Source organism: Scyliorhinus canicula, chromosome 18, assembly GCF_902713615.1.
Source record: "Scyliorhinus canicula chromosome 18, sScyCan1.1, whole genome shotgun sequence".
Taxonomy (NCBI): domain Eukaryota; kingdom Metazoa; phylum Chordata; class Chondrichthyes; order Carcharhiniformes; family Scyliorhinidae; genus Scyliorhinus; species Scyliorhinus canicula.
The window spans coordinates 131,222,720-131,346,260 of NC_052163.1; the positions used below are offsets into that span (position 1 = coordinate 131,222,720).

At 50.6% G+C, this 123,541-nt stretch overlaps 1 protein-coding gene across 2 annotated transcripts; it reads left to right on the forward strand.

The window, feature by feature from the left end:
* The first annotated feature begins 25,888 nt into the window (after nt 1-25,888).
* Nucleotides 25,889-92,035, forward strand: LOC119953219 (nuclear receptor ROR-beta-like). Of its 2 annotated transcripts, none has more exons than XM_038777245.1 (10): nt 25,889-26,235; nt 39,960-40,045; nt 63,594-63,735; nt 66,746-67,159; nt 70,518-70,639; nt 71,825-71,957; nt 76,701-76,808; nt 77,167-77,277; nt 80,538-80,650; nt 89,991-92,035. In XM_038777245.1, the coding sequence occupies exons 1-10, from the start codon at nt 26,217-26,219 to the stop codon at nt 90,150-90,152; spliced, it is 1,410 nt and encodes a 469-aa protein (XP_038633173.1). In that variant the 5' UTR covers nt 25,889-26,216; the 3' UTR covers nt 90,153-92,035. The 2 variants fall into 2 exon arrangements, with proteins under 2 accessions (XP_038633173.1, XP_038633172.1); XM_038777244.1 differs by lacking the exon at nt 25,889-26,235 and adding an exon at nt 39,613-39,658.
* The last annotated feature ends 31,506 nt before the right edge of the window (nt 92,036-123,541 follow it).

Sequence of the window (123,541 nt, forward strand, 5' to 3'; positions counted from 1 at the left end):
GTTTGAAGCTGAGCGTTCTTGCTGCTTGAGCTTGACCCCTTGAGGACAATGTCGTGTTCAGCAGTTTACCACCAGTCATGCTGCAGCCGCTCTCTATCACACTGCGTAGGAACATGGCGATAGGTAAAGGCGGTTAGCAAGAGAATGCACCATCATGTTTGTTGTCTTGTTTATGCAATATTGCAGAATTTCAATTATAAATTTGGTTTCGAATATTTTATTTGTCCTTTCCTTTTGTATTGTGGCCAAGCAGACGCTTGGTGGGGAATCTCGGTGAGGAATCTCAGTGGGAATCTCAGTGGGAATCTCGGTGGGGAATCTCGGTGGGAATCTCAGTGGGAATCTCGGTGGGGAATCTCGGTGGGATTCTCGTGGGATTCTCGGTGGGAATCTCGGGGAATCTCATGGGAATCTCGGTGGGAATCTCGATGGGAATCTCGGTGGGAATCTCGTGGAATCTCGGTGGATTCTCGGTGGGAATCTCAGCGGGAATCTCAGGGGAATCTCGGTGGGGAATCTCGGTGGGAATCTCGGTGGGGAATCTCGGTGGGATTCTCGGTGGGAATCTCAGTGGGAATCTCAGTGGGAATCTCGGTGGGGAATCTCGGTTGGATTCTCGGTGGGAATCTCAGTGGGAATCTCAGTGGGAATCTCGGTGTGAATCTCGGTGGGGAATCTCGGTGGGAATCTCGGTGGGAATCTCGGTGGGGAATCTCGGTGGGAATCTCGGTGGGAATCTCGGTGAGGAATCTCAGTGGGAATCTCGTGTGAATCTCGGTGGGGAATCTCGGTGAGGAATCTCGGTGGGAACTCGGTGGGGAATCTCGGTGGGATTCTCGGTGGAACCTCGGTGGGAATCTCAGTGAGGAATCTCAGTGGGATCGTCGGTGGAATCTCAGTGGGGAATCTCGGTGTGAATCTCGGTGGGAATCTCGGTGGGAACTTGGGGGAATCTCGTGGGAATCTCGGTGGGAATCTCGGTGGGAATCTCATGGGAATCTCGGTTTGAATCTCGGTGGGGAATCTCGGTGAGGAATCTCGGTGGGAATCTCGGTGGGGAATCTCGGTGGGATTCTCGGTGGGAACCTCGGTGGGAATCTCGGTGGGAATCTCAGTGGGAATCTCGGTGGGAATCTCAGTGGGAATCTCGGTGTGAATCTCGGTGGGAATCTCGGTGGGAATCTTGGTGGGAATCTCGGTGGGAATCTCGGTGGGAATCTCGGTGGGAACCTCGGTGGGAATCTCAGTGGGAATCTCGGTGTGAATCTCGTGGGAATCTCGTGGGTGAGGAATATGATGGGAATCTCGGTGAGGAAGTGTTGTTTTAGAAGGATGAGGTAGTACAGGTGCCCAGCATTCATACAATGTTTATACAGCCAATAGCATGCTGCATTGTAGGAAATGTGATAAGCATGAAGCCCACAAAGGGGTGGCTGGTGCATAACTGGTATTGTCACTGGACTAGTAATCCAGAGACCCAGAGTAAAAGTTTCTGGGTCCTGGGTTCGAATCCCGTCTCTGCAGGTGGTGAATTTGAATTCAGTAAAAAGAAAATCAGGAATTAAAAGTGTAATTATGACATGAAACCATTGCCAATTGTCACAAAAACATCTGGTTTATTAATGCCCTTTAGGGAAAGAAATCTGCCATCCTTACCTGGTCTGACCTACATGTATTCCAGGACCAATTAATGTGGTTGACTCAACTGCCCCTCAAGGGCAATGAGGGATGGGCAATGAATGCAGGCACGGCCTGCGACGCCCATGATAAAAAAAACATGCTCGTCTCCCTGATTCTCTTCAGCAAGGGAGCTGTCTTTGAATAGAGAGCCTCATTTTCCCCTCCCTTAAGGATCAGCAAGTGGCAAAGAAACGTAATGGTGTGCTCGAGTCCCAGCTCTAGGACCTGGAGGGGTCTCGACAAATAAAACACCGTGTTAACTACTGGATTATGCCGTATTTGCAATAGTATAGAAGTCTTAACAACACAGGTTTAAAGTCCCACAGGTTTGTTTCAAACACTAGCTTTCGCAGTCCGCTGCTCCATCCTCGCGCTGAATGGAGAGGTATGTTCGCAGAAACATATTAAATAGACAAAGTCAGAGATGCCAGACAATGCTTGGAATGCAAGCATGTTTTTTTTGCTAGACTCTGTGATTGAAGCAGGTGGCAGATTTCGGTGGGGATTTCATTCAGTGAATTGCAGACATTGTGCGCGGTTTTTCAATCGCTGTAAGTTCAAGGGAGGAGAATTGCTCCCGGAATATCTGAAGCAGCTGGATCGTTACAGCTGAAAGCCTTCCCTTCCTTCCTTCTCTTCCTCCTCTTCATTTTTCCAGCATCTTGCCGTGCTTTGTGCAGACCTCTGTTATTTCTCATTAATATTCCAAAGGAAATGGCTGGAAGCAACTGGTTTTGCAGAAGCCTTAAAGTCAGCAACAAGTTCTATAGTACGTGTTACACCAGACACTTTACATTGTAGCCACAACCAGAAGCAAATCGATTAGCCAGTAAACTTGAGGGAGTAATTAATCTATTTAAAACATTACTGATGGCAGGAGGGGTGTTCCTTCCCCATGTGTTTGGCTGTGTAAGTTAAGAGAAGGTGTTGACTGGAACATTGGGCTCTGAAAAAACAATAGCACTGACATCGAACCGATGATGCAAACTGATTACAGAGCAAGCCGATCATAAACGCCATACTTCAGCAGAACTGGGGCTTTGGCGTCGGCTAAAATACACCAGTGTGGGATCCCACACAACTCACCCACAAGTCTAAGTCTACAAACAGTGCCATGTACCAACATGGAACTCTTCAAGGAACCTACGTGCCCAAAAATCACTGTTAGAGCCCCAACATGTTGAGTCACAAGTTTCCAGAGAGATTTCGAGTGGTTTCTATTTGGTATTATTTGTTATTGTTCTGAGAGGAGGGAAAATGACAAAAAGGAGAAAAACTTCAGGAGGCCTTTTAACAAAGTGGGGCACATCAGGACCATATTTTCTCAAGCAAAACCTAGTTTATTTTCCTCTGTTAGTAGCAGGACAGACGTGATCAATTTTATTTATGATGTCCATATTTTTCTTAACTGTTGTCCATGCACATTCTGAGCTATTGTGTGTGAGTGAGTTCCATCTTTCCCATTCTCCCCACAGTAGCCATAATGTTTGTACGTAGAGATTTCTTAAGCTGAACTTCGAACCTTCTATCAATTGCAAATATACAAAGCTTCCCTCTGTGTGAAGGGGAATAATGAGCACAGATTGTCTGCATTGCCGTAACCTTCTTTATTGCAATTTTCCCACATGACTAGATTGCTATTTAACCACCACCTAGTGTACAATATTTAAATTGCACTCCAATGTTATTAATGCAAAACATTTGTCTTTTACTAAACTCTTTAAAGATTCAGGAAAATACAGGTAGTATGCATTGAGAAGGTTTTCTTTGACAATGTAGAAATCTTTTGGGCACAATTAATGAGTGAAAAGTTTTCCAATTAATTCAATGTCAGGGTTAAGTTCAGTAAATATCCTCTACCTGAAACTGAAACTCCATTCCGGCCCAGTGATCTTCTCTGATTGTTGACAGACAGGACTCCTCCAGAAGACCATAGAACTAGGAACAGGAGGAGACCATTTAACACTTTGTGCCTATTCCACCATTTGAATAGATCTTGGCTGATCAAAACATTAAATCCACTTTCCTGCATCAAAACTCGGTCTTAAACTTCAGGACTCAGCTTCTTGGGATGAAAGATTCCAAAGATTGGCCAGTCTTTGAGAGAAAAAATTCTTCCTCAAATCTGTCCTTAAAAATGTCCACCCACTTAGTCTGAGACTCTGCTCTCTGGTCCTACGCTCTCCATAACTGGAACATCCTCCCAACATTGATCCTGTCTAAACCCCCGAACTGTCATTCAATCATATCACCTCTCATCTTCTGAACTACGAGGTGTACAGACCCAACCTGTTTAATCTTCTGTCATATAGCAGCTTCTCCATACCCGCGATCATCCCAATAAACCTCCTCTACGTTGCCTCCAATGATGATATATCTTCCCTTAAATAAGTACACAACTGTACACAGACTCGTCAATTCTTGTTCTCTGAAACAGGCTGTTATTACTACAGGCAATTTGACTGTGATTTTGCTTAGTACAGTTGTACATTCAGCCCTGGATCGGCTACAGTACAAATGTCAGTTTGATTCATATCCATTAGGAAAACACCAATCTGTAGCTTTCTGGATGGGGTTAGGGAGTAGCTCCAGGGTTTTATTGGTGTGATGCTGCAAGGCAGAGTTGGTTAGCTGCACAATATTCATTTTCCAGACAGGATTGACAAGAAGTCATTGACTACCTTTTTTCTAATGCTGTAATCCTGCTGCGGGTGAATGCTGGCAATTCCGTACAAGCAATTCCGTTCTCTTTGCCCTTCTTTCTAATTCACTGGTTTGTTTGAATTCTGTGGCCCTGGAGGTTTGGAAAAGGACATTTTTAGCACCGAGAATAAATGCTTGGGCACTCCTCCCCTATCTGACTAAAGGTGACCTAGTTGAAGATTTTCTGCTAGAGCACTTTTGAGTTGTTTATGCAGATGTTGATGCAACCGAATAATTTTGTTATCCCACTGCTCCTCTCCCCCCCCCCCCCCCCCCCCCCCCCGCTGCATGCTGCTGTATGGCCTCTCCCCCCCCCCCCCCCCTGCTGCATGCTGTGTATGGCCCCCCCCCCCCCGCTGCATGCTGGTGTATGGCCTCCCCCCCCCCCCCCCCGCTGCAGCTGGTGTATGGCCTCCCCCCTCCCCCCCCCCCCCCCCTGCATGCTGGTGTATGCCCCCCCCCCCCCCCCACTGCATGCTGGTGTATGGCCTCCCCCCCCCCCCCCCCCTGCATGCTGTGTATGCCCCCCCCCCCCCGCATGCTGGTGTATGGCCTCCCACCGCCCCCCCCCCCCCCCCGCTGCATGCTGGTGTATGGCCTCCCCCCCCCCCCCCCGCTGCATGCTGGTGTATGGCCTCCCCCCCCCCCCCCCCCCCCCGCTGCATGCTGGTGTAAGGCCTCCACCCCCCCCCCCCCCGCTGCATGCTGGTGTATGGCCTCTCCCCCCCCCCCCCCCCCGCTGCATGCTGGTGTATGGCCTCTCTTCCCCCCCCCCCCGCTGCATGCTGGTGTATGGCCTCCCCCCCCCCCCCCCCCCCCCCCTGCTGCTGGGTATGGCCCCCCCCCCCCGCTGCATGCTGGTGTATGGCCTCCCCCCCCCCCCCCCCCCCCCTGCATGCTGGTGTAAGGCCCCCCCCCCCCCCCCCCCGCTGCATGCTGTGTATGGCCTCCTCCCCCCCCCCCCCCCCCCCCCCCTGCATGCTGGTGTATGGCCCCCCCCCACCCCCCCCCCCCCACCCCCCCCCCCCCCCCCCCCCCCCCGCTGCATGCTGGTGTAAGGCCTTCAAACTACTCACCCCAGAATGAGAATTAACCAATTAGGAGACTGAAAGGAGGGGGAACCCTCCTACCCAAAGCTTTGCAAACCAGGACAAAATCAGCATTTCAGCTTTTTAAATGTCGAGCCAGAGAATAGTGAAAGTAAATCGGTTTTAGTGAACTTCTCTTGTTAGACAGCCGCATTCATGAACCAAATGGGTTGTCAATGAATAACGTGTACAGTTTGTAAAAGCTGTAGTGTCACTTCACCGTTTTAAAAATTAGATGAAAATAAGTTGTCAAGTAAATTTACTGCTTTTGTCACTTTTCTCTGACTATCTCTTACTTTTGGATTTTATTCCATACCATTTTAAAACAATTTTTAATGTTTTGACTCTGCTCGGACATTATTGAGCTGGACCATCGAGCTGGTATCTAATGTACCAATAGTTTCCCTCAAACAGTACCCAGTTTTTGAGAAAAAGAACAGTACAAAGGATCAGATGTAATTATCTTTGAAGCAATTATCTATCTTATTGAACTAGAAATGCTGGCTGCAAGAACTCTTTCTTCTTGTGGCCATACTCTAAGAAGCAAAACAGCCGAGTTGACATTTTAAAAAGCTATTTACTTCCTTTGGCACTCAGTTTTGAAAAGACTGTCTGTGGTTTCTGTGCACGCCAGTAATTCACATCTCTCTCTCTCTGCCAACCGGCCACTTATCTCTTTGGTTTGTGGCTGCCGGGTATGACAGTTTCAAGTTGCCGTTCTCAGCATTGACATGGAAAATAGTTGAAGTCAAAAGTTTATAACTAAATTAGAATTCACAATAACTGATTCACCCCCAGAAAACATTGAGACAGAGAAGAAATACCTGAACACCAATCTCCAGCCAAGCCTGAGGTGCAGTTTCAAAGCTGACTACTGTCTTTGTTTAGATGGATAGCTCTCCTCCAAACTGGTTACATGATCCAGTGCTAAGATGGTGATATGATATTGACTTGTTTGTTGTCATTGCTTCAGAGGCTTTGTGGCCTGTTGTCAGAAAGCTTGGTTTAAACAGAGCAGGAGTAGAGTTTGTTTCTTCACCAAGAAAATCTTTTGTAACCTAGGTTAAAGCGAAAGTAATTCACCAATGAGAGATCTAGCCCCTGGTGCTAACTCGCTTTGCTGCAATAGGCCTGTGTGCCTGACCCTTCTCAAACCGGATAGCCAGTCAACATCCTGAAAATTTACACCTTTCTCATGTTTAAAGTGTTTGTACAATTTCAAACCCAACAGAATTAGAAAAGTGCTCATCTGTTTAATTCTTCTGAAATTATACACTTTTTAAAAATTGAGGGTGTGCTACAAACTTCATTTTACAATTAAAAACCACTTCCATAGATGAAGATAGATCTGAAGTATTACAGTAATGGCTCCCGCCACGGTTTCTCGCATCCACTCCATTCGGAATATCAAGGACCTAATGAAGCAAACCAAATGTTTGATGAGAGAACCTGAATATTAAAATGATGACTTTCCTACAGAAACATGAGTATAAATGAAACATTGAAAAACATCTTATTACGGTTGCTGAATTTTTTTGGTAATTTTGATCCTGATGAATGATTTTGAATAGTACCAGCCTACGGGCAAATGTTGGCAATAAAGAAGTCTGTCAGTTCACACATTCATCTACTTGACCTATCAAAACATGTGGCAAAGTGGCTGCAGGGTGTGTGCGGTGTAGCTCAAACCCTGATCATAATATGATGGTGTTTCAGTTTCCACCATCAAGGAGATGGAGTCCAATAGGCTGTAGATTTGGGAGATAGGCCGTCAGACGAAAGACTATAATACAATGCAAGTTCTTGAGGAAATGCAACTAACTGTCATGTTTCACAATCCACCTTCACTCTCCACACATTCCCCATGCCCAAACATGCCAGCTCATGTCCCTGTGTCAAGCTATGGCACTTCCATGCTCATTGACCCACTATACACTGTAAAAGAACCCTATCGTGACTGTATAGGTTGTGTAAAGAAAAGTCATTTGCAACAATAATATCAATTATCCAGACCCTTTAAAGTTTCAGTAGCTGAAACGGTTAGCACTTGAAACCTCTTTAACTGACAGCATAGATGGAGTGCCAAAGACATTAATCAGGTAATCTTTTCTCTGGGGCTCAGTTGTTTCAGGAGCTAATGGATTTCTGCATGTCCAGCCAAGGTTCATTATGTATTCTTGGCTGAGAGCCCGGAAGTAAAACACTCAAAGAAAACACTGACAATTTTATTAGGCTGTAGTAAACAGGGATTTTTTTAAGAAAGTGGGAAGTTATCAATGAATTATTTTTAAAGCTTTTCTTTCACAAGCTTCTGTAACTATATGGTCCATTGGTTCTAGACAATATGTAATGGGTGAATAGGCATGGAGATGCTATGACTTGGCCGTGGACTTGAGAGGCATAAGGAGTGGGAGGTAGGGTATACTTGGCATGGGACATGAGGAGGACATCTCTGAGGTGCCGTGAACCACAACTCTTTGAAAATCTGGCCTTGCTCCATGAAAATTGTGAAGGACTAAAACGTGCTTATCTCCACAATGGAGCCAGCATTCCTGAAAATCAGAAACCTTGGGAATGGGATCAGAAATCGGGTCCCGGATGCCAGTTTTATAGGATTCTCAAATCAACCAGACCCGGTAAAAATCGAAGCCCAAGATGTTTGTGTGTAACTTGCGAAAAGAATTCGATTGAGATGCAAACCTAAAAATAGTTTGAACCTCCTGAGTGTGGTCCTGGGTGGGCATTGCGGACGTGACCAGGATGATCTGATTGAGTAGCGGAGCAGGCTCGAAGGGCTGAATTGGCGACTTCTGCTCCTAATTCCCACGTCCTATAGGACTGATCTTGAGCCTGTTTTGATCGGACACAAATTGCCCTCCCCCCACTCCACCCAACACTATGTAGACTGCCAAAGCTATTCAGATTCTGTTTGCTGGAGCATGCACACAACATTCTAAACTCTTCCCTGCATTTCAGAATTTAAATGAGAATAGAACAGCTACAATCGACTGGAGCTAGATCGGGTTAATGCTACTGTTGTTTCTGTAGGTGCTTTAGCTCACATGTATGTAAGTGCTGTAACATGGTCACGTGTATGTAGGTGCTGTAACATGGTCATATGTATGTAATTGCTGTAACATGGTCACGTGTATGTAGGTGCTGTAACACACTTACGTGTAAGCAGTGTCACATGTATGTAGCTTTTTTAACTTAATTAAATTGTATTTATAATTTGCTTCAGGGTGCAAAATGTTAGCAGTGGGCGACGATTCCGAATCCTTGCCACCTTTGAATGAGAAGTCCCCTCTCTCGCCACCCCCACCCCACCTTTCCTTTTTGCTTCATTAATAATGAAGAAACAGATTTCACAGCACAACACAAATTGCAAACTTTGCAGTTTTTGCTCACCAAGCACATCAGTGTTTGAAGGATATATTTGCATATTGAGTACTACTATTGTGGTCTATTTGAAGTGTTTTCACATTTGAACTTAGATCAGGTACTAAATGTACTATTTATCTTGCCTACTTTCCATGTGATTTATTGAAAAGTAAATGAGAAGCTTGACCACGGAGAGAAGTATCACATTCCATAGGTATACATTCACCTGAGGAAGGAGCAGTGCTCCGAAAGCTAGTGTTTGAAACAAACATGTTGGACTTTAACCTAGAACATAGAACAGTACAGCACAGAACAGGCCCTTCGGCCCTCGATGTTGTGCCGAGCAATGATCACCCTACTCAAACCCACGTATCCACCCTATACCCGTAACCCAACAACACCCCCCCTTAACCTTACTTTTTAGGACACTACGGGCAATTTAGCATGGCCAATCCACCTAACCCGCACATCTTTGGACTGTGGGAGGAAACCGGAGCACCCGGAGGAAACCCACGCATACACGGGGAGGACGTGCAGACTCCACACAGACAGTGACCCAGCCGGGAACTGAACCTGGGACCCTGGAGCTGTGAAGCATTTATGCTAACCACCATGCTACCGTGCTGCCCCTGGTGTTGAAAGACTTCTTACTATACGTTTGGGATTGTCAGCAAAATTTAAGCTCAATGTAATTCCGTGCAATATAGTGGACTGTTGAACTGCAGTGTGTTGAAGCGGTTTGTCGGGCTCAAGGTTTTCTTTCCCTCTTCTGCACGGCTGAAGATAAGAACATAAGATATACGAGCCGGTGTTAACCATTGGGCTCCTTCAGCCTTCTCTGCTGTTTAATATGATCATAACTGATCTTCTGTCTGAGCATCATTTCCAAAATAAGGGGAAGTAGATTTAGGACTGAGTTTAGGAGGAACTTCTTCACCCAAAGGGTTGTGAATCTATGGAATTCCTTGCCCAGTGAAGCAGTTGAGGCTCCTTCATTAAGTGTTTTTAAGGTAAAGGTAGATAGTTTTTTGAAGAATAAAGGGATTAAGGGTTATGGTGTTTGGGCCGGAAAGTGGAGCTGAGTCCACAAAAGATCAGCCATGATCTCATTGAATGGCGGAGCAGGCTCGAGGGGCCAGATGGCCGTCTCCTGCTCCTAGTTCTTATGTTCTTATGTTCTTATGTCTCTGTAATGGTGGTTTTATAGCAAATCATTTACCTCTATTTGTGTAGCTAGGTCATCTATCTTGTTGCAATTGTTTTGTGCATTCAGATTCTTTCCAAAAATCAGGTCCGACCCACAGAGCCAAGATCTCCGCCACGGGTAGAACAAAGAGGAAGACATAGACATAGAACAGTACAGCACAGAACAGGCCCTTCGGCCCTCAATGTTGTGCCGAGCAATGATCACCCTACTCAAACCCACGTATCCACCCTATACCAGTAACCCCCCCCCCATTAACTTTATTTTTTAGGACACTAAGGGCAATTTAGCATGGCCAATCCACCTAACCTGCACATCTTTGGACCGTGGGAGGAAACCGGAGCACCCGGAGGAAACCCACGCACACATGGGGAGGACGTGCAGACTCCGCACAGACAGTGACCCAGCGGGGAATCGAACCTGGGACCCTGGAGCTGTGAAGAGTGGGGATTCCACCCCATACTGTTGGCACCAATCTGATCCGCACTGGCTGCCAATCCCACCCCCTCCCCTCACTTCCCAAAGAATGTGGGTGTTACATTTTTACATGTTATAGGGTGGAGCTATGGATAGTGATGGTCAAGGCTCCAACTTTTTCACATCACATGGCTGACTCGGAATCTCTCCGCTTTTGGTGCCTGCTATTGGTAGGATTTACACGTTGATGATCAACTATTTGGCTACATTATGAACCTTCCTTGGCTATCAAGTTCTGGAGTGAGGAGATAAACCCAGAGCTCTGGCTCGGGAATAAGGGTGCTCCTCACTCTGCCACAAGACATCCTCACTTTTAATTTAATTTTTTCCCTTAGCTTTAAATGGGCCTTATTCACTGATGCATTCTTATTGTTAACCCCCCCCCCCCCCCCACCACCCCCCCCCCCCCCCCCACCCCCCACCCCCACACATCCCCTCAGCCATTCTGCTTGCTATTCTGTAAGTTGCTGCTCTGACCTATTGCCTTCACTTTTCTCTTTAGATGTCTAAAGTCTAAACCACCCTTGGGCAATACTCCAATGATTTTTGTTTTAAGGGACACCAAAATCAATTTTGTTCCCACCACTGCCTGGACTGAGGTTTGTCTGCTCATCATCATAGAGTCATACAGCATGGAGACAGGCCCTTCAGCCCAGCTTGTCCATGCCACCCAGTTTCTATCACTAAGCTAGTCCCACTTGCCCGCATTTGGCCCATATCCCTCTCTGCCCACCCTGCCCATGTAACTGTCTAACTTTTTTAAAGGAATAAATTGCACCCACCTCTACCACTGCCTCTGGCAGCCCGTTCCACACACTCACCACCCTCGGTGTGAAGAAATTTCCCCCCTCGTCTCTTTTGTATCTCTCTCTCCTCTCTACCTTTGACTTCTCTACCTGTCGACTATCTACCTTATCTATGCCCCTCATTATTTTATAGACCTCTATAAGATCACCCCTAAGCCTCCTGCCCTCCAGGGAAAAAAGTCCAAGCCTATCCAGCCTCTCCTTATAACTCAGACCATCAAGTCCCGGTAGCAACCTCGTAAATCTCTTCTGCACTCTTTCTAATTTAACAATATCCTTCCATAATAGGGCGACCAGAACTGAACACAGTATTCCATGTGTGGTCTTACCAAAGTATTGTACAACTTCAGCAAGACGTCCAGGGCGGAATTCTCCGCTCCCCACGTGGCGTGGGAGAACCGTGGGAGGGCCTCCCGACATTTTTCACGCCCCCCCTGGCGCCCCCAGCAATTCTCCCCCCCCCCCCCCCCCCCCCCCCCGCCGGGGCTCGGAAAAATCGGCGCTCGCCGTTTTTCACGGCGAACGGCGATTCTCCGAGCCCGATGGGCCGAGCGGCCGGCCCTTCACTCCCGTTTCACCACGGCAGCAACCACACCTGGTCACTACATTCGTGAAATGGGCGCCAGATGCCCATTTGGGGCATCTAGGGGCCCGATTGGCACGGGAGCACCACGACTGTGCTCGGGAGGGGACAGCGTCCAAAATGGACACACTCTTTCCCCTCCGCCGCCCGGCAAGATCAAGCTGCCACGTCTTGCCGGGCGGCTGAGGAGAAAGTCGGCCACCGCGCATGCGCAGTTCGCGCCGTCTGCTCGATGAAATCATGGGTTGGAACCGGCAACCCGCGCATGTGCGGATGGCCTCACAAATGCGCCATTTTGCACGTCATTTCCAGCGCAACGAGGTTGTGGCCGGGAACGACGGGGGCCCGCTCCTAGCCCCCCGGGTGGGGGTGAATTAGGTGCGGGGAGCGGGCTCCTAGACCCCCGGGTGGGGGTGAATTAGGTGCGGGGAGCGGGCTCCTAGCCCCCCGGGTGGGGGTGAATTAGGTGCGGGGAGCGGGCTCCTAGCCCCCCGGGTGGGGGTGAATTAGGTGCGGGGAGCGGGCCCCGAGGCTGTCGTGAACCTCGACCGATTTCACGATGGCCATCCCGATTTTTATCGGGAGCGGAGAATACCGCCCCCCAACTCCTGTATTCAATATTCTGACCAATAAAACCTAGCATGTTGAATGCCTTCTGTCATGGGCCAAGGTTTAGAGAACCCCAAAGTGTATCATGGAATTCACCTGACCCACAACGTTTACTAGATTGTGGTACAGGGAGCACACGGCCCACTCTACAGGTGTGGCACCGCAGAAATGGAAAAATTATTTTTCAAGCAAAACAATGGGCGCGATTCTCCCAAACAGGGAGAAATCGTAAGGCTGGCGTCAAATCCGGGCGGGTTTGACGCCAGCCTCCCCCCTCCCCGACCGGGAACCGATTCTGGTCCCCGGTCGGGGCTAGCATGCCGACGCCGTAAACTCCGGCATCTCGGGCTTAATGAATTTCGTTAAGCCCGCTTGCCAGAGTTTGCGACGGCTGACGCGTCACATGACGTCAGCCGCGCATGCGCGGATTGGAAGATTCCAACCCGCGCATGCGCGGATGATGTCATCGCGCATTTGCGCGAAACCCGCGCATGCGTGGGCCGGGGTGCCCCTCAGCCGCCCCGCGAATTGATACAGCGGGGCGGCGGAAGGACAAAGAGTGCGCGGGAATCGGACCCGCTGCCCGCGATCGGTGCCCACCGATCGCGGGCCCATGGCACCCTTGGCACGGCCGTGGTACTGCCGTGCCAATCGGTGCCATGGTTGCCAAGATCCAAACTTTACGGCCGTTTTTACGAACGGCCAGACCAGGTATGTTTGCCATTCGTAAAAACGGCCGTAAAGGGCTTGGATTTCGGCCCATCGGCCAGCTGATATTCGCTGCACGCCGTAAAAAAAACGGCGGCAGCGATTAGTGTCGGGAGTCGGGCGTGGGGGGGGGGGAATAGTGGGAGGGCGTCAGACTAGCGTGGCCGTAAAAATTTACGACCCCCGCTATTCTCCGCACCGTCGTGAGTGCGGAGAATTGCGCCCAATGTTTATTCTATGACCTTGAGCTAACCTTTCTAAAACATACAGTGAACATCTTAGCAACCATCAATTCAAATACAACCCCCAAAGAATACAACACTAAGTAATCCTTAATAACTTCCCAACAACATCCAGAAGACAAAAGAAACACCTTTTAACAGAAGCACATCAGGTTTACATTCACTACTGAGAACATTTATAATTCTGAATTCACCAAATGATCAAGAGATAGTCTTTTCATGGCAGAGAGAACAACAGTACACCTGCTTTGTCTGGCTTCAGCTCCAACACTGAAACCGAAACCAAGAAAACACAGACACACCCAATCTTTTCTCAAAGTGAAACTAAAAAGCAGAGTCAGAGCTCAGCTCCACCCACACTCTGACATCACTGCAGTAACATGAGCATTCAAACATTTCTTAAAAGTGACATTCTCATGACACTTCTTCACCACCCTATCCACCTGCGACTCCACCTTCAAGGAGCTATGAACCCGTATTCCTAGATCTCTTTGTTCTGTAACTCTCCCCAACTCCCTCCCATTAGCCGAGTAGGTCCTGCCCTGATTTGATCTACCAAAATGCATCACCTCACATTTATCCAAATTAAACTCCATCTGCCATTCATCAGCCCACTGGCCCAATTGGTCAAGATCCTGTTGCAATCTTATGTAACATTTTTCACTATCCACTATGCCACCAATCTTAGTGTCATCTTCAAACTTACTAACCATGCCTCCTACATTCTCATCCAAATCATTAATATATGTCACAAATAACAGTGACCCAGCACCGATCCCTGAGGCACACCGCTGGTCACAGGCCTCCAGTTTGAGAAACAACCCTCTACAACCACCCTTTGGCTTCAGTCGCCGAGCCAATTTTGTATCCAGTTGGCTACCTCGCCCTGGATACCGTGAGATTTAAACTTTTGCAACAACCTACCGTGCGGTACTTTGTCAAAGGCCTTGCTAAAGTCCATGTAGACAACATCTACCGCACTGCCCTCATTTACCATCTTGGTTACCCCTTCAAAAAGCTCAATCAAATTGGTGAGACATGACCCTTACAAAGCCATGCTGACTTTCCCTAATTAGCCCTTGCCTGTCTAAATGCCTGTAGATCCTGTCCCTCAGAATACCTTCTGACAACTTACCCACAACAGAAGTCAGGCTAACCGGTCTGTAGTTCCCAGGCTTATCCCTACAGCCCTTTTTAAACACGGGCAAAACATTTGCTACCCTCCAATCTTCAGGCCCCTCTCCTGTGGCTGTCGGTGATTCAAATATCTCAGCTGGGGGGCCGGCAATTTCCTCCCTCGCCTCCCACAACATCCTGGGATACATTTCATCAGGTCCCGGGGATTTGTCTATCTTGATGCCCTTTAATATCTCCAGCACCTCCTTCTCTGTAATATGTACCCTCCTCAGGACATCACTTTTTATTTCCCCAATTTCCCAACATTCGTGCCTTTCCCAACAGTAAATACTGACGAGAAATATTCATTTAGGATCTCACCCATCCCTTGTGGATCCGCACATAGATGACCCTGTTTATTCTTAAGATGCCCTACTCTCTCCTTAGTCACCTTTTTACCCTTTATGTATCTGTAAAAGCTCTTTGGCTTTTCCCTTGCCTTATCTGCCAAGACAATCTCATGTCCCCGTTTTGCCCTCCTGATTTCACTCTTAACTTTACTCAGACAAGCCCTATACTCTTCAAGGGATCCATTTGATCCCAGCTGGCCATGCATGTCATATGCCTCCTTCCTTTTGACCATGGCCTCAATACCCCGAGTCAATAAGTTCTATTTAGATTGTGTCTTTAATGTAATGAATTGCCTGAGTGATTACTCTAAAAGAAACCTCAGCATTGATTAGAGATCAAACCATGATGTCTATTTGCTATATCATCTACATCAAATCATGCTTTATTTCCACCAAATGATTAGAGAGCCTTGATGCTTTTCATCTCGGTTTTTAAAAATCTGTATTTAGTAATAGATTTTTTCCCCCTCCATTCTCCTATATTGGGAGAGAGCTGAGGTTATCTGTTCCTAGCTATCTACTGAAACCCAAGAACCAGTTGTCAGAAAGTGAGCAAGACCTAATCTCTCTGGTTTCCTTTCTAACTCACAATCGACTTGTCTGATCTCTCGGGTAACAAAGCAGCAATTGTTGGACACTCGTTTACGTAGAGAATTACAAAGCCAGACCCTTTACTACCATCCAGCACTCTGCAGAATGATGGAGGATAAATGTTCATCGCAGCACTTGTTGAGTGTTTAATCTCAACACTTCCTGAGCTCCAATTTATGGAGGTATAGCACAATACAGATCCACGTTTCCCCGGAGTTGTAAAAGATATTTATTGACATTTAGAGTCACTGGGTAATTCTTGTACATATCCTCAGGCCACTGTGTCTTTAACATATTGCAGCAGTGATTACACCAAAAAATAATGAATTGGTTGTAAAGCACTTTGTCATGTCCTGAGATTGTGAAAGACGCCACACAGATACAACGCTTCCTTTCTGGCAATTGATTCAATACCCTCGCTGGAACAACCCTCTTATATTACCGTTGGTGGTGATATATCGTTGTTCTTTGCCTTTTGATCCAGAATGATCCGTTGAGTTGATGACAAAGTAACCACCAATCTTTAGATTGAATTAAAACTAATTTATTGGATAATGATTAATTAAATAAAGTTCACACACACTACTGCACTATAACTAATAATAAAGTAAGATTGAATTTGTCTAGCAGTTCAATCCCGGTCCTGGGTCACTGTCCGTGTTGAGTTTGCACATTCTCCCCGTGTCTGCCTGGGTTTCACGTGTCTGATTGGCCACGCTAAATTGCCCCTTAATTGGAAAAAATGAATTGGGCACTCTAAATTGGAAAAAAAAGACAAACAAGTTTCTCCACCTTGGAGTTTTCCTTTAGAAATGTATGGAAATTGAAAATTACAGAGCTGGATTTTTCTTTTCATCCATTCTTCATATTTAATAACTTTCTTTCCTACATTTCATGGTTCAAGTTTGATGCTAAAGGAAGTTTGTTGTAAAATTAGGACAACGATCTAGGACAGGACAAAGATTGTTGGAATAAAATAAACAATTAAAATTCTCTTTTCAATAGCGGAACAGAAAGAAATAATTTCAGAGTCGCTGAAGCCTCTTGAATTATAAGAAAGAAGGAACATGCTTCTGCACAACATCAGGGGTGGCACTGTTGCCTCACAGCTCCAGGGTCCCAGGTTCAATTCCAGCCTCTGGTGATTCAGGTGGAATTTGCACATTCTCCTCATGTTGCATGGGTTTCCTCCGGGTGCTCTGGTTTCCTCCTACAGTCCAAAGATGTGCAGGTTAAGTGGATTGGCCGTGCTAAATTGCCCCTTAGTGTCCAAAGGTTAGGTGGGGTTACTGGGTTACGGGGATAGGGTGAAGGCGTGGGCTTAAGCTTAAGTAGCGTGCTCTTTCCAAGGGCCGGTGCAGAATCGATGGGCCGAATGGCCTCCTTCTACACTGTAACTTCTATGACATCCCAAAGCATTTTACAGCCAATTGATGACTTTTGAAGTACATTTAGGATATGAAATGTATGGCAGCCAATTTAGCATGGAGAAGGTTCTCACTAAGGCCAGATTCATGATGTTGCTTGAGGGATAAAGGTTGGCCAGGATAGCTGGAGGAACTGTCCTATTTTTAATTAAATCGTGACATTGGATCTTTTATAACGCCCCGAGAGGGGGCAGAAAGGGACTTGTTTTAACATCTTGTCTGAAAATGGTGAAGCTGACAGTCCAGCAGTGCCTCAATTGCACTGAGGTTTCGCATGTACATGTGTTTCTGGAGTGAATGACTCAGATACACTAGTGAGCCAAGGATGACATCAAGGGAATTTCCAAATATGTAAATCATAAAAATAATGCCTTTTAAGAAAAGGAAGTAAATATCTTGTCTGGAAATTTATGAAGCATGTTGAAGCAGGAAATAAGTTTGGGAGCCACGTCAACTTAATTCGATGCATTGAGTTTCATCCCTAAAGGACTGAAAACCAATTTGAAAGTTATTAATACATCCAGTGAGTCTCAATGTCCTAAAACATCCCAAGGGTCTTCAAAGGCATATTGGCCCTTAAAGCTTGACACTGGTTAATGCTCTGTGAAGTACTAACCATCACATCATAGGAAATATTGCAGCCATTGAGAGGAGTACAGCCTGAATGATTCACAGATTAGAAATGAAAGCTACACTGGCTGAGAAAGTTACATTCTAACTTTGTTAGAAAATAACAAATTTACCCACTCTAATAAATAACAAATCAGGTTGAGAGACATATTTTGTGAAGAATGAGCAGATTGAAACCAGGCAAACAAGATGGAAAGCCAACAAAATGTAATGGACGTGTTGAGCTAAATAACCTCTTCCTGTTCACAAGCTGCCCCCATTACCTGTCTGCCACTAATTCCATTAGGAATCCATAAGGAAACATCAGCACCAAGAAAAGGGGAGCAGTTTTTATTTTGTCACCAACATGTCACCACAACGTTGCCTTGTTGTTAGCAATAGAATCTGGATCAGTTTTTTTAAGATTTGCTCCAGAAACCTGTGCACATAATTATGGCTGACGCAATCGTGTAGCACTGAGAGAGTGCTATACTGTAGAAGGTTCCACCTTTCAGATATGATGTCAGAGGAACATTGGTTGACATTGGGAATCCCATGGCACAATTTGAAGATGAGCTGGAGAAATCTCCCCGTGTCTTGACCAGTATTTACTCCTCAATCATTATCACTAAAACCAATTATTCAATCATATATCTCGGGTGGGATTTTCTGCACAACACACATGGCAGTGGAGGTGGCCTGCCATTGGCTGTTGGCGGATCGTTTGGTCCCACCATTGTCAACAGGGTTTCCTGTTGAATGTACCCCTCGCTGTCCGCAAACCCGGGACAGAGGTGTGTGTCAGTGGGGGCCAGAGGATTGGGTGGAAAATTCCAATCCTCATTGCCCATTGTTGCTCCTTGCTGTGTCTTCTTTCGCTGTTACAACAGTAACTACACTTCAGAAATATTTAATTGGTTATAAGGCATTTTGAGATGCCCTTTCCTTCCTTTACTTACACATATTCAGAAAGCACCGTGTTAACATGATTTGAACTCTGCCAGTTAGTACAAAGTCATTTGAATTTTCTGCAATAATTGAGCGAATCTCTGAGTTTGCTGGAGTTGGGGGCTATCAATGCTGGTTGATTTAATCATGATCTCTTCACATAGCCAGCTACAAACTCAAACCCCACTTCCTGCATTAGTGACCCTCGGGTCCTGTTGAGTGAGTTGGCAAAACTGTGGTCAATTTAGGGCACTTGTAATGCTGTCCACAGACTCCTTTCTCAAGTGATCCTTGCAACCAACACAGAATGCTGATTGTCATCGCATCACTCAGTTTGGATTCAAACCAAGAGGTGTAAGCCTCTGTTCAAACTGTAAAATAAATTATGGCAAAATAGCTTCAAATAGTTGTGTAAGAAATCTAGCACACCGCATAACTGTGGTTCGTCAACTTAGCCTGTAAATAAATGTGCATAACTGCTGCTTATTGTTAAATTAAAGGAAGTGCTGCTCACCACGGTAGACTTTTTGTAACTATACTGTGGTTGAACACATCAAGAAAGGTGATAAAATTAAATAAATAGGAAACACTCAATATCTTGATATGGCAGCATTTGAGTAATAGAAGATGTCCTTGCGTAAGTCTACTTTTTTGTATTTGTGATTTTTTTTGTGTGTTTATTGCTTAGGTTTTCAATGTGCTGGCAAAGTATAGTGTGAGAGACAGTGTAAAAATTGGGCATGGTTTACTGGATCTATAAATCAAAAAGGGAACCAAAACTGGAAAATTGTACATTTTAATCAGGAAAATGAGTGAACCCTGGTGAAATACAAGTTTACTCTTTAGAAGTGTCATGTCTGACCATGTGGTTAACATAATGACTGAATTTAAAAAGGTACCTTTATGTCTTTGTGTCACTCTGATTTCTTAGTAGATCTTGCCACAGACTATAACATGGACAGAAAATTCACGTAACTGTGTACATAGAACATAGAACATAGAACAGTACAGCACAGAACAGGCCCTTCGGCCCTCAATGTTGTGCCGAGCAATGATCACCCTACTCAAACCCACGTATCCTCCCTATACCCGTAACCCAACAACCCCCCCTTAACCTTACTTTTTAGGACATTACGGGCAATTTAGCATGGCCAATCCACCTAACCTGCACATCTTTGGACTGTGGGAGGAAACCGGAGCACCCGGAAGAAACCCACGCACACACGGGGAGGACGTGCAGACTCCGCACAGACAGTGACCCAGCCGGGAATCGAACCTGGGACCCTGGAGCTGTGAAGCATTTATGCTAACCACCATGCTACCGTGCTGCCCTAAAATGTTAAAAGGGAAAATATTTTTGTAACTTGTTTTGTTTCTAGGTCTGTTTATTTGGCTGCATCTGCTGTTCATGAAGCTGCTAGCGATGTTTGTGGTTTACTGTTTCACCTGTCAGTGAATTATGCTGGTACTCCCCACAGGCAAAGCTTTGCAACAAGTGGTTGTCTTTTGGAGGTGCTTCTTATCAGTTCTGTTACACCTGGGGCTATTTTCTGAAATCACATTAAAGGTTATTTCAAGCTTGAAATAGTTTTGAGGAAGAGGAATGGATAAGATAAATTAGGCAGTTTATTCAGCAATGAAAGTTAGTTTTCTTCCGACACTGTTGTAGATTGTACCAGAATGATAGAAAATTTGTAATAACTAAGTTCATCATAACATTTATCTGTTAAAGGAATTATTTCTCTTCCCCCCACCCCCCCCCCATCTTCATTCTCTCAAGGCTTGTACAAGATTACCATCTTGTTTCTGGGATCTTGCCCGAGTTCCTGTTCTTTATTTGTCGATCTAGACAATTGTTATGAATCAGATTGTTCAACAGTGGGGTCTATCGTAGAGAAACTCAATCCTGACCACGTCTGATACTTTTGCACTTCCAAAAGCGGTCATTGGACAAGCTGGAACAGAGGGGGGGGGGACATTGAAGCCAATTGGAACATCCTCATTGTCTGTTGCCTTAGGACTGGCTAACACGGATTGGGAATTCAACCATTTCAGTCCTGACTGTGTGCCTCAATGACACTTCATGTGGCACATCACCCAATCTGTCATTAGGGAGTTCCAGAGGAATGGTTGTTAGTGTTAACGGTTGCAGTGTTAAACCTGTTTGCTGTCCATTAAGTACTTACCACTGGGATCTGCTAACCAGTCTCCTGAAAATCAGCTACTTATTAAACTGAAACTTCACATTTCCACAGCAGCCATCTTTTTGCACTCGAGACTGCATAATGTGCGGGGTAATGTGCGGGGTAATGTGAGGGGTAATGTGAGGGGTAATGTGAGGGGTAATGTGAGGGGTAATGTGAGGGGTAATGTGAGGGGTAATGTGAGGGGTAATGTGCGGGGTAATGTGAGGGGTAATGTGCGGGGTAATGTGCGGGGTAATGTGAGGGGTAATGTGAGGGGTAATGTGAGGGGTAATGTGAGGGGTAATGTGAGGAGTTTTGTGCAATGGAGTTGCATTTTCCATGGGAACTGATTTGAGTTTGAACCGATTGAATGTAGAACCCATGAAACAGGGGGAGGCCATTCAGCCCTTCTAGCCTGCTCCACCATTCAATATGACCGTGGCTGATCCTTTATCTCAACACCACACTCCCGTGTTCTTCCCATAACCTTTGACACTTTATAGTCTAGAGTCTAGACATCGATCTATTTCTTTCAGAAATATATTCCGTGACTTGGCTTGAAGGTGACAGCCAGAGTATTTGCCTTCCATCAGTTCAGGCTGAATTTAGTCTTGTGTCCCTGAGCTGGAAGGATGGTGTAACATGGCATTAATTGATCTAGCCCCCGTGTTGTGTTGTCCCCGTTCCAGGAAATTATGTGATGTTACCAATTAGAATGGGAAATATGAAGGATATTGATGGTTAATAAAGCTCAATTACCTCCTTTAGGATACTTTGTCGAAACTGAAATGTGTTTGTTATATAACAATGCAGATTAATTCCCTCTTGCTAAAGATTTGATTCAGCATTTTGGAGCACACACCCCAAATTCATGTTTTGCAAAGTAACTACACTGACTGCTGCATGTTTGGAGGAGAATAAAAATCCCAAACAAAATGCAGCCGCCGGCAACAATGTGTTCTTAGCAACTGAGAATTTTGGTTTGGTAACGAATACATTGGTTTAGTTGGGCGGGTACACCAGGGGCGGAATGCCATGGTGGGAGCGGGAACGTTGAGTGTTTCCCGCTGCGGAAGCTGGCAGGAAAACACGGCAACTTTTGCAGCTCCGGCCTCATTAATTATGCATCTGGGAGTTTTGCACCAAACTGTGTGGAGAAGCAGACCTGATGGTGCACAGTCCCTGTCCTATCCAGGCTCCATATTGTAAAGGCGTCCAACATCACTGGCCCACTGTTGAAGAAGGTAGATCTCCAGGAGCTGGGGCTGGGAGATGGTCTTTATTTACACCGATTTGCAGGCTGCAAATGAGATTCATTCTGGCCTCTGCAGGGTTCCAGCAGAAGATGCCCCCGTAAATTCATACCGACGGGAAACAATTTCTGGGCCTCCCATCATATTCTCCCACATGTCTGCCATTGACACTGTGGCGAGACCTTGGGAGAATTCAGCCCACAGAGTCTTGTCTAACTAAAGGTCCTGTTAGTCCTTGTCCGAGTTTCAAAGGGTTGAATCTTTTGCTAATTTGTATATGACAGATGTAACATCAAAGATCATATAATGAATTTTAATACATACAATAAATGACTCATTAATATAGTAACTTCAAAGAACCTCACAAATGCATTCGGTGTAGATACACACATTCATTAACTTGTGGATCCAGACATTGGGAGCAATTTAACCAGGAAAAAATAAATCTATGTCCGGTTTCGGACATATTTAACGGGATGTTTCTCAGGGTTCAGCACTGAGGACGCCCCCCCCCCCCCCCCCCCCCCCCCCCTCCCCGCCTGGTGAGCCCCTCAGGAAAGGCTCCTCGCAGATCGGGCACCATTTTGTCTGGCTGCCCCGATCGGTTTCTCCAGTGCGCCTTCCCTCATCCTCTAACATTCCGGAGGTTCCTGGGAACAGCCCCTCACTGGTAAGTCCGGGCCCAATCCCTGGCAGTGCCTGGGTGCCATGCTGGGGTGCCACCCTACCCTTTTCCTGAACACCCAGGGGTCTCCAAAGGCTTAGGCGACCTTCCCAGATGCCATTACGACTAGTCCACGTTTGTGAAAACCAGTATTAAAGGACACCCTGGCACGAACTGCTAGGTACGTCTGTTAGTCCCTGGTAGCCGGGGGAATCCCGTGAACGCATATTTAAATTAGCTAATGGATCATTTAAATATGTTGATCTGGATGACGCCCAGTGAGGGCAAGATCGAGATCATGACATCTCGTGAGACTCTGCTAAATCTCGCGAGGCGGTTTCAAGCATCTCAAGGGCTAATGGCAAGATTCTTGGTAGTGTAGATGAACAGAGAGATCTCGGCATCCAGGTACATAAATCCCTGAAAGTTGCCACCCAGGTTAATAGGGCTGTTAAGAAGGCATATGGTGTGCTAGCCTTTATCAGCAGGGGGATTGAGTTTCGGAACCACAAGGTCATGCTGCAGCTGTACATAACTCTGGTGCGGCCGCACCTGGAGTACTGCGTGCAGTTCTGGTCACCACATTATAGGAAGGATGTGGAAGCTTTGGAAAGGGTTCAGAGGAGATTTACTAGGATGTTGCCTGGTATGGAGGGAAGGTCTTACGAGGAAAGGCTCAGGGAATTGAGGTTGTTTTCGTTAGAGAGGAGAAGGCTGAGAGGTGACTTAATAGAGACATATAAGATAGTCAGAGGGTTAGATAGGGTGGGCAGTGAGAGTCTTTTTCCTCGGATGGTGATGACCAACATGAGGGGACATAGCTTTAAATTGAGGGGAGATAGATATAGAACAGATGTCAGAGGCAGTTTCTTTACTCAGAGAGTAGTAGGGGTGTGGAACGCCCTGCCTGCAACAGTAGTAGACTCGCCAACTTTAAGGGCATTTAAGTGGTCACTGGATAGACATATAGATGAAAATGGAATAGTGTAGGTCAGATAGGCTTCAGATGGTTTCACAGGTCAGCGCAACATCGAGGGCCGAAGGGCCCGTACTGCGCTGTAGTGTTCTATGTTCTATGTTCTAAGTCTCTACGAGAGGCCTCTGCCAAAATTCAACAGCATTGCCAAGACACCAAGTCGGGCACGATGAGGCCGTTAAATCACTCGCATTATTATTTACACATGGCTGGTTTAGCTCAGTGGGCTAGACAGCTGGTTTGTAATGCAGAACAAAGCGAGCAGCGCGGGTTCAATTCCCGTACCGGCCTCCCCGAACAGGCGCCTGAGTGTGGCGACTAGGGGATTTTCACAGTAACTTCATTGCAGTGTTAATGTAAGTCTACTGTGACAATAAAAAGATTATTATTATATTACATCAGCACTGAACCCTGCGTTACTTCCCTTCCAGAAGACCCTCTGAATTAATTGCCAATCGAGTTTTTAATTGGACAGCAATGGGCCTTCCCCATGATCAAGGGCCTGGGGCGGGAGTGGCATCCTCCTGCCTGATTAAATTCCACGATGAGGAAGGGCTTAAAAAATTCCACCACCCCTCCAGGCCACTTATTTACAAATGATATATGAATGGTAATGGGCAAAAGCTTTATAAGAATTTAGTGAGTGGCTTTATTTGGTTTAATTGCAACTCGAGTAATTTTAGTCCACAAAAATCGGCAGACATTCCTATAGACGAGTGTAACTACCACAGGAGTCTACTAGAACCCGGATATATTTTGTCCTGACCTTGTGTCAGAGTTTCTGGAATGGTCCTTATAGGTCTGAAGCCCCTTATACTGTCAAAGTGGATGGAGTCAGGAAGAGGGACTTCACCATTTCAGCTGCACTCACACAGGGTCAGCATAGGTACGCCTGGAGGTGGGAATTGGGTCATTATTCCAGCACTGGAACCAATCTTCAACATGTTTCAGGGGGGGGGGGGGGGGGGGGGGGGGGGGCTGGGGATGTCAGGATCAGGGAACAACCTGTCACTCTTGAGCCTCACCTTTTGGCCTTTACGGAGTAAGGGTCGAAACACCCAGTGAACACATTGAAATGACAGAACCTCACCCACCTGTAAACATTGACATGGTCACTGGTAAAGATGCAAGTTGAACACACTTACACCCAGTTGTACAGACTATCAGGGCAAAATATTTTTTTAACAACTAGGCATTGCAGTCAGTTATTTCAAGTAATTTGTAGGAATTGGACAATCTTATATTTTCAATACTGCACAAAACAGTGCAACTTCTCCCTCTGTGTACCCGAACAGGCACCTGAGTGTAGCAACTTGGGTCTTTTCACAGTAACTTCATTGAAGTGTTAATATAAGCCTACTTGTGACAATAATAATTATTCACTTCGTTTTTTTGAAATGTTACCTGTTAGAAGCCCCATTTTATTAGCAGACAGCTAACTGGGCTGTTTCCACTGATATAATAAAGACATTTTGAATGTAACCTGTAATGACAATTTTCCACACTGTTTCACATTTTAGATTATTTTCTGTTTCAATTTTCATTTCCTTTAACTAGTCAGTCTAATTTGCTGCCTTTTACCTCCTGCAAGATTTGGTCTTCAGACTAACATGCCTCCCGTGGCTGAAGTGGAATAAGTGCTTTAAAAATTGCATTTCGATAAATGGTGACCAAATCCATGCCCCTTTTAACTGGAGACTTTTACCTCTATTGATCTGTCTGCCAAACTGATAGGAAATGAGTGAAAAGTTATCCACATTAAGTCAGCAGTAAATTAATTGTCATTTCAGATTTTCACACTCTATTTTTGATTCACTATAAAGAGACTGTTATGTGCAGAGTACAATATACTTCAGGATATTTCTGCAAATAAAAGCTGGTGCACACAGATGAGGTTTTGAAAAGCAGCATTCTAAAATTTCCTCAAGTTAATCTTATGGCCAGCTTCCATTATATATGAACTAACAGTGATTCAGCGAACTAGATTAGGCTCAAAGGCAGTAATATTCCCACCATTTGATCACTATTACAGCGTTTTGCTTTTTCATTTGGAGATTTAAAATGTTTCTTCCATATGTCTTAAGAATTGATTTTTTTTTTAATTTAATTTTTACTTGGCAAGTAACCACTTTTCGTGCAGAGTTGTGTTACTGCCAGGCTAAATGATTCAGCTTTTCAGAGCTCTTTCATTGTCGCTCGATTTCAATGACCTCCGAGTAGATGAAAATCACCTCCAGAATCGGGTTGCAGATCCAATGACTAGGACGACTGTCATATAGAAGGAAGCGATTGAAGCTGCATTTTCATAATGTGCCTCCAGGGTCTGATTGGAACAAAACGTTGCTGTTGAGTTTGGTTTAAGGATGGTCATTAGATATGTTGTGGAAGTGAAAGCTGAGTGATGCAGTTTGAAAGGAACTGAATAGACCGTTCCAACGCTAAATCCTGTTAGCATTAGCACTGCTTTGCTCTGTACGGTGGGAAATAGAGGGTGGCACGGACTGCTTTCGAATGGTTGAATAGAAATTCAAGAGGATTATCGAGTACAATTTGAAATGAAGAATTCATCGCATTGTGAGTACCACCAATTTGTTGAAGTTACCAATATAAAACAGGAGGTAAACTTGATATTCTGCTTATCCTGTAGATGTTTTTGCAAAGTATTTAATGTTTATTTCTGCACAAAATGAGCAGGAGATCGGTGCTTCAATGTTGAATATGTTCATCATAGAATTTACAATGCAGAAGGAGGCCATTCAGCCCATCAAGTCTGCACTGGTCCTTAAAAAGAGCATCCCCGTAACCCCACCTAACATTTTGGACACTAAAAGGCAATTTAGCACAGCCAATCCACCCAACCACATCTTTGGACTGTGGGAGGAAACCCACGCAAACACGGGGAGGAAGTGCGAATCAAACCCGGGTCCCTGGAGCTGTGAGGCAGCAGTGCTAACCACGGTGCTAATCCTCAGACGGCATTGCTGCAGATTTAGAGGGAAAGCTAGAAAAGCTTGCTTTATCACGTGTATATGTTTGCAAATCTGACCAAATGTCAGCCACTACATTTGGGTAAAATCCATTTTTATTTTACAATTCTCAATTCTCAACATTAAAATAGTTGTCGGCACTAATCTGAGATGGGATAATGAGAAGTTCAGATAATCAGTATTAAAGGTTTTGTTTAGAAGAGTTGCTGCTTTTCATCAACGGTCATTGTCCGGAAATGTTTACTTTATCTCCGATTTTATGGCCCCTCCCAGTAAACGGCAATTTAAATGTCCCACAGTATCTGCCAGGGGGAGTGGTGGGGTGGTGGGGGGAAAACGCTATGATGGGGGGGGGGGTCACACATGCTATGATGGGGGGGGGTCACACACGCTATGGTGGTGGGTCGCACATGGTATGATGGGGGTCTGACACACACTATGGTAGGGGGAGTGACATATGCTATGGTGGGGGGGCACAGACTGTGGTGGGGGGCACACACTGGTGGAGGGGATACAGGGTTGGGTGAGGGGGATACGGGGTGGGGTTGGTGGGCCACATGCCATGGTGTGGGGGGGCACACACGCTGTGATGGGGGGGAGGGACACACTGGGTGGGGTGGGGTATACAAGCGCCATGGGGGGAACACACGCACGACGTGATGGGGGGAGACGTGCGGTTGGTGGGACACATTCATGGTGGGGGGGGGGGACTGTAAAACCCTGGCCTTTCTTTCTCCACGGGTACGGCCGTTTTCGTTTCTGTTCTAAGTTTCAGTAATCCAGCATCTGCAATATTTTATCTCTTATTAATGTATTGAGATTTAATTGAACATTCTCGTGCAGAATATTCATACCGTCCAAATCTCAAAGAAGGGTCTCTGTGTGAAATAATCCTAGCAAAACTGATGCCATTAAAGCTCATTCGATCCTGCCATACATTTTCCAAACAGCAGAGTGATTCAGTAGCAGACAAAATTCATCGATGCAATCCCAATAAGTCCTGTCGGACTCCTGCACACTCAAGACCCCCATTGTACAGAACTAAATGTAATTCCAATATGGTTAATGTTTCATGCTCAGTAGATTGACTCGATCTTCTGTTTAAATGTTTAAAAATTATAAAAACAAGCCTTGTTGCTGTGTTTTAAATACAGAATACTTTTTAATGGACCTGTCAATGCAAATTCATCAAGGAAATGTTCAAATCTAGTCTTTGTTACATTTCAGTGTCCCGTGATAACAGAGTTCTGAAATTTAGCAAAGCCACTCTAAGTAACTTAAAAAGTTTGAAACCACATCGGGAAAAATTAGAAATTCTGGAAATAATAGGTCTTGTGAATATTCCTCCTGCATTTTCAGCAAAATAAACTGGACTTTTTTTTAGCAAAAACTTAATACTAAACAGGAAATATTTGTGTTTCCTCTGTAGTTTCCTGTTATTTTTATTTACCTTTTCATCTTTGGTGTAATTTTATTTTTCAAAAACAATTTTGTTTTTCTGATCAGTCATTCTTTTCAACTTGTAACATCAGGTCCTGACCAAAATGTTAAGACCAGTGCACAAGATGCTATTTGTGGTTGTGTCAAGACCACAGGACCTTGAGGAGTAAATAGCATGGATTTAGAATAATCCTGTAAGAAGGTAACTACAAAGATTAGGTAAGCACAATCGAGGTGCAGCATGCATTTTGAAAAAAACATTTGATAAAATTTTACATGGGACACTTTTTTTTAAAGAAAGGCTAAGGCTGCTCTTTGTCACCATTAGCAGAACTTCTGACCCCATAGAACATAGAACAGTACAGCACAGAACAGGCCCTTCGGCCCTCGATGTTGTGCCGAGCAATGATCACCCTACTCAAACCCACGTATCCACCCTATACCCGTAACCCAACAACCCCCCCCTTAACCTTACTTTTTAGGACACAGGGCAATTTATCATGGCCAATCCACCTAACCCGCACATCTTTGGACTGTGGGAGGAAACCGGAGCACCCGGAGGAAACCCACACAGACACGGGGAGGACGTGCAGACTCCACACATACAGTGACCCAGCCGGGAATCGAACCTGGGACCCTGGAGCTGTGAAGCATTTATGCTAACCACCATGCTACCGTGCTGCCCCCATTTTTTCTGGAGAAGCAACAATAACTTGCATATCCTGTCCATTAGTAAAATCACATATTTGGATCTCCATAATGTTCAGGCTCCACCATATCCGTGCTTTTCTTACCCTCAAGCTGAACTATTCTAACATGCGCCAAGCTGACCATCCCATTTTCCACACTCTACAAACCCAAGGTCATCCAAAACTCTACTGTTTGTATCCTAATTTCAGGTCAGCTTGATGTCAAACCAGCATTTTATAGAGAATGGCATTAAGGAGCCCTCGCAAAATTGGGGAAAATTGCTTTGCTGGTTGAGATGTGGGGATGTTCGCTGATGATAGCACTCTGTTAGCACCATTCATGACTCCTAAATACTGAAGCAGTTCATGTCCAAATGCAGCAAGACCTGGACAATATCCAGGCTTGGGGCTGACAAGTGGCAAGTTACATTCACTCCACACAAGCCCCAGGCAATGACCATCTCCAACAACTAAACATCACACCATGGCATTACCATCACTGAATCCCCCACTATCACATCACACCATGGCATTACCATCACTGAATCCCCCATCCATCACACCATGGCATTACCATCACTGAATCCCCCATCCATCACACCATGGCATTACCATCACTGAATCCCCCACTATCACACCATGGCATTACCATCACTGAATCCCCCACTATCACATCACACCATGGCATTACCATCACTGAATCCCCCACTATCACATCACACCATGGCATTACCATCACTGAATCCCCCACTATCACATCACACCATGGCATTACCATCACTGAATCCCCCATCCATCACACCATGGCATTACCATCACTGAATCCCCCACTATCACACCATGGCATTACCATCACTGAATCTCCCACTATCACATCACACCATGGCATTACCATCACTGAATCTCCCACTATCACATCACACCATGGCATTACCATCACTGAATCCCCCACTATCACATCACACCATGGCATTACCATCACTGAATCCCCCACTATCACATCACACCATGGCATTACCATCACTGAATCTCCTACTATCACATCACACCATGGCATTACCATCACTGAATCCCCCATCCATCACACCATGGCATTACCATCACTGAATCCCCCATCCATCACACCATGGCATTACCATCACTGAATCCCCCACTATCACATCACACCATGGCATTACCATCACTGAATCCCCCATCCATCACACCATGGCATTACCATCACTGAATCCCCCATCCATCACACCATGGCATTACCATCACTGAATCCCCCACTATCACATCACACCATGGCATTACCATCACTGAATCCCCCATCCATCACACCATGGCATTACCATCACTGAATCCCCCACTATCACATCACACCATGGCATTACCATCACTGAATCTCCCACTATCACATCACACCATGGCATTACCATCACTGAATCCCCCATCCATCACACCATGGCATTACCATCACTGAATCTCCCACTATCAGCAGCCTGGGGTTTCCCACTGACCTGTAACTGAAATGGACCGGCCAAATAAATACTGTGGCTACAAGAGCAGGTCAGACACTAGGAAGCCTGTGGTGAGTAACTCACCTCCTGACTCCCCAAAGCTTGTCTACCAACTACAAGGATTACATCCACTTCCTAGATCAGTGCAACAACACTTCTTGTAACAGCCTTCCCGAACAGGCGCCGGAATGTGGCCACTAGGGGCTTTTCACAGTAACTTCATTTGAAGCCTACTTGTGACAATAACCGATTTTCATTTCATTTCATTTTCATTTCATTTCATTTCAATAAGCTCAACACCATCCAGGGCAAAGCAGCTCGCTTGATTGGCACCTCTTCCACATTCACTCCCTCCACCACCGACAAACAATGGCAGCCGTGTGTACCATTTACAAGATGCATTGCGGGAGTTCACTAAGCTTCCTTAGACAGCACTTTCCAAACCCATGACCACGCTAATCAAGAAGGACAAGAGCAGCAGATACCTGGGAACCCCACCACCTGGAGGTTCCCCTCCAAGTTACTTACCACCCGGACTTGGAAATATATCGGCCGTTCCTTCACTGTCAAAGTCCTGGAACTCCCTCCCTAACAGCACTGTGGGTGTACCTACACCATATGGACCGCAGACATTCAAGAAGGCATTTCCCCACCACCTTCTCAAGGGGCAATTAGGGATGGGCAACAAATGCTGGCCTAGCCGGGGAAGCCCACGTCCCGTAAAAATAAATTTAAAAAACAAAACAAATATGCTGTTGCTCAGAGTAATGTTTTTTCCGTAGCTTGCATCCCAGATACTGGGGTCATTGCAGTTATCAGAAAAGCAAAATCGTTTTGAGTATGTTGTTTTACCACTGGCACTTATTTCTTCCCTCCTAATATGACCTCTAGTAATTATATCCCAATCTTTTAGTACATAGAATATACAGTGCAGAAGGAGGCCATTCAGCCCATCGAGTCTGCACCGACCCACTTAAGCCCTCACTCCCCCCCTATCCCCATGACCCAATAACCCCTCCTAACCTTTTTGGACACTAAGGGCAATTTATCGTGGCCTATCCACCTAACCTGCCCATCTTTGGACTGTGGGAGGAAACCGGAGCACCCGGAGGAAACCCACGCAGACACGGGGAGAACGTGCAGACTCCGCACAGACAGTGACCCAGCGGGAAATCGAACCTGGGATCCTGGCACTGTGAAGCCACAGTGCTAACCATTGTGCTACCGTGCTCCCCCTTTTAAATACTACTTTAAGCAGGAAGTATTTTGTTGAATTTGACGGCAAAAAACTGGGGTTCTGGACAAGCCCCAAGACCTTCACAAATGTTCTTCCCTTAATTGAAACATCACAATCTAGAGATTAGACTAATACAGATATGAACTTTAGGATAGATTTTCATGAAATGTGATGGAAGACATTTACCGTTCATCTCATTTGTCAGGAACTCGGAGGGCTGGGTAGTTTGGGGCCTGCAGCCCGGCTGGGATATCCTGGAAATCTGAAAGAAAGACAATGTGCTGGAAAATCTCAGCAGGTCAGGTTGAGGTCAATATTTGTGGAGGAAGAAACCAAGTTTAACATCTCAATCAGTTCTGTAGAAAGGTTAGAACAAAGAACAAAGAAAATTGCAGCACAGGAACAGGCCCTTCGGCCCTCCAAGCCTGTGCCGACCATGCTGCCCGTCTAAACTAAAATCCCCACCCCTCCCGAGTACTCCGGGCTGTATTCTCCGCAGCCCCGTGCCAAAATCGCGTGTGGAGCGGGGTGGAGAATCCAATGTTACGGGAGAATCGGGCCTGGCACCGTGTCTGGGGAGGGGGGGGGGAGTTGATGCCCCGTGTGGGGGGTGTTGAGGCCCCAGTGTCTGGGGAGGGGGGGGGGGGGGGGGGGGGGGGGTTGAGGCAGGCCCTGGTGCGGGAGGGGGGGGTTGGGGCCCCAGTGTCTGGGGAGGGGGGGGGCGGGCAGAGGGGAGTTGAGGCAGGCCCTGGTGCGGGGGGGGTTGAAGCCCCAGTGTCTGGGGAGGGGGGGAGGGTGAGGCCCCGGTGTCGGGGGAGTGGGGGGGAGGGTGAGGCCCCAGTGTCTGGGGAGGGGGGGGGCGGGGGGGAGTTTGGATTGGATTGGATTGGATTTGTTTATTGTCACGTGTACTGAGGTACAGTGAAAAGTATTTTTCTGCAAGCAGCTCAACAGATCATTCAGTACATGGAAGAAAAGGGAATTAAACAGAATTCAAGAAAATACATGAGAATACATAATTGGGCAACACAATATATACAATGTAACTACATAAGCATTGGCATCGGTTGAAGCATACAGAGTGTAGTGTTAATGAGGTCAGTCAATAAGAGGGTAATTTAGGAGTCTGGTGACAGTGGGGTAGAAGCTGTTTTTGAGTCTGTTCGTGCGTGTTCTCAGACTTCTGAATCTCCTGCCCGATGGAAGAAGTTGGAAAAGTGAGTAAGCCGGGTGGGAGGGATCCTTGATTATGCTGCCTGCTTTCCCCCGGCAGAGGGAGGTGTAGATGGAATCAATGGATGGGAGGCAGGTTCGTGTGATGGACTGGGTGGTATTCCCGACTCTCTGAAGTTCCTTGCGGTCCTGGGCCGAGCAGTTGCCATACCAGGCTGTGATGCAGCCCGATAGGATGCTCTCTATAGTGCATCTGTAAAAGTTGGTAAGGGTTAATGTGGACATGCCGAATTTCCTTAGTTTCCTGAGGAAGTAAAGGCGCTGTTGTGCTTTCTTGGTGATAGCGTCGACATGAGTGGACCAGGATAGATTTTTGGTGATGTGCACCCCTAGGAATTTGAAACTGCTAACCATCTCCACCTCGGCCCCGTTGATGCTGACAGGGGTGTGCACAGTACTTTGCTTCCTGAAGTCGATGACCAGCTCTTTAGTTTTGCTGGCATTGAGGGAGAGATTGTTGTCGTTACACCACTCCACTCGGTTCTCTATCTCCCTCCTGTATTCGGACTCGTCGTTATTCGAGATCCGGCCCACTATGGTCGTATCGTCAGCAAACTTGTAGATGGAATTGGAACCAAGTTTTGCCACGCAGTCGTGTGTGTACAGGGAGTAGAGTAGGGGGCTAAGTACGCAGCCTTGCGGGGCACCGGTATTGAAGACTATTGTGGAGGAGGTGTTGGTGTTCATTCTTACTGACTGTGGTCTGTTGGTCAGAAAGTCAAGGATCCAGTTGCAGAGTGGAGAGCCAAGTCCTAGGTTTTGGAGCTTTGATATGAGCTTGGCTGGGATTATGGTGTTGAAGGCGGAGCTGTAGTCAATAAATAGGAGTCTGATGTAGGAGTCCTTGTTTTCGAGATGCTCTAGGGATGAGTGTAGGGCCAGGGAAATAGCGTCTGATGTGGACCGGTTGCGACGGTATGTGAATTGAAGTGGGTCAAGGCGTTCCGGGAGTATGGAGGTGATGCGCTTCATGATCAGCCTCTCGAAGCACTTCATTACAACTGACGTCAGGGCCACCGGGCGGTAGTCATTGAGGCACGTTGCCTGGTTCTTCTTTGGTACCGGTATGATGGTGGTCTTCTTGAAGCAGGTGGGGATCTCGGAGTGGAGTAGGGATAGGTTAAAGATATCTGTGAATACCTCTGCCAGCTGGTATGCGCAGGCTCTGAGTGCACAACCAGGGATCCCGTCCGGGCCCATCGCCTTCTGTGGGTTCACTTTCAGGAAGGCCGATCTGACTTCGGAAACTGTGATGGTGGGTATGGGTGAATTATGGGCTGCTGGGGCACTCGACAGCGGATTGTTGGTTACCTGCTCAAACCGAGCATAGAATGCATTAAGTTAATCGGGGAGTTGAGGCAGGCCCTGGTGCGGGGGGGGGGGGGGGGGGGGGGGGGGGGGGGTTGAGGCCCCAGTGTCTGGGGAGGGGGGGCGGGGGGGAGTTGAGGCAGGCCCTGGTGCGGGGGGGGGGGGGGGGGGGGGGGGGTTGAGGCCCCAGTGTCTGGGGAGGGGGGGAGTTGAGGCCCCGGTGTTGGGGGAGTGGGGGGGGAGTTGAGGGAGTTTTTGAAATGCAGGCCATTTAATAATCAGAATGTGTGCTGGCCATTCTGTTAAGGACAGAGGCTGGGCTCCTGAGGCTGGAGTCCAGGCTGATGGAGTGAAGTTGGAAACTGCCAGTGTAGGGAGCGAAAGCCAAGACATTTTTAAAACTTTAAAAATGAAAAGACGCCACCGCCATGGTGGACATGCTCGGTGAAGCTCCGCCAATCCCACCCAGCCTGACACTGGGAGGTTACCTTCATCGGCCATGGTTTGCCCTCCACATTGGAAGGTAGGGAGAGCCGAAGCTGACTGGAAGATTCCTTGTGACCTTTTTAGACCCACTAAGGGGCTTAATTTGCTGCTCCCCACTTGCAGCCAATGACCATCACCCTGGCAAAGCGCTATGTTTAAAAAGTGGAAAGAGGCAGGAAAATGGCAGGAAAGTACAAGCCTGATTAATCTGGGCCCAGCTCCACATCAATTTCAACATTGGGGCCAATGTCTTTTGGTTCAACTAGGTTTGGGCGATTAACGTTACCCTGTCAGTATAACTTACAGCCTGCGTAAATTCTATACTGAAGGCAAGAGATTGATACATATTTGTACATTAAAGGAATCGAGGATCATGTGAATAGTGCAGGAAGATGGAGTGAAGATACAAAATCAATGACAACCTTACTGAGTAACACCTGAAACAATCAAATCCGATTCATTGGGTCAGATTCTCTGGCCTACCTGTGGACCTATTAATGGCGGGAGGGAGGCTGCTATTGGCCGATAGCAGCATTTCCTCCTGCTGCTGTCAATGGGGTTTCCCATTGAATCCACGCCAATCACCCGGAGAATCCCGTGACGAGGGTCCATCACCAGCAGGACTGGAACATCCGACCCATTATGTTTCACAAAAACATAAAAAATAGGAGCAAGATGAGGCCATTCGGCCCTTCGAGCCTGTTCCGCCATTCATTATGATCATGGCTGACCACACAACTCAGTAACCTGTTCCCACTTTCCTCCTATATGCTATACTTCCTTTCGCCGAAAAGCAATATCTAACTCCTTCTTTGTCCTTTATTGCAAAGAGATTGGGGCCGGGATTCTCCCCTACCCGGTGGGGCGGGGGGTCCCGGCGTAGCAGAGTGGCACCAACCACTCCGGCGTCGGGCCTCCCAAAAGTTGTGGAATTCTCCGCACCTTTGGGGGCTAGGCCCACGCCGGAGTGGTTGGCGCCACGCTGACTGGCGCCAAAACCGGCGCCAACGGCCTTTGGCGCTACGCTGCCCGGCCCGGGGCTGGCCGAAAGGCCTTCGCCGGTCCGCGCGTGCGCCGGTGCGTCAGCGGCCGCTGACGTCACCACCGGCGCATGCGCAGTAGGGGGCGGGTCTCTTCCGCCTCCGCCATGGTGGAGACCGTGGCGGCGGCAGAATAAAAAGAGTGCCCCCACGGCACTGGCACGCCGGCCGATCGGTGGGCCCCGATCGCGGGCCAGGCCACCGTGGGCCCCCCCCCTGGGGTCCGATCGGCCCGCCCCCCCCAGGACCCCTGGGGCCCTCTCGCGCCGCCAATCCCGCCGGCACAGAGGTGGTTTAAACCACATCAGCGGGATTGGCCTCTCAGCGGCGGGACTTCGGCCCATTGCGGGCTGGAGAATCGCCGCGGGGGCATACCGATCGGCAGGGCCGTGATTCCCGCTCCCGCCGATTCCTGGGTGGCGGAGAATTCCAGCTACGGCTGGGGCTGGATTTACGCCGGCCCCAGGCGATTCCCCGACCCTGCGGGGGGGGTCGGAGAATTCCGCCCTGGATTTGAAAAATTGGGAGGTTTTATTGCAGTTTTTCAGGGTGTTGATGGGGTCTCACCTGGAATAATTTGTACAGATTTGGTCCCCTTACCTAAAAAAGGATCTGGTGACATTGGAGGCAGTCCAAGGAGATTGACCAGACTAATTCCTGCCATGAGAGGGTTGTCCTATCTAGAGAGACTAAATAGTCTGGGTCTGTATTCCTCAGAGTTTAGAAGAGTGAGGGGTGACCTTATTCAAACATATCAGATCTTGAAGGGGCTGACAGGGTCGATGATGATGTGTTTTCACTGGTGAGAGAGTCTCAAACAAGGGGACAGAGCTACAGGATAAAGGGCCGGTCATTTTAAACTGAGGTGCGGAGAAATGTCTTCTCGCAGAAGGTGGGGAATCTCTGGAATTCTCTCTCCCGGAGGGTGGGAATCTCTGGAATTCTCTGTCCTGGAGGATGGGGAATCTCTGGAATTCTCTGTCCGGAGGGGGGGAATCTCTGGAATTCTCTGTCCTGGAGGATGGGGAATCTCTGGAATTCTCTCTCCCGGAGGGAGGGGAATCTCTGGAATTCTCTCTCCCGGTGGGAATCTCTGGAATTCTCTCTCCCGGAGGGTGGGGTATCTCTGGAATTCGATGCTCCGGAGGGTGGGGAATCTCTGGAATTCTCTGTCCCGGAGGTAGGGGAATCTCTGGAATTCTCTGTCCCAGAGGGACGGGGAGGCTGGAATTCCCCCCCCCCCCGGAGGGAGGGGGAGGCTGGAATTCCCCCCCCGGAGGGAGGGGGAGGCTGGATCATTCGAAGTATTTAAAGTGGAGGTGGATAAATATTTGACAGATGGAGGATTTGATAGATGGAGGAATAGAGGCTGTGGGGAAATGGAGAACAGGAGTTGAGGCCGGCATAGATTTGGCAACAGGAATCGCTCTTCCTACCGTTTGTCAAGGGGGTTTCCCAATGAAGCCATCCCCGTGCCGCAGGACAGTGTTCCCAGACTGCTTCACTGTGACGCTGACTGTAAGGACACCGTTCCCAGACTGCTTCACTGTGACGCTGACTGTAAGGACACCGTTCCCAGACTGCTTCACTGTGACGCTGACTGTAAGGACACCGTTCCCAGACTGCTTCACTGTGACGCTGCGAGGTCACTGTTCCCAGACTGCTTCACTGTGACGCTGACTATAAGGACACCGTTCCCAGACTGCTTCACTGTGACACTGACTGTGAGGACACCGTTCCCAGACTGCTTCACTGTGACGCTGACTGTGAGGACACTGTTCCCAGACTGCTTCACTGTGACACTGACTGCAGGGCACTCTTCCCAGACATACTATCCACTTATTTCACTTTGATTGTTAATTAAACAAATTCAAAAAAATATTTTCTTTCAGCATCCGAACAGAGCAATTTCTCAAAGAGTATTTTATGTTTATTATCACAAAATTGGATGATTATTGCAAAATCACACTAACATGATATTAGTCTGAAATCACCTATAGATCGTTACGTCTGGAAGCAAATAGTCATTGTTTCTGTTAGATTTTACCTGCCAGCTGCTGTTAATGTTGCCACCAGATCTGCTAAAAGGGAGGATTGTCCGTTTGCAGATGCAGAGTTGAGTTGGAGGTTATCACAATGATATTGAGTCTTTTCACTTATGACAAATGAGACCTGTCGAGGGCAAGAGGCAAGATATCTGTGCTTATCCCAACAGCGTACTAATAATGTTTCGATTCTGGTGTTATGAAAGATTGAAAAAAATAAATAGGAGTTTGGTAGCAAGGTAAATAAATTGTTTTGCCAAAACACTTGCTTTGCAGTTACGTAACCTTTTAGGATAGCAACTGAAAGAGAAAAAGTGGTTCTTTACCTTCACTGGCTATAACCAAATAGCTCTAAACCCATACCTCCCCTTGTATGAAAGGAAATTGAAGAGAAGTTTGCACCAGATATATCTATCTTGTCCATGATACCCACCTCCAGCTCCCTTGACACCATTCTCACTAAATTGTTGATCACTCAATCCACCTTTTATTGTGCTTCATGACTCGCTGACAATATAAATAGTTCCCTCCCTTCCATTTATTTCAGAATTTCCATCAAACAGGTAAATTGCTGGCTTTGAAAGCAGACCAAGGCAGGCCAGCAGCACGGTTCAATTCCCGTACCAACCTCCCCGAACAGGCGCCGGAATGTGGCAACTAGGGGCTTTTCACAGTAACTTCATTTGAAGCCTACTTGTGACAATAAGGGATCTTCATTTTATTTCATTTCAATTGGGTCACTCATTTAATATCTATTGGTGGATACAGATCAACTTCATTTCGGAATGGAGATATTGAGGAACGTTCACTGCCAATCACCTGTGGTTGCTTCCAGAACGGACCATTTTCAGCTATTTTCCCATTTTTGTTCTTGGATCTTCAGAACTTGGGAATATTTACTTTGTATTGTTCGAATCTGTTGACTGTCATCTTACTGCTGACCCCTACTTTCATCTTGCTCCATTGCCTATGCAAGTCAAATCTCCGCACAATGTTCCATCTGCTCCCCACCACCACCATCTTGGTTTCCCAGGAAATCACAGCATCAGACAGTCTATACTTTTTGTTTACCAGTATAGTTAAAAAATGTATTTCCTATTTTTGATCATGCGGATAATTGTGAAATCACTGACGTATTTTATAACATAAACTGTTAGAAATTCTATGTTAAAAAAACAAAGATCGATGTCAGGAATAAACATAGTAAAGGCATATGACTTGGTATCATGCATTACTTTAATAATGTACAAGGGATATTTGTATTCACAGAACAAAACTGGCTTAGTTGAAAATATATTTACTATGGAAACATTAAACTGTTTCTAACAAAAACGATAGCATTAAATTTGCTCTCAAGTCTGTAACGTCACAGAGCAAACAACTATGTTCGTCATATCTGAAGCGTAGATTTCTCAAATCTAAAGGGTTATAAGCGGGGTGACTTTTTAACATTTGTGTTGAGCTTGTGTTGAGGTTGTAAACTTCCAAAATGTGTTTTCTTTCTACATGCATAACCCAAAGTTTAGCTGCAGAATGTCAATTCCCCCCAAACTAAAGGTGTGTGTGTCAGTGCTGCAGGGTTGCATTCCTACATTGTTGCTCTTGTTGCCAGCAGAGGAGCTTTGTGTTTTAAAGTCTGCAGTGTAACTGTCCTGCCTGTTATTTCCGTTGTTCCCATTTCTTTTATGATATTTTATTATTTTGGTTCATGGACCCATAATTAGAATGCCTTTAAGCAGAGGACTGAAAGTTGAAGCAACCTGCTTGTCAGGACACTGTGTTCCCAGGTTCTGTTTTTGGAAAGGAGAAGTCAGACTCCTTGGCACTGGGTGGAATATGGAAGCCAGGTTCGATCGATTGGTTGGCAGGCAACTTTGTGGTTTGGCCAGGGACAGTGTTGTGCCTGACATCAGTTAGTGATTGGTTCCTGCTTGATGCTTTCTGAAAGAACTGGGCAGAAGTGTTTAGACATTGAAAGTGAAAGGAAACTCTCTCTCGCATGCGTACCAGGCTACAGTCATCCCCAGAGAGTAGGTTGTATATTTGTCCTAACTTATGAAATCTATATTGTATGGAACCTGTGGTTTGAAATTGGCAGCTGAATAATTCACAGTTGTTTTCCAAATATTGAGAAAATGAGGGCATTGCCAGTTGGTGACCCCTTGGATAAAGAACTCTGAGTGATTCAGTGTAATTTCCTGAGGAGCAGTTGGAGATGCAGAAAAATTAATTCCTATTTAGAAAATGCCTACTTGATTTGTCACTTGGTTTAACTCATTCAGAAGCCTTTACTTAATTCATTTCTTACCTTTCGTTGTTCTCTCATTTCAGCCCAAATAGAAGTGATACCGTGCAAAATCTGTGGAGATAAATCTTCAGGAATCCACTATGGAGTCATCACTTGCGAAGGATGTAAAGTAAGTGAAGCTAAAGCTAATTTATCATTTCTGCTTCCCGGCCAGGTACCTCTGTTCAGTTGTTTTAGTCAGGATGCAGACTAGTTGGGACTGGCACAGGGCAGCACGGTGACACAGTGGTTAGCACTGGTGCTTCACAGCGCCAGGGACCCGGGATCGATTCCAGCCATGAGTGACTGTCTGGTGTGGAGTTTGAACTTTCTCCCCGTGTGTGCGTGGGTTTCCTCCGGGTGCTCCGGTTTCTTCCCACAAAGATGTGCAGGTTAGGTGGATTGGCCATGATAAATTGCCCCTTAGTGCCCAATGGTTAGGTAGGGTTACAGGGATAGGGCGAGGGAGTGATCCTAGGTTAGGGTGCTCTTTCGGAGAGTTGGTGCAGTCTCGATGGGTCGAATGGCCTCCTTCTGCACTGCAGTGATTCTGTGTCTAAGAGCTGCAGGAGGTGACAATTGCATCTGTACCTTTTTGTAAAAAGGTATCGAATTCGATCCATTCCACTGCCCTTTCACCATATCCTTTTTACATTTGAAAATAGTTATCCATTTAAATGGTCATTGGATAAACATATGGACGATAAGGGAATAGTGTAGATGGGCTTTAGAGTGGTTTCACAGGTCGGCGCAACATCGAGGGCCGAAGGGCCTGTACTGCGCTGTAATGTTCTATCTTCTATTTACCATTTAAAAGCTGCCATGCTTTCTCATTCCACTGCGATGTCCAAAAGCACCCCCGGACAAAACAATTATCTTAAAATCTCCTTGAATGTTATGTAGCAATCTTCAATTCATGCTCTCTTGCATTGGATCATGAGATATTTACCCGTGTGGTATTTTAAAGGATAGGCTTGCAGACCACGAAGGTGCAAAGAAGTGAGAGCTTTACTGGGAAGGTGTTTGCAGGTTGTTGGGATGGCTTCCTGTTTGCCCACACAAACGGTGGGTGACGTCATCAATACGTGATCGGATTCTTAAAGTGACCAACAAAGATGAATACACAATACCCAGCTTTATCTCAGCAAAGTGTTTCGTAATTTTGAGCATGCGGTGAATCATAATAGCATAATTCATACTGTTATCACACAGTGTACCATGCCTCTGTAAGCCCGGAGCCTGCCTGCCAGTTCATCTGGAGTTCATCTCGTCACAGGCAGGCTCTGTTGTAAGACGATTAAAACCACTGTTCACTTCTAACCACCTGTCGCGTGAATTGATGGTCTCATCAATTTAATCGTCTTAAGAAACAGTAAGGAACGACTATGGAATCAACCCTCAAGCCTGATCGACTGGAACTCGACCCACAGGATGCAGAGGCAAAATAAATCTTTTCACATTGGCTCCGATGTTTTAAGGCCTACCTGGCTGAAGCAAGCACCACAGATACGACGGAGGAGCAGAAACTCAGCCTACTGCACGCGAGGGTGAGCCATTGTATATCTACTCAGTTAAATTGTACCGGCTCATATACAGAGGCCCTGGCCCTACTCGACAGAATGTACGTGAGGCCCGTCAATGAGGTCTATGTGCGCCACGTTTTTCCTACTCGCCGCCAGCGCCCCACAGAATCGCTAGAAGAATTTCTAAGAGACTTAAAAGCCTTATCCCGGGACTGTAATTACCAGGCAGTAAATGCTGCTGAACATAGAGACTTGCTGTCCGCGATGTCTTTGTTGCGCCAGCGACTGTTGGAGAAAGGGGCTCAAAATTTAAAAGATACTGTTGAACTCGCTACAACTATAGAGGTCTCGTTTCGTAGCCTCACCTCGTTTCCTGCGGACTCCGCGACCCCGTCATGGACCCCCGACCAGCGACTGCCCCAGGCCTGCGCTGCACGGCCACCCAGCCACCATGCTGCCCCAGCCTGCCACTTTTGTGGCCAGTCCCAGCACCCGCGGCAGCATTGCCCGGCCCGCAATGCGATCTGCAGCAGCTGCGGGTGAAAAGGTCTCTACGCCAGAGTGTGTCTGGCAAGGAAGGCCCCAGCCCCTAACCCTCCCGCGGCACAAAGCGACCGCTCTCCGCACTCACAGGCCCGCAGGCCCCGGAACGCTGCGGCCTATACCCCGACTCCGCCCCCGCCCGCTACGTGCGATCCACGCGCAGCCGACCACGTGCGACTCATGGGTCCGCCATCTTGGACGCCATCTTCCTCGCCGCCCGCCACGTGTGATCCACGGGGGCGGCCATCTTGGGCTCCATCCTCTCCAAACTCAGAAAATTTGATTGAAGACTGCGACCCCAGCGGGCACTCATCACGGGGCCACCCCAGCGCAGCCGACCGAGCCACCGACTACCCGCAACTCAACGCAGTCACACTGGACCAATCGCGCCCAAAACATCTCCACAACTCTATGACGACGGTCCAAATCAACGGGTGCAGTACACCATGACTTTCCGACTCCGGGAGCACTGAGAGCTTCGTACACCCAGATCTGGTAAGACGTTGTTCGCTCCCCGTTTTCCCTGCACGGCAAACTATCTCCCTCGCTTCGGGCTCCCACTCTGTCCATATCCAAGGGCGCACCGTCACAACTCTAACAATCCAAGGCGCTAGTTACTCTAATTTCCAACTATACGTCCTGCCTGAACTCTGCGCCCCACTTATTGGGACTCGACTTTCAATGCAACCTCAAGAGTCTCACCCTCAGCTTCGGCGGACCCCTACCCCCACTCACTATCTGCAGCCTAGCCACGCTGCGAATCTCCCCCCCCCCTCCTCTCTTTGCCAACCTCACCCCGGACTGTAAACCCATAGCCACTCGCAGCAGGCGGTACAGCCTATAGGACAGGGTGTTCATTCGATCCGAGGTCCGGAAGCTCTTACGTGAGGGGATCATAGAGGCCAGTAACAGTCCCTGGACAGCTCAGGTGGTGGTCGTCAAGACCGGGGAAAAATGCCGCATGGTCGTAGACTATAGTCAGACTATTAATCGGTTCACGCTCCTCGATGCGTACCCCCTCCCCAGGATTGCAGACATGGTGAATCAGATCGCCCAGTATCGGATTTTCTCCACAGTGGACTGAAGTCTGCATCCCACCAGCTCCCAATCCGCCCGGAGGACCGCCACTACACTGCGTTCGAGGCCGATGGCCGCCTCTTCCATTTCCTCCGGGTTCCCTTTGGCATCACAAATGGGGTCTCGGTGTTCCAACCAGCAATGGACCAAATGGTGGACCAGTACGGGCTGCGGGCCACGTTTCCGTACTTGGATAATGTCACCATCTGCGGCTATGACCAGCAGGACCATGATGCCAACCTGAATCGATTTCTCCAGATGGCCCAGAAGCTTAACCTCACATACAACAAGGAGAAATGCGTTTTCCGCACAACCAGACTAGCCATCCTCGGCTATGTCGTGGAGAACGGAGTCCTGGGCCCCGACCCGGACCGTATGCGCCCCCTCTTAGAACTCCCTCTCCCCTCATTGTCCCAGGGCCCTCAAACGGTGCTTGGGATTCTTTTAATTTTATGCCCAGTGGGTCCCTCAATATGCGGACAAAGCCCGCCCACTCTTTAAGGCCACACTATTTCCCCTGTCAGCTGAGGCGCGCCAGGCCTTCAACTGCATCAAGGAGGACATCGCCAAGGCTGCCATGCGGGCGGTGGATGAATCCACTCCATTTCAGGTTGAGAGCGATGCCTCAGAAGTAGCTCTAGCAGCCACACTAAATCAGGCAGGGAGACCAGTCGCATTTTTCTCCCGAACCCTCTCCTCTTCGGAACTTCGACACTCCTCAGTCGAGAAAGAAGCACAAGCCATTGTGGAGGCTGTTCGTCACTGGAGGCACTACCTCGCAGGTAGGAGGTTCACCCTCATCACCGACCGGAGATCGGTTGCCTTCATGTTTGACAACTCGCAAAGGGGCAAAATTTAAAATGATAAAATTCTGAGGTGGAGGATCGAGCTCTCCACCTACAAATACGATATTAAATATCGACCGGGGAAGCTCAACGAGCCTCCAGATGCCCTGTCCCGCGGGACGTGTGCCAGCGCGCAGAGCGACCGCTTAAAAGCCATCCACAGTGACCTCTGCCACCCAGGGGTCACCCGGCTCGCCCACTACATCAGAGCCCGAAACCTGCCTTTCTCCAACGAGGAGGTAAAAGCGGTCACCAGGGACTGCCCGATCTGTGCGGAGTGCAAACCGCACTTTTATAGACCAGACAGGGCCCACCTGGTCAAGGCTTCTAGGCCCTTTGAACGCCTCGCTATCGATTTCAAAGGGCCACTCCCCTCGACTAACCAGAATGTGTATTTCCTAAATGTCATCGACGGGTTCTCCCGATTCCCTTTTGCTATCCCGTGCCCCGACATGACCCCCCACACAGTCATTAGGGCCCTGCATAGTGTCTTCACCCTGTTTGGTTTCCCCAGCTGTGTACACAGTGACCGGGGTTCGTCCTTTATGAGCGACGAGCTGCGTCAGTGCCTGCTCGACAAAGGCATCGCCTCGAGCAGGACTACCAGCTACAACCCCAGGGGGAACGGGCAGGTGGAGAGGGAGAACGCGACGGTCTGGAAGACCGTCCTACTGACCCTCCGGTCCAGGAATCTCCCGACCTCCCATTGGCAAGAAGTCCTCCCCGACGCGCTCCACGCTATTAGGTCCCTCTTACGTACCGCTACCAACCAGATCCCTCACGAGCGGCTCTTTATCTTTCCCAGGGGCACTACCACGGGGGTTTCACTCCCAGCATGGTTGAAGACACCGGGCCCAGTGCTCCTCAGGGAGCACGTCAGGGCGCACAAAACTGACCCGCTTGTGGAAAAAGTGCTCCTACTACACTCGAAACCCCAATACGCCTTCAGAGAATTCCCTGACGGCCGTCAGGACACCGTATCCCTCTGGGACCCAGCGCCTGCAGGATCCAACCCCACCGCCGAGATACCCCTCACACTACATCCCACCCAACTCACCGCGCCCCACGCCCCCGCGCCTACCAGTTCGCTACACATGTTCCGCGCGCCCACACCCGCAAGCTCCCAGCGGCCCCACTCACCAGTCGAACCAGACGGGTACAAAGCTCGGACAGAATCACCCCCGGAGTCCGCCATCGTACCCCAACCCACCGTGATCATCCAGCCACCAGAGGAGACTGCAACCCCGGTGCTCCGCCGATCACAACGGACAACTCGACCACGGGACAGGCTCAATCTGTAAACCATCACCCCCGCCGGACTTGATTTTTTTACAGGGGGTGAATGTGGTGAATCATAATTACATAATTCACACTGTTATCACACATGTTGTACCTTGCCTCTGTAAGCTCGGCACACAAGCTGTTGCGCAGCTCTGCCCCTAGGGGGAGGTGTACTGGGAATGTATGGAAGTTTGTACTGGGATCCACCCTTGGCTCCGCTCATGACTCCTCCCCCCCACTGGTTGTATAAAGCTTGGCAGTCAGAGCCTGCCTGCCAGTTCATCTAGAGTTCATGTCGTCACAGGCAGGCTCTGTTGTAAGACGATTAAAGCCACTGTTCACTTCTAACCACATGTCGCGTGAATTGATGGTCTCATCAGAGCACCTTTCTGTTCTATTGCAAAGATTCTATTCTTTTGTCATTTCTCATTCCTAATGTTATAGTGAATCACCCCTGACCTTGACAAGGGCTTTGCATCCTTTCTAAAGTAAGATGATCAACTAAGTACAATATTAAAACTGTGCCATAACTAATGACTTGTATAGATTTATTATTACTTTGTAAACTGTGCCGCGGTTTGTAAACTGTGCCGCGGTTTCTCAGACCTAGGATTTCAGGTCAGCTGATCAACCTGTCCTCGCATTTATGCTACTCTTACATCATCAAGGCCAGACCTTTTTTAAATTCATTTACGGGATGTGGGCGTCGCTAGCTTAGCCATCATTTATTGCCCATCTCTAATTGCCCTTCAGAAGGTGGTGGTGAGCTGCTTTCTTGAACCGCTAGGTGTATGAACACCCACTGTGCTGTAAGGGAAGGAATTCCAGGATTTTGACCCAAGTCAGGATGGTGAGTGAGTTGGAGAGGAACCTCCAGGTGGTGGGGTTCCCAGGTATCTGCTGCTCCTGTCCTTCTGGATGGTAGTGGCTGTGGATTTAGAAGATGTTGGGCGGGATTCTCCGACCCTCCGGGGGGGAGAATGGATGGGGGGAGGTACTCACCCTGGCTGCCCTGACAAGGTCATTGACCTTCTTGTGGTACTGGATGCCTGTCCTGGCTGTTACGGCCGTGGCCCTGACAGCCTCTGCCACCTCCCTGCCAAGGCACCACCCTGCGGCCGTGTCCGGGGTACAGGGCCTCCCTCCTCTGCTCCACTGCGTCCAGTAGCACCTCGATGCCGCGCTCCTGGAACCTCGGTGCTGCGTGGCAGGCGGCCATTTTGCCAGGTCTCCATCAGTGCCGTCAATGACGGCACGCGCGTCTGTGACGGGTGACGCCGTCGCGAATGGCGTCACGCCATTGTTAGCTCCTTCTGGGTCGGCAGTTACTGGAACTTCCGGTTGGCCCAACGCCGGAGCGGTTTGCACCGTTCTTGGCGCCAGCATCAGGCCATCCCGCCGATTGTGGGAGAATCCTGCCCATTGTTTATGGAACCTTGGTCTGTTGCTGCAGTGCATCCTGTAGATGGGACACACGGCTGACACTGTGCGTCGGTGGTGGAGGGTTTGAATATTTGTGGAAGGGGGAGTAATCAAGCGGGGCTGCTTTGTCCTGGATGGTGTTGAGCTTCTTGAGTGTTGTTGGAGCCGCGCTCATCCAGGCAAGTGGAGAGTATTTCAGTCACAGTCCTGACTTGTCCTTTGTAGATGGTGGACAGGCTTTGGGGGGTCAGGAGGTCAGTTATTTGCCACGGGTTTCTAAGCCTTTGACCTGTCCTGGTAGTTGCAGTATGAATGCGGCTGGGTCCAGTTCAGTTTCTGGTCAATGGTAATCCCCAGGATGTTGTCGTGCTTGGGGTGCTATTAATTCCCCAAGAGGCCATATATGTGACAAATATTTGGCAATGGGGGTGCTGGCACTGTACCTGGGGGTGGGAGAGAGGGAAAATTGGCCAGCAGTTGTCAGCACAGTGGTTAGCACTGCTGCCTCACAGCACCAGAATCCTGGGTTCAATTCTGGCATCAGGTCACTATCTGTGCGGAATCTGTACGTTCTCCCCGTGTGTGCGTGGGTTTCCTCCGGGTGCTCCGGTTTCCTCCCACAGACCAAAGATGTGCAGGTAATAGAAATAATCTTTATTGTCACAAGTAGGCTTACATTAACACTGCAATGAAGTTACTGTGAAAAGCCCCTAGTTGCCACGTTTTCGGGTACACAGAGGGAGAATTCAGAATGTCCAATTCACCTAACAAGCACGGCTTTTGGGACTCCTGGGAAGAAACCGGAGCAGCAGAGGTTAGGTAGATTGGCCGTGTTAAATTGCCCTTCGTGTCCAAAATGGTGAGCTAGAGTAGAGGCGTGGGCTTAAGCACGGTGCTCTTTCCAAGGGCTGGTGTAGACTCGTTGGGCCGAATGGCCTCCTTCTGCACTGCCAATTCTACAATTCTGCAATAGTTTCTCTTTTCAATATGGAAGCAGGAGGCACATTTGGAGGGTGATGGACCAACAGATATCGTGCAAGAGAAGGTCATTCAGCCTATCGAGCCTGCTCAGTCAATTAATAACATCATGGCTGATTTGATAATATCCTCTGATCTGCATCCCGCCCTAACCCCTGATTATAAAAAAGAGAACTTGAACTTAGCAATACTGTATATCCGTGGTGTACAATAGGGACAATAGAGTATATCCGTGGTGTATAATAGTGACACTAGTGTATATCCGTGGTGTACAATAGTGACAATAGTGTATATCCGTGGTGTACAATAGTGACAATAGTGTATATCCGTGGTGTATAATAGTGACAATAGTGTATATCCGTGGTGTATAATAGTGACACTAGTGTATATCCGTGGTGTACAATAGTGACAATAGTGTATATCCGTGGTGTACAATAGTGACAATAGTGTATATTCGTGGTGTATAATAGTGACAATAGTGTATATCCGTGGTGTATAATAGGGACAATAGTGTATATCCATGGTGTATAATAGTGACAATAGTGTATATCAGTGGTGTATAATAGTGACAATAGTATATATCAGCAATCTTGTGACCACTTTATAAACTTTCTGATTCTTGCTCCTTTTATGATTTAATGAGTGATGTGAATTTTGCCTCATGTGAAAGGCGAGGCTCTATTTGGTGCTGTGAAACAGACGATTGTTCTCTCTTCCATTCTTGAATTTCTCCTTGGACCAAAACTAATGGAGGTTTGATGCAATGTATCGCCCAAGTTCTAGACTGAAGATAAAAATCTGCAGTGACTTTTAGCTTGGGGAAGCACACTGTGCAGTCAGATCTATCCTTTTTCTTTGAAGACCTGTTGTGCTTGTGACTATATTAGGGTGGAATGGCTCAGTTAATGCCATGTTACAGGTAGTGTGTGATGTGGAGATACTTCTGCTGGGAAATAGTGACTATTGTAACCAACACCTTTTATCTTTTTTTCTCAATGCAGTACAAAATATAAAAGTTGATTCTGCAGCCTAACCACAAACCAAGATCGGTACAGTTTACCCACCTGTAGCTCGGAAACATGGAATTTGCCAAAAAACCTCTGGGGCGGAATTCTCCGACCCCCTGCAGGGTCGGGGAATTGCCCGCCGCCTTCGTAAATCCCACCCCCACTGTGGCCTGAATTCTCTGCCACCCGGGAATCGGCGGGGACGGGAATTGCGCCCCACCGGTCGGCGGGCCCCCCCGCGGTGATTCTCCGGCCCGCAATGGGCAAAGTCCCGCCGCTGTCAGGTCTCTGTGCCGGCGGGAGCAGGCGGCACTAACGGGCCCTGGGGTCCTGGGGGGGGGGGGGGGGGCGAGGGGCGATCAGACCCCGGGGGGTGACCCCACGGCGGCCTGGCCCGCGATCGGGGCCCACTGATCGGCGGGCGTGCCAGTGCCGTGGGGGCACTCTTTTTCTTCTGCCGCCGCCACGGCCTCCACCATGGCGGAGGCGGAAGAGACCCCCCCTACCGCGCATGCGCCGGTGGTGACGTCAGCGGCCACTGACACTCCGGCGCATGCACGGACTCACGCCGACCGGCAAAGGCCTTTCGGCCAGCCCCGACGCCGATCGGCATGGTGCCACTCCAGTGCGACCCTAGCCCCTAAAGGTGCGGAGAATTCCCCACCTTTTGGGGAGGCCTGACGCCGGAGTGGTTGGCGCCACTCCGCTACGCCGGGACCCCCCGCCCCGCCGGGTAGGGGAGAATACCGCCCCTGATCCGCTTTATGCTCTCGACCCTGATAACTGATTTAAGTTGCTGAACCTCAGCTGAACCTTAACCGATGGAGGGTAACTTTGTACCATCCATATGGATTGTGTGAAGACCCAAGTCCCAAATGAAAGGGTTGCTGACCCATTGCAACATGAAGCACTTGTCCAATTTCTAACAGGAAAACTGTGGGGTCACAGGGGCTCAGATTCTGTGCATTTCTATCCAGTGGTTAAGACTGACCTCAGTGAGTTGTCAGTTATCATTCAATCTTAATTGATACTACTGTTTATTATGGATCATGTTGGATAATTGATCAATACACAAACGTTAACATGTCTGGTCTCATTTACAAGGTTTCAGACAGAATGAGAGAGTCTGTCAAGAAATGATGGTAATGAGCAATTAATAAGACAGGGACCTGCATTCACGTAGCACCGCCTTCCATGACCATCGGCTCTCGTAATGAAGTGTTTACAGCCAATGAAGTGCTTTTGAAACATGACCACTGTTGTAATGTAGGAAACGTGGCAGCCAATCTGCACACAGAAAGATCCCACACAAAGCAAAGTGGTAATAATCAGATAACCTGTTTTTGCGAGTTGTTTGAAAGATAAATACAAGCTAAGAGACCTATTTTCAAATTAATGCTGTGATAGTCACCACTGTTTGTATATAGTACGTATATGAGAAGTAATACGGTAAGGCTCCTGTAAGGCTGCAGGAGGCAACACATCTCTGCTTAATAAAGCCTCGATTACTCTCTACTCTCGTCTCGTTGTAATTGATAGAGCATCAATTTATTAAGCAGAGATTTTACAGCGATGGCCCTCCGCATCAAGCCAGATCGCCTGCAGCTGCACCCTCAAGCAGACAACGCCAAGTCGGCCTTCGCCCACTGGCTAGCCTGCTTTGAAGCCTACATCAAATATGTGACGGAACAACCCTCAGAAGCACAGAAACTCCAGATCCTGAACACACGGCTGAGCTCCGATATCTTTCCCCATATCCGAGACGCACCCAACTACGCTGAGGCCAGGCGCTTCTGAAAGAGAACTACACCCGGCCGACCAACAAACCCTACGCCAGGCACCTCCTGTCCACACAGCAACAACTCTCTGGTGAGTTATTGGAAGATTTCTGGCGTGCCCTGCACGCCCTGGCGAGGGACTGCGATTGCCAGGCAGTTCGACCGTTGAACTTTCCGAATTCCTAATCAGGGAGGCTTTCGTTACAGGCATAGAGTCAGCGTACATCCACCAGCGCCTGTTAGAAGGAGCTACCCTCAACCTCGCAGCGACCAAGAAATTCGCGACCTCACTAACGGTAGCCTCCCGTAATGTACAAGTGTACGCCCCCGACCGCAGGCGCCCCCCTCCTGGACATCGTGGACCCCACCAGTGACCGCCCCCCCAGCCAACCCCAAGCCTGCGCCGCGTGGCAGCCAGCCAACCCCAGGGGCCCCAAGTGCTAATTCTGCGGGCAGACAAAGCACCCCCGGCAGCACTGCCCAGCGCGGAGTGCAATCAGCAAGGCCTGCGGGAAGAAAGGACATTTAGATGTGGTGTGCCAGCGGTCGATCGCCGCTGTAACCAGGCCCATTGTTCCTGCACTCCCCACGTGTGACCCGCGGGCGCCGCCATCTTCGGCGCCTCAGGACCCTTGCTCGTCGGGGACCTCATCGCCCGTAACTGCCGCTGACCAGCCCGGGGTCTAGCAACAGCAGCCGCAGCTCGCCTCCATCACGTTCGACGAGTCCCGGCCGCACAACCTCGCAACCGCGTCGACGACAGTAAAGGTCGATGGGGCACAGGACATCATGCCTTCTTGACTCTGGGAACACGGAGAGCTTCATCCACCCCGATACAGTAAGGAGCTGCTCCCTCGCGGTACACCCCATTACCCAACGAATCTCCCTGGCCTCCGGATCCCACTCCGTGGCGATCCGGGGGTACTGCATCGCCACCCTCACCATCCGGGGGTAGAGTTCAGCGACTTCCAGCTCTACGTCCTCCCCAACCTTGGCCGAGTAGCTTCCTTGCTACTCAGCCTGGACTTCCAGTGCAACCTCCAGAGCCTAACACTGAAATTCGGCGGGCCCCTACCACCCCTTACCGTCTGCGGCCTCACGACCCTTAAGATCGACCCACCTTCCCTGTTTGCGAACCTCACCCCAGATTGCAAACCCGTCGCCACCAGGAGCAGACGGTACAGGGCCCAGGACAGGACCTTCATCAGGCCTGAGGTCCAGTTGCTGCTTCGGGAAGGCATCATCGAAGCCAGCAACAGCCCCTGGAGAGCCCAAGTGGTAGTTGTAAAGACTGGGGAGAAACACAGGATGGTCGTTGACTACAGTCAGACCATCAATTGGTACACGCAGCTCGACGCGTACCCCCTCCCCCGCATATCTGATATGGTCAATCAGATTGCACAGTACCGGGTCTTCTCGACAGTGGACCTGAAATCTGTCTACCACCAGCTCCCCATCCGCAAGGCGGACCGTCCATACATAGGGTTTGAAGCAGACGGCCGCCTCTACCACTTCCTTAGGGATCCCTTCGGTGTCACTAATGGGGTCTCGGTCTTCCAACGGGAGATGGGCCGAATGGTTGACCGGTACGGACTGCGGGCCACCTTCCTGTACCTGGACAATGTCACCATCTGCGGCCATGACCAGCAGGACCACAACGCTAACCTTTCCAAATTCCTCCACACTGCCAAACTCCTGAACCTTATGTACAACAAGGAGAAGTGTGTGTTCAGCACCAACCGCATAGCCATCCTTGGCTATGTGGTGCAAAATGGAGTTCTAGGGCCCAACCCCGATCGCATGCGCCCCCTCATGGAACTCCCACTGCCCCAAGGCCCTCAAACGATGCCTGGGGTTCTTCTCATACTACAGCTAACTACGCGGACAAGGCCCACACACTCAAGTCGAGAGCGATACATCAGACGTTGCTCTGGTCGCCACCCTCAACCAGGCGGGCAGACCCGTGGCATTCTTTCCCGCACCCTCCATGCCTATGAAATTCGGCACTCTTCCGTCGAAAAGGAGGCCCGAGCCATCGTTGAAGCTGTGCGGCATTGGAGGCATTACTTGGCCGGCAGGAGATTCACGCTCCTCACTGACCAACGGTCGGTTGCCTTCATGTTTAATAATACACAGCGGGGCAAGACCAAAAATGATAAAACCTTGAGGTGGAGGATCGAGCTCTCCGCCTACAATTACGAGATTTTATATCGCCCCGGTAAGCTCAACGAGCCCCGAGACGCCCTATCCCGAGGTACATGTGCCAGCGCACAAATGGACCGACTCCAGGCCCCACACGATGGTCTCTGTCACCCAGGGGTCACCCGGTTCTTCCACTTCATAAAGGCCCGCAGCCTACCTTGCGGAAGTTAGAGCGGTCACCAAAGAGTGCCAGGTCTGCGTGGAGTGCAAACCGCACGTCTACCGGCCAGACCGAAAGCACCTGGTGAAGGCCTCCCGCCCCTTTGACCGCCTCAGCGTGGATTTCAAAGGGCCCCTCCCCTCCTCCGACCGAAACACGTACTTCCTTAACGTGGTCGACGAATACTCCAGATTCCCCTTCGCCGTCCCATGCCCCGATATGACATCTGCCACAGTTATCAAAGCCCTGCACAGCATCTTCACTCTGTTCGGTTTCCCCACCTACATCCACAGTGACCGGGGGTCCTCCTTTATGAGCGATGAGCTGCGACAATTCCTGCTCAGCAGGGGTATCGCCTTCAGCAGGACGACCAGCTACAACCCCCGGGGAAACGGTCAGGTGGAGAGGGAGAACGGGACAGTCTGGAAGGCCGTCCTGCTGGCCCTACGGTCTAAAAATCTCCCGGCCTCCCACTGGCAGGAGGTCCTCCCCAACGCGCACCACTCCACCCGATCGCTACTTCGCACGCCAATTAATGAAACCCCCCATGAACGTCTCCTTGCCTTCCCCAGGAAGTCCACCTCCGGGGTTTCGCTGCCAACGTGGCTGGCAGCTCCAGGACCCGTCCTCCTCCGCAAGCACGTGCGGCTCCACAAGGCGGACCCGTTAGTCGTGAGGGTCATTGCTGCTGCACGCAAACCCGCAGTACGCCTACGTGGCGTCCCCGACGACCGCAAAGACATAGTCTCCCTCAGGGACCTGGCACCAGCTGGTTCACCACCCCCCCCCCCCCCCCCCGCCAACTGCCCCGGCACCACCCATCCTCCCCCCAGCGCACCTCACCACAGCCCCCGCTCCAGGACGATCCGTTATCCCCTTGGTCCCACCCGGGGATGAAGATGAGGACTACACGCTCCCAGAGTCACCGCCGACTGAGCCGGCTGCTGCATCGCCACAACGGAGGATCAAGGCACCCGACCGGCTAAATTTGTGAACTTTCCCCAAAATGTACACTTTAAAAATGCTCACATACATATAAATATATAAATACATATAAATAGTTTCTTTCCACCACCCCCGCTGGACACTTTTTTAACAGGGGGTGAATGTGGTAGTCACCACTGTTTGTATATATCACAATAATGAGGTGTAATACGGTAAGGCCCCTGTACTACAGGTACAGGGGTAGATCCCTGCCTGCTGGCTCCGCCCAGTAGGCGGAGTATAAATGTGTGTGCTCACCGAGCTGCAGCCATTTCAGCAGCAGCTGCAGGAGGCAACACATCTCTGCTAAATAAAGCCTCGATTACTCTCTACTCTTGTCTCGTCGTAATTGATAGTGCATCGAGTGCCATGGGATCTTTCTGCCCACAGGAGAGGGGTGTTAGGGCCTCAGTTTAGTATCATGAGAAAGTCAACACCTCTGACAGTGCAGCACTCCCTCAGTACTGACCCTCTGACAGTGCGGCACTCCCTCAGTACTGACCCTCTGACAGTGCGGCACTCCCTCAGTACTGACCCTCTGACAGTGCAGCACTCCCTCAGTACTGACCCTCTGACAGTGCAGCACTCCCTCAGTACTGACCCTCTGACAGTGCAGCACTCCCTCAGTACTGACCCTCTGACAGCGCAGCACTCCCTCAGTACTGACCCTCTGACAGTGCAGCACTCCCTCAGTACTGACCCTCTGACAGTGCGGCACTCCCTCAGTACTGACCCTCTGACAGTGCAGCGCTCCCTCAGTACTGACCCTCTGACAGTGCGGCACTCCCTCAGTACTGACCCTCTGACAGTGCAGCACTCCCTCAGTACTGACCCTCTGACAGTGCAGCACTCCCTTAGTACTGACCCTCTGACAGTGCGGCACTCCCTCAGTACTGACCCTCTGACAGTGCGGCACTCCCTCAGTACTGACCCTCTGACAGTGCGGCACTCCCTCAGTACTGACCCTCTGACAGTGCAGCACTCCCTCAGTACTGACCCTCTGACAGTGCGGCACTCCCTCAGTACTGACCCTCTGACAGTGCGGCACTCCCTCAGTACTGACCCTCTGACAGTGCGGCACTCCCTCAGTACTGACCCTCTGACAGTGCGGCACTCCCTCAGTACTGACCCTCTGACAGTGCAGCACTCCCTAAGTACTGACCCTCTGACAGTGCGGCACTCCCTCAGTACTGACCCTCTGATAGTGCAGCACTCCCTCAGTACTGACCCTCTGACAGTGGGGCACTCCCTCAGTACTGACCCTCTGACAGTGCAGCACTCCCTCAGTACTGACCCTCTGACAGTGCAGCACTCCCTCAGTACTGACCCTCTGACAGTGCAGCACTCCCTCAGTACTGACCCTCTGACAATGCGGTACTCCCTCAGTACTGACCCTCTGACAGTGCGGCACTCCCTCAGTACTGACCCTCTGACAGTGTGGCACTCCCTCAGTACTGACCCTCTGACAGTGCGGCATTCCCTCAGTACTGACCCTCTGACAGTGCGGCACTCCCTCAGTACTGACCCTCAGACAGTGCGGCACTCCCTCAGTACTGACCCTCTGACAGTGCAGCACTCCCTCAGTACGGACCCTCTGACAGTGCAGCACTCCCTCAGTACTGACCCTCTGACAGCGTAGCAAGTATGTTTCTTCAGTATTTTCAAACGAGAGGGGCCATATTGTTGGAGAGGACAGCGTGAAGCAGACTGATAAGCTCGAGGAGATACTTGTCAGGAAGGAAGATGTGTTGCGCGTTTTGAAAAACTTGAGGATAGACAAGTCCCCGGGCCTGATGGGATATATCCAAGGATTCTATGGGAAGCAAGAAATGAAATTGCAGAGCCGTTGGCAATGATCTTTTCGTCCTCGCTGTCAACAGGGGTGGTACCAGAGGATTGGAGAGTGGTGAATGTCGTGCCCCTGTTCAAAAAAGGGAATACGGATAACCCTGGGAATTACAGGCCAGTTAGTCTTACTTCGGTGGTAGGCAAAGTAATGGAAAGGGTACTGAGAGATAGGATTTCTGAGCATCTGGAAAGGCACTGCTTGATTAGGGATAGTCAGCACGGATTTGTGAGGGGTAGGTCTTGCCTTACAAGTCTTATTGACTTCTTTGAGGAGGTGACCAAGCATGTGGATGAAGGTAAAGCAGTGGGTGTAGTGTACATGGATTTTAGTAAGGCACTTGATAAGGTTCCCCATTTTGGGCTTGTGCAGAAGGTAAGGAGGCATGGGATAGTGGGAAATTTGGCCAGTTGGATAACAAACTGGCTAACCGATAGAAAACAGAGAGTGGTGGTGGATGGCAAATATTCAGCCTGGAGCCCAGTTATCAGTGGCGTACCACAGGGATCAGTTCTGGGTCCTCTGCTGTTTGTGATTTTCATTAACGACTTGGATGAGGGAGTTGAAGGGTGGGTCAGTAAATTTGCAGATGATACGAAGATTGGTGGGATTGTGGTTAGTGAGGAGGGCTGTTGTCAGCTGCAAAGAGACATAGATAGGATGCAGAGCTGGGCTGAGAAGTGGCAGATGGAGTTTAACCCTGACAAGTGTGAGGTTGTCCATTTTGGAAGGACAAATATGAATGCGGAATACAGGGTTAACGGTAGGGTTCTTGGCAATGTGGAGGAGCAGAGAGATCTTGGGGTCTATATTCATAGATCTTTGAAAGTTGCCACTCAAGTGGATAGAGCTGTGAAGAAGGCCTATGGTTTGCTAGCGTTCATTAGCAGAGGGATTGAATTTAAGAGCCGTGAGGTGATGATGCAGCTGAACAAAACCTTGGTCAGGCCACATTTGGAGTACTATGTGCAGTTCTGGTCGCCTCATTTTAGGAAGGATGTGGAAACTTTGGAAAAGGTGCAAAGGAGATTTACCAGGATGTTGCCTGGAATGGAGAGTAGGTCATACGAGGAAAGGTTGAGGGTGCTAGGCCTTTTCTCATTAGAACGGAGAAGGGTGAGGGGCGACTTGATAGAGGTTTATAAGATGATTAGGGGAATAGATAGAGTAGACAGTCAGAGACTTTTTCCCTGGGTGGAACACACCATTACAAGGGGACATAAATTTAAGGTAAATGGTGGAAGATATAGGGGGGATGTCAGAGGTAGGTTCTTTACCCAGAGAGTAGTGGGGGCATGGAATGCACTGCCTGTGGAAGTAGTTGAGTCGGAAACGTTAGGGACCTTCAAGCGGCTATTGGATAGGTACATGGATTAGGGTAGAATAATGGAGTGTAGGTTAACTTCTTAAAGGCAGCACGGTAGCATTGTGGATAGAACAATTGCTTCACAGCTCCAGGATCCCAAGTTCGATTTCGACTTGGGTCACTGTCTGTGTGGAGTCTGCACATCCTCCCCGTGACTGCGTGGGTTTCCTCCGGGTACTCCGGTTTCCTCCCACAGTCCAAAGATGTGCAGGTTGGGTGGATTGGCCATGATAAATTGTCGAAAATTCTATGATTAACCTAGGACAAAAGTTCGACGCAACATCGTGGGCCGAAGGGCCTGTTCTGTGCTGTATTTCTCTATCTATTCCCTCAGTACTGACCCTCTGACAGTGCAGCACTCCCTCAGTACTGACCCTCTGACAGTGCAGCACTCCCTCAGTGCTGACCCTCTGACAGTGCGGCACTCCCTCAGTACTGACCCTCTGACAGTGCAGCACTCCCTCAGTACTGACCCTCTGACAGTGCGGCACTCTCACAGTACTGACCCTCTGACAGTGCAGCACTCCCTCAGTACTGACCCTCTGACAGTGCAGCATTCCCTCAGTACTGACCCTCTAACAGTGCAGCACTCCCTCAGTACTGACCCTCTGACAGTGCAGTGCTCCCTCAGTACTGACCCTCTCTCAGTGCAGCACTCCCTCAGTACTGACCCTCTGACAGTGCAGCACTCCCTCAGTACTGACCCTCTGACAGTGCAGCACTCCCTCAGTACTGACCCTCTGACAGTGCGGCACTCCCTCAGTACTGACCCTCTGACAGTGCAGCACTCCCTCAGTACTGACCCTCTGACAGCGTAGCGTTCCCTCAGTACTGACCCTCTGACAGTGCGGCACTCCCTCAGTACTGACCCTCTGACAGCGTAGCGTTCCCTCAGTACTGACCCTCTGACAGTGCGGCACTCCCTCGGTACTGACCCTCTGACAGTGCAGCACTCCCTCAGTACTGACCCTCTGACAGTGCAGTGCTCCCTCAGTACTGACCCTCTCTCAGTGCAGCACTCCCTCAGTACTGACCCTCTGACAGTGCAGCACTCCCTCAGTACTGACCCTCTGACAGTGCAGCACTCCCTCAGTACTGACCCTCTGACAGTGCGGCACTCCCTCAGTACTGACCCTCTGACAGTGCAGCACTCCCTCAGTACTGACCCTCTGACAGCGTAGCGTTCCCTCAGTACTGACCCTCTGACAGTGCGGCACTCCCTCAGTACTGACCCTCTGACAGTGCGGCACTCCCTCAGTACTGACCCTCTGACAGTGCGGCACTCCCTCAGTACTGACCCTCTGACAGTGCGGCACTCCCTCAGTACTGACCCTCTGACAGTGCAGCACTCCCTCAGTACTGACCCTCTGACAGTGCAGCACTCCCTCAGTACTGACCCTCTGACAGCGTAGCGTTCCCTCAGTACTGACCCTCTGACAGTGCAGCACTCCCTCAGTACTGACCCTCTGACAGCGTAGCGTTCCCTCAGTACTGACCCTCTGACAGTGCGGCACTCCCTCAGTACTGACCCTCTGACAGTGCGGCGCTCCCTCAGTACTGACCCTCTGACAGCGTAGCGTTCCCTCAGTACTGACCCTCTGACAGTGCGGCACTCCCTCAGTACTGACCCTCTGACAGTGCAGCACTCCATCAGTGTTGCACAGGACTGTAGCCTTGATTTTTTTTTTGACTGTGTTCAGGTCCTGGATTAAGACTTGAAGCCTAACCCTGCTACACAGCTCGGAGTGCCAGCCACTGAGCCGTAGCTGATACACAATGAGCCACAGTTCTCAGCAGAAATTCTGCCCTGCCACTCCACTTTCATGTGTTCTAATAAAAATTGATAACGGTGCCACAAAACCTATAATTTGCATTTAACATGAAACAATTTACAGCCTTCTTCACCATGTGTGAAAGTAGCAAATGCACAGAGTGTAGAAGTCAATGCTGACTCCGATCGTTCTCAGAATGTGAGATAATAATTGAACTTTACAAGTGTTATTTATTATAAGCGCACGCTATTTGCCCTTACAGCCAGTACTACTAAATCCCTTGTTTGTGCAGTGCAGCTTTTAGTGTATCATGTTAGCCAGAAGTGTGTTTCATGTTGATGTTCATTACTGACTATTCCAAAGCTGCCGGGACTGGCCTCCCATTAACACTCTCTGGAAACTTGAGCATATCCTAAAACCTGCCTCTAACTAACTCGCAGCGAATCCTTCTTCTCCATGACCTATTTTAGTTCCCAATCTGGCAATGTCCTGATTTTAAAATTCTAATTCCTGCTCTCCGAATTCTCTCTGGCCTTGGTTTTTCCTACCTGTATAACCTCACACTACCCTGGAGATCTCTAGTTAAGAATAGCCAGATCGAAACCTTTTGCAGCTACAAATAACACTTAGAAGCGGGAGTCAACAAAAAGAGGAATGACAGAAAATACCTTCAAGAAAAAAAATCATTCTTGCAAAATTACTGCGTTATAAAGACAACATGACAATAATACAGTACCTATATTATCCTCAGGATGTTCCAAAATGAATGTCATTAATTAGTTATAGCGAAACCAAATATAAATGGAAAACAAAGAACAAAGAAAGGTACAGCACAGGAACAGGCCCTTCGGCCTTCCAAGCCCGTGCCGACCATGCTATCCGCCTAAACTAAAATCTTCTACACTTCCGGGGTCCGTATCCCTCTATTCCCATCCTATTCATGTATTTGTCAAGATGCCCCTTAAATGTCATTATCGTCCCTGCTTCCACCACCTCCTCCGGCAGCGCATTCCAGGCACCCACTACCCTCTGTGTAAAATACTTACCGCGTACATCTCCTCTAAACCTTCCAGCTCGCACCTTAAACCTCGGCCCTCTATCCACTGTCTGTGCCCCTCATAATTTTGTAGACCTCCATCAGGTCGCCCCTCAACCTCCTTCATTTCAGTGAGAACACACCAACTTTATTCAACCGCACTTCATAGCTAATGACACCCCCCCCCCCCCCCCCCCCCCCCCCACCTCCACCTCCACCCCCTCCCATACCAGGCAACATCCTGCAAAATCTCTTCTGCACCCTCTCTAAAGCCGCCACATCCTTCTGGTAGTATGGCGACCAGAATTGAACACTATACTCCAAGTGTGGCCTAACTAAGGTTCTATATAGCTGCAACATGACTTCCCAAGTTTTATACTCAATGCCCCAGCCAATGAAGGCAAGCATGCCGTATGCCTTCTTGACTACCTTCTCCACCTGTGTTGCCCCTTTCAGTGACCTGTGGACCTGTACACTGAGATCTCTCTGACCGTCAATACTCCTGAGTGTTCTACCATTGACTGTATATTCCCTACCTGCATTAGACCTTCCAAAATGCATTACCTCACATTTGTCCGGATTAAACTCCATCTGCCATCTCTCCGCCCAAGTCTCCAAACGATCTAAATCCTGCTGTATCCTCTGACAGTCCTCATCGCTATCCCCAATTCCACCAACCTTTGTGTCGTCTGCAAACTTACTAATCAGACCAGTTACATTTTCCTCCAAATCATTTATATATACGGCAAACACTGCGGAACACCACTAGTCACAGCCCTCCAATCAGAAAAGCACCCTTCCATTGTTACTCTCTGCCTTCTATGACCTAGCCAGTTCTGTATCCATCTTGCCAGCTCACCTCTGATCCCGTGTGACTTCACCTTTTGTACCAGTCTGCCATGAGGGACCTTGTCAAAGGCCTTACTGAAGTCCATATAGACAACATCCACTGGCCTCCCTACATCAATCATCTTTGTGACCTCCTCGAAAAATTCGATCAAGTTAGTGAGACATGACCTCCCCATCACAAAACCGTGCTGCCTCTCGCTAATACGACTACTTGCTTCCAAATGGGGGTCGATCCTGTCTTGAAGAATTCTCTCCAGTAATTTCCCTACCACTGACGTAAGGCTCACCGGCCTGTAGTTCCCTAGATTATCCTTGTTACCGTTCTTAAACAAAGAAACAACATTGCCTATTCTCCAGTCCTCAGGGACATCACCTGAAGACAGTGAGGAGCCAAAGATTTCTGTCAAGGCCTCAGCAATTCCCTCTCTTGCCTCCTTCAGTATTCTGGGGTAGATCCCATCAGGCCCTGAGAACTTCTCTACCTTAATATTTTTCAAGACGCCCAACACCTCGTCTTTTTGGATCTCAATGTGACCCAGGCTATCTACACACCCTTCTCCAGACTTAACATCCACCAATTCCTTCTCTTTGGTGAATACTGATGCAAAGTATTCATTTAGTACCTCCCACATTTCCTCTGGCTCCACACATAGATTCCCTCGCCTGTCCTTCAGTGGGCCAACCCTTTCCCTGGCTGCCCTCTTGCTTTTTATGTACGTGTAAAAAGCCTTGGGATTTTCCTTAACCCCATTTTATAATGCCTTTTCATGACCCCTTTTAGCCCTCCTGACTCCTTGCTTAAGTTCCTTCCTACTTTCCTTATATTCCACACAGGCTTCGTCTGTTCCCAGCCTTCTAGTCCTGACAAATGCCTCCTTTTTTTTTTGATGAGGCCAACAATATCTCTCGTTATCCAAGGATCGTGAAATTTGCCGTATTTATCCTTCTTCCTCACAGGAACATGCCAGGTCCTGAATTCCTTTCAACTGACATTTAAAAGCCTCCCACATGTCAGATGTTGATTTACCCCCCAATCTAGGTTCTTCAGTTCCCGCCTAATATTGCTATAATTAGCCTTCCCCCAATTTAGCACATTCACCCTAGGACCACTCTTATCCTTGTCCACCAGCACTTTAAAACTTACTGAATTACTGAAACCCTTTTTAAAAGAAAAATAGACAGCTGCAAATAAAGATATATTTAGTAGGAGGTACAAATGACTTGCAGGAGTTGATCTGAAACCACTATCACCCTTTAATTATGAACTATGGACTGGTTCCAAATACAAAGAAGCCATTTACCAACATAAACCACCAGAGGTTCAGGTCAGCTCAAGCCGGCAGCAACAGTTTTTGTGGGATATGGGGGAATTTGCCCCATATCCATAGTAACTCTGAGATTTAATGCTTCCAGATCCTTTCCATTGGATGGAGCAGTTTCACTGCCATTATGGATTCTGGGTGAAGAACTCCTCATTGTTCTGCAAATGTTTCTAATGCAATGTCCACTTTGTGAATCCGGAAAGCTGCAAATAAGTGGCAGCCCACCTCAGTGCCTCTTGAAAGAAAACAAGAACACTGTCACAGACCTGTTCAGTAAGATCTGGGCTGCACAGGATGTCGTTGCTCTCAGTAACTGGCGCGATCTTCAGCACGGTCTTCTCACAGGTTGGAAGTAGAGAATATGCTTAGCAAAGAACAGTTAGGTTTAGGTTTGGCAGATCATGCAGTGAGCAGATCTTTACCCTCAGTAACACCATTGAGCAGAGCCTAGAGTGTCATAGGCCACATGTTATCAACATCATTGATTTTAAGATGGCTTTCGATAGTATCCATCAGTACATCACAAGACGGTTGAAAACTCTCCCCATTTCTTTTCCACTTGATTATTGATTTCATCACGAGGAAGGTAATGGTTGGTACAGACTTTGGAATCTCGTGGCAATGCCATCGGTTAATGGTGGGTTTCACAGCTGACATTGCCATGCTAACCAAATAACCTTGTGGATTCTAAAACAAGGCCAGCAACTTTGGGAGCAGCAGTGCTAAGGTTGGTCTATGCATCAGCTGAAGGAGATTAAGATAATGATGGCTGGAGACCCCTCCCATCAACATCTGGCAACACAACATCGAGGATTTCAACCACTTCCCCAATCTAGGAAGCATCATCTCCAAGGAAGATGATGTAGAGATTGACGTCTGCACAAGAAGTGGCAAAGCAGAATTCCCCTTCCTGTTGCTCCACACAGTCTGGCCATCCAACACCAGCAATGCGGCCTCCCAGCTACAACTCTACATTTTCATAGTAGCACCAACTGCAATCTATGCCAGACATGGAAAATCAATCGGGTAAGTTAGGCGTCTTCCACCAGCGCTGCCGGCATTTGATCTGGGCATCATATGGAGCAACAACATCACCAATGAAGAAGTATGACAGAGAGCAGGTCACAACTGCAACATCATGACCAAGAAATGATGGAGGCTGGCAGGACACATTGTTTTGCTTTCTGGGTGTTCGCCTCACTAGATTGGCAGCAGATTGAACACCACCAATTGGAAAAGGAGATTAGGCTAGCCAAAGATGTGCCTGGAGAAGTAAATTAAGGAAGGACCTTCAGACTGGGACACTACCTGGGCTGGAGTGATAAGGCGCTAGTGGCAGAGTCTGGCTCACCCCCACAACCTAAGTCAAAGATCCCATTGCCTAAGCTGTCCACAATTTGCAGATTTGACTTCATTGCAGTGTTAATGTGAGCCTACTTGTGACACTAATAAAGATTATTATTATTTTACTTTTCACCACCGTAAAGTAGGTATTTAATCAATAAATGGAAAGCATGTGTGTTTTATGAATGAGTCAATTGCTTGACCCAAGCTGTGGCCGACCTGCTATTTCTTGGCAGGCCTGAAGCTCAGAGGCAATAGACATGCGGCATGCTATCACAAATTGACACTACAGTATTGGTAACAACTTTGTAAAAACATTTTTGAAACCCATTTTCTGAACCAGGGTTTCTTCAGACGAAGTCAGCAGAATAATGCTGCCTATTCGTGCCCGCGCCAGAGGAACTGTTTGATTGATCGGACCAATCGGAATCGTTGCCAACACTGCCGACTGCAGAAGTGTCTTACCCTTGGAATGTCGCGTGACGGTAAGAGAGAGAACTGGAACTGGCTGAGCCGGTTTGTCTTTTTTGCAAATCACCTGATGCCTAATGTTGTATTTGTTACTAACCATTTTTATTCAGATGTGTGCTCTAGGAATTATCCACAATTAGGAAATTGAAAATTGCCTTTTGCTTCAGGGAATTTGTTGATTTTGGACCCAAAACAGACTCCAGGTTCAACAAGCTGTTCAACTGATCTCATTGGCAGAATTTACTGGCAGCACCTGAGTGAGAACCTGGCTTCATTCTGGCATTCACATTGGCTCACAGTATCTTGTCAGACAGCCAGATTTAGTTTTGCATCATGTTGGTTTGTATGCGCCTCTATCTGTTCGTACAAGTTCCGTACATTTGGACCCAAATAAACATATTCCTGGCCAAACTATAAATTTTATTTAAGTATTGAAAACCAAACGCCCCAGTTTCCTGAACATCCTCCTAGATTCAGGCTTAGTGTATTCCCCAATTACCTTTCTTCTTAATAAGTTTCACTTGAAGCTGATCCATCAGCGATTTCACCTACAGACACCAGCACATTTTAGCAGTTTCTCCAATTTGACTTTTCTTCATTTCTGCTGCTGAGTGAGTGGGCAGCAGTCCCCAAAGACGGACAAATTGGTTATTTTTATCTGCAGGTTACAGGAACCCTGAGCTTAATCGTTGTACAAGTCGAGCTTTTCTTTGTGGAGTGGTTTTGTATTTATCAGGGTTTGACTAGCTCAGCTGCTGATGGAATGTTGCTGGGGAACCGAGAAATTGAATCTACTTTAGCAATAGGCACCTTTCTCGCCAATTTCTTGTTGCTACATTTTATTAAGATGTAATGTGATAAAACATTAGTTGATTTTTAAACTCTCCGCTTTCCACTCTGTGATGCTGTTAGGTGTGTTTTTTTAAAATGTCTGCATTGGAGGAATTTTGGAAGGATGTTTAATGCTCCTTTTCAAAATCAAATAGGCTGATCTCGCGTTTTGGCAATTTTAAAAATGATTGCCCACAGCAGGATTTAATAAAAGATTACTTTGTAGTATTGGGTTTTAAGTAGATTCTTGCAGGCAAATACCAAAAATGAAAGGTTAGTAAGCGAGTGAAAGGTATTTTGTCAAAACAAAAGACAATTCTTCGGCTTTCTCGGTAATTAGAAAGCATCTTGCAGTTGATTTTACTGCTGGTCAGAAGAGGAATAATGCTCCAGTTTCCACTTTGCCAACTCTCTTTCATTTGAAACTTGGGATTCAGACATGTCAGAGCAGCGGGAAGGATCTTTACTCTGGGAATGCCGAAAGATGCAAAGAGCTTTGTTCTTACTTGGATGAGTGGGAGATGTTTCGTTGAAAGGGAAATATATAGGCCGGGACACTCCAAGCCAACGGTGGGTCGGAGAATCACCAGGGGTGGGGGCGGGCGGGAATCCCGTCACGCCACTCCGACGCTGGGCTGCCGATTCACCGGTTACCGCAGAGCCGGACGGGGGCCATTGAAAGCCCCGCACCGATGCTCCGCGGTCGACTGGCCGAGTGCCCACCTAGTCCCGCCGTCGTGGTTTACAGATGGTCCCATCTGGCGGGACCTCGACGTTCTGGCTGCAAGGGCCGTCCTGGGTGGGGGGGCGGGGGGAGCTGACTCGGTGGGGGGGGGGCCTCCACGGTGGCCAGACCCGCGATCGGGGACTACCGATCGGCGGGCGCGCTCATTCCAGGGGGGGCCTATGTTCCTCCGCACCGAGCCCCTGTGGGGCTCCGCCATGTTGCCCAGGGGCCGGCGGTGAGACGGACGCGGCCTGCATGCGTGGACATGCGCCGGCTGTGTCGGGCCGGCTTTCGACACCGAAGCAGCGCACAGCACTCCGCCCCCGTTCTAGCCCCGAAGACGAGGAGAATGACTGGGCCGAGACGCCGCCTCCGTCGCACCGGTTTTAACGCCGGCATCAACTCTTGGCCGTGATATGGGAGAAATCAGGCCACAGTGATTTGTTTTGATTTGTCTCAGTGAATAACGATCAGGGAAAAGGAATTTTCAAAATAAAGACAGAAATGGGGATCAAAAATACAACAAAATTGGTTGATTTCTGAAGAAACACATTTCCTTTTCAAAGACAGGGCGGGATTCTGTGATCCTGAGGCTAAGTGTTGACCTGTCGGAAACGTCGTCGCGTTTCTCGATGGCGTCAGCACAGCCCCTGGATCAGTAATTCTGGCTCCTACAGGGGGCCAGCAGGGTGCTGGAGTGGTTCACGCTGCTCCAGCTGCTGATCCAGCCGTGGAATGGGCACCGGGGTATGCGCGCATGCGCAGTGGGTTCGGCGCGAACCGGCGCATGCGCTGTCCCACCGACGCGATTTCCGCGCATCCGCGGTGTCTCAGCCCCGACCCAAAATATTGCAGGAGTACAGGTGCTGGCACAGAAAAAAGGGGGCCGGGAGACAGACAGGCCGGCCCGCCGATCGGTGGGTCCCAATGGTGCGCCAGGCCACATCGGAGCCCCTCCCCGGGATCGCCCCCCCCCCCCCCCCCCCCCCCAAGGCTGCCCCCGGACCCTTCAATGCCGAAGTCCCGCCGGTTCAGAGCAGGTTAGAACGGCGCCGGCAGGACTCGTTTTTTTTTTTAACGACAGCTCGTCCCACCTGGGCCAGAGAATCACGGGGGGGGAGGGAGGGAGGGGGCCACCTAGAGCGGCCCCTGACCAGCGCCGCGCCGTCCACGCCGGCCCCAACGTGTCCCGGTGTCGGGGCAGCGTGGCATGATTCACGCGGCCCCACGGAGAATCCCGCCCATATTTCTTTCATTTATAGAATCATTGCAGCTTCGATGGAGGCCATTCAGCCCATTGAGTCTCCACTGACCCTCTGAAAGAACACTTAGGCCCCCGTTTCCCAGTAACCTCAAGGGCCCATAACAACTCTCTGATTTGTAATTACATGATGATACAATTGTTAATGAAGGGAATTGATGGCCATTCAATTGCTAATAAGGTTTCCCCCCTTACTTTCCTGTAGCTGTAAAGTTTGGTCGTATGTCCAAAAAGCAGCGGGACAGCCTCTATGCGGAGGTACAGAAACATCAGCAGCACCAGGAACAGTTGGCAACAAAGGAAAGTTCGGAGGGACTTGCACGTGTTTATACAAACAGTGTGAGCAGTGGACTGGGAGATCTGGATGATATCAGCAGCACATTCTCAGACGGGCTCCTGTTTGACTTTCCACTGACCCCTGATGGAGGGAACAGTTTTTATAACTTTGATCTTTCGGCCTCTGCTGAACCATCTCCTGATCAGTCTGCTATAGATGTGAATGACATTAAACATATTAAACAGGAGTCCATATATGAAATCATGCTGGAGCCCAGCTTGTTCTCGTATCCCTCGCCAGAGAATGGGCAGCTAGCCACAGAAATCTCAATGGTGGAGATCGGTATGTATCACAACTCCTTTGTTGAGTCACTATATAGACACCTGCTAGAAATGTGGACTGACAATCGCTTTATTCTGCTCACGAGATTACAAAATAATTGATTGCTGTGAAACACCATTTAGCCCATTTCTAATTCCTCCATCCAGAGAGATCTTCATTTTTTCTTCATTACCAGCTGTGAATCAATGTTTCTCAGAGATAATGAAGAACATACTGTGGTGATTTTGTCCAAATATTTGTATCTCAGTAATAACATGAAACAGAGCAGTGTTATGATAAGGTATGGAGTTCAAATTTCATATTGGGTCATCGTTTGCTGTCACGGTAATGAGGAGCTAAGAGTGTTCTCTGTTATAGAACAGAGAACATAGAACAGTACAGCACAGAACAGGCCCTTCGGCCCTCGATGTTGTGCTGAGCAATGATCACCCTACTCAAACCCACGTATCCACCCTATACCCGTAACCCAACAACCCCCTCCTTAACCTTACTTTTTAGGACACTACGGGCAATTTAGCATGGCCAATCCACCTAACCCGCACATCTTTGGACTGTGGGAGGAAACTGGAGCACCCGGAGGAAACCCACGCACACACGGGGAGGACGTGCAGACTCCGCACAGACAGTGACCCAGCCGGGAATCGAACCTGGGACCCTGGAGCTGTGAAGCATTTATGCTAACCACCATGCTACCGTGCTGCCCCAAAATGCGCGTGCTGCCCCAATATCTCTGCGCAAAATGAGAATAACGTTTTTTTAATTTGTTCTTGGGATGTGGGTGTCGCTGAACTGGGCCAATATTTGTTGCCCATCCCTAATTGCCCTTGAACTGAATGGCTTGTGGGCCACTTTTCAGAGGACAGTTAAGAGTCAACCGCACCGCTGTGTGGGTCTGGAGTCACATGTAGGCCAGACAGGGTAAGGACGGCAGATTTCCTTCCCTAAAGGACATTAGTGAACCAGATGGGTTTTTACAACAATCAACAATGGTTTGATGGTCGCCATGAGACTTTTAATCCCAGATTTTTATTGAATTTAAATTCCGCCATTTGCCCTGGTGGATTTGATCCCGGATCTGCAGAGCATTACTCTGGGTCTCTGGATTACTAGTCCAGCGACAATAGCACTGAGATCCACGGGCTACCTTATTGATGCTTGGGGTGCCAACTGTGCCTCCCCCCACCCCCCCTCATTACAGGGATATCAAACCATTTAAAATCTAAGCTGATGAAGGGCTGGGAAGGAGTGTGAATGCGATGTCAAAACAAATATAGAAAGAGAAATAAAGCGGAAAAGAAATACTCGATTAACAGAGAATAAAGTAAACAAGGAAAAGGAAAAAAGACATTTTAAAATTTTACATTTTAAATCTCCCTGAAAATTGTCAAAACCTGAAGGAGTGAGACTCCGGACCACACGTCCAGCAATTGGGTTTCATAGAACATAGAACATTACAGCGCAGTACAGGCCCTTCAGTCCTCGATGTTGCACCGACCTGTGAGCCACTCTAAAGCCCATCTACACTATTCCCTTATCATCCATATGTTTATCCAATGACCATTTAATGCCCTTAATGTTGGCGAGTCCACTACTGTTGCAGGCAGGGCATTCCACGCCCTTACTACTCTCTGAGTAAAGAACCTACCTCTGACATCTGCCCTATATCTATCTCCCCTCAATTTAAAGCTATGTCCCCTCGTGCTGGACATCACCATCCGAGGAAAAAGGCTCTCAATGTCCACCCTATCCAATCCTCTGATCATCTTGTATGCCTCAATTCAGTCACCTCTTAACCTTCTTCTCTCTAACGAAAACAGCCTCAAGTCTCTCAGCCTTTCCTCATAAGATCTTCCCTCCATACCAGGCAACATCCTTGTAAATCTCCCCTGTACCCTTTCCAACGCTTCCACATCCTTCCTGTAATGCGACCAGAACTGCACGCAATATTCCAAATGCGGCTGCACCAGAGTTTTGTACAGCTGCAACATGACCTCATGGCTCCGAAACTCAATCCCTCTACCAATAAAAGCTAAGATGTGGAGATGCCGGCGTTGGACTGGGGTGAGCACAGTAAGAAGTCTTACAACACCAGGTTAAAGTCCAACAGGTTTGATTCAAACACGAGCTTTCGGAGCGCAGCTCCTTCCTCAGGTGAATGGCGAGGTATGTTCCAGAAACATTTATATAGACAAAGTCAGAGATGCTGGACAATGCTTGGAATGCAGGCATTTACAGGTAATCAAATCATTGCAGATCCAGGGAGAGGGATAATCACAGGTTAAAGAGGTGTGAATTGTCTCAAGCCCGAACAGTTGGTAGGATTTTGCAAGTCCAGGCCTGATGGTCGCGTCCTACCAACTGTTCTGGTCCCCCGGCCTCTTTTCCTACGCGCTGGCCCTGTAGCCCTGCGCCATGTTGCGTCGGGGCTGGCGCGTTGAAGGAGGCCACAGCGCATGCGTGCGTTGGCACCGGCACCCCTGCGCATGCCCACGTCCCGCGGCACACAGTTTCCACGGCGATCAGCAGCTAGAGCGGTGCGAACCACCCCAGTGCCGTGCCGGCCCCCTGTAGGGGCCAGAATTAGTCCTGGCAGCGGCCCGTTCACACTGTCATAAAATGCGACGGCGTGGACACTGCCGCGGGATGGGAGAATCCTGCCCAGGGAGAACGTGCAGACTCCGCACAGACAGAGACCAAAGTTCAGAATTGAACCCAGCTCCCTGGAGCTGTGAAGCAACAGTGCTAACCACCGTACAACCATGCTGCCCACTATTACCCCCTAAACATCAGCAGTGGGTTTGATTAGTGTCTGCCTTCAGAAACGACAACCGTTTAATGATCTTCATTGGAATATCAGACACAAAAATGCCATTTTGACAAAGCTAATGACAACAACAATTGAAGATTTACATTTGACTGACGTTTGTTCCTTGTCTTGTATAAATAGTGGTGAGTGAGATTAGCCCCACCGATATTTTGAAAGCACATTATAGATCATGACATTGTTTGATTTGGATGTTTTCTCTCCCTTAATCCAATGTTTCTTTTTTTAAATGTCTGTTTCCGTACCGGATTTGACATTGAATTTTCAATCCTTCTCCTTAACCAATGAGATTTCTTTTGGTTGCCCTGTTTATTTTGCTCTGCTGTTCACAGCTTGGAGTGGGCAAGCTGGAAGGTTTAATGGTAAATATGAGCAGCATATGCCATGCTGCTCCGTGATGCTGGCTGGGTGGGTGGGGGCGGGGGGGGGGGGGACCTTTATAAATAGGATCCATTGGATTAAATTCATGAGTACTTTTGGTTCTGGGCTGAGTGTCTTGTGTCATCCCTTTAAAACCTGTGACCCTTTCTCCAGATCGGGTAGCACAGAATGTGGTGGAATCACATTTGGAGACTTGTCAGTACACAATTGAAGAATTGAAGCAGCTTGCCTGGCAGCCCTATACACAAGAGGAAATCCGGAACTTTCAAAATAAGGTACCAATTAAACCTATTTTAAGCAATCTTCAAAAATTGCTACAAAAATTTAAAATCTTCACACATTAAAAACACAACAGGTTAATTTGAAATAATATTCTCATTCACTCTGTGCTAATATAATGTGGGAAAAATATTTTCAACTGGAATTCAGCCTGTTTATAGAGAGAAGATATAAACATATTCCACGAAGGTTACTTTCCTGATTTTGTTTTTATCGGTGATAGCTATCCACAAGAATGAGAGCGCATCTCTGTGCGTGTCTAGTATTCCAGTGCACTCCTGGTTGGTTTCCCACATTCTTACCATCCAAAACTCTGCTGCCTGTTTTTTACCTTGCACCACATCCCCTTCCCCTTTCACACCTGTGACCCACACTGGTTCACAGTTTAGCAGCATCTTGATTTAAAAATTCTCACCTCTGTTTTCAAATTCCCCCCTTCGCCCCTCCCTACCTCTGCAATCTCCTTCAACTCTCCAAGATATCTGAACTCCTCCAATTCTGGCCTCTTGCTCATTCCCTATTCTAATTGGTAGTCATCAGCTCAAAGCCCTGGAACATCCTGGCCACACCCCTTGGCCTCTCTGTCTGGCTCTACTCCTTTAAGACGTTCCTTTGTAACCCTCCTCTTTGACCATGGTTTGCTCACTGACTTTATGTGGCCCATATTTTATAATGTCCCTTTGAAGAACCCTGGGTTGTTTCATTACATTAAAGATAGCAGAAATATAAGCTGTCATTGTTACTTTCTAATTCAATTAATGGGAAACTCTGCCTCACCATCACACTAAGAGAGTTGGGATTGTTTAAGGGCTTCTTGGATGTTGTCCCATTATTGCAGAGGCTTGAAGCTCCATAACTGTAATCACTAAAACCCACTGCGCGTTCTGCAGGAATTATCACATAGAAGGAGAATTGACCTAAATTGCAACTCAGACTAAATCAGAGTTCCATCATAATATTTTCCAGGAATTACTGTTTCCTGCTGCAGGTATTTCCTCTATGACCACATTAGGTAACTCAATTATCTACTAAATTATAAGAGTTACCTAATTATAAAAAAAAGTATAGATAAAAGAAGATATTGATCACTCGGTCACTATTACTTGACTGATATAATCTACAGTATAAAATCTGGTGATGTCTTTTGTACAATATATTTACTTTGATTCTGGTTTTAACAGTCCTGTGAGACTATGTGGCAGCAGTGTGCGATCCAAGTGACAAATGCAATCCAGTATGTGGTGGAATTTGCCAAGCGAATCAGTGGATTCATGGAGCTGTGTCAGAATGATCAGATAATACTTCTGAAAGCAGGTACCTAGCACATTTATTCTGACAAAGGTAGCGAGACACTGATAAGACACAAAATATTGGCCGTGATTTAGTGGTCCCGTCGATTTCAGGCGCAAATCCATAATGGCCATTAAATTTTCGCCGGCAATTTGAGATCTTCCCTGCCCCTGCCAGTGATGTGAACAGGTTCACACTCAGGCCTGAGCCTGATTTCCTTAATTTTAAATAAATTAACATCTACTTACCGGCCTTGACATTGTAACGTCCGCCTAACACCTTCTCCTCACACCTGGGGTGATTCATGATTGGTTTTCAAAAATGAAACCGGGCAGGATTCTGGCATTGTCCCCTGACCCCTGACAGGTTGGTGCTGTCAGTCAGGGCTGGGCTCCCTGGAGGGCCCCATTAGGGCCTGCGAGGGGTGAAGGGGAGAGGGAGAGCCCTGATGCTTGGGGGTGGGTTCTGATGGTATGGTGTGGATCTTGATCCCTTTTATACGGTGGGAAAAGCTGAGTGTGCAGCCTATCAGCTTTACACCGATTGTCTCACCTGAGCCAACATTGTATTTTTGGGGCGATTCCGTCCGTTGATTTTAGGAAAAGTGGACATTGGGACTGAGCAGGAATAATTCAGCAGCTTTGTGACAAATGAAAATCCACAGCAGAAAACAGCAGCTGCGAAAAAGGAATAAAGCTGAGGGTCAGAGTGAATTATTAATTCTAACCCTGGGACTGTTCTGAATCTTAGGGAGATGATGACTCTCTATTGGATATCATTCATGGGAGTGGAATGAAAGGGCCTCACCTTCTGCAACGTGAGTTTTGAAACTCCACTCCCAAAAACGCTTTCAAATCTTCTTTCATAATTATATTGAATGGTGGTGCAGGCTCAAGGGCCACATGGCCTACTCCACCTGTATACCCTCAGCAGTTTGCATTCTGAACTCCAGTCTATTTTTCACAAATTCTCTTAACCCAAGCTTCCACTCCACTTTTAATATCAAATCCAGGCAACAATTTTACACCATCCTCTTTTAGGTTCTCTTTGCCTTGACTGCTTTTAAACAAACTCTGAGATCCCGCCACCGATTTCTATAGTTAATCCAACTAATAGAATTACACATACCTGAAAATCACTTCCGATGTCTTTCTGGTGTCTCGATATTCTCATCTCTGTCTGTCTTAACTGAACAGTGCTCCTTAATTGGCTTTTTTCCCGATCTCAGTACTTGTTTTTTAACCATTACTGCAGGGTATGGCTTTTCTTCTAGAAAAGCTGAGACGTCCCTCTTTATCCTTCTAAAACCAACTGGCTCTAGCAGAGCTGTGAAAGCTGCCTTCTCTCGTACTATCCATCTCCAACTGCCAATGAATTCAGCTAAAACTAAGAACAAAGAAAATCCCTTTGCTCTGGAAAGTGCCCCCCCCCCCCCCCCCCCCCCCCCCCGCTAAGCAATGGCTTATCCTTCTCTAGGCTTTTATTTACTCTTCACACTGAAACCCTCTCTAAACACAATAGAGTCACAGTTGGAACTTAACCAACCCCCACACATACAAACACCTTTGTCCAGCATGAATCTAACTATAGGTTTACACTTCCTTCCACAGAAGCATTAAATTAAACACACTTAAAACAAACCTTATTGTTTTCTAACACAAAGAGTGGATAATCCATTCTGGTATCTGGGGAAAAGTAATTCAACAATGTTACAAAGTCAAGTGTACCTTGCACCTTTATCAGATTTGCAAAAGTTATACATTTCAATATTTGTGTGGATTGATGGATTAGAAACTGAACTGAAATAATGATATTTGAGTTGCTGTGCACATTTCTCAGGAGTTCTTTACACTTCTTAAATTTGTGCTATGGATAGCTAGATGTTTTTACTTATCATTCATATTGATGATGTGCTCTCCTTAAGTGATCACTTAGAGATTGTCCTGGAAAACAACAGAGAAAACTCCCGTGTAATAAAACAGACAACACTTCCGTGGAATGCATTTCCTTCATTTCCGTGGCAAGTTGTAAATTTGTAGCCCGCATGAATTTTCTAGAATGTAGGGACATACCAACACAGCAGTTGTATTACTGGGTGGGGTTTTCGCATACCATTAGCTGGTGGTGGGATCTTTGGTCTAGCTACTGTCAACAGGGTTTTGCATTGTCCACACCCTCCACCACCCACAGTGAACCCACGGTGGGGGGTGGGTCACCGTCAGAGGGACCAGAGGATTCTGCTGAGGGGAATGGTGGGAAATGCCACTCACTATCTTTAGAAAATTGTCAGGATGTCCTTCACTGTTTACACTCTACATTACATTCAACTTTAAAATGGAAGCTTGAACATTAGAGCAAAGACAGAGCCAAGCTATTGGAGCTTTTCAGAGCTGATGTTATTTTTGTTACTAAATTAATCACAAACATGCAAAGCAAATGAGCTGAATGGATTTAATACCAGGTTTTGAAAACCTGCCAGTGGACATGAGGGCCAAGTCATGTATGAACTTTTTACAAACTAGGAAGGTTGGAACTGATGTAAGTAATTATATCATTCTTCCAATTTCAGCTCACTGGTTTGTGCTTGTAGGTAGGGCGTATTTATTCAAACACCATTTCTTCCTTCATCCATGTATTCTTTTACATTCTTCCTTTACAAATACTTAATCCAATTCCATTGTTAAAAGTAGTTGGTATCTGTCTGAATAACTACTTGTAGTAAAGAGGTTCTAATAACTTTCTGAATTGAAAAACTTTCTCTGAACTTTTACCTCAGTTCTTTGAGAAAAAACTAATTCTAAACCCTCTTGTTGATTTACTATTTTCTACTTTTCTGATGCAGTTTCCTCTTAAGATTTTGAAGAGTGGATGTTTAACATCTCCTTCAGTTGACCCCACCTTCACCTTCCTCTGTGAAAACAGACTGAGGCTGAGATTTACTGGCTGTATTGCGCCTGACAAGCATTGTGGAGTGGCCAGTGTACGCCGGGAGATCCCTCTTCCGGGATTTTCTGGCTCGCCACACCTCGCGAGATGTGAGATGTCGGGATGCGAATCCTGCCCACCGTGGGAGGTATCACAGGCGGGATTCTCCGACCCCCCACCAGGTGGGAGAATCGCCAGGGATTGGCATGAATCCCGTCCTCCTAATTCTCCTGCCCCCCAAAATCCGGCTCGGCGTGAGTCACGCCGCCTGCCTCGGAGAATGGCGGGGTCCGGCACAACTCAATGGGTGCTGGAGCTGCCTGAAATCTCCGGCCCGCGATGGGCTGAAGCCCCGCCCGTCTGTTGCCGGTTCTGCCGGCGTAAATTGAAGTAGGTCCGCTCTGGGGTTCTTGGGGGGGCGCAGGGGGACCTGGCCCCGGGAGGTGCCCCCACAGTGGCATGGCCCGTGATCGGGGCCCACTGATCCGCAGGCAGGCCTGTGCCGTGGGGGCACTCTATTGTTCCGCACCGGAGGCTGTGGTCCTCCGCCATTCCCGGTGCGGAAGCGAATCCCTCTGAGCATGTGCGGGGATGACGTCAACACCCGCTGGCGCTCCCGCGCATGGGCCGACTCACGCCGGCCGGTGGAGGACCATCAGCGCCGGTTGGCATGGCGCCAAGCCCCTTTTCCGCCGGCCGGCATGGCGCAAACCACTCCGGGGCCGGCCTAGCCCCTGAAGGCGCGGAGGATTCTGCACCTTTGGGACAGCCCAACGCCAGAGTGGTTCACTCCACCCCCTCCCGCCGGGACTCCCCACCCCGCTGGGGAGGGGTGTATCCCGCCCCACATTCTGGCAAATCTGCATATTAGAGTGAGACAGCTAGTTTCTCTTTAATATGCATTTCCAAGACCTAACCAAGGTGTGGGATCTAACTTCCTCGCCTCAGAGACCTCGGGAGAGCGTTGTTCAGTTCTGGTCTCCACAAACAGGGACCAGACAGAACAGCACTTGTGGGGGTGTCTCCCAGGGAATCAAAGGTCCCCAGGTACATGCCCTCTGGGCAGAGTGGCACCTTGACACTGCTGGTGTCATCTGGCTGCCAGACTGGCAATGCCAAGGTGCTTTGTGGCAGGGGCACTGCCAGGGTGCCAAGCTGGCATTTTTCACGCAACAGGGATTTAAAAATGGCTCCCCAATCTCTCCTGGCACTGAGGGGATCCATGATGCAGAAAATGGGACTAAGTGTACCCTCGGATCCACGTTCCTCGCTGAGGCACTGATTTACCCGAATGGCCGTTCGATGGTGGGTTGTTTCTCAGCGATGTGACCACCGGTAAACATCCGGCTAATCGCACTACAGGGACTCTGATCCCATTCGGGTCGATCACGTCCTTAGCCGGTCTTTTGTTTACTAACAGGAAGCTAATGGGATTGGGAGGGGCACGGATTCTCTCCCCCCCCCCCCCTCCCAAATACTACTCTGTATTTTCAGTGGAGGATACAATCGGGTGGGTGGAATCCAGCATCTCAGTTATTTGGACGGATTGATTAAGCTTATCCTCAAATTACTTTTTCCCCATTTTTACCATTCCCCCATTTTTCAGATGCATGTCTTCTTTAACTAACCTTTCACCCCAGATAGGCACATTAATAGCCTCTTGCCTTTTTAGATTGAAGCAAAAAAGTTTTTCAATTCAATTTTGTCCTCATTTTAAAGTTCGGTTTGGAATGTCAATTTTAATGCACAGACCAATTCAAATCACACATTGAAGTTTCTGTTGCAAAATGAAGTGTTGATTTTGTGAGATTAGAGAGAAAAATGTCAGTCTTCCTGTTCTAGGTTGCCTTGAGGTCTTATTGGTTCGAATGTGCAGAGCATATAACCCTTTGAACAATACACTGTTTTTTGAAGGAAAGTATGGAGGCACGCAGATCTTCAAATCACTGGGTAAGATTTTGATTAGCTTTTGCTTGAGGTTGTGTTACAAGTAAATGCAGCCTAGAAATTTGATGGTGCCAGATTGACACATAAACTTCCTGTATGGAAGTCGGGATGTGCAGACTTATTGCAAACCAGGAGTCCGCCATCACCGTGTTGACACCAAACCTGCCCTAAAAGTTTCTGAAATTCAAGAGATTCTCAAATATTGCTTTTTGTCATTCATTCCGATTTAGGAATTCACAGCAATAATTTATTGTTGATGATCTTCATTTTCTGTAATCTATTTATTTTCCAGTAATCGGTTTTGCACCGGTTCCTGCAGCTGAACTCATTGGGCGAGCTAATGTTTCCTCTTTATCCCCAGGTTGTGATGATTTGATCAATATTATCTTTGACTTGGCAAAAAGCTTGTGCTGCCTGCATTTGTCTGAGGACGAGATTGCGTTATTCACAGCGGGTATCTTACTGTCACCTGGTATGTAATTAAACTGGAAAATCCGATGATTGTTGACCAACAATGACTGTTGTATATGGTCCAGTGGTACTGTCTGCAGCTTCAGTAATAGCGAACTGGGTTCTTTGCTATGATTCCTAGCTTGAACCACTCCACCTACTGAGAGGAGCCAATGTGCTCTCTGAAAGGGATGTGCTAGTGGCACTGGATGGGGAATTGCCATTTCACCTGTGAGCGGATGGTTCAACCAGTTGATGGGTGAACCCCAGGTTCAACATCTTGGATTTCAAACTTTGCAGAAGTCACTTTCATTTTTTTAAAGTGGAAAATAATAATAATAATAACCGCTTACTGTCACAAGTAGGCTTCAATGAAGTTACTGTGAAAAGCCCCTGGTCGCCACATTCTGGCGCCTGTTTGGGGAGGCCGGTACGGGAATTGAACCTGTGGTGCTGGCATTGTTCCGCTTAACAAGCCAGCTATTTAGCCCACTGTGCTAAACCAATCCCTTAATGAGTACGACATTGTGGAATGTCATGTTGTTGAATCTCTTAATTGCTATGGACAGGAGACATGCTATCATTCCATATCTCAATTTTCATTCTAGAGAAGGCTGAAGACACATTTATTTACAAGGGTCTACAGAATGCAGAACCTCACTCCAAGTGAATTCCCAACTGGTGGGACTTATCTCACCAGGCTCTGATCTGGGCCTATTTTAATCTTTGCTCATAACGAGCCCCAGATGGTTGGCTTTCACCCCCTACATGGGGGAGCTAGTACCCCACGGGAGATCAGTGAAGGCTTCCACTTGGGGGTTATGACACATTCCAAGGGAATCGGCCCTCCATCCACAATATCTTCCCTTCTCCTCTTCCTCCTTGCTTAAGGGTATTTCTCCCATTCTGCCCAGCGGGTTTGGTGGAGGCAGGAATGGAGAATTCAGCAGGAGCAAAAAGTCAGCATAACCCCGGGCCCGATCAAATGGCCTCAGCACCAGTTAAATCTTGCATAAGATTTGACGTGCCAGACAAATAATATGCCAGTCACTGATGGAAATGAGGCTATGACAGATGAGGACCTTGAGATAATTGTTATCACTAAGGAGGTAGTGATGGGCAAGCTAATGGGGCTAAAGGTTGACAAGTCTCCTGGCCCTGATGGAATGCATCCCAGAGTGCTAAAAGAGATGGCTAGGGAAATTGCAAATGCACTAGTGATAATTTAGCAAAATTCACTAGACTCTGGGGTGGTCCCGGCGGATTGGAAATTATCAAATGTGACACCACTGTTGTAATTATAGGCCATTTAGCTTAACTTCGGAAGGGGGGAAGATGCTGGAATCTATCATCAAGGAAGAAACAGCGAGGCATCTGGATAGAAATTGTCCCATTGGGCAGACGCAGCATGGGTTCATCAAGGGCGGGTCGTGCCTAACTAATTTAGTGGAATTTCTTGAGGACATTACCAATGCAGTAGATAACGGGGAGCCAATGGATGTGGTATATCTGGATTTCCAAAAAGCTTTTGACAAGGTGCCACACAAAAGATTGCTGCATAAGATAAAGATGCATGGCATTAAGGGTAAAGTAGTAGCATGGATAGAGGATTGGTTAATTAATAGAAAGCAAAGAGTTGGGATAAATGGGTGTTTCTCTGGTTGGCAATCAGTAGCTAGTGGTGTCCCTCAGGGATCCGTGTTGGGCCCACAATTGTTCACAATTTACATAGATGATTTGGAGTTGGGGACCAAGGGCAATGTGTCCAAGTTTGCAGATGACACTAAGATGAGTGGTAAAGTGAAAAGTGCAGAGTATACCGGAAGTCTGCAGAGGGATTTGGATAGGTTAAGGGAATGGGCTAGGGTCTGGTAGATGGAATACAATGTTGATAAATGTGAGGTTATCCATTTTGGTAGGAATAACAGCAAAAGGGATTATTATTTCAATGATAAAATATTAAAACATGCCGCTGTGCAGAGAGACCTGGGTGTGCTAGTGCATGAGTCGCAAAAAGTTGGTTTACAGGTGCAACAGGTGATTAAGAAGGCAAATGGAGTTTTGTCCTTCATTACTAGAGGGATGGAGTTTAAGACTATGAGGTTATGCTGCAACTGTATAAGGTGTTAGTAAGGCCACACCTGGAGTATTGTGTTCAGTTTTGGTCTCCTTACCTGAGAACGGTCGTACTGGCGGTGGAGGGTGTGCAGAGGAGATTCACTAGGTCAATCCCAGAGCTGAGGGGGTTGGATTACGAGGAGAGGTTGAGTAGACTGGGACTGTACTCATTGGAATTTAGAAGGATGCGGGAGGGGGGGGGGGGGGGGATCTTATAGAAACAGATAAAATTATGAAGGGAATAGATAGGATAGATGCGGGCAGGTTGTTTCCACTGGCGGGTGACAGCAGAACTAGGGGACATAGCCTCAAAATAAGGGGAAGTAGATTTAGGACTGAACTTCAGAGGAACTTCTTCACCCAAAGGGTTGTGAATCTATGGAATTCCTTGCCCAGTGAAGCAGTTGAGGCTCCTTCAATCAATGTTTTTAAGATAAAGATAGATAGTTTTTTGAAGAATAAAGGGATTAAGGGTTATGGTGTTCGGGCGGGAAAGTGGGACTGAGTCTACAAAAGATCAGCCATGATCTCATTGAATGGCATAGCAGGCTCGAAGGGCCAGATGGCCTACTCCTGCTCCTAGTTCTTATGTTCTTGTTATGTTCTTATGAGGCCTCTCGCGAGACATCGTGATCTGGATCTCGCCCTCCCTGGGACTGCTCACTTAAAAATGGCAGCGCGGATTCTCCAAAGGCCCGGATCGAATGCCCCCGTGCATGGCACTGTTTTGCACCCGAGGGGCCAGATGGCCTATTGCTGCTCCTAGTTCTTATGTTTTTCAGCAGTTGTTTGGAGTTCTGAGCTCCAAAAAGAAATAAATGAATGCAGAATGATGTTTAGTGACATTTTTCTGTTTGAAGTGAGCTGTACCTGTTATACAGGCTTTGGATGAATAGCCATTACATTTGCTTTACCAGAAACCAGCAATGGGCTTCATTACCAGCCATCCTGTAGCATTGAAATTTTTCTTGTGCAATGATGCAAAATAGATGGTATCAGATTAGCCACCTGTTATGCATAACATCTAATATTTCATTCCATTGACTGCGATGGAACTAATAACGGGCACCGTGTAGATCGGGCAGCCAATCTGATATCATTAGTTTTCCAAACTAATTCCAATCTTTCCAAACAATTACTGATGTCTCTGCCTCTTTCTCTCAGACCGACCATGGTTGACTGAAGCTAGAAAGGTCAAGAAACTACAGGACAAGATTTTTGAGGCATTGCAACATGTCATTCACAAAACTCACCTGGACGATGATAAGTTATCAAAGGTACATTGATTTAAAATATGTATTTGTTGGTGGGATGAGAACATCTCTGGGCCAACATTTTATTGCCTAAGGGCACTTAAGAGTTAACCACATTGCTGGAGTCTGGAGTCACATGTCGGCTGCACTAGGTGAGGATAATGGATTTCCTTCCCTAAAGGACATTTAATCAAGCAGATGGGGTTTTCCGACAATTGACATGGTCACTTTTAGACTTTTAATTCCAAATTTTTATTGAATTCAAAGATCATTACCTGCCGTGAGGGATTTGAACCCGGGTCCCTGGAGCATGACTCTGGATTACTAATCCAGCGACAATATCACTTCGCCGCTGCCTCCCTATTTTCTTCATAAATTGTGTTTGATACAGTTTGGAAATTAGTGCGATTCAGTACAATCCACTATAGATGAACAACAGTATGCATCTGTGTAGGAATTTGATGTAGAAAATTTCTCCAGGGCACATCATAGAAGCATCAGGGCGAAAGTATAAGGACTAAGACAAAAATGTTTCAGGAGATGATCAAAAGCTTGTTCAAGGAGATGGATTTTCAGGGTCTGGGGAAAGCTTAGAGATCCCCAAAAACTGCGGGTGGTGAAGGGCAGAAATTCACAAGGCTACTAGTGGAGGTATGGGGAGTTCAGGGACCGGTTCTGGTTCTTGAAGATGGTTCTGATAATGGAGAGGCTTAAACACAAAGCCGAGAATTTAAAACCTGAGGCACTGGGGAATTTGGAGCCAACTTAATCCTCGAGGGCATGTTGACGGGCAGTATTTGGTGCAGGGTGGAACACGGGGATCAAAGGTTTGATTATCTACACTTTACAGAGGGACAGTATTGGAATGGGCTAGTCAGAGGTCACAAAGGCACAAGGTGGTTGCAGAGGAGACAGAGGAGCTGGTTGGCATTTGTGATGTGGAGGATATAGAGCAGGGAATTCTGCTCAGGAGCTAATGGAGTATCAACATTTTTACCGGAGTCAGGAAGGTGGGGAGCTGGAGGGAGAGTTTAACAAGGACAGGTACCTTTAGTAAAGGGACAGACTTTAAGCAAGCCTGGAAATAATGGCTTTAGACTATCTTGTATTTAGCTGAAGAACGTTGCAGTTTATCCAAGACTATATTTCATAGAAGCAGCTCAGCAACACAATGACAGTGGACTTCTGTGGCTTGTATTTTGTTTTGGTGAAATACTGAATGAATGATTAATAGATCTCGCAAAGAATGATTTAGCATATGGCTATTTTTATTTTCTCTCTAGTAATCCAAATCCCAAATATAATCTTTATCTGGCAGAGCAGCTCTGCATTTTTCAGGATTCAAGACATTTTTCTTTCAGGTTCTTTGCTTCCGTCGAGTTATGTTGGCAGAATGTCAGTAAATTTCTAAATCTCAATGTCAATTCTTGGATTAGAATGCAACATGTTCATTTTTTAAGGGCAATTATTTGTGTATGTAAAAGGGATATTTTAACTTTTACATTATCCATGAGATGATCTGGATGCACGATAACTTGTAAACATGTCACTGAGGCGAGAAGAGAACAGCGACGGAGGGATTTGGGTGCGGGAAAACCAGAAAAGCAAATTACTGCAGATTGCAGAATCTGAAACAAAAACAGAAATGCTCGAAAATTTCATCGGGTCTGACAGAATCTGTGGAGAGAGAAGTCTGGATGACTCTTTGTCAAAACTGCCAGACCTGCTGAGATTGTCCAGCATTTTCTGTTTATGACCTCTGCGATCTTTGCTTGTCTGTTACTTTACCGGTTTTAAGCCTTTTTCAATAGGTTTCCAGTCTGACGACAGCCAAATTGACAGTGTGGAAGAGCAGCTTGGAAGTAGTTGGGGTTTTCAGAGCTTAGATTGGGGGTTGCTTAGGATCATCAGTGTTTAGGGCAGCACGGTAGCACAAGTGGCTAGTACTGAGGCTTCACAGCGCCAGGGTCCCAGGTTCGATTCCCGGCTGGGTCACTGTCTGTGTGGAGTCTGCACGTCCTCCCCGTGTCTGCGTGGGTTTCCTCCGGGTTCTCCGGTTTCCTCCCACAGTCCAAAGATGTGCAGGTTTGGTGGATTGGCCAATTGGCCATGCTAAATTGCTCTTAGTGTCCAAAAAAAAGGCTAGTAGGGGTTATTGGGTTACAGGTTACGGGAATAGGGAGGAAGTGGGGGCTTAAGTGGGTTGGTGCAGACTCGATGGGCCGAATGGCCTCCTGCACTGTATGTTCTATGCTCAACATTGGAGAGGTCCAGATGGCTCGGGTTTGGATCAGGGAGAGGGCAGAGTCTCTGTGCTTTTGGTGGAAGTTAGAGGATGGGGTCTGGGTGGGGAAGAATGAGTGAGTTTCCAGAGTTTGATTAGGGGAGTACGATCATGGCAGGAAGACAGTTGAATGTGAGGTTTCCATCACAGAAGCGGGAGTGAAGCAGGGAAGCTTAGTTGGATCAATCTGCTGCTCATCCTGCCCCCAAAACAGTGCAGCAAAGAAACACTATTGTCCATCCACCCAAATACCTTGCCTGCGGCTTGGTGTCGCATTTTGATGACATCACTCTTGTTAAGATCCCAGTTGGTATTCTAACTGGACGGGAAGATCCTAGAATAGAACTCAAAAAGACGGTAACATTTATCAAATCAAAAGGTGGAGGAACAAAGTAGCAATAAAAAAAACATTTATTAAACATGGGGCTGGATTCTCCATTCGGGAGACTGAGAGCAGGATTCTTCGGGTGTGGCCCTGGCTGCTCACACTGCTGACTGCTCACTGTGTCCTGTAAGTGTTCACAGAGCCTCTGGTCAACTGGGGGCCCACCCAGGCTGCCCCTCTGAAAACCCTCATACCCCAACGGTATCATCAAGGGGATGGGAGCAGCCAAGCTCAATCAGGAGCCTCCCAGGTGTTGCCACTCCTCAGAAGTGCAGCCCTACTGCAGAGGAGGCAGGGAAGCAGCAGAGCGCGCCTGCTGGCAGCGCTGACTGCCTCTGCCACCTCCTCCCAGGCGCTGTTCAGGAGGGCAGGCTGGAGTGTGCGGCCCTCACTGGGGAAGAGGATGTCCCTCCTCTCCTCACTGGCATCGCCCAGTGGGTCCATCTCGGACTCCCGAACCCGGGGAGGAGCACACAGGTCTTCTCTGAGCCGTCTTCATGGCTGGAATGAGAACGTGCGGTGAGTGCAGCGTTTAAAAACACCTCCGGTAGTCAGGCTGATTGGCTCTATTTCCGGTCCCAGTGGTCACACCACCCGCTGAGCCGGGAATTTCTCACAATTCACACCGGCAGAGTGCTGGCTTATTTGCATATTCTGACTTGCTTACTGAATAGCGCTCGCAACAGGAACGTGAATCACGCACTATTCAGTCCCGGCGGCAGCACTTAGGGTGCGATCTAACGGCCTGGGTCACGCGGCGAGGCTATTAAATCCCGTAAGATTTGCGATGCTCGGAAAGCCTCGGGAGATCCACCGAGATCTCGCAACAAGTCGCAACCTGGATCTCGCCCTCACTGGGCGTGACCCACAAGGTACTGAAATGAGCCATTCTCCCGAGACCCAGGAACTAATGGCCTCACCTGGGAAACATCACCATGGCACCATTTAGTCCACAGAAATGTGGTGAGGTGTAATAGCACCAGGAGGGGAGTCTTCCAGGCCATTGGAGGCGCAGGGTGGTCAGGCTCTGGGCAAGGTGCGCCCTGGCACTGGTACCTGGGCACCTGGGCACTGACATCCTGGCACCTAGGCACTGCTGACAATGGCATTGCCTGTGTGCCAGGCTGGCAGTGCCAAGGTCCCCGGGTACCCGGGCCAGAGATTGGGAAAGGAGGCAAACTGCCCTTAAGAGGTGGGGTGAGGGGGAGGCCTGAGGACCCCCTGAGAGGTAATTGGGGCAATGGGGGTGTCCGGAGGCCATGGTGGAGGAGCAGAAGTTGGTTGAAAGATCGGGGTGAAATTTTAAAATGGTGGCCCGGTTTGCGAATCATCTTCCAGCACTGACGGGTTGAGCTTGGAACTCAGCGGTGCATTTCCGACCCAGGCCAAGAAAACGGCAGAGTCCCGTCAGATAGCGGGCATTTCCCGGTGCCTGCACATATGCCCAAAATGGGGCTCTGTTTTTTGCGCCCTTAGTACCCCAATGAAGAATTCTGACCCATCTCTTCATATCTCTAGTTTCCTTAACTAGCTAAACGTTAGGCTTCTGGAATCTCCACAGTATGGCTTTTCTTTTAGCAAGGCTGAGAGAGATGTCCCCTCTTTAGCATTCTAAAACCAAATTCTTCTATCAAGGGCTGCCTTCTCTCTCGCTACCTGCCTCCAACTGCCAATGAATTCAGCTAAAACAAGAACAAAGGAAATCCCTTTGTTATGGAGAGTGGCCCCCTGTTGTTAATCAACGACTTGTCCCTCTCTGGGTTTTTATTTGCTCTGCACACTGAAACCGTCTACAAGCACAATAGTGTCACAGTTCAAACTTAACCAACCCCCACATATACACATACCTTTGTCCAGCATGAAGCTAACTATAGGTTTTACTTTTCCAGGCACAGAAACATTAAATTAAACCCACTGAAAACTGTAACAATAATCTTCATTGTCACAAGTAGGCTTACATTAACACTGCAATGAAGTTACTGTGAAAACCCCCGAGTCGCCACACTCCGGCGCCTGTCCGGGTCACAGAGGGAGAATTCAGAATGTCCAATTCACCCAACAACACGTCTTTCGGGACTTGTGGGAGGAATCCGGAGCACCCGGAGGAAACCCTTGCAGACACGGGGAGAACGTGCAGACTCCGCACGGACAGTGATCCAAGCCGGGAGTCGAACCTAGGTCCCTGGCGCTGTGAAGCAACAGTGCTAACCACTGTGCTACCGTGCCGCCTTACTATACCTTACTTCTAATGTTTACAACTATAAACACTCATGAAGCACCTTGGCCATTTTCTGTGATGTAGCGTAAATGCAAGCTCTTATATTGTGCTGGTTGTAATATTCGGACCATCTCCATCTGCTGGGACTTTTCACAATAACTTCATTTTAAACCTACTTGTGACAATAAACGATTTTCATTTTCATTTCATTTCCCGGGCCCGGGAGAAGCTGGCCAGCAGGTGTTCCTAGTAAAGGTTTGAGAACCACGCAGCCCCCTGAAAGAGAATAGATTTGTGAACAGCCCATATCCTGAGAGTGATTGGTTGCCTGCACTTCAATCCACTTCCATTAAAACTGCTTTGGGGAATTAAAACCTTCATTCACGCTGCTCAAACCGAACCAGCAACTGAAATAGCAAAATGTCTAATCCTACACTAGGTTTTCCTTTTATAAAAATACTTAATTGATCATGTCCTGTATTTCATTTCTGAGGAAGAACAGCTTGCAAACATTAGTCCAGTTGATAACAGTAAATAACTCTGGTTCCTTGAATAGTAGCTGCAGTGGCAATAACAATAAAATCATGGCAATTTTCAATTATAGTCAAGAAATTAGACACAATGTACACTTAACTTTAGTTTCTGGAGTATAATCCCCTTCACGTTCTATTTTTTAAATGTCAGTATATGCAAAACAAACAACATCCTGAATCTTTACAGACTGTAGTAAGAAGGGTCAAGTGAATAATTTTTTTGTTTTTTGAAATGTTTTTTATTGAGTTTTCATATTTTATATCCAACAAATTACAAATTATTAGAAAAAAACACAAACGCAAAAATTAACATGTATATTTACAGGTAAGCATCTTCATAATAACAACTGTGGCCGCCCCCTTTAGCCGGCATACATATTTTACATTCCCCAATATGGCCGAGGCACATTCTAGAACATTACAGCACAGAACAGGCCCTTCGGCCCTCGATGTTGTGCCGAACAATGATCACCCTACTCAAACCCACGTATGCACCCTATACCCGTAACCCAACAACCCCCCCTTAACCTTACTTTTTAGGACACTACGGGCAATTTAGCATGGCCAATCCACCTAACCCGCACATCTTTGGACTGTGGGAGGAAACCGGAGCACCCGGAGGAAACCCACGCACACACGGGGAGGACGTGCAGACTCCACACAGACAGTGACCCAGCCGGGAATCGAACCTGGGACCCTGGAGCTGTGAAGCATTTATGCTAACCACCATGCTACCATGCTGCCCCAATGTTTATAGGCATTTATTTACAGTTTGGTTTTGGGCCTTAGCTAGCCATCAAACCCCCATAACGAACCCGTAGCCCTCCCCCCCCCGCCCCCTCCCGGCTACCTTCCCCCGATTCCCGTCCATTTTCCCCTGATTCTTGGCCACCCGACTATTCTTCCTCTTGTTCGTTGGCCACATACAGGTCCCGGAACAATTGCATGAATGGCTCCCACGTTCTGTGGAAGCCGTCGTCCCACCCTCGGATGGCGAATTAGATTTTCTCCATTTGGAGAGATTCCGAGAGGTCGGACAGCCAGTCTGCAGCTCTGGGTGGTGCTGCTGACCGCCAGCCAAACAGGATTCTACGGCGGGCGACAGGGAGGCAAAGGCAAGGGCGTCCGCCCTCCTCCCCAGGAATAGATCTGGCTGGTCTGAAACCCCGAAGACCGCCACTATCGGGCATGGCTCCACCCTCACCCCCACCACTTTGGACATAGCCTCGAAGAAGGCTGTTCAGTACTCCACAAGTCTGGGGCAAGACCAGAACATGTGGGCGTGGTTGGCCAGGCCTCTTTGGCACCGTTCACATCTGTCCTCCACCTCCAGGAAGAACCTACTCATACGGGTCAAGTGAATAATAATAATAATAGTTTATTGTCACAAGTAGACTTCAATGAAGTGACTGCAAAAAGCCCCTAGTTGCCACATTCCGGCTGGCCTTGTTCTGTAGTACAAGCCAGCTGTTTAGCCCATTGTGCTAAACCAGCCCCTGACAAAGAATTAGACATGGAAACATGCAGCAAGACTGCAGGATGTTCATTCTGTTGCATATACTGGTTGTTTTCCAGTAAACTGGTGCAAGTTAATATGATTTAGTGGGCAGCATGGTGGCACAGTGGTTAGCACAGTTGCTTCACAGCTCCAGGGTCCCAGGTTGGATTCCCCGCTGGGTCAATGTCTGTGCGGAGTCTGCACGTTCTCCCCGTGTCTGCGTGGGTTTCCTCCGGGTGCTCCGGTTTCCTTCCACAGTCCAAAGGCCATGCTAAATTGCCTTTAGTATCCAAATAGATTAAGTGGGTTTATGGGGATAGGGTGGAGGGTGCTATTTCCAAGGGCCGGTGCAGACTCGATGGGCCGAATGGCCTCCTGCACTGTAAATTCTATGACAATTTCATGTTGTAAATCCCATGGATGGGATTTTCTGTTCGCTCCGGCTCCGAGGTCAACAATCTGTCAGATTGTCTGCCCCACCTGCAATGGACATGTTTCAAATGCAATTAGTTTTGATTCACCTAAATATTGAATAATTGGTTCTGACAGTCTTCAGTTAACACATGCATCGTGACAAATTATACATCAATATCTTGGCAATATAGGGGAATTTTGAGGTTTCCAGTCGGGTGGAAACAGGGAGGTGGTCCCCAGAGTGTGATATGTCTGCTGCCCCATCCCTGACAAATCAACACCAGCCTGGCCATCTGACATAATAATAATAATCGCTTATTGTCACAAGTAGGCTTCAATCTGCGGGCAGCACGGTAGCATTGTGGATAGCACAATGGCTTCACAGCTCCAGGGTCCCAGGTTCGATTCCGGCTTGGGTCACTGTCTGTGCGGACTCTGCACATCCTCCCCGTGTGTCTGCGTGGGTTTCCTCCGGGTGCTCCGGTTTCCTCCCACAGTCCAAAGATGTGCAGGTTAGGTGGATTGGTCATGATAAATTGCCCTTAGTGTCCAAAATTGCCCTTAGTGTTGGGTGGGGTTACTGGGTTATGGGGATAGGGTGGAGGTGTTGACCTTGGGTAGGGTGCTCTTTCCAAGAGCCGGTGCAGACTCGATGGGCCGAATGGCCTCCTTCTGCACTGTAAATTCTATGAAATTTCTATGAAATCAAGTGGCTGTGAAAAGCCCTTAGTTGCCACAATCCGGCGCCTGTTCAGGGAGGCCGGTACGGGAATTGAACCCATGCTGCTGGCATTGCAAGCCAGCTATTTAGCTCACTGTGCTAAACCAGCCCCTATTGTCCCAACAGCCCTAATTCAATGAGGCCATATGTTCAAAACAGCCCAATTTTGGAACTATCAGGTGGTTAGTGAACCTCTGCTGACCTGTTGCCCACTCCCTGCTTGTGTCTAACATTTATGGTGGGTAAAGTAATTTTAACCTAACCAGCCCATTTTGGAATCTGACAGAATCTGCTGTAATTCTGGTTTGATATTCTGTTCAGTTGTGAGATCCGTGATGTGTAATATTGGATGGGGGTATAAACCAATGCTGTGGATCTCTCTCTCTGGGGAATGAAGTTAAATTGACTTCTTTGAAACCACATAATGTCATGCAGACTGTGCTCTAAAATGTTAAATCAATAGCAACTCGTCAGTCACAGGCGTAGTTTGCTCCACTCCCAGATACCCCGTCTCCTCTACTCCCAAATTCTGTCTCCTCTACTCCCAGATACCCCGTCTCCTCTACTCCCAGATTTTGTCTGCTCCACTCCCAAATTTTGTCTCCTCTACTTCCAGATATTCCTTCATGTTCAGTTTAAAATCATATATATGCCTGAACCAACTTGAATTCAATATCATTTTACAGTAAATTGTCCAATTTTATTCTATATACTGTATATTTTAATATGACATCTGAGCCTAGCGATTTTATATCATATTTTTCTGCCCAATATTTTAATGAGGGTATTTACATCACTTTTAAAATAGTGGAGTAATAGAATATAATAGAGATGTTATAGAAAGCATCAATAATTCATATGCTAATCTTCCAAGCAGTAATTCTACAGGGAGTGGGTGACTGTCTGTGATATTATCACTGTGTTGGTCATCCAGAAACCCGGCTCATCCTCTGGGGACAGATGGTTAAATCTGAATTCAATTAAAATCTGGAATTAAAAGTCAATCATGACCATGAAACTGTTGTTGATTGTCGTTGGAAACCCATCTGGTTCACTAATGTCCTTTAGGGAAGGAAATCTGCTGTCCTTACCCGGTCTGGCCTACATGTGACTCCAGACCCACAGCAATGTGGTTGACTCTTAATGGCCGAGCGAGGCACACTATTCAAGGACAATTAGGGATAGGCAATATCTAATGAATAATACATTTTTCAAAAATGCTCGGTAAAAATAAAAGTTCTACTATTTTATCAAGAAGCTTTTTCTGTTTTCTCACAAGTCATTGCAGTTTTTTCTCTTCTTCCTCAATAGCTGATCTCCAAGTTATCTATGGTGAAGTCCGTCTGCAACCTTCATGTGGATAAGCTCCAGCTGTTCAGGTTGTTACATCCACAAACGGTACACAACTTTCCCCCACTCTACAAGGAAGTATTCAGCACAGAGATACAGTATCCAGACTCCACCAACAGTTAAACTGATGGTTCCTTGTAACACAGCATTCCCAAAGTGAAAACTGAATGGATTTAAACTCCTCAATCACCAATTGCAATAGCACTGGGATGAATGTAGCTGCACCTCATACCGCAACAGTCAAAAGAATGTAAATACTTGGAAACTGTATAGTGGAAAATCCTTGTGCATGACATTCAAAAGCTGGTTCCATTGAGTTCATGGACCAGTTTTAATTCAAAATTACAAGACTGACCGGCTGAAGTTCTATCTAAAATCTGTTTCTGCTGGTAAAAAGCAAAGTGAGTTAAAGGAGTATAGATAGTATTTTATCTGTATTGCAAACCTATATATTTTATGAAGGATGTTTCTTTTTACTCTGAGTTTTTCGATGATTTCAGAGTTGTTCTTGTGGTTCATCATTGATGTTAGATGTATTTTCCAGGCGGTTGATTGTTTCTTTAGTAAAATACATGGGTTTCCTCCGGGTGCTCCGGTTTCCTCCCACAGTCCAAAGATGTGCAGGTTAGATGGATTGGCCATGCTAAATTGCCCTTTGTGTTCAAAAAGGTTTAGGTGGGGTTATGGGCATAGGGTGGAGGCGTGGGCTTAAGTAAGGAGCTCTTTCCAAGCAGACTAAGGTGCAGACTCGATGGGCCGAATGGCCTCCTTCTGCACTGTAAATTCTAATAATACATGGTGGAGATTTGAAGGAGTGCATCAAGGTGCCTTGGAATTAAGTTACAACAATGCTGAAGCCAGCAATTAAAATCTCTGAAATCTGTACATGTAAATGTGGATGTGTTTATATTATTAATATATATCTTTAGAAAATGGTCAAAATAACACCTGCATGTAATAATAATACGATATGTGCCCATTAGCACCATGACCATGTTCATGGACAGTAGTTCTAGCTTTGCAATGTATTTTATTTTATCCTTAGACTAAAATCCAGTGTTTCCCATGGTAGCCATAAAATGGACAATTGGGCTGACTACTGGTTTAGTATATTAGATGCCTACGCATTAGGTTTTTATATTTACAGAGCCAAACTATTCCAGGCTATGGCAAACCTGAATAAAAAAAATGAAAAAGCAGTCAGGATTGCTGGAAAGGATTCTCTGTATAGTCTGCTGTAAGATAGCTATGTTCTTCAAGAAGTAACATGCCTAAGCTAATAGAGCACAATAATAGTGTGGCATTTTACCTCTGACTTTGTAGGCACCCACAAAACTAAAATAATGTAGCTAAACTACTGATTAAAAACAAAATTGTTAACTGCGATCTGCACTCCGCAGACAACAGTGCACCTTAAAGGTAAAGATACACTTTCTCTCACTGCAAATTCACATATTACACCATTGCTCCTCCCATATATCCCAGATCAAGAATAGTTTCTGAATATTATTTACAGTCTTTGCAAAATTTTCAGGGAATTTATCATCTATTATCTGATTCTCCCGCAAAGACAATGTATAGTGTCCAGTGCACACCTGCAAACTTTTACCACACCCATTCCTTCGTAAAATGTGATGGAAACGGTTGAACATTCTTGCAATGTTTGAAAGAACTGGCTTTTAGAAATATAACACTTGTTTTAGTGTGTTTTGTAATCTATTTTTTCCATTACTGATATCCTATAAGGGAATAATATATAACAATGTACAAGCAAAATTGTTTAAGTTAATTATTTATTGGTTTAATGATAGTGTGCAGCTTTACATACAGTGATGGATTCTCAGCACAGATGTGATTTGAGATTTTGGTGGAGAGGGGACAGGGAAGAGAAATGATGCATTCTAACAGACAAGGGGCTGCAGATATGTATTCAGTTTGATAGCAATGATGAAGATCCATAAAATGTGACTTGTGCAAAGGATATGGCTTCAACAGGGATCAAATAACAAAATTGATTGTTACATTGGAATCTGTCGCATATTATATCAGGGTTTTAAAAAGTGTTGTGTGCAATACATAGAAAGGAACATTGCAAGTTTTTGATGTGCTCTGTAAGTAAATGCACTGACTGAGGTGATATTGAGCCCAAACCAGCCCAGGTTCAATGCCTACATGTTGGTCAACATCTGCCAAGGAAAGAACAAGACTCACTACGATCAAAATCAACGGCCTGGACCAAGGGGGAGACAATGAACAAGTCAGCTGTCATTCCTAATTGTTATTGGCTGATGTGTACAGACAGCTGTAATGTCCATTCGGATCCTCAGTCTGCATTCAAACATGGTCATTTGAACAAAGTACTAGAAAGCTATCCGTGCCCACAGAAGTATAGAATTATATCGTTTAGAACTATCGTATAGAACTATGTGCGACTCTCCACTATTAAGAATGTAGCGAGCAAAAGGAAGAAGGTGGCCAAGTGCTGAGTGTTCAAGGACAGAGAGTGTTTTGTTTTACTGAATGGGACTTCTGAAGTAGTGCAAGGTGTCAAACACAATTCCCAAACTGGTCCATCCATCTCCAATGCAGCATCTAATCTGGAGACTAAAACAAACACATTGGCTGTGAATTCCCTGAAGGCCAGTATTGCTTTGTAAGTTAGCTGCATTAAGAAAACCGCGGAAACAGCAAAGTCGGAAGTATTATTTTTCTTGTGTTGGGTACAGTTCAGATGTTTGAACATGTGTAAGCTAAGGATCTGCTTGCTGGATTCCAGATTTTAAGCACTTTTTAAGTTAAAAAATATTGAGAATTTCTTTATGAAACATTCATTGGAGAATGAGTTTAATATGCATTTTTGATTTTGCCATTCATTGATGGGGGTCGGTGAGCTCAGTTGGCTGGATGGCTGGTTCATGAGGCAGAGTGAGGCCAGCAGGTTCAATTCCCGTTCCAGCTGAGGTTAGTCACGAAGGCCCCACCCCACCATCTCAACCTTGCCCCTCGCCTGAGGTGTGGTGACCCTCAGGTTAAATCACCACCAGTCAGCTCTCCCCCTCAAAGAGGAAAGCAGCCTCTGGTCATCTAGGACTGTGGAGACTTATATATTCATTTCCACTTGACTTGCAGTGTAGGATGTGGATATGGAAGAGTATAATTGGATATGTTGCATAACTGCACACATAGTCTGTCTAGCCAAAAAAAAGGATTTTTTAAAAATCCGCTGGGATTCCAAATGTTGGTCCATTCCTTACAGGATGTGTTTCTGTTCATATGATAGAGTTAGGGTCTCACACCACTTAAAAAAATAAATAAATAAACTTACACTGTGTGTATTATTCTTGTGAATGTTGTGAAAAAGAGAAATGAAACACCACCAGCTTTATGTTTCTCTTTCAAAATATGGAAAATGTTTTCCTTCGCACATTAACTGACGGACAATGTTTGTTATAGTTTAGAAAGTTATTTGGATTTTTTTTTGGTCTGTATTGTAAAACTGTAATTCTATTTTTTTTTAAAGAATGAAATACCTATATAAATGCAAGATGAGAAGAATAGAAAGATTTTTTAAAAGCCTTGTTCGGATTTCAATGACAAGCAAATTCTTATTTTAATATATTGACAATTTGAGAAAGATTGGGTAACAATTACTGAATGGATATAGATGTATAATGTAAAGGATGTGTACATGAACCACATTAAAAATATATATTGTATGAAGAGTGGGTAAATCCTAAATGTTTGTTCCTCAGCTTCATTATCTTTAATAATCTTTATTGTCACAAGTAGGTTTACATTAACACTGCAATGAGGTAATCCCCTAGTCGCCGCATTCTGGTGCCTGTTCAGGTACACTGAGGGAGAATTCAGAACATCCAATTCACCTGACAGCACGTCTTTTGGGACTTGTGGGAGGAAACCGGAGCACCCAGAGGAAATCCATGCAGATACGGGGAGAATGTGCAGACTCCGCACAGACAGTGACCTGTTGCCAATCGGCACCGGAGTCACCAATAATGTTGCCCATTAATAATGATGCTCTTTAGAATCGTCAGGTATCAAATTATATCACCACAAGGCTTTACTGGATATCGATCAAAGGACCACACAACCAGTTAGTTCAAATTCAAAGATGGTTTATTTACACACAAGGATTACTTCAACATGCAACACAAAACACTCCAAGTTAAACTACACCTAACAACTAAAATAACCTATACTTAACTTCAGGGCAACCGGCTCTGTTCAGATGGACAAGGCCATTGTCCAGATCTTGTGTGGCTGGGTGGAAGAAGTGGCTCTGTTTCTGCTGGGCTCATCCGTCTGGTAGCGATCGTTAGTCTTGAACTTGTCTGTCTGGTCGTTATGCTGCACTTGGGTTGGCAGAGGCCAGATCCAAGAGAGACTGAACACATGGCTGTGTCTCTTCTTATCCCTCTTGGATTTTGCGCTCTTTGGGGCGGTCCTTAACTTGGACCCAATAATTTGACAGGGCTTCGATCACTGCCTTCGATTTTGGCCAATAAAGGGGCGGGTGCCTTGATGGCTGGGCGTGTCCTGAGCGGTCATTGACCTTAACTGTTTGGGCTCCCTGAGTAAAGGGAGTGGCACCGATTAGTCTGTATCTGTATCGGTTACCTGAGTACAGTTCTTTTGTTCTGGGGAAATGGGCCATTAGAATGCAAACGAGCGGGGGTTTCGAGCGCGCCTAGCTATCTGGGTTGCAAATACACACACAAGCTCTGAGTGTGTCTGAGTCCTGGGTTGGCCATAATTCCCATGGTCCTTTGCAGGTGGCCATCTGAGATGGCTTCATCCCTAAGCCGAGAATCGAACCTGGGACCTTGGAGCTGTGAAGCAACAGTCCAACCACTGTGCTACCGTGCTACCTATGATTGCATCAGAAGCAAATCATACATTTTTCTGTCTATTGATGTTTATTTTGATATTTTTATTCCTTTACGGGATGTGGGCATTTCTGGCCAGGCCAACATTTATTGCCCATCCCTCATTGCCCTTCAGAAGCTGGTGGTGAGCTGCCTACTTGAACCACTGTATTCCATGTTGTGTAGGTGCATCCACTGTGCTGTTCGGGAAGGAGTTGCAGGATTTTGACTCAGTGACAGTGAAGGAAGGGTGATATGTTGCCAGTCAGGGTGGTGAGTGATTTAGAGAGGACCTTCCAGGTGATGGGGTTCCCAGGTATCTGCTGCTTCTAGTGGTAGTGTTCGTGGGTTTGGAAGGTGCTGTCTGAGGAGTCTTGGCGAGTTCCTGCAGTGCATCGCGTAGATACCACTGTGCATCAGTGATTGTGGGTGGGATGCCAATCAGATGAGCTGTTTTGTGGTAGATGGTGAGTGTCATGGAGGCGTCACTCATCCAGGAAAGTGGAGAGTATTCCATCACTCTCCTGACTTGTTTGGCTAAGGCATGAAGGAGAACCCTATTGGATTCTTTACCTGAAAAGGCAGAGAGATATTGGGTTTCATATTGCATTCAGTATCAACCCCTCCCACAGTCTAGTATTTCTTTGGGACTTCAGTCAACATCAAGCCTGTGATTGGGACTTTGACTCGTTTGAAAATGCTACCTTGAGCCAAAACTAACTAATGAAACCCATGTTTATGTTATAAACGCAGAGAACCACAGAATAATAGATTACCCATGATGCACATTGTGGGTTTACAAAACCTAATTTTATTATTGGACAGAAATTGGCGCACTGGTTTGGGCTGAATCTTGTACAAGATTGTTAAACGGATTTGGATTTGCATTGCTGCAATTCACAGTTTTTGGCCCCTTGCTCTATTCGGACTCCAGACAGATTGCTGAATTGCAACAAGTCTGACTGAGAAATAGTAAATTAGGGATAAATTGGAGATCAATAATAGGATAAATCATGAATTAAAATGCTAGACCTTAGACAATAAGATCATTTTTTTCATTTTGTCACATCCGCATTGAGTTAGAACTGGCTGCAATGGTCTCATGTGAGTCAGGGTCAGTGAACACCCTGCAGCCAACTTCTCTCGCTGGTCAATGCATTACAGTCCCATCATGTACACATTAAAATTCAGGACTCATTGCTAACATACTGAGACTCCACCTTGTCTTCACAGGCTTAACAATGTCAGCATCATACCCACCTCTCTGCTGCCACATTCTAGCTATTCGGCTATGATAGGCACAATACCTAAACACTGCAACACTGAGGCAAGGATTTTCCATTTCGGAGACAATGGGCGGGATTCACATCCCGGACGCCCGGATTGCGTTCCCCAGGGACGGAGAGTCAGGCTTCGGAGCAAAATCGGGATCTAGGCCAGGAGCCGACCTGATGCAATGCTTCAACTCCTTAATGACCCATTTGCATTTATGAAGCAGTCCTGGCGCCCTATGTTCCGGCCTCCCATAATTCTCTGGTCCCCGCGGCCGGGAGTCACATAGACGTGGATCCCTTGTGATCTCTACCAGCGTGGCCCTGGCATGATGGACCCTGGGGTGGCCAAGGGGGCAACTCCCCCAAGGACTTACCCCCTTGTCCCACCGCAAACTCCATCACGCCAGGGCCACTCTGATGGAGACCATCCAAACCCAACTTCCCCCCCCCCACCTACACCCCATGCATTGCCTGCCCAGACCCCCTCTAACAGACCCCACGTCCCCCCCCCCCCCCCCCCCAGGGATCCCTGTAATAGGGGGAACCCACAGGAAACACTATATTAGGGAAACCCCCCAAGGAACCCCTTACCTAAAGGGACCCCACACAGATCCCCACTTCCTCCAGAAAAGAGACACCTGTCTGGAAGCTTGTGGGTCAGGGAGAGGAATTACAGCTGTAACACTGACCTTGTGTTCATTCCTGAAGGAGAACAGCTGTGACCTGCGTCTGGTTCCCACAGATAAATTAGCTGCAAACCATTCATAGCTTTCCAGTCGTGGTCTGTGATTGACAGCTTCTACAAACCATCTGCAACTTTGACTTATTCATCTAAGTGGTGAAACCCCAATGTTTACAAACATTGACCACATCAAAGAGAAGTAAGTGCATTACAATCGCACCCTTGAGTGTAGCAGCACCGGGGGGGCGGCTGTGCAATTTTGGGGGGAGGAGTGTTTGGGGCTGGTGTGGGGGGTAGCTGGCCGTGGGACCTTCCCTCAGGAATCCCTTGTATTTCAGAGCATGTCACAATTTGCATGGCAAAGAACACTGAATTTCTTGCTGGTTTGCGTTCCCAGTGAGATCATAAATTGGTTACAATCTCAAATGCAGAACCCCGCCCTATATTCTTCTGCCAGAGGTGAATCGCACCTGCTTTGTGATCACGCTGGGAGCGTCGACAACATGGGGAGCTTACTGACAGTGCCAGTTGACCTAGAGGCTTCTGGAGCTCACTCAAAGAACAAAGAAAAGCACAGCAGAGGAACAGGCCCTTCGGCCCTGCAAGCCTGCGCCGACCATGCTGCCGTCTAAACTAAAATCTTCTACACTTCCGGGGTCCGTATCCCTATATTCCCATCCTATTCATGTATTTGTCAAGATGCCCCTTAAATGTCACTATCGTCCCAGCTTCCACCACCTCCTCCGGCAGCGAGTTCCAGGCACCCACTACCCTCTGTGTAAAAAAACTTGCCACGTACATCTCCTCTAAACCTTGCCCCTCGCACCTTAAACCTATGCCCCCTAGTAATTGACCCCTCTACCCTGGGGAAAAGCCTCTAACTATCCACTCTGTCTATGCCTCCCATAATTTTGTAGACCTCTATCAGGTCCCCCCTCAACCTCCGTCGTTCCAGCGAGAACAAACCGAGTTTATTCAACCTCTCCTCATAGCTAATGCCCTCCATACCGGGCAACATCCTGGTAAATCTCTTCTGCACCCTCTCTAAAGCCTCCACATCTTTCTGGTACTGTGGAGACCAGGGGCAGTATTCTCCCCTACCCGGCGGGGTGGGGGGTCCCAGCATAGCGGAGTGGCGCCAACCACTCCGGCGTCGGGCCTCCCCAAAGCTGCCGAATTCTCCGCACCTTTAGGGGCTAGGCCCGCGCCAGAGTGGCTTCCGCTCCGCCGACTGGCGCCAACGGCCTTTGGTGCCACACCGGCTGGCTTCGGGGCTGGCCGAAAGGCCTTCGCCGGTCGGCGTGAGTCCGCGCATGCGCCAGAACGTCAGCAGCCGCTATCGTCACCACCGGCGCATGCGCGGTAGGGGGGGGGTCTCTTCCGTCTCCGCCATGGTGGAGGCCGTGGCGGCGGTGGAAGAAAAAGAGTGCCCCCACGGCACAGTCCCTCCCGCCGATCGGTGGGCCCTGATCGCGGGCCAGGCCACCGTGGGGGCACCCCCTAGGGTCCGATCGCCCCGCGCCCCCCTCCCCCAGGACCCCAGGGCCTGCTTCCGCCGCCAGCTCCCGCCGGCACAGAGATGGTTTAAACCACGTCAGCGGGAGAGGCCTGACAGCGGCGGAATTTCAGCCCATCGCGGGCCGGAGAATCGCCGCGGGGGGGCCCGCCGATTCCCGAGTGGCGGAGAATTCCAGCCACGGCGGGGTGGGATTTACGAAGGCCCTGGGTGATTCCCTGACCCTGCGGGGGGTCGGAGAATTTTGCCCCAGATGTGAACACTACACTCCAAGTGTGGCCTAACTAAGGTTCTATACAGCTGCAACATGTCTTGCCAATTCTTATACTCAATGCCCCGGCCACCTGTGTTGCCCCTTTCAGTGACCTATGGACCTGTACACCTAGATCTCCCTGACTTTCAATACTCTTGAGGGTTCTACCATTCACTGTATATTCCCTACCTGCATTAGACCTTCCAAATTGCATTACCTCACATTTGTCCGGATTAAACTCCATCTGCCACCTCTCCGCCCAAGTCTCCAAACGATCTAAATCCTGCTGTATCCTCTGACAGCAATCATCGCTATCCGCAATTCCACCAACCTTTGTGTCGTCCGCAAACTTACTAATCAGACCAGTAAAGCTGCCCACCTATCCCGGCGCTGAGCCCCCTGGCATCATCAGGGAGGAGTAGGCACTGGACACCAACCTGGGCCTGCCACCAAGGAGACAACGGCAGTCTCCAATTCTTATGAACCGCCTCGTGACAGTAGCGCATGTCAAGGGCAGCGGCAGGACAGGGTGGCCCTGTGTCACCGGAATGTCAGCAATGACATTCTGGCTCCTGGCCCTCCAGAGGACACTCGCCAGGGACATCAAAGGCCTCAGCACCTGGAAAGCTGCGACTGCCTCCACCCCTGATGTGTATGCTGGGGACCGATTTAGATGTAGCAGTAAACCACGGAAGGTCAATATCAGGTGAGGTCACTATCGGTAACTAGGGGAACGGAACTTAGAATTAAAGTCCATACTGTTGACCAGGAAGGTTCCCTGTCGGCTGATGACTGCGAGATGCCGTGCAGGTACCCGCTCGAGCCTGGAATGACCCAGTGGCAGAGAGGTTTACAGCTGCGATGTCCTTCACGATCACCGGGAGCGGGGCTGGTTTAGCACACTGGGCTAAATCGCTGGCTTTTAAAACAGACCAAGGCAGGCCAGCAGTACGGTTCAATTCCTGTACCAGCCTCCTCGAACAGGCGCCGGAATGTGGTGACTAGGGGCTTTTCACAGTAACTTCATTTGAAGGCTACTCGTGACAATAAGCGATTTTCATTCTTCATTTCATTCTCCTCCTCCCCGGGTGCCATGTCCATGAGGATGTGACACGGTGTCGCACTGTCTCCCTGTTGAGATGGCTCCTGCGGCATCTGGTGTCCATCAGTTCATGGAAGGACCAATGATGCCTGTACACATTGGGCTGTTGCTGGCCTCTCCTTCTGGGTCCCTCCCCTGTCTGATGGGTGACCGGGTCTTCAGCGTGTGCAGCAGCCTCCTGCACATGGGATACCTCCTCCAGGCTCTTGTTGCCATTGCTGCCATCAACAGCACCTGCCCACCTCGCCTGCCAGCCAGCAACACGAGGACAGCCTCTCCGGGATCCACAACATCAAACATTGTTTTATCTGGAAGGACTGGAAAGAGAGAGAGAGACCGACAATCAATCAGGGCTTCCATCCTGGGACCCTCAAATCCCCCAAGCCTCCCACACCTTTACCATGACTGTCCTGTCTTTACACAGAGTGCCATCCAATAAGCCAGTTGTGCTGGCAAATCTTGCTCTGCGCATTAACCTCTGGCCACATCAGGAGCCCCTAGACCCCAGGCCTCGGCGAGGAATATTAGGAAGGCTGGGCTCAGCTGCCCTCCGCTCACCAGACACTCACCCTTTGGCCATGATAGGATCCCAGTGGTGAAGCCCAGCTCTTTATTGTTTAAGTGTTGGCAGCTGCCTCTATGTTGCTGACGCTCTGAGAGTTCAGGCTCTGTTCAGGCATCAATGTTTGCTGGACATGCAGAGCACTAATCATCCTGTCAGACATGACACCTGTTCTTTCAATGAGGCACTTGAGAGTTTAAAAGTGCAAACTGCTCTTACAACTAACAAGGCTCGTCCTTCATTTGAAGTAGCCTGCAGCTGCAAAGCTAGAGGCTGCTCATAGTCAAAGGGAGTGAAATTGAATTTCAGGAGAGAAGTCCGCTTTGACCTGGGGGAGTTTGGTGGGACAGACAGGCTGCAGAATGGCTCTGTCCTGGGGGGGTTTGGTGGGACAGGCAGCAGAATGGCTCTGTCCTGGGAGAGTTTAATGGGACAGACAGGCTGCAGAATGGCTCTGTCCTGGGGGAGTTTGGTGGGTCAGACAGGCTGCAGAATGGCTGTGTCCTGGGGGAGTTTGGTCAGACAGACAGGCTGCAGAATGGCTCTGTCCTGGGGGAGTTTGGTCAGACAGACAGGCTGCAGAATGGCTGTGTCCTGGGGGAGTTTGGTGGGTCAGACAGGCTGCAGAATGGCTCTGTCCTGGGGGAGTTTGGTCAGACAGACAGGCTGCAGAATGGCTGTGTCCTGGGGGGGGGGGGGGGGGGGGGGTTGGTGGGACATACAGGCAGCAGAATGGCTCTGTCCTGGGGGAGTTTGGTGGGACAGACAGGCAGCAGAATGGCTCCTGGGGGGTTTGGTGGGACAGACATGCTGTAGAATGGCTCTGTCCTGGGGCAGTTTGGTGGGTCAGACAGGCTGCAGAATGTCTCTGTCCTGGGGCAGTTTGGTGGGTCAGACAGGCTGCAGAATGGATCTGTCCTGGGGAGTTTGGTGGACAGGCAGGCTGCAGAATGGCTCTGTGTGGATGGGGGCGGGAGGGGTTGGTGGGACAGACAGGCTGCAGCGGGGCTCTGTCCTGGGGGGGTTTGGTGGGACAGACAGGCTGCAGAATGGCTCTGTCTGGGAGAGTTTGGTGGGACAGACAGGCTGCAGAATGGCTCTGTCCTGGAGGGGGGGGGACAGACAGGCAGCAGAATGGCTCTGTCCTGGTGGGGGGGGGGGGACAGACAGGCTGCAGAATGGCTCTGTCCTGGGGGGGAGGACACAGACTGCAGAATGGCTTTGTCCTGGGGGGGGGGGGGGGGGCAGACAGGCTGCAGAATGGCTCTGTCCTGGGGGGGGGGGGGGGGGGGGACACAGGCTGCAGAATGGCTTTGTCCTGGGGGGGGGGGGGGGGGGGGACAGACAGGCTGCAGAATGGCTCTGTCCTGGGGGAGTTTGGTGGGTCAGACAGGCTGCAGCTGTGGTTGCCCCTATTATGAGTCTCTACAACATTTAAAGATGGCTTGAAGGCCTCACAAATACAAGACGCCTTCCCTCTCAGCTCAGGGGTGACCCCCGACTGGCCCACCACTGGTCTAACTCCCCCTGAAGGCCCCCTCCCCCCAGCAGTTCCGGTGACCTTGGGCTGCATCCTGGAAACTGGAAATGGCTTCTCGGGAGAGTCGGATAATTTCCGGGGGGATATGTCAGATTTGACTTCATTCTCGTTAATGAGATTGTAATGAATGAAAATTGGGGTTAAAGATATTTCACCATTTTTTGGGTGAGATCCGGAACTCACCATCAGGAGCAGAATGATCCATGCCCAGCGCGAATTTAGATTTTTTTTTCCCTCTCCTGCTATTCACCCAGTGCGCCTAGATCCATACTGGGCGCAATGTGGTCACTGAATCAAGCCCTTGGTGTTGCCACTGAGACTGAATTGTGTACGATTCATGTTCCCTTTGGGAGTGCTATTTGTTGGGAAGGAAATCTGCCATCCTTATCCAGTCTGGCAGTAAATGGCCCAACAAGACATTCAGTTGTATCAAACCACACAAAACCCAATATAGACTGGACGGCAACGGTTCAAGAAGGCATTTCACCATCACCTTCTCAAGACAGTCAGGGATGGACAATAATACTGGTCTAGGCAGCAACACCCACATCCCAGAAATGAATAAAAAGGACCGAGGAATCCCTTTGATGGCTTTCAGTGAATAAACATCCAGCCTCTATGACACTAAGCTATAAAAAACAAACAGAAGCTTTTCAACTCAGTTGCTTAACTCATCCAAGGTGCAAGTCTAAATGGGCATGAGGGCAGAATCACGCACAGCTCGAGATCCCTCCCCAAGCAAGTGACCTGGCCAGAATATAAAGAAGGGATAAGATAAGAAAATTAAAGGTGGAAAATTTGAACATACATCCAAGTGACCAGCCTGTCGTTCGCTATTATTGTCTCATAGCGCCGTGCAATTGAAACAGTTGCTCGAAACCACCCTTATACATAGAACATAGAACAGTACAGCACAGAACAGGCCCTTCGGCCCTCGATGTTGTGCCGAGCAATGATCACCCTACTTAAACCCACGTAACCCGTAACCCAACAATCCCCCCATTAACCTTACACTACGGGCAATTTAGCATGGCCAATCCACCTAACCCGCACATCTTTGGACTGTGGGAGGAAACCGGAGCACCCGGAGGAAACCCACGCACACACGGGGAGGACGTGCAGACTCCACACAGACAGTGACCCAGCCGGGAATCGAACCTGGGACCCTGGAGCTGTGAAGCATTGATGCTAACCACCATGCTACCGTGAGGCCCCAATACATTACACCAAAAATGCTTATCCATGTAACACTTATTCCAGTGATGAGAGACCATCGATAAAAAGCACAACAACCTCCCTGTTTTTGTAACACATTTAATTCTGTCCTTTGAACTATAGTTTATTCAGAACAAGATGACACTGAAGTTCCTCCAGTTGTTGAAAAGGAATAACATCATAAACATTCAGAACAATTGTAAATCACTGGTTCCAATGGACCTAGCTATAAACAAAATTCAACAAATGTAACCTTCACAAATCAAACCCCCTTCATTATATAAAAGCAAATTACTGTGGAGGCTGGAATCTGAAACGAAAGAGAAAATGCTGGAAAATCTCAGCAAGTCTGGCAGCATCTGTAGGGAGAGAAAAGAGCTAACGTTTCCAGTCCGATGACTCTTTGTAAGCACAAAGCGCTTCCAGTGAAGCGCAACGCAAACTGGAGGAACAACATCTCTCCGGTTAGGCACACTACAGCCTTCCGGCCTCAACATCGAATTCAACAACTTCAGATGATCAGCTCTACCATACTTTGACCCATTTATTTTCATTTCATTTTAACTGTCTTTTACCATTTCTTTCTTTCTTAATATACATTTAATCCCCCCCCCCCCCCCAATCTTATCCACCTTTCCTGTACCTTGTCCTCTTTGCTTCCCCCTTCCCCTCCCTCCACATCTACAGTTCATCCTCTGATATTAGTTTCTCTGCTGTTTGACCTTTCACATCTTTTGTCCTCTCTGGGGGCTGCCATTAACACTCTTTCCCCTTGGTATCTGGGCCATTAGCACCCGGTTTCCCGGGGTTTCTGTGGCTATGACTCATCTTTCATTCTCATTTCACAGTATAAATATTTCCCACTTTCTCTGTCTCTTAGCTTTGACAAAGAGTCATCGGACTCGAAACGTTGGCTCTTTTCTCTCCCCACAGATGCTCCCAGACTTGCTGAGATTTTCCAGCATTTTCTCTCTCCCCTTTATTATACCTGCTGCTTGAGTCAAAAAGTACCTCACCTTTGCTGAGCCTGGGAATATCCACACTTCACCCTTGTTAGCACCACCTTCAGTAGTTGTTTCCGACCCCTTGTGGCCTTTTTGACCCGAGGCTATTCAAATATGCCTCCTTTCCCCAGTTTCCTCTTTTCAATGAGTTTCAGGGGATTTCCTAAAACCCTGGTTCCCTAACCCCTTGTGGTACCTTCTCCAACTGGTCATTAGTTACGGTTCATCCCAGACAGAGCTCCTGTTGGGGTCATCAAACTTCTGCCTGATTTTGACATCATCATAGTGATTACTTAGAACATAGAACAGTACAGCACAGAACAGGCCCTTCGGCCCTCGATGTTGTGCCAGGCAATGATCACCCTACTCAAACCCACGTATCCACCCTATACCCGTAACCCAACAACCCCCCCCCCCCCCTTAACCTTACTTTTATTAGGACACTACGGGCAATTTAGCATGGCCAATCCACCTAACCCGCACATCTTTGGACTGTGGGAGGAAACCGGAGCACCCGGAGGAAACCCACGCACACAGGGGGAGGACGTGCAGACTCCGCACAGACAGTGACCCAGCCGGGAATCGAACCTGGGACCCTGGAGCTGTGAAGCATTTATGCTAACCACCATGCTACCCTGCATATGAAATGAATGAAAATCGCTTATTGTCACGAGTAGGCTTCAAATGAAGTTACTGTGAAAAGCCCCTAGTCGCCACATTCCGGCGCCTGCTCGGGGAGGCTGGTACGGGAAGTATGAAGTATCTCTTCCTTATTCTATCTGCGATCACCTAACACAAGACAGATAAGGAATACCTACTGACTCATTCGATTTATTTCAACCCGGGACGGGGTGTGGGTGGATATCATGAAGCAGCAGGTCCAGAATCACAATGACCCAGATATCAGGAAGGGGATCTCAGCAAGTGGCAGCGAACGAGGGACCTGGAAAACCCAGGAAGTGACCGGCGCTGCTGAATTTAACCTCAGGACTGTGTTAAAATGTTTTTATTCCAGTTCCCACCCATCAGGAGTGTCTGTAGGAGACGGAAGCTGGTGGAGATGGTTGAGGCTCACCCTCAGCAAGCGAGAAGATGAGGACGTGTGCAGTGTCAGGTTTAGGCCTGAAAGTGCAGCAATGGGGAGAAAGTGGGAGAGCTCGCAGGCGAGGAGGGATTGTGGCAGTGAAGAAAGGGGAAGAGATATTACAACCGGTGATCATAGGAGAGGAAAGATCATGGCAGAGAGATCATGAGGTGGGAGAGATTGGGAGCAAGAAATGGGAGAGAAACTGTGGGTTAGGAGAAAGGGCAAGAATCAGAGGAAGAGATTGCGGGAGGAGAAGAGATCACATCACAAAGGGCAATGGAGACGTCACAGCCGGTTTGCTTGTGGAAGGGTTGGGGGGGGGGGGGGGGGGGGTGTTGCACGTTTTACTATGGGCGTAAAACGCGTTTATTGGAGTGTATTAACACGCCTCCGAGTTCGACGTGTGCTTAACACTGCTAGGCTCTGTTCTATGTAATTATTTAAGCTCTGGAGTCGCCAGCTGCCGTATAGGCAACGTCACAAGTATTCCAAGGTCAAATTCAAAGTAATAAAGACGATACACCGATTAGTCAAGTTCAAGCGATCAATATTTATTATACAGTTAATAATAAATACTCATGCACACACACTAAGAGACTAAGCTACAACTAAACATAAGCAAACAGAATACTTATCTAACAGGAACAGGCAAGGTCAGAGAACGAGGCCTTCGTCCTGGTTTTGTCTGCAGCCTTCAGCAAGCGTTCTGGCACTTGGGAGTCTAGCGGGCTTGGATCGCGTAGCGAGCGTTGAACTTACGGTTTCGGCGGCTGGTGCTCAACGGCTGGAGTCAGGATACCAGGTGTCAGTCGGGGCCGGAGCACAGGTTTAACAGACCGGACAACACGAGGTCCCTATCTTTTATAGGGGTTCCGTTGTCCTTCCCTCTTCTCGGGCGGGCTCTACCTATTGGATCAATTTCTTATCGATACTGGATTAATTCCCCAATGCGAGGGGGTCTCCGTGATGGAGGGGGCGTTTCTTATGTCCTTTTGTTTGGAGGTTTCTGGTGCCTCGATGTCTGGGTCTTGATTGGAATGTGTCCATTCAGAACCAAATGTATCTATTGTGTGGGTGTTCAAGTCTGATGGCCTCATTAGCATGCAAAGCGTTTTGCCATTTGCACCTAGCTAAGGTCTCTTCACCTGAGCCCAAACTGGTTTCTGCTGCTGCAGAATGCAAACTGCTCTTTGCAGACTGCTGTTCTGGCTGAACTGTCTGTTTCTCAGCAGCCTTCCATTTTAGTTTGGCTCAGTGTCCATTTTGCGTGGCCAGCATGGCTACAGGGGGCTGCAAAGGAATCATTCCTGTTCCTGGGCCCATAAGCCTTTCTCACATCCATTCACTGGCTGTGTTCACAAAGCTCTGGGAAACACAGCCGGTAGCTGTTATATTTAAATGCTTATTAAAACCTGGGGAACGTAGTGATTAAAATCACTGATCCATTTCCCTTAAGCAGGTTACTCTGCTGCCCCAGTTAAACTGCAACTACACATGCTTTCCGTGGATCAGTACCAATTTAACCCTATTGTTGGGGGCCTGGGGGTGAGTGGTAAACCTCCTCTCGTTGTCTAAACTGTGAGCCTGACAGTTAACCACCAAAAAGACATGCATTATATTATTAATAAGACCTTTAAAACGCCAATGATTTGAATTTATTACTCTTGGCCAAAGCAGCAATTGTTGCCTCCCAGACGAGCGACTGGAAATTCTTTTTCTTATTCAGTTTAATTAATTACCGTTCAGACCATTAAATGGAATGACTCATAATGATCATGTACTGAAGCTTTGGAACATAGTTTAACCAATGTTGTCTTTATTCTCTGGACGCCAAAAGCAGCGTCTCTGTGAGCTGATCGCACAAAGACAATGATGGCATCGCAGAGGCCAACTCAGCAGTCTGGCCTCTCAGCTAATGAGTTTTGCTGCCATCTAATGGTTTCTAGAGAGACTGCGAGAGGGGAAACCAACATAGTGAGCAGGCAGTTCTTGAAGTTTAATAGGATCAAGTTCGCTCTACTATTCAACAATATTGTGGTCTACTATAATCCACTAAATATGTAGCAAGTCTGCGGGGAGCCATAAACAAAATTGTTTCCAACTTCTTGTGCTGCTTAAGAAATGGAAACTCATTGCAAGAAATATAACAATTCCAGTGACAACCGCTTAAAAATGTTTGTTCCGCCAGAGGTTAGTAATTAACCCTCCCACTGCTGTGGATGAGTTTACTCCTCCAGGAATCAGGGATGAGTATATTTGTTGGCAAACTTTCTTCCATAGTTAAACAAGTCAAAACTTGCCACAGATGGTGCCAGGGACTTGATCATGTCAAAGCTTCAACATGTCTGAACTTTCCCTTAACTGAAACCAGCCTGTCAAAGTTGTTTGTTTCCCAATGAAAGCGCATCCACTTGAAACATTTATTCAGTGAAAAATTAATTGTAAGGCACGGCAGAGAATAGGAGTAAATGGCACGGATCCATGGTGAACATTTTGGTGAAAGATTTATAAAACAAATTAAAAGGGTTACATTTGGTAGAAGAAAAATCTGGTTGTAACAAAATGTTAATATGTTCTATGTACCCAATATTCACGCAATTAGCTACAGATTACACGGGAACACCTTTATTAGTCTGTTAAAATCGTAGCTGATGTTACTCACAGAATCCCTCCAGCCCATCGGGTCTGCGCTGACCCTCTGAAAGAGCACCCTACCTCGACCCACTCTCCCGCCCTTTCCCCGTAACCGTATAACCCCATCTAACCTTTGGACACTCAGGGTAATTTATCACCCACCTAACCTGCACATCTTTGGACTGTGGGAGGAAACCGGAGCACCCGGAGGGAACCCACGCAAACACAGGGAGACCGTGCAGACTCCGCACAGACAGTGACCCAAGGCCGGTAACAAACCGAGGTCCCTGGATCCGTAACGCAGTCAGATCCCAGAGCGGAACTGCGGCTCAATAAATCATTGGTCGGATTCTCCAGTTACTGAGAGGAAAGGCGCGATTCTCCTGCCTCGCTATGCTCTCGCTCAAGTGAAACAAGGCTGGTGAATAGCGGGAGGTGCCAAAAACGAGATCCATGCCAGGCACCAACCAGCCCGCTCTCGTAGGCGAAATCGGGATCTTGGTGAGAAACCAATTATCACCACTTAAACCCCATTTCCATACAATTAACGGGAGCCACCCCATATCCACCCCCCCCCCCCCCCCCCCCCCCCCTCCCAGCCAGTGGTCACGCTGGCGCCGATTCGGACTCCTTTTGAAAAATGTGAACCCGGCGGAAGGGCCTCTGTGGGGAGCCGAGGAGGTGGGGAACCATCTTTGATCGCAGGCAAAGAGCCCGGGGGGGGGGGGGGGGGGGGGGGGCTGGACTTGCCACCCCAGTGCTCGGGGTGGGGGGACCCTCTGCAGGGTTGTACTGCGCTATTTGGGGGGGGCACTGGGGAGATGGGCAAAGGGTCCGGGGAGTCAGCCCGGACTGCCGAAGGAAGTGACAGAGGCATCATAATGATTTTGGAAAAAGGTGTTTATTCTGCTGTACAAACCCCACTCCCGATGGTGCCAGCCCCCCCCCTCCCCCACCTTCCCACACCCCCCCCCAACCCTTCTCCCCCCTTCCCACGCCTTACCTACCCACCCCCACCACTCGCCCGGTGCTCTCAGTGATTCTCGGTGTGCTTGGCCCTCTTAGCTCTCCCGCTGCTTCTTAGTTTCACCTGGATCCACATCTGAGTAGGGGAAGCCAGCTGCTTACCTCATCCCGTGGCCTTCGTGCCCCTGGCGGGCATCCACGGGGGGCTCTGAGGCCGGGGGAACCTGGCTCATTTGTTGGTGGCGCATGCACAGCCGTGCTGCCCTATCCCGTGTCCTGGCTGTGAGATCCCGCCTGATCAGAGGGGTGGAACTCAGGGAGCTGGTGGCCACCGTCGCTGCCCTATGGGGCACTCAGTGCCCATTAGACTCTGGGTTTCACCTTGGGGCAGAGGGGCAGCTGGTTCTAGCCCCGGCTGCCCCTGCATCATCTGGCTCTGCCAGCCCTGGTGGTTCCCCATGGTCTGCACCATAGTGTCGATGCCCTCAGCGATGTCCCTCAGTGACCGGACCATGCTCTGCAGAACCTCAGCAATGCCCACCTGTGACTGGGACAAGCTCCACAGCCCCTCGGCCATTCCCATCTGAGAGCGAGACATGTCCCGCAGAACCTCATCAAGGTCAACCTGGTGCTGGGTCACATCCCCCAGCGAGTCGGAAATTCTGCCAAGGCCCTCAGCCGTGGCCGTCACCGACTGCGCGATGCCTTGGGCACCCACATGCCACATGGGCACCTTCACTCATGATGCCGACGTCCGGAACCAGGCTAACCACTGCGGCCGTCACCCTGGCAGTGTTGGCCTCAGTGCCACTCATTGCCGGCGACATCTCCTGCGCCCGCAGCCTCTGGGACTCCTCCAATCGGCTATGGATCTGCTGGAGTGATGCTGACATCTCCCTCTGAATGTCCCGGCCGCTCCCTATCATCTCCATCAGCTCCGGGTAACCCTGTACCACAGGTACAGCATCAGGCTGGGACCCAGCTGGGTCCTGGGATCCAGCAGCCCTCCGACTGCTGCCTCGCCTGGGGGGGGTTCCTGCCTCCACCTGATGTACATCAGCAGCAGTGCGGTGCTCACCAGATTGTGCCCCAGGAGCCTGACCACTAACATGTCCCATCGAGGTGTGAGTCCCTGCGCTGGTGGAGGGTGGGGGTGACGGCGCTGGTGGAGGGTGGGGGGTGACAGCTCTGGTGGAGGGTGGGGGTGACGGCGCTGGTGGAGGGTGGGGGTGACAGTGCTGGTGGAGGGTGGGGGTGACAGCGCTGGTGGAGGGTGGGGGTGACAGCGCTGGTGGAGGGTGGGGGTGACAGCGCTGGTGGAGGGTGGGGGTGACGGCGCTGGTGGAGAGTGGGGGTGACGGTGCTGGTGGAGGGTGGGGGTGACAGCGCTGGTGGAGGGTGGGGGTGACCGTGCTGGTGGAGGGTGGGGGTGACAGCGCCGGTGGAGGGTGGGGGTGACGGCGCTGATGGAGGGTGGGGGTGACGGCGCTGGTGGAGGGTGGGGGTGACGGCGCTGGTGGAGGGTGGGGGTGACAGCTGTGACACCTCAATCGTGTCTTCCTCGGAACCCTCCTCTCAGGTGTTCTCCTGGGAGCCAGGAGAGGGGCAGACCCAGGAAGGGCCGGATCTGCGGGAGAATGGACATGTGGTCAGTGGGAGGGATGGCTCAGTCAGTAAGGCAACCTGTACTCATGTTTGACAGGTCTTCCAGGTGGAACCTGGTGGTTCCTCACCTCTGCGGCATCCACCAGCCTCTGCAGCTCTGTCCTCTGCCACACCAGTCACCTTCAGGGTCCGCTCCTCGTAACGATGGTGAGGATTCTCAAATCCGGCACCCCACCGCCAGTCTGGGCCCTCTCCCGGCAATTATGGAAGAGATTTTCCTGAGGAGACACCGAGAGAGCATCGTTAACCACACGAGTGGCTCACAGTGGTGGGAGAGGGGGGGTGAAGACAGGGTTGGGGGAGGGAGGTTGAGGGAGGGGATGAAGGAAGCCTAGGGGTCGGGGGTGGGGGGGGGGGGGGGCGTTGGTGTCTGTTCACTCGTGCTGCCCGATGTTGGTGGTTGACCTTCTTCCTGCTCTCCAGGCCATTGCTCCTGGTCACACTCCTCAAGCTGCCTCCCGCCACCACCTCACCCCAGCTGCCCTGTGACTTACCCTGTGGGACCCTCGGGGGAACAGGACACGGGAGAATACCTGGTCAGGCCTGTTAATAATATGCCAACGGCATTTCCTGTATCTGCAGAGTGGAAAGCATTGTCACCACTTCCGAGGCACCGGAGAATTGCGATTTGGCGGGAAACTGGCACTCACCACGATTTCAGTGTGAAAACCGATGCTCCGCCCAATCACGTTGCCCGATTCCGGGATCAGTCAATGGAGAATCCCGCCCCATAACTTCTAGATTTTGTTTCGAGACATGAATAAGCAGTTACAGGACTGCCAATTAACATCGAACAAAAAACAAGAACAAATTAACTATAATACAATACTCCTTCCCCCTTCACACCTGCATAAAGATTTGAAGGGGCACACAAGTTACAAAGTATATCAGGTGAGCTAATGTTCTCAGTAAGTGCACTGACCACGTAAACCAAGAGGCTAAATGTGGTCAGACTCACCCCACTCTGAAACCAAGTAGCCGGTGCCACTCAATACAACTTCTGATAAAATCCCTCCAGATGCTTGTTACACTGCGAAACAAGTGGACTGACTGAAACTCTGACTTCCACATGAGTGTTTCCAAACTCCACTCTCAAAGAACACACTTTGGCATCTTCTCCCAGACAACACTTCCCCTTGGATCCCTTCACCAAGGGTCCACATTCAGTATTTCTCTGCGTTGGATCAGCTTCCACACAATCTCTCAGGAACCCAGCCACGCCGACAGATCATCACGGCTTTACCGGTTGGATTAAGGTGTCAACGATCTTAGAATTACTTTGGATATCTGGCTTCTCAATAGCTGATTTCAAAGTGCACTCCCAGTGAGCTTTGCGCACTCCCAGTGGGAGAGACTACACCCGGAGTGAGACACAGTCAGAGTGAGTTTGAAACTCATGAATTTGAAACAGAGCGGGAATTCGGTGCAGAGCGGGAACTCGGGGCAGAGCGGGGACTCGGTGCTGAGCGGGGACTCGGGGCAGAGCGGGGACTCGGGGCAGAGCGGGAACTCGGTGCAGAGAGGGAACTCGGTGCAGAGAGGGAACTTGGTGCAGAGCGGGGACTCGGGGCAGAGCGGGAACTCGGGGCAGAGCGGGGACTCGGGGCAGAGCGGGGACTCGGGGCAGAGCGGGGACTCGGGGCAGAGCGGGAACTCGGGGCATAGCGGAAACTCGGTGCAGAGCGGGGACTCGGTGCAGAGCGTGGACTCGGGGCAGAGCGTGGACTCGGGGCGGGGACTCGGTGCAGAGCGGGAACTCGGGGCAGAGCGGGGACTCGGTGCAGGGCGGGAACTCGGGGCAGAGCGGGGACTCGGGGCAGGGTGGGGACTCGGGGCAGAGCGCGGACTCGGTGCAGAGCGGGGACTCGAGGCAGAGCGGGACTCGGGGCAGAGCGGGGACTCGGGGCAGAGCGGGGACTCGGGGCAGAGCGGGGACTCGGGGCAGAGCGGGGACTCGGGGCAGAGCGGGGACTCGGGGCAGAGCGGGAACTCGGGGCGGAGCGGGGACTCGGAGCAGGGCGGGGACTCGGTGCAGAGCGGAAATTCGGTGCAGAGCGGGGACTCGGTGCAGAGCGGGGACTCGGGGCAGAGCGGGAACTCGGTGCAGAGCGGGGACTCGGGGCAGAGCGGGAACTCGGTGCAGAGCGGGAACTCGGTGCAGAGAGGGAACTTGGTGCAGAGCGGGGACTCGGGGCAGAGCGGGAACTCGGGGCAGAGCGGGGACTCGGGGCAGAGCGGGGACTCGGGGCAGAGCGGGGACTCGGGGCAGAGCGGGGACTCGGGGCAGAGCGGGAACTCGGGGCATAGCGGAAACTCGGTGCAGAGCGGGGACTCGGTGCAGAGCGGGGACTCGGGGCAGAGTGGGGACTCGGGGCAGAGCGGGGACTCGGGGCAGAGCGGGAACTCGGGGCGGAGCGGGGACTCGGAGCAGAGCGGGGACTCGGTGCAGAGCGGGGACTCGGTGCAGAGCGTGGACTCGGGGCGGGGACTCGGTGCAGAGCGGGAACTCGGAGCAGAGCGGGGACTCGGTGCAGAGCGGGGACTCAGTGCAGAGCGTGGACTCGGGGCGGGGACTCGGTGCAGAGCGGGAACTCGGTGCAGAGCGGGGACTCGGTGCAGGGCGGGAACTCGGGGCAGAGCGGGGACTCGGGGCGGAGCGGGAACTCGGTGCAGAGCGGGGACTCGGGGCAGAGCGGGGACTCGGGGCAGAGCGGGGACTCGGGGCGGAGCGGGGACTCGGGGCAGGGTGGGGACTCGGGGCAGAGCGGGGACTCGGTGCAGAGCGGGGACTCGAGGCAGAGCGGGGACTCGGGGCAGAGCGGGGACTCGGTGCAGAGCGGGGACTCGGGGCAGAGCGGGGACTCGGGGCAGAGCGGGGACTCGGGGCAGAGCGGGGACTCGGGGCAGAGCGGGGACTCGGGGCAGAGCGGGAACTCGGGGCATAGCGGAAACTCGGTGCAGAGCGGGGACTCGGTGCAGAGCGGGGACTCGGGGCAGAGTGGGGACTCGGGGCAGAGCGGGGACTCGGGGCAGAGCGGGGACTCGGGGCGGAGCGGGGACTCGGAGCAGAGCGGGGACTCGGTGCAGAGCGGGGACTCGGTGCAGAGCGTGGACTCGGGGCGGGGACTCGGTGCAGAGCGGGAACTCGGAGCAGAGCGGGGACTCGGTGCAGAGCGGGGACTCAGTGCAGAGCGTGGACTCGGGGCGGGGACTCGGTGCAGAGCGGGAACTCGGTGCAGAGCGGGGACTCGGTGCAGAGCGGGAACTCGGGGCAGAGCGGGGACTCGGGGCGGAGCGGGAACTCGATGCAGAGCGGGGACTCGGGGCAGAGCGGGGACTCGGTGCAGAGCGGGGACTCGGGCGGAGCGGGGACTCGGGGCAGAGCGGGGACTCGGGGCAGAGCGGGGACTCGGTGCAGAGCGGGGACTCGAGGCAGAGCGGGGACTCGGGGCAGAGCGGGGACTCGTGCAGAGCGGGGACTCGGGGCAGAGCGGGGACTCGGGGCAGAGCGGGGACTCGGGGCAGGGCGGGAACTCGGGGCAGAGCGGGGACTCGGGGCAGAGCGGGAACTCGGGGCGGAGCGGGGACTCGGAGCAGAGCGGGGACTCGGGGCGGAGCGGGAACTCGATGCAGAGCGGGGACTCGGGGCAGAGCGGGGACTCGGGGCAGAGCGGGGACTCGGAGCAGAGCGGGGACTCGGGGCAGAGCGGGGACTCGGAGCAGAGCAGGGACTCGGGGCAGGGCGGGGACTCGGGGCAGAGCGGGGACTCGGGGCAGAGCGGGGACTCGGGGCAGGGCGGGGACTCGGTGCAGAGCGGGGACTCGGTGCAGAGCGGGAATTCGTGCAGAGCGGGAACTCGATGCAGAGCGGGGACTCGGGGCAGAGCGGGGACTCGGGGCAGAGCGGGGACTCGGGGCAGAGCGGGGACACGGAGCGGGAATTCGGTGCAGAGCGGGGACTCGGTGCAGAGCGGGAACTCGGGGCAGAGCGGGGACTCGGGGCAGAGCGGGGACTCGGAGCAGAGCGGGGACTCGGGGCAGAGCGGGGACTCGGGGCAGAGCGGGGACACGGAGCGGGGGACTCGGGGCAGAGCGGGAACTCGGGGCGGAGCGGGGACTCGGAGCAGAGCGGGGACTCGGGGCAGAGCGGGGACTCAGGGCAGAGCGGGAACTCGGAGCGGGGACTCGGGGCAGAGCGGGGACTCAGGGCAGAGCGGGGACACGGAGCGGGGACTCGGGGCAGAGCGGGGACTCGGGGCAGAGCGGGGACTCGGGGCGGGGACTCGGTGCAGAGCGGGAACCCGGGGCGGGGACTCGGGGCAGAGCGGGGACTTGGGGCAGAGCGGGGACACGGTGCAGAGCGGGGACTCGGTGCAGAGCGGGGACACGGAGCAGAGCGGGAATTCGGTGCAGAGCGGGAACTCGGTGCAGAGCGGGGACTCGGTGCAGAGCGGGGACTCGGAGCAGAGCGGGAATTCGGTGCAGAGCGGGGACTCGGGGCGGGGACTCGGTGCAGAGCGGGAACTCGGGGCGGGGACTCGGGGCAGAGCGGGGACTTGGGGCAGAGCGGGGACACGGTGCAGAGCGGGGACTCGGTGCAGAGCGGGGACACGGAGCAGAGCGGGAATTCGGTGCAGAGCGGGAACTCGGTGCAGAGCGGGGACTCGGAGCAGAGCGGGGACTCAGGGCAGAGCGGGGACTCGGGGTAGAGCGGGGACTCGGGGCAGAGCGGGGACACGGAGCGGGAATTCGGTGCAGAGCGGGGACTCGGTGCAGAGCGGGAACTCGGGGCAGAGCGGGGACTCGGTGCAGAGAGGGAACTCGGTGCAGAGAGGGAACTTGGTGCAGAGCGGGGACTCGGGGCAGAGCGGGAACTCGGGGCAGAGCGGGGACTCGGGGCAGAGCGGGGACTCGGGGCAGAGCGGGGACTCGGGGCAGAGCGGGAACTCGGGGCATAGCGGAAACTCGGTGCAGAGCGGGGACTCGGTGCAGAGCGTGGACTCGGGGCAGAGCGTGGACTCGGGGCGGGGACTCGGTGCAGAGCGGGAACTCGGTGCAGAGCGGGGACTCGGTGCAGGGCGGGAACTCGGGGCAGAGCGGGGACTCGGGGCAGGGTGGGGACTCGGGGCAGAGCGCGGACTCGGTGCAGAGCGGGGACTCGAGGCAGAGCGGGGACTCGGGGCAGAGCGGGGACTCGGGGCAGAGCGGGGACTCGGGGCAGAGCGGGGACTCGGGGCAGAGCGGGGACTCGGGGCAGAGCGGGGACTCGGGGCAGAGCGGGAACTCGGGGCGGAGCGGGGACTCGGAGCAGGGCGGGGACTCGGTGCAGAGCGGAAACTCGGGGCAGAGCGGGGACTCGGTGCAGAGCGGGGACTCGGGGCAGAGCGGGAACTCGGTGCAGAGCGGGGACTCGGGGCAGAGCGGGAACTCGGTGCAGAGAGGGAACTCGGTGCAGAGAGGGAACTTGGTGCAGAGCGGGGACTCGGGGCAGAGCGGGAACTCGGGGCAGAGCGGGGACTCGGGGCAGAGCGGGGACTCGGGGCAGAGCGGGGACTCGGGGCAGAGCGGGGACTCGGGGCAGAGCGGGAACTCGGGGCAGAGCGGAAACTCGGTGCAGAGCGGGGACTCGGTGCAGAGCGGGGACTCGGGGCAGAGTGGGGACTCGGGGCAGAGCGGGGACTCGGGGCAGAGCGGGAACTCGGGGCGGAGCGGGGACTCGGAGCAGAGCGGGGACTCGGTGCAGAGCGGGGACTCGGTGCAGAGCGTGGACTCGGGGCGGGGACTCGGTGCAGAGCGGGAACTCGGAGCAGAGCGGGGACTCGGTGCAGAGCGGGGACTCAGTGCAGAGCGTGGACTCGGGGCGGGGACTCGGTGCAGAGCGGGAACTCGGTGCAGAGCGGGGACTCGGTGCAGGGCGGGAACTCGGGGCAGAGCGGGGACTCGGGGCGGAGCGGGAACTCGATGCAGAGCGGGGACTCGGGGCAGAGCGGGGACTCGGGGCAGAGCGGGGACTCGGGGCGGAGCGGGGACTCGGGGCAGGGTGGGGACTCGGGGCAGAGCGGGGACTCGGTGCAGAGCGGGGACTCGAGGCAGAGCGGGGACTCGGGGCAGAGCGGGGACTCGGGGCAGAGCGGGGACTCGGGGCAGAGCGGGGACTCGGGGCAGAGCGGGGACTCGGTGCAGAGCGGGGACTCGGGGCAGAGCGGGGACTCGGGGCAGAGCGGGGACTCGGGGCAGGGCGGGAACTCGGGGCAGAGCGGGGACTCGGGGCAGAGCAGGAACTCGGGGCGGAGCGGGGACTCGGAGCAGAGCGGGGACTCGGGGCGGAGCGGGAACTCGATGCAGAGCGGGGACTCGGGGCAGAGCGGGGACTCGGGGCAGAGCGGGGACTCGGAGCAGAGCGGGGACTCGGGGCAGAGCGGGGACTCGGAGCAGAGCGGGGACTCGGGGCAGGGCGGGGACTCGGGGCAGAGCGGGGACTCGGGGCAGAGCGGGGACTCGGGGCAGGGCGGGGACTCGGTGCAGAGCGGGGACTCGGTGCAGAGCGGGAATTCGGTGCAGAGCGGGAACTCGATGCAGAGCGGGGACTCGGGGCAGAGCGGGGACTCGGGGCAGAGCGGGGACTCGGGGCAGAGCGGGGACACGGAGCGGGAATTCGGTGCAGAGCGGGGACTCGGTGCAGAGCGGGAACTCGGGGCAGAGCGGGGACTCGGGGCAGAGCGGGGACTCGGAGCAGAGCGGGGACTCGGGGCAGAGCGGGGACTCAGGGCAGAGCGGGGACACGGAGCGGGGACTCGGGGCAGAGCGGGAACTCGGGGCGGAGCGGGGACTCGGAGCAGAGCGGGGACTCGGGGCAGAGCGGGGACTCAGGGCAGAGCGGGAACTCGGAGCGGGGACTCGGGGCAGAGCGGGGACTCAGGGCAGAGCGGGGACACGGAGCGGGGACTCGGGGCAGAGCGGGAATTCGGGGCAGAGCGGGGACTCGGGGCGGGGACTCGGTGCAGAGCGGGAACCCGGGGCGGGGACTCGGGGCAGAGCGGGGACTTGGGGCAGAGCGGGGACACGGTGCAGAGCGGGGACTCGGTGCAGAGCGGGGACTCGGGGCAGAGCGGGGACTCGGAGCAGAGCGGGGACTCGGGGCAGAGCGGGGACTCGGAGCAGAGCAGGGACTCGGGGCAGGGCGGGGACTCGGGGCAGAGCGGGGACTCGGGGCAGAGCGGGGACTCGGGGCAGGGCGGGGACTCGGTGCAGAGCGGGGACTCGGTGCAGAGCGGGAATTCGGTGCAGAGCGGGAACTCGATGCAGAGCGGGGACTCGGGGCAGAGCGGGGACTCGGGCAGAGCGGGGACTCGGGGCAGAGCGGGGACACGGAGCGGGAATTCGGTGCAGAGCGGGGCCTCGGGGCAGAGCGGGAACTCGGGGCAGAGCGGGGACTCGGGGCAGAGCGGGGACTCGGAGCAGAGCGGGGACTCGGGGCAGAGCGGGGACTCAGGGCAGAGCGGGGACACGGAGCGGGGACTCGGGGCAGAGCGGGAACTCGGGGCGGAGCGGGGACTCGGAGCAGAGCGGGGACTCGGGGCAGAGCGGGGACTCAGGGCAGAGCGGGAACTCGGAGCGGGGACTCGGGGCAGAGCGGGGACTCAGGGCAGAGCGGGGACACGGAGCGGGGACTCGGGGCAGAGCGGGAATTCGGGGCAGAGCGGGGACTCGGGGCGGGGACTCGGTGCAGAGCGGGAACCCGGGGCGGGGACTCGGGGCAGAGCGGGGACTCGGGGCAGAGCGGGGACACGGTGCAGAGCGGGGACTCGGTGCAGAGCGGGGACACGGAGCAGAGCGGGAATTCGGTGCAGAGCGGGAACTCGGTGCAGAGCGGGGACTCGGTGCAGAGCGGGGACTCGGAGCAGAGCGGGAATTCGGTGCAGAGCGGGGACTCGGGGCGGGGACTCGGTGCAGAGCGGGAACTCGGGGCGGGGACTCGGGGCAGAGCGGGGACTTGGGGCAGAGCGGGGACACGGTGCAGAGCGGGGACTCGGTGCAGAGCGGGGACACGGAGCAGAGCGGGGAATTCGGTGCAGAGCGGGAACTCGGTGCAGAGCGGGGACTCGGAGCAGAGCGGGGACTCAGGGCAGAGCGGGGACTCGGGGCAGAGCGGGGACTCGGGGCAGAGCGGGGACACGGAGCGGGAATTCGGTGCAGAGTGGGGACTCGGTGCAGAGCGGGAACTCGGGGCAGAGCGGGGACTCGGTGCAGAGAGGGAACTCGGTGCAGAGCGGGAACTCGGTGCAGAGCGGGGACTCGGGGCAGAGCGGGAACTCGGGGCAGAGCGGGGACTCGGGGCAGAGCGGGGACTCGGGGCAGAGCGGGGACTCGGGGCAGAGCGGGAACTCGGGCATAGCGGAAACTCGGTGCAGAGCGGGGGCTCGGTGCGGAGCGTGGACTCGGGGCAGAGCGTGGACTCGGGGCGGGGACTCGGTGCAGAGCGGGAACTCGGTGCAGAGCGGGGACTCGGTGCAGGGCGGGAACTCGGGGCAGAGCGGGGACTCGGGGCAGGGTGGGGACTCGGGGCAGAGCGCGGACTCGTTGCAGAGCGGGGACTCGAGGCAGAGCGGGGAACTCGGGGCAGAGCGGGGACTCGGGGCAGAGCGGGGACTCGGGGCCAGAGCGGGGACTCGGGGCAGAGCGGGGGACTCGGGCCAGAGCGGGGACTCGGGGCAGAGCGGGAACTCGGGGCGGAGCGGGGACTCGGAGCAGGCGGGGACTCGGTGCAGAGCGGAAACTCGGGGCAGAGCGGGGACTCGGTGCAGAGCGGGGACTCGGGGCAGAGCGGGAACTCGGTGCAGAGCGGGGACTCGGGGCAGAGCGGGAACTCGGTGCAGAGCGGGGACTCGGTGCAGAGAGGGAACTCGGTGCAGAGCGGGGACTCGGGGCAGAGCGGGAACTCGGGGCAGAGCGGGGACTCGGGGCAGAGCGGGGACTCGGGGCAGAGCGGGGACTCGGGGCAGAGCGGGGACTCGGGGCAGAGCGGGAACTCGGGGCATAGCGGAAACTCGGTGCAGAGCGGGGACTCGGTGCAGAGCGGGGACTCGGGGCAGAGTGGGGACTCGGGGCAGAGCGGGGACTCGGGGCAGAGCGGGAACTCGGGGCGGAGCGGGGACTCGGAGCAGAGCGGGGACTCGGTGCAGAGCGGGGACTCGGTGCAGAGCGTGGACTCGGGGCGGGGACTCGGTGCAGAGCGGGAACTCGGAGCAGAGCGGGGACTCGGTGCAGAGCGGGGACTCAGTGCAGAGCGTGGACTCGGGGCGGGGACTCGGTGCAGAGCGGGAACTCGGTGCAGAGCGGGGACTCGGTGCAGGGCGGGAACTCGGGGCAGAGCGGGGACTCGGGGCGGAGCGGGAACTCGATGCAGAGCGGGGACTCGGGGCAGAGCGGGGACTCGGGGCAGAGCGGGGACTCGGGGCAGAGCGGGGACTCGGGGCAGGGTGGGGACTCGGGGCAGAGCGGGGACTCGGTGCAGAGCGGGGACTCGAGGCAGAGCGGGGACTCGGGGCAGAGCGGGGACTCGGTGCAGAGCGGGGACTCGAGGCAGAGCGGGGACTCGGGGCAGAGCGGGGACTCGGTGCAGAGCGGGGACTCGGGGCAGAGCGGGGACTCGGGGCAGAGCGGGGACTCGGGGCAGGGCGGGAACTCGGGGCAGAGCGGGGACTCGGGGCAGAGCAGGAACTCGGGGCGGAGCGGGGACTCGGAGCAGAGCGGGGACTCGGGGCGGAGCGGGAACTCGATGCAGAGCGGGGACTCGGGGCAGAGCGGGGACTCGGGGCAGAGCGGGGACTCGGAGCAGAGCGGGGACTCGGGGCAGAGCGGGGACTCGGAGCAGAGCGGGGACTCGGGGCAGGGCGGGGACTCGGGGCAGAGCGGGGACTCGGGGCAGAGCGGGGACTCGGGGCAGGGCGGGGACTCGGTGCAGAGCGGGGACTCGGTGCAGAGCGGGAATTCGGTGCAGAGCGGGAACTCGATGCAGAGCGGGGACTCGGGGCAGAGCGGGGACTCGGGGCAGAGCGGGGACTCGGGGCAGAGCGGGGACACGGAGCGGGAATTCGGTGCAGAGCGGGGACTCGGTGCAGAGCGGGAACTCGGGGCAGAGCGGGGACTCGGGGCAGAGCGGGGACTCGGGGCAGAGCGGGGACTCGGGGCAGAGCGGGGACTCAGGGCAGAGCGGGGACACGGAGCGGGGACTCGGGGCAGAGCGGGAACTCGGGGCGGAGCGGGGACTCGGAGCAGAGCGGGGACTCGGGGCAGAGCGGGGACTCAGGGCAGAGCGGGAACTCGGAGCGGGGACTCGGGGCAGAGCGGGGACTCAGGGCAGAGCGGGGACACGGAGCGGGGACTCGGGGCAGAGCGGGAATTCGGGGCAGAGCGGGGACTCGGGGCGGGGACTCGGTGCAGAGCGGGAACCCGGGGCGGGGACTCGGGGCAGAGCGGGGACTTGGGGCAGAGCGGGGACACGGTGCAGAGCGGGGACTCGGTGCAGAGCGGGGACACGGAGCAGAGCGGGAATTCGGTGCAGAGCGGGGACTCGGTGCAGAGCGGGGACTCGGTGCAGAGCGGGGACTCGGAGCAGAGCGGGAATTCGGTGCAGAGCGGGGACTCGGGGCGGGGACTCGGTGCAGAGCGGGAACTCGGGGCGGGGACTCGGGGCAGAGCGGGGACTTGGGGCAGAGCGGGGACACGGTGCAGAGCGGGGACTCGGTGCAGAGCGGGGACACGGAGCAGAGCGGGAATTCGGTGCAGAGCGGGAACTCGGTGCAGAGCGGGGACTCGGAGCAGAGCGGGGACTCAGGGCAGAGCGGGGACTCGGGGTAGAGCGGGGACTCGGGGCAGAGCGGGGACACGGAGCGGGAATTCGGTGCAGAGCGGGGACTCGGTGCAGAGCGGGAACTCGGGGCAGAGCGGGGACTCGGGGCAGAGCGGGGACTCGGGGCAGAGCGGGGACTCGGGGCAGAGCGGGGACTCGGTGCAGAGCGGGGACTTGGTGCAGAGTGGGGACTCGGTGCAGGGCGGGAACTCGGAGCAGAGCGGGGACACGGAGCGGGGACTCGGGGCAGAGCGGGGACTCAGGGCAGAGCGGGGACACGGAGCGGGGACTCGGGGCAGAGCGGGAACTCGGGGCGGAGCGGGAACTCGGTGCAGAGCGGGAACTAGGTGCAGAGCGGGAACTCGGGGCAGAGCGGGAATTCGGTGCAGAGCGGGAACTCGGTGCAGAGCGGGAATTCGGTGCAGAGCGGGGACTCGGGGCAGAGCGGGAACTCGGGGCAGAGCGGGGACTCGGGGCAGAGCGGGAACTCGGTGCAGAGCGGGAACTCGGTGCAGGGCGGGGACTCGGTGCAGAGCGGGGACTCGGGGCTGAGCGGGGACTCGGTGCAGAGCGGGGACTCGGGGCGGGGACTCGGTGCAGGGCAGGAACTCGGGGCAGGGCGGGGACACGGTGCAGAGCGGGGACTCGGTGCAGAGCGGGGACTCGCTGCAGAGCGGGGACTCGGTGCAGAGCGGGGACACGGTGCAGAGCGGGAATTCGGTGCAGAGCGGGAATTCGGTGCAGAGCGGGAACCTGGTGCAGAGCGGGGACTCGGGGCAGAGCGGGGACTCGGTGCAGAGCGGGAACTCGGTGCAGAGTGGGGACTCGGTGCAGAGCGGGAACCTGGTGCAGAGCGGGGACTCGGTGCAGAGCGGGGACTCGGTGCAGAGCGGGGACTCTGGGCGGGGACTCGCTTCCGAGCGGGAACTCGGTGCAGAGCGAGGACTCGGTGCAGAGCGGGGACTCGGGGCGGGGACTCGGTGCAGGGCGGGAACTCGGTGCAGAGTGGGGACTCGGTGCAGAGCGGGGACTCGGTGCAGAGCGGGAATTCGGTGCAGAGCGGGGACTCGGTGCAGAGCGGGAACTCGGGGCAGAGCGGGGACTCGGTGCAGGGCGGGGACTCGGTGCAGGGCGGGGACTCGGGGCAGAGCGGGAACTCGGTGCAGAGCGGGAACTAGGTGCAGAGCGGGAACTCGGGGCAGAGCGGGAATTCGGTGCAGAGCGGGAACTCGGTGCAGAGCGGGAATTCGGTGCAGAGCGGGGACTCGGGGCAGAGCGGGAACTCGGGGCAGAGCGGGGACTCGGGGCAGAGCGGGAACTCGGTGCAGAGCGGGAACTCGGTGCAGGGCGGGGACTCGGTGCAGAGCGGGGACTCGGGCTGAGCGGGGACTCGGTGCAGAGCGGGGACTCGGGGCGGGGACTCGGTGCAGGGCGGGAACTCGGGGCAGGGCGGGGACACGGTGCAGAGCGGGGACTCGGTGCAGAGCGGGGACTCGCTGCAGAGCGGGGACTCGGTGCAGAGCGGGGACACGGTGCAGAGCGGGAATTCGGTGCAGAGCGGGAATTCGGTGCAGAGCGGGAACCTGGTGCAGAGCGGGGACTCGGGGCAGAGCGGGGACTCGGTGCAGAGCGGGAACTCGGTGCAGAGTGGGGACTCGGTGCAGAGCGGGAACCTGGTGCAGAGCGGGGACTCGGTGCAGAGCGGGAACTCGGTGCAGAGAGGGGACTGGGTGCAGAGCGGGGACTCGGAGCAGAGCAGGGACTCGGTGCAGAGTGGGGACTGGGTGCAGAGCGGGGACTCGGAGCAGAGCAGGGACTCGGGGCAGAGCGGGAACTCGGAGCAGGGCGGGAACTCAGTGCAGAGCGGGGACTCGGAGCAGAGCGGGGACTCGGGGCAGAGCGGGGACTCGGGGCAGAGCGGGGACTCGGGGCAGAGCGGGGACTCGGGGCAGGGCGGGGACTCGGTGCAGAGCGGGAACTCGGGGCAGAGCGGGGACTCGGTGCAGAGCGGGGACTCGGGGCGGGGACTCGGTGCAGGGCGGGAACTCGGGGCAGGGCGGGGACACGGTGCAGAGCGGGGACTCGGTGCAGAGCGGGGACTCGCTGCAGAGCGGGGACTCGGTGCAGAGCGGGGACACGGTGCAGAGCGGGAATTCGGTGCAGAGCGGGAATTCGGTGCAGAGCGGGAACCTGGTGCAGAGCGGGGACTCGGTGCAGAGCGGGAACTCGGTGCAGAGTGGGGACTCGGTGCAGAGCGGGAACCTGGTGCAGAGC

Coding starts and splice junctions, on each gene's coding strand:
- LOC119953219 (XM_038777244.1), top strand. CDS start 39,628: ATGCGTACCAGGCTACAGTCATCCCCAGAGA. Junction 63,736..66,745: donor CCTTGGAATGTCGCGTGACG/GTAAGAGAGAGA, acceptor ACTTTCCTGTAG/CTGTAAAGTTTGGTCGTATG. Junction 76,809..77,166: donor GCAGATCTTCAAATCACTGG/GTAAGATTTTGA, acceptor CTTTATCCCCAG/GTTGTGATGATTTGATCAAT.